The sequence below is a fragment of the Actinia tenebrosa genome, unplaced genomic scaffold, assembly GCF_029948245.1.
Source record: "Actinia tenebrosa isolate PJP-AT-01 unplaced genomic scaffold, QUT_ActTen_1.0 PGA_scaffold4__44_contigs__length_22323623, whole genome shotgun sequence".
Classification (NCBI taxonomy): Eukaryota; Metazoa; Cnidaria; class Anthozoa; order Actiniaria; family Actiniidae; genus Actinia; species Actinia tenebrosa.
In genome coordinates, this window is record NW_028292581.1 from 20,282,954 (window position 1) to 20,409,635 (window position 126,682).

Consider the following 126,682-nt stretch of genomic DNA (forward strand, 5'->3'; position numbering starts at 1 on the left):
GCTGAACCGTCGTATGGCAGCGCGAGGCATTTACGGCTACGCCGGAGATTTCGACCCCGACACCGCTATCCGGAGATTTACAGACTAATCAGGAAGCTCGGCCGAAGCCTAAGGGAGAGGTTAGTCGGCCTCTAGACCGTAAATGATTAACCCCTTGCTATGACCAGCATACTCAAATTTCTGATTGTGACTCTGATGGCTTTGGACGCATGCTCATTCTTTTCCATGTGGGATGCGTTTGGTAAAACTAAACGGAACGTGCATCATATATAGTAATTCGATCCTTTGACTTTTTCATATGCATATATTCACTCAGAAACTATTTATTTACACTGTAAAATAAATGAATATTCTAGAAAAATTGTGTAGAAATGTTATTTAAATTGTCTTCGTGATGGGCGTAACACCAATGGGGATGCATTGGTTGCACATGAACATGAAGTTCTCTTCAAGAATTCCAATTGGAAGTATCTTAAAATTGCCACTTTTGGAATCTCGTTTAAGGTGGCTTCATAATGTTTTGACGCAACAACAAACAGTAGGAAAGAACATTCTATGCAGCTAATACAGAATAACACGCTGAGACCAGATAAGCCAACTATATTTAAGCCCGTGAGCTTAGGATTAATTTTTGTGGCTACTGAGTGCTAATGGAAGCCACTATGTCATCATGTTTTATAGGAATAGGTTTAGCTTTTTTAATTAATTATTTTCTTGGTTCTGTAAATCCTTGAAATGCGATACAAATCCTGTTATACCATCTCTCAAGACTGCGGTATGTTAGTTCATACATAGTTCATTTCCATTCCGCGGGGTATGTACCCAGCCTGCAATTGACAAAACCCCTGGCTACAGCCCTGAATAGGCCTTTTTCAATAGATTGACACGTGATTGTTACTGGATGGCAAAAAAAATTGGACTTCCTTTATTTAAAGATTTTTTGCTGGATTACTAATTTCGTATCAAAAATTTAAAAAATACTTTTTTCCCCTTATGAGATACTTTCGATTTCAAGATACAAAGCAATTTAAAGCTTGTTTGCCATCCAGCCTTCCCAAAGGGACCTCGAGCTGAATTGATTCGTCAGTAAAGTCATATATCAGCACGTGACTGTTTGTTGCAAAAGGCCTATCTGAATTGATCTCTTTTAAAGTTCATGGAAACATGATCTTAGGATTTTTATTTTTTTGATTTATAAAACTAGGACCATACTTCCAGACATCGAGTGCTGAACCGTCGTATGGCAGCGCGAAGCATTTACGGCTACGCCGGAGATTTCGACCCCGACACCGCTATCCGGAGATTTACAGACTGATCAGGAAGCTCGGTCGAAGCCTAAGGGAGAGGTTAGTCGGACCCTAGACCGTAGATGATTAACCCCTTGCTATGACCAGCATACTTAAAAGTTTGATTGTGACGCTGATGGCTTTGAACACACACTCATTCCTTTCCATGTGGGATGCGTTTAATAAAACTTAATAAATTTCATCTATTTCAATTAAACAGTCATGACGAAGGACTAGCGTCCGAAGCGTCAGTAAGTTTTTTTAATGTTTTCCCCTTGTTAAACCCTTAACCAATTGAAATGAAATGCTGCTTATCCTGAAGCTCGTTTACTGGGCAAAAGAAGAAATAGACAGTACCACTGCTTTGGACTGAGATGGCTATGGGCAACCACCCATAGCCGGTTTTTAATTTTCTATAAATCATAATTATATATTTTGATTAACAAATGTTTGCTTTAAACTTGCCCCAGCAAAGATGAGGGCCACAAAATGCATCATACGACCAAGGGAGGAGAAGGGGAGGTGGCGGGCCAAAAAAGATGTTTCAAAGCTGAGTTAGATGGCAGAAAGACCACGCTATCATGCCTCGTTGCCTTATAAACCCACCAGAGTGTAGTCATTGCAATTCCCTGAAGTACCTCTCCTCAATTGCCCGTATGATGACGTAATAGTTATACTAAGTGTAACATAACAGAAATTAACCAAATATATACACCAGGAGAAAACATAAAAATCCTATTTGCCAGCAAATATTTTATATCTTTTCACGGTGTATAATTTACCCTTTTATCATTACTGTTTCATTAGAAACACCGACGCAGCTCACACTAGTTTTTAGCTAGTAATATCTTCTTATTTCAATTAAAGTCCATCTGCTATGGAAACATGATTTTAGGATTTTTACTTTTTGATTCATTAAACTAGGACCATACTTCCAGACATCGAATGCTGAACCGTCGTATGGCAGCGCGAAGCATTTACGGCTACGCCAGAGATTTCGACCCCGACACCGCTATCCGGAGATTTACAGACTGATCAGGAAGCTCGGCCGAAGCCTAAGGGAGAGGTTAGTCGGCCCCTAGACCGTAGATGATTAACCCCTTGCTATGACCAGCATACTCAAATTTCTGATTGTGACGCTGATGGCTTTGAACGCACACTCCTTCCTTTCCATGTGGGATGCGTTTGGTAAAACTAAACGGAACGTGCATCATATATAGTAATTCGATCCTTTGACTTTTTCATATGCATATATTCACTCAGAAACTATTTATTTACACTGTAAGATAAATGAATATTCTAAAAAAAAATTGTGTAGAAGTGTTATTTTAAATTGTCTTCGTGATGGGCGTAACACCAATGGGGATGCATTGGTTACACATGAACATGAAGTTCTCTTCAAGAATTCCTATTGGAAGTATCTTAAAATTGCCACTTTTGGAATCTCGTTTAAGGTGGCTTCATAATGTTTTGACGCAATAGCAAACAGTAGGAAAGAACATTCTATGCAGCTAATACAGACTAACACGCTGAGACCCGATAAGCCGCCAACTATATTTAAGCTCGTGAGCTTAGGATTATAATTTTTGTGGCTAGTGTGTGATAATGGAAGCCACTATGTCATCATGTTTTAGGAATAGATTTAGCTTTTCTTATTAATTAATTATTTTTTGGTTCCGCAAATCCTTGAAATGCTATACAGACGCCTGGCTACAGCCCTGATTTTAGGATTTTTGTTTTTTTGATTTGTAAAACTAGGACCATACTTCCAGACATCGAGTGCTGAACCGTCGTATGGCAGCGCGAAGCATTTACGGCTATGCCGGAGATTTCGACCCCGACACCGCTATCCGGAGATTTACAGACTGATCAGGAAGCTCGGCCGAAGCCTAAGGGAGAGGTTAGTCGGCCTCTAGACCGTAAATGATTAACCCCTTGCTATGACCAGCATACTCAAAATTCTGATTGTGACTCTGATGGCTTTGAACGCATGCTCATTCCTTTCCATGTGGAATGCGTTTGGTAAAACTAAACGGAACGTGCATCATATATAGTAATTCGATCCTTTGACTTTTTCATATGTATATATTCACTCAGAAACTATTTATTTACACTGTAATATAAATGAATATTCTAGAAAAAATTGTGTAGAAATATTATTTAAATTGTCTTCGTGATGGGCGTAACACCAATGTGGATGCATTGGTTACACATGAACTTGAAGTTCTCTTCAAGAATTCCTATTGGAAGTATCTTAAAATTGCCACTTTTGGAATCTCGTTTAAGGTGGCTTCATAGTGTTTTGACGCAATAGCAAACAGTAGGAAAGAACATTCTATGCAGCTAATACAGACTAACACGCTGAGACCAGATAAGCCAACTATATTTAAGCTCGTGAGCTTAGGATTAATTTTTGTGGCTACTGAGTGCTAATGGAAGCCACTATGTCATCATGTTTTTAGGAATAGGTTTAGCTTTTTTTATTAAGAGAGAATTCTTCTCGTATTCAAGCAGTGAGCGCCAAAAACTATTTTCTTGAAGAAAGGCTGTTGTACAAGGACTAAAATCTTGTTATTCAGAAAGTTTAACTTGATTGGAAGTGGAGATGACCGATGAAAGTGGAATCAAAGTGTTAACCCAAAGCAAAAATTTGAATCGAAAATGAGGTTTAGGCCTTCATTTGCTTATGTCCCGTATATTTTCTATAAAAAAGCCTGACAAAGCAACATTCTAACACAAATGCAACAAAACATCTTTGTACAATAGTGAAAATTTTCTCATAGAGTGTAAACAATATAACCGTGAAACTTTAGTAATACTAAATAGCACAATTTCTTGCAAATTCCATTGTTTTCTATTGTTTTGCAATGTTTTGTACTATTTACTAATTAGTGTTTCACACGGATTAATTGTTTGCACTCTAGCACATCAGTTTATAAGTGTTTAAAAAAGGTTTTGAGTGTTAACCAAAATCGAAAATTGGGATCAAAACTCTTCCGAAAGTCTAGTTTTTAGCGCTTTTTGCCATTTTTGCTTATTATTGAAAAAACATTTCCTCTTTTTGTGTATCATCGTCAGAATGAGTTTGTCGATAAACACAAAGTATCGCTTTTGCTTTATTATGATATGGATATGGATATGGAGTTATTTCGGGCTGCCGGAAGTGATTTTCACTTTTTCGAACTAGAGAAAAATTAACTTGAAGCAGTAAACGACTAAATGTGTTTAAAAAATATCAAAGTAAATAAAGACAAAAAAGAAAAATAAACAAATACAAAAAAATATGTGACAAGATCATTTAGGAAGCTCAACTCAAACTCAACTCAACCGCTAACTCAGTGATTATCCTATCTCGGAATTGAAGAAGACTACTGTAGTTTTACTGTAAGATATAAGAGAAAAGCTATTACACGAAAATATAAAGTAATTCCATATATTTCAAAGACATAGCAGTTCATAAGAATCCGGGTAGATTTCCCTGACACTCGGTGTGTATGTTGGTAATATAATTTCTAATTTGAATAGAGCGATAGCTTTGCAGCTTTTGATTGGATTAGATCCAAAACTATGACAGCTAATTGGCAGGGCCGAAACAAAAAGAAAAGTGCTTACGAAGTGTAAATCGGGGGAATCCCCTAAACTGTTTGCTATGCATTGAGATATTGCATTGAAGATGGTTAGCCACAGGCATTGAAATAATAATGAAAACACCTGAAAACTGGCGTTTGTGAGTTTTATAAATTATAAATTCATAGGTAAAAGTAGTTGATTTAAAAACATCGCGATTTTGCTCAAAATACTAATTAAATAAGATGCCTGTTGGGCAGTTCGGTAGCTACTGGTGATTTGACCTTTAAGCCATCTAACGCAATAGACCTTCGATTATTTCAAATTCAAGGAAGTTTGTCTACTTCCTGTCATTTCCAGGTGTAATTCTGTTTGTGTCTCGACCAAGACCCAGCGAATTGAACTAAATAAAAACAGGTAATGATGGAGTTAGTCAACGATATCTACAGGAGCGCTAAAGACGGTTTTTCGTCGAATTTAAAGAGCCTTTTGAGCAGTTTCGAGTCGAAAGCCAAAGAACGAAGCAAACTAATTGAGCATAAAACGAAAGATGGTGACCAGATAACCACTCCACTGATTATAGCTTCTCGTAATGGCCACATCGAATGTGTAGAGATTCTTCTGTCTTACGACGCTGATATAGAAGCCAGAGGGACAGTTAAATTTGATGATCAGATTATTGAAGAGTCATCAGCTTTGTGGGCGGCGGCATCGAAAGGAGAGATGGATATTGTCAAGCTGTTGATTAAAAAAGGTGCTAATGTGAACGCTAGAACGAAGACAAACTCGACACCTTTGAGAGCTACAGCCTATGATGGGAGACTAGATATAGTAAGTTACCTTGTTGAACATGGAGCTGATGTTAATGCAAAGAATGATTTTGAAAGCACTTCTTTGATGGTTGCATGTTATAATGGCCATAGGAGTGTTGTCAACTATCTGATTGACAAAGGTGCTAAGATTGATGTACAAGACAAGGAAGGGAAAACTGCTCTTCACGATGGTGCTGAGCGAGGACACTTAGATATCGTCAAAGATCTTATTGCCAAAGGAGCTTCACAACTTCCCAATAACCTGGGTTTGACACCTTTACTTTCAGCGAGCAATAACTGCAAGATTGAAATGGTTGAATACTTTATTGCCAGACCAGACTGTAGTAAGTTGGATGAAATACACAGCCTTGAATTGTTAGGAGCAACGATTGCTAACGAACAAAATGCTTATGATATCGATAAAGCCTATGAATTCATGATGCGAGGAATGAAAAAGCGCTATGAGGGAGATAAATGTGTGATAAAGAAAGCTATACTCCCTCCTGTACAAGCTTATCAAAACAGGGTGGAGTGTCAAACTGAAGACGAGCTGAAGGGCATTGAGAAAGACCCCCATGCCATCCACATGGAGGGATTAGTGGTAAGAGAAAGAGTTCTTGGGCCCAAGAACACTGAGCTACACTTCCCTATTCGCTACCGAGGGGCTGTTTTTGCCGACTCGTTAAATTTTAATGTCTGTATAGCACTCTGGAAGCATGCAATGGACATTGGCCAACAGAATGATCTGGCAGTTGTATGTGACCTGAAATTATTTGTAGAGGTTTTTTGTCACATGATTCAGTGTAAAGTGTTTCCAAGCTTTGCTGATGTTTATGACATCCTTGAGCATGCAGTTATAGAGTATGAAAAAGTAAACCAAAAGATTCAGAAAGCTACAGAAAATAAATCCATTGAATCACTAATAGATGATTTGGAAAGTGTTATTCACAGATCACTTTATCTTCTCACGATATTTGGGCACCTTAATCTCACAGAATCTGCTGAGAAATTGCTACAGCAACTGTTGTACAAGTATCTCTGTGTGAACCCCAGAACAAAGCAAGGCAAGACACTTGTTCACTTGGCCGTATCGGATGCAACACCTACTGATGGCAAGTACATAAAAAATGTCTGCGCCTATCCGTGTCATAAGACAACCAAGCTCCTACTTCAAACGGGTGCTCAAGTCGACACTGTTGACAATAAAGACAATACTCCTCTACATACTGTTGTAATGACAAAACCAAAACAGGAGCAACAAGAAACAGTTGAAAAGATCATTTCTGCCTTATACAATTCCGGTGTTCATGAGGATTTGACCAACGCTGCTGGTAAAACTGCCCTCGAAGTTTCAGCTACTAAAGAACTGAAACAGCTCTTGCTTCTCAAGAGGAGGATTGTATTAAAGTGCTTAGCGGCTCGTGCAATCAAGCATTATCAACTTCGATTTACTGGATTGGTTCCTAAATCAATGGAAATGTTTATCACTGTTCACTGATGACACTGTGATGTTGTCTAGTCAAGTGCAGGGTTGATGTCATCAGGAAAAAAGATGACTAAAAAACAATACTCCAACGTTGTTGCAGCAACAGCAAAATTGAAAGCACTCAGGTTAGCGGTAGGTGATGAAAGTAGGAAAATAGGAAATACTTTTAAAAAATTTGTAGAAAAAAAAATCATATTCTGCTATTACATGTATCTCATATATACACCTTTTGCTGTTCATTAACAAAAAATGTACATTCATTTGTGCCAATAGTTGTATCAATAACGTGTAACGTACTTTCATCAACACCACAAGTAACATCATTAGCGCGGATCAACTTTCAATAACGATATTTGACTATTCTCACTGAATAAATTATCACCAAGCAGTATAAATTAAGTCAACACACATGACTTATTGCATAACGTCGTTTGGACCTTCGAGGTACGAATTTTTCTCGCTGTCCCCACCACCGCCACCAGCCATAAGCCAACATTCTAGTGCTCTATGCATGCTGATGAAACACAGACGGGACTTGAGGCGCTTATGCTGACGGCTAGTATATTGTGGGAAAAGTTTAGGTTTGTTGTATTCTATTTGTTTCGTTTTGCCGGTGCAAAGAAAATTTCAAAGATATAATTTGTACTGAGAGTTCACGTGGCGCAAGGAGCGGCAGCAGGAGATGGGGTTCGAAACTCTGAACAGCAAGCGCCGGGAGCAGTAGTTCCACCGGTTGGCGAGCAGCAGGTAATTTTGCTGCAGTTCTTTTATCTGGGAGAGTTTGTTATTCCCTTCGTGTTGGCGCTATTTTTTGCCTGCCAGTTTATCTGGACCTCGTGGTTTTGTTAATGCATGCTACTACTATTTTATACGTTATTACATGGTATTTTTGGGCGCAGTTATAGTTTTACTCAAGTAGTTTACCCTTCAGATTTGCATTTATTTCTACCCTCGTCACACTTGGTTGGTTTGGTTCTTTGTTCACGGCTTGTTCTTTAGCGCCCTTGGTTTCATCGGTTTTAGCCTTTTATGTAGGTTACACTTTTTTGCCCTGGGGAGTCTTTTGGTGTACGGATCTGCTTCAGCGTTTTTATTTCACGCGGTCCTAGTGCTTTTGTGTGATATTTATCTTCGTAGTTTGTGCAGTTTCTTGGGGCTATTATTCCGGTTACTTATTTCTTAAAGTAAGTTTTATATCGGCCTAAAGAACAGCGAATATGCCGCGTAATTAATTTGAGTTAGTTTGGCCTGGAGAGCCAATATTAGTAGGGCTAGCGGCCTGGAGAGCCACGAGTTTGTCGCGTAATAATTTGAGTTAGATTGGCCTGGAGAGCCAATACGATTAGAGCTAACGGCCTGGAGAGCCACGAGTTTGTCGCGTAATAATTTGAGTTAGATTGGCCTGGAGAGCCAATACGAGTAGGGCTAGCGGCCTGGAGAGCCACGAGTTTGTCGCGTAATAATTTGAGTTATCTATATTGGCCTGGAGAGCCAATGTGAGTAGAGCTAACGGCCTGGAGAGCCGCGAGTATGTCGCGTAATATTTTGAGTTAGATTGGCCTGGAGAACCAATGCTGCCTGGAGAGCCGTGAGCAGGGTGTTTTGTATCAAATACTTGTGTTGTACTGTAGTATACGTACGTTAAAGGGCTCGGAGAGCCACGGGAGCGTAACCCCCTTTTCGGCACGCGTGGTAAGGAAGCCATGGTTGTACAATGCGTTTTTTAGAATTAGGCCGGAAGCTGGTCTCGTAGTTTAAGAGTACTGACTTAATCCCTCTCTGCGTATTCTTACAGCCTGCAGAAGGTTAAGGCTCTGGAAAGAGAAAAAGTCGTTGAGTCCTGCGAGAACGCCTCGGTCGCACTAAGGAGACACCTTAATAGGCCGGCGTCGCTGTTTGACCGTTACGAAGCTGTTGAGCTGTTGGAAACCTGGTTTCCTGGTTCCCTGAAACCCTGAAATTTCTTTCTCCCCTTTCTCGCTGTTCATCATCTGGGATTATCTTGTCGCGTCCTCCGTTGGCCCTGGGGGGGCCTTCTCAGTGCTCTAATTCCGGACCTAGTTCAGAGCCTGGGGCCAACAGAGGGTCGGGTTTGCGGGGTTACCTAGTCGCGCTCACCCTTGTTTGGTTTTGGTTGCGTTCTAGGTAAATGGTTCCCTATTTGCTTCGAGACTTCCCGTTGCTCAAAAGCTAATCCCCGAAGGGGCGATCCCCTTGAGGTGCATTACCGAGGAAACCCCACCCTTTGTTGGTCCAGGGCGGAGGCATTGGCAGACGTCCCGGTCTCTCACCCTGATAATTTACTGAGTGCTGTATAAACTTGTTTCTTGGTATTTTGTTTTGTTTCGGTCCTGATTTTTACTGCTTTGGACTTCGTTGGGCTTTGTTCCTATGGTCACACGTCCCAGCGCCTATTTCACACCGATTATACAGGATATTTGAGTAGTGGATAGTGGAATTATTAGCCGGCTTTATGCTTTAAGTTTTGAGTATTGGATGTGGGTTTTTGGGTTTGGATGTGGTTTTTGAGTTTTGGATGTGGGTTTTGAGTATTGGATGTGGGTTTTTGAGTATTGGGTATATGGGGTTGAGCATAGTAAGATTAAAGGTTGATATATTACTACTGGATTAGTTATTATGCACTACTACGACTGGAGTTTGGCTATATACCATCTCGTTGTATTGTCGGGGACAAGGAGCGGATCTCGCCCCATAACTTAATCATACTGCGACGTGATAATGGCTTCAGTGAGGATATATTACTATTCTCACTGAATAAATTATCACCAAGCAGTATAAATTAAGTCAACACACATGACTCATTGCATAACGTCGTTTGACCCTTCGAAGTACGAATTTTTCCCCACCCACCCACCCCTAAGCCTGGTGGCGATGGTGTTCTCGTTTTCCCTATTTCTCGCTGTTTGCCTCATCATCGTCGCGGATCTCGCCCCATAACTTAATCATACTGCGACGTGATAATGGCTTCAGTGAGGATATATTACTATGCGTGTACATTCATAGGCATCAATGGACAATCAATAGCGCGTTTGTACATTCATATGCGCGGAATGTATTTTCTTGTGCGCGAAATTCAACTTCAATAAGCAGCAGTAAGGCGGACTCGCGAAGCGCCGGCATTGCGATCGGAATTTCACGGGTTTTTCCCGTGTTTGGGACCCCCTTGCGCGATCCGTCGGCAGCCGCGCGATAAGTCCTTACTGCTGCTGTGTTGGGAATCGCAAACGGAGGTTAAGATATTCCTTACATATAGATGGACACCATCACGAGCATTCGTAACAAAACTGTGCGCCGACTGCGAACTCAGGTGTTGGATCGCCTGGATGCGGACTTTGCCTTCACAACATTTATGGAGGGAGATACAGACGAGACGATGACAGAAGAAAGGGCTGAAAGAATAATTAACTCAATACCCGAAGGTAACTACCGGTTGGAGCTAACGTTCATAAAGTATTTAGACGGCGAGTGGATAATAGAAAAGGGGCGCAATCCTATCAGGGCGTCTGGTAAGAAGGACCTGTTTGTCTTAAACGAAAACACACGCCCGGGAGCATTGGTAGGAATAGACATGCTGTTCTACGAGGTTGCTTACCCGGTTACCGTAGTCATTTACGGTGCGTACGAGATAAAGACGCCAGACGTTAAGAAGTTGAAACCGATGCGACATCCCGGTAACTGCGTAGGGAAGCTAGTTAGAGAGTTCTTTGAAGACTCCTCTCGGGGCGGTAAACTGACTTTAAAGAGAAGAGAAGCCATCAGGAAATGGGAAAAAGATACTAATAGGACCAGAGCAACCATAAACAACATCAAGAAGTTAGAAACTGCTTTAGAAAGGCGCATACACGTGAAAGATATCACCGACGGCTTCATTTACTCTGGAACGCACAAGATGGGGGCCGGGGTGAGCCTATCGTAATTTACCAGCATAACGCACATGCGTGGAGGGAGTTAAGGTTCCCAAAGAAGAAGGAGACGCGCGTTTACAAGCAGTCACCGCTTGCAGAACTTATGCACGAGAATTCCATTTGGTTAATGGACGCGGAGGGAAGTCAATTTATGACCCAAGATGGTACTTTGTATCGTCCTGAAGTGGAACAACAGCGCATTCGAAGCGCCTGCGAGACTTTAGGAGAAGACTTCTCTGACGATGTCCTTAGTAGTCGCAGTTTGGACTTCTTAGCCGCAAAGAAAAGAAACGGGTGGAAATCCACACCGGAGGAGTTCAAAGATATAGCTAAAGCTTGTGTAGAACACGGCCACGGTGGTCTGTGGAACATGGAGTACGATGAAGACGAATACGTGTCGCTGGGTATGAAACATTGTTACCCCGCAAGCTTCAAAGGCCTAGGAGATTGTAAGGAATATTACGACCGTTACGGACATCCAGACTCCCAATTCTTTAGGGTGTCACTACCAGGTTATTACGACGCCCCAGCAACGGGGTTTGTACGGTTAACCAGCTGGAAATTTACGAAAGACTTACATCCAATAATCTATGCGTGGTACGGAAAGCACCTGCAGGAGAAAGAATGGATACCGGTGCCCCTATTGAAGTTCTTTGAAGAGCGTAAACTTTTAAAATACACAGCGCATGAAGCCATACTTTGTCACAGCGCCTTTACACAATGGCTCCCAGAGCACAACCCCACAGCGCGTGTGGTCATAGGCAAATTCACGCAGGGCGCAAAAGAAGGAGAAAAACATATGCAGCGTCGCCTAATAACGGACGAAGGTGAGTTAAGTTTCCTCATCAAGCGTGCACATGATGAAGGAACAATGGTATCCGTGGAAAAGTGGGACTACCTTGTTAACGATCAGCTGCACAAATGGAATGCGCTGTGTTATTACCAAGACCATCGACCGCAGTATTATCATCTGCGTGCCAGCATGCTTGCATATGCGCACATTAACCTTCTCGCAATGCTCTTGCGGTTTGACAAAGAAGACATCCCGCGCGTAGCTACGGATTCCTTGTACGTGAAACCGCACGTGATGAAGGAATTCTACACCGACGACCAACTCGCAGAAAGTGGTCAATGGCGTGTCAAAGACGAAGAAATAAAAGCTTGGAGAGAACGCGTAGAATATCACGGCGAGCACACCCGGGGCACCGTAACGCCGACGGAAGAGCCATTACCGTCGGTTGCGGACCCAATCTCTTACCAACGCTTCTCTTACCTTTACGGTACGGGAGGCAGCGGTAAGACGACGCGCGTACTGCAGTTGTTCCCAAAAGTAAAGGTGCTAACGCCAACGCACCGTTTGGAAAGGGAACTCTGCGGTATGGGTTACGACGCGCAAACTTACCACAGCTTCTTTCGCTGGAATGGCCAAAAGTGGGTGCCGGAAGCCATCCATGACATACCTCCGGTGATACTTTGGGATGAGATTTGCACCGTACCTTTGGAAATCCTGCAGGAGTTCGTAGACTTCCTCCGCGGAAAGTGCCAAGTTGTATTTGCCGGAGATCCATGTCAACCACCTCCTATAGCCGGAGAAATGCCCCACGAATGGCTAAAAGAAATGGTAGACTATCATGAAGAAATTAACACCGACTACCGCAGCAAGGATCAAATAAGAAACCTGAAAGCGGAATTAAGGGGCCTTAGCGACGCCGAACAATCTAAGGTGTTACGTAAGAGAGTACGAGCAAAGTCTTACGAAGACTTCCTGTACTCATGGCATCCAAAAGATTTGGTGCTGAGCAGCAAACGCGCAGCACAGTCGCACATACAAAAAGATCTACTGAGAATACACCAGGAGCGGTTTCCTAGTCATTTGGTGCCTGTTTGTTATAAGCCGCGTGACACCCGCATGCAAAAAAGAGATGTCTTAGTACCAGGCACGAATGTTCAACTGCAGAACGCAGTTACCCACGATAAAGCGTGGGTGCCCATGGAAAAGGTGGAAAAAATAACCAGCCACCCGGATTGGAGGCTTGGTTATTGCATGACAGTCCACAGCGCGCAAGGGCTTACCATAAAAGAAACCTTATGGATCATAGACCAGCGGCTGTGTTGGAGCAACCTTATCTACACCGCCGTAAGCCGCGTGGAGTATGCCAAACAGTTGAAGAGAAGCTGGGGGCCGCAACTGCGTTACGACCGCACCCCAGAAGACATAGCCAAAGAGAACATTGCTAAGAAACTCCTTCGCTACAAGCGCCACGACGAAGAAAAAAATATGACGTTCGACCTATGCGTGGACGACGTCTATAAGAAAGGGGCAAGGTGTGCCAAGTGTAACATACCTCTACTATGGAGGTTTGACCCGAATGACGATCAACAGTTCTCCGTGGATCGCATAAATAATAAACGCGGGCATTGCAGAGGCAATGTAAGGTTGACATGCCTAGAGTGTAATCGGGCGCGTGGAGCAGCACTACTCTGAGCCTTTGGGGACTATGAGCAGCTCTTCCTTGACGAATCCACGACTTGGGCCATCTAGGTAATACAACACGGGTTGCCCTTCCTTGGTGACGGACTTCGAAATCTCATACGTTTTCAGGGACCAGTTAGGATCCGTGGCTCTCTTACTGCCACCTTCGAGTTCCCCCGGCTGATAGAGGTATCTGACCACTATGTCGCGGGGTAGCTTTTTTTCCTTCAGTCCGACCGCCCTTGAACTTCTGACGTAGGACTTGTGTTCCACGTGTTTCTTTTTTATGGCATCCTTGGGTTTCATTCCCGTAGCCCTGGCCGCCTTGTTGTTCAAAGCCGCGACGACCTGGGGGAGCCGCTGTGTCCATTCCCTGTTGCGTTTGGAGGATCTTCCAGCTCTTTCCAATACTGGTACCCAAAGAGACGCTCGGCCAGGGTCTTATTGAATCTTTCGACGATGCTCTGACCCCTGTGGTACTCTGCTTCGGCTCTCCTAATTTTAGTGTCGTGGTCTTTCAAGGTCTTGGGTCTTCAGTAAAGCCTTCTTTGAGCACTTTCTTGCCTACCCAACCAATACCCGCAACGATGGAAGTAATGATAGCTGCTTCTTCAACAGTTTTCAACAACGCGGTCGACATTATATTACAAAGCGAGAAGGGTATTATTCCATCGCGGGTATTTTGCTTCTCTTAGGGGGCTCCTGCACGGGTGCGTGATATGTTGGCGGTACATGCACGGGTTCTACTTTTGGCTTCGTAGCCCGCCATTGTAAGTAGAGGCTGCCTGCTGCTATAGCAACTCCCAACGCGCCAATGACGTACCCAGGATTAATAAAGGATTCCTCTTCCTCCACCTTTTCTTCTTTTTTGGCTTTGTTCTTCCTGTTCATCTCCGCGAGCTTCTTTCCCGCGGCAACTCTGCCTGGAGATTTAGCCTTGGTAATCTTGGTATCTTCAACGGGAGCCTTTTCTGGTTGTTCTTCGGTGCCACTCATCTTATATTAAGGGACTTGAAGGACTTGACAAGTAACTTGATGACGACTTAATAATGACTTGGCAATGACTTAACGGCGACTTGACTAAGTACTTGACAACGACTTGACAACGACTTGACAACGACTTGACTAAGTACTTGACAACGACTTGACTAAGTACTTGAGGCGACTTGACTAAGTACTTGAGGCGACTTGACTAAGTACTTGAGGACGACTTAACTAAGTACTTGAGGCGACTTGACCAGGTACCTCAGTAAGTGCTGCCTGGAAGACCTTTTCGACTTCTCTGTCCTTCTTGAAGTCCTTCCAAGACACCAGTACCTCCTTCAAGTCGACGTGCTGAGCTACGTGCAAAGCCGCAGAGGCGACTGCCATTAACTTACCACACTTCAAAGACAACCAGCCGCAGGTTATCTTAAGTTCTTGGGCGACGACATAGTCCTCGCTTATGTCCTTCCGCAGTTGCTCCACGTCGTCTATGGGCAGCGCAAGTCCAAGCAATTTAGTCGCAAGTCGGATAGCGGAGTCTGCTACGGCGTCCGTGGTCTTACTTGCAAGGGCAGCCTCGTATCTCTTATGGAACTTCTTAACTTCCTCTTCCGACAGCTTATTAACCTGCTCATGGGTAAGTTCCTTGCCTATCATTTCTTTTCACTTCCCAGATGACACAAGGATGTTGAGTTGTTCCTTGAGGTTACTTTCATCTAACTGTGTGGGGACTTCATCTAAGAGCTGCTCAATCTCCATATATGTTAATGGAATACGGAAACCTCAAAGAGAAGATCATTTTGGAATGTTGGTGCGTTTTTAAATGCCGCATGTATTCGTGTAACTGTTCCTTGCTTATCTCACCGCCGTAGTCGCTTAAGATGGTTTCCAGATCAGACTTACTGGGCGTGTAGAAGACGACAAGAGATCCTATGTTTTCCCTAAAAGGCTTAGAGACGCTGGTAAGCTGCTGCGAGAGCAACCAAACGCTGATATTGTCATGTCTACCGCTGAAGGCGAGCTTAACGAGCTCGGAGGTGCGTCTTTTTACGTCGTCCCCGCAGGCGATGTCATCCAGTATGAGGAGTGTCTGTGTATCTTTAGGGAATTGTTTGTGCCAAAACTTAAGATGGCTGGATAACTCATTAGGATCTAAGATATCTACGAAGAAGTCGTCATCTTTCACTCCTATGCCTTCCCAGGTGCGGTTATTCACGTATGTGGGGCATAATAGCACGATATAGTCGAAACGGTATCTAAAGGATCCTAATAGCTGCTCCACGACGAATTGGGTCTTTCCGCAGCCGGTGGGTCCTACTATCAGAGCGTTACAAGGCATGTGATCTGGGTTCATTTATTTTAGAAAATCACAGGGATTTTCACTAGATATATAGATGGAGCCAGTGGAAGCAGTAAGAAGGATTGCCGCCGACGCAAAGGATAAAAAAGACACCATAGAAATGCAAAGGGAGGAGATAGACCGGTTAAAAGAGCGCGTGCAGGAATTGTATGACGAAATGTGCGGTCTGAAGCGCGCGGAAAGGTTTGGTGCGCTGGTGACGATGGCGGGCTGGGCTAAGGAGTCCGTTAAGGACTTCATGCGATATCCCCTGTAGAATGTTGACGTTTAGGTTAAATCTTTGTTAAGTCGCCCATAAGCTATTCCAAAAAATGCCTCAGAATGTTGACAATAAGGTTAAATCTTTGTTAAGTATACCTGGAAACTATTTAAAAAGTGTCTTAGAATGTTGACGTTTAGGTTAAATCTTTGTTAAGTATATATGGAAACTATTTAAAAAGTGTCTTAGAATGTTGACAATAAGGTTAAATCTTTGTTAAAGGATGTTAAATGGAGGCTAAGATACAGTTAAGTATATATGGACTGTTTGATGTGTAAGAAGGTGTTCAGCACCAAACAAAGACTGCAATACCATGTTCGGCATGGAGTTTGCAGCAAAGAAGCCAATTAGTAAGGTTTGTAAGGATTGCGGTAAGGAATTCAGCACCGTTCAAAAGATGCAACAACATCAGGATAAACGCATTTGTGGGCTTTGTAAGGACTGTAATAAGGAATTCCACAACCCCTTTGAAATGCAGCAGCATCTGAAAAGGGGCGTCTGTAATCGAACCAGACAGTGTAGTTTCTGTAATAAGATACTTAGTAGTCGTCAACGTTTACAGACGCACCGGAGAACGCATGAAGTGAATTATAGGTTTCTCTCCCGCGCTTACGACTTGGAAGGCGTGGATTGCTACCAATGTGCGGATTTGATGTGTCGCTGCCCGCATAAAGAGGATTACTTAAGGAATCGCATAGATTACCATAAGAAGATAGTCCGTACTTTCCCCTCTTTTGAACGCGCCGAAGGCGTTCCGTGGACTAAAAGGGAGTGTTGGAGGCAGGAGTGCGATCGTTGTGGTTGTGTTAGAGAAGAGGAACATATCTTCAACTGTCTTAACAAAGATTTAACCTAAACGTCAACATTCTAAGACACTTTTGAAATAGTTTCCTTAACAAAGATTTAACCTAAACGTCAACATTCTGAGACACTCTTTGGAATAGTTTCCGGGGTGTCTTAACAAAGATTTAACCTAAACGTCAACATTCTAAGACACTTTTGAAATAGTTTCCTTAACAAAGATTTAACCTAAACGTCAACATTCTGAGACACTCTTTGGAATAGTTTCCGGGGTGTCTTAACAAAGATTTAACCTAAACGTCAACATTCTGAGACACTCTTTGAAATATATGATACGCAATAGCATTTCTTGGGGCCTTTAATAGTAAAGCAGGGTTTGTGCAAAGAGTCTCAAATCCCATTCTTATTTTTCTTGTTGTTTGTTAAGTATCATCAACATTTAACAAAACAACAATAAAAATAAGGACCCCTTTTAAAAGGCCTTGCAGTATATGCTAGCCTACGCAGCCGCCTTCTTAGGAGGATTCCTAATCGCCCTTTCAATATATGGACTGTATTACGTGCGAACCCCCTGCAGATTGCATCGTTACGACGACCCTCATTGTCGACGAACCCCACTTAAACGACGCTTTAAATGCGCCTAACTACATAGAGGCGAAGGAAGGACGCACTTTGCGACGTCAAACGCCCAGCGACCATCCTTCTTCCCATACGACCTCAGATGCGTAAACTCCTGCCCCTCTATCACGTATCGGACGCGATCCGGCGCCCACAGGCTGTACGTAACACCCTCATGCGCCAACAACAACCGTAGCCTGTCAATATCTTCAAAGGCTACATAATTTTTTATTTCGTAGGTAACACCCTCCTTTAAGTCTCTCCAGTGTATCTGCCTTACAGCCTCAAACTCCATATATTCTATGAAATATCTTTAAGTGCGTCTTTAAAGTGTCCGCGTTCTTAAAGCGCTTACAGCACCACCTACATGGTAGACGCATTCCTCGTGCATACTCCGTGATGGCTCTGCAGATGTCGTCGTAGTCGTTACTGATCATTACTTTATACCCATTTTCTTCATAGCTTCGCAGCAGGCGACGTTGGTCCTCAGATAATACCCCATTGCCTTTTGGGGTCTTTAGCTCTACGCAGAAACCACGGTAATGTGTGTGTGCATTAAAGATAAGAAGGTCGGGTTGACCGCGTTGATATCCTTTCTGCCAGCACTTTATACGTTTGCCGTCCGAATCCTGCAGTTCACCTAGACCAGGGGCTATGAGCATTTTGGGGTAAAACCTGCGGATGTAGTCCACTACCTTTTTATGCAGGTCAAACTCATTTTCTATTTTGAATACCAACTTGTTTGGACCGTCAAAGCGCCTTTCATATTTACCTGTTTTCCTTAGCGCGGGTAGGACTTCCTCAAAGACCCAATCACGAAACTCTACTGCCTTTGGTAGCTTAGAACTAAATATCAGTTCGTACAACCCGGGTTCGGATATAAACACGGAATTTGGCATTGCGTTAGCAGGGGCGCCCTGTTTTAGGGCCCCCTTTAGCTCATCCAACCTTTTCTGGTACTTTTCGGAAACGTGCTCCCTGATTGCATTTCTTGGTTTCTCATATCCCAACGCAGCTGCCACTTCCTTTGCTTTGAAGTACAAAGTTTCGCCTTGCACTATGCATTGCAGTTTGGTTTCGTTGTTTTCGAATACGCGAAGCATTGTATATATAGCATATTTTTTATGGCCATCAATAGGCAACACTCTTTAGCTGATTCATTTCCACGCTCAGTTGCGCGTCAGACACGACGAAGACGTAGCAGTTTATTTTGTCAGCATCCTGCGCATCGGTGTTCTTGGTGCGCTTGATCTCCAATGTTATGCCATCCTGCGTATTTACTAAACGTAAACCCTGACCATGTAGGTCTTCGTCGTTAATGGTGCGCATGTCAATCCACAGCGCGTACTTATCCTTAAAGAATTCCTCGGGGCTAATTTGATCGCCAAACTTACGCTTTGCCTCCCTGTAGACGTCTTCAGGTTTTATTCCCTGGGAGTAAACCTTGTTTGGAACGCCGTTGATATTCACGCCGACGTTAGTAATGTTGGGGTTGTGGAACGCTTCGGAGTCGCGCTTGCCGGCCTCATAGGGTTTGGCAAACACCAGCATTAACCCCATGAGACTTCTTCGGGGGAGGTTAATGCTTTGGTTGATAACCTCGTCCGTCTTATCCAAGAAGCTAAACGTCTTATACATCACTACGTGGTCGTAAAGGAATGCCTTTCCGGAGCTGTATTCCATGCCAGCGCTACGGGCCAGCTCTTCGCTGTACACGGTCTCATACTGCAGCTCTAAGTTAGTGATAGAGTATGGAGTTGTCGTGGTAAGTGCAGTGGTCAGCCCACCAATGATGTTATTAGCATCTGCTAAAGTTACTTCAAACTGTAACTCGGATAACTGTCTTGGGTAATACACACCGTGATTCGTAATCACTTCAAAGTCCAGTGGTATGACATACTTACTACCATAGCCTGTCTTTATTCGCTTTGCGTCTGCCACTGCGGTTTCTCCGCTGCCGTCAGTAGGTTGCGTTTTCGTAGGTGTGCGGACCTTACGTAGAATGACACTACCAATTCCTTGTTCTATCCTTTGCGCGCGGTCAAAGGCTGTTAGCCACAGATCCTTATACGTGGTGTACAGATCGTACCTATTCAAATCTAATAGCGATTCCCCGGCGAACTTTATTCTCATCTTAGAAACAATGTTGCGACCCACGTTGTTAACGATAATCCTTTCATCCGCAGTGCTGGGCTGCACCGCTAAGTCGAACCTTAAAGCCAAGGTGCCGGGTACTAAGACTAGGTTATCCGTTAGACGGGGCACGCCTACGTACAAGGTTTCTCCTGGATTTGCGCTAGAAGGTGTGAATGTAACCCGGTGAAAGGTGCGTTCTGCTTTCAGCCCGCCAACCTGCTTAGGTAATACGTTGGGATTTAACTTTGAGCTTATCATATATAATGGAAGTAGAAGGAACGGATTTTGACCCCCTTACCGAAGAAGGCCAAGTTGATATTAACGACGAAGAATACGAGTCTTTGCTTCCTGATGACAATGTAGACTCCCGAGGTCTCTTCGATAAGCAAAGACGCAAATATGGCGGCAGGGCCCGCGATGCTATGCGTTCTTTGAGAGATAAATTTAGGTCTAAGAACCCCCACACACCCATTCCAGAGTACTTACAAATGGAAACCCTTGGCGTGCGGTCGGACTTAACAGCGGACCTCATCAAGGACCTAAGAGAGCGATACCCAAACATAAACCTGGCTCCTTTGGACTTCCAAATAGGAGACAAAGGGCAGGCTCAAGTTAGAGAATCGGGTAGGGAAAAATGGCACAACCTGTATCAAAGGAAGAATTCTAACCTGCTTAACAACCAGCTTCCAAAAGGAGTCACAAATGCGCTTGGAACGCCCAACTTGACGATTGCTAAGCACTTTGACACAAAAGGAAACAGAAGCTGCTCAAAGGGCCTTCCGTAGAGGTATTTTGAACCCTGCCACTAAAGATGCTCTCAGATCCGCAATTAAAATGCAAGAGGAGCACCGGGTAAGACTTGAACAATTAGAGACCGTCGAAGAGGAAAAAAGCAAACAACTTGAAGAACTTCCAAAAGATAGCGACGCGACTGGAGGCTTAATGAGATACTTAGAGAAAATAAGGGCTGAAAGGGAAGCACTTAAGAATGAAATACAGGAAAATAATATAACCATCGATGACCTTACGCGACAACTTGATATGCTAACCAAAGATGAGGGTGGCATCACTAAGCTCCTTGATGATTTTAAGGAGGATAACATAGCATTACAAAGTAGAATAGAAGAATTGGAAGACGAATTCATTAAACAAAATAGACTAACCACTGAGAGTCATGCAGCCGAAATTGCAGACTTCGAAGCTAGACTAACTAAGCTGTTTGAAGAAAAAAGCGGTGTAATAAATGAGCTACAAACTGCGGTAAGCGAAGCGGCGGGGAAAGACGTAGAACTACAGCGCTTAGGAAAAGAATTAATGGAGTCTGTTGACAGAGAAAGGCAAGTAATGCTGGACAAGGCAGTGGCGGAGGAACAAATACGGCAACTTCAACAGGCCGTCGAAGACTTGGAGTACGAAATAGATCGACAGCGAGCAATAATCGAAGATCAAACTCGCCCTGAAGAAGAAAGGGAGGCAGCCCAAAAGGAAATAGAGGCTCTTCAGGAAAAACTGGTGGAATTACAGACGCAAATAGAAGGTAAGGAAAAGGAGCTGGGGCTTACCACCAAGGAAAAGATAAAAAGAGCCCTTTTGAAGTATGGTATTCCGCTGGCGTTTGCGGTCGCTATTTCAAGCGTAGTAGGGGTAATCTTGTCCACACTTAAGGCTACAGGCGCGGGCGTAAAGAAATTAGGCAATGGACTAACGGACTTGGGAAAAAAGATGGCAGCCGGTCTTCCTGGGCTGCTGGGTTCGGTTGTTTCCTTGGCACTTAGGACCGGCGGAGAACTGTTAAAGTTCGTGGGGAATAACGTCTGGATATTAGTCGTAGCTATTGGGGTGGTCCTCCTGAAGAAGATGAAGGGTTGATCTTATCCTTGTGTATTACTGGTGGCTTATCGTCGTCGGGTGTCCGAGGCGTCCTCGACTGGGGATAAGTAAAGATAGTATTAGCACCGCCTTGATAATGCGGAACTAGCGGTATGGTGGTCATAGTGCTAATGGGCTTATGATTCCAGATACTGTTGGGCTTGTTAGCTTCGCCGACATGATTTATACTTACATTACCATCGTGGGGGAGAATTTGCAGCTTGACATATTGGCAATTGACTATCATATGAAAAGTAACCGGTGATAAGTCTTCTCCGCTCGTTGCAGGGGGCTCCGACGAGAAATGAGCTGGACTCCTATTATTATTTTTTGTCCTGTAAGGCAGCAATGGGTGGTTATTCTCGTCGACGAACCTAAACGCCACGTTTGCACCCGCCTCCGTGTTAACTGCTAATAGTACATATTATTAATCCTAAACCCCCAACTTCAACCCACATTCCGATATCGAGCCACTCGTTCCCTTCTTTATACTCCTTTTCATCTAAAAAGCAAGTATGATGTGTTTCTTTTAAGTGTGGATTCATATATTACAGGGAACATAGCTTACTTCTAGAGACTAAACACTGTGAGGGTGCTAATGGTAGCGTGATTGTAATCATTATCCCTTTGGTTCTCTATGCTATTTACGCAAACGCTTCCGGTGTCGTCTTCTCTTATCTGCAGCTTTACCTTCCCATGACAATCGGCGACCATGTGGAAAGTCCAAACGGAATGATTTTCATCGCTGTTGGGGTTGGGCTCTACGGAGAAATGTACAGGCTCCCTGTTGTTTGTCTTATTTCTCATAGGCTGCAGTATGCCATTCTCATCCAGGAACCTAAAACCGACGTTGGCGTGACTACTCGCGCCAATGCAAATACTGCATAAAATTAACTTCTTTCCCGAGTAGTTCAAATCCACGGACATGCCCGTGACATCAACCCAAGAGCTCTGGGTGTATTTTTTCTCGCCTTTGTAAGTCGTATGAACGCAATCTACTCCAGCTACGTAGGGGTTGTTCATCGCCATATATAATAGCTCAAACCAATACTTGCAACTGCTACGCCGGCTTTTAATAAGTTATGGTCATATTCCTCTTCGACCGCGGGCGTTGGCTTAGGCTTCTTTGATGGTTTCTTAACTACCGGCGGCTTTATTTCATGTGACTTCTTTGGCTTCTCTACGAAGTGAGGAATGCCCTTGGTAGTATCAAAGTTCACGTCATTCACCCCAAACTTCATGTTTACGCTGGCTGTTTTAAGCTTGTTGTTATACCCCACAACAGCATCGGTGTTAATGACTAAGTTACTGGGCATTAACCAACAATCAGGTGCCACGGCGTAATCTAACCGAGCCCTAGAGTTTTCCACCGCAAGTTGATATCTCGGTACCGACTTAGACATGTCGTTTTCTATTATCGCAGACTCTAACTTGGCTAGGAATTCCTGTTGCGTTTCCTGTGAAACACCTTTGGGTCCAACAATGGGGCTGTGGGTAGATACCTGCGCCCCTAAAATACTGTAAACAAATGCCTCTATGCTACGGTTTAAGCGACCCTGGCCAGCTTTTGTTAATCCTTTACCTTTCATCAACACGAACGGATCCCAAGTGCTAGGAAAGATCATTTGAATTCTAGTAATTAACGTGTTATTACCCTTATCACCACCCATGTCATCAAACTCTAACTCATTACTTGGGTATGCTTGGTGCTCCATGTCTGCCGGCCGCTCGCCGGTGGCCGACCAAACATAAACAATGCCCAGCCCATGCGTCTTTCCCTCCCGATAACGAAAGTCTCTTCGCTGTAGTTTGAACTCATTCATTAACCTTTCCAGAGCAGCGGAGTCGTAGTGGTTATCCATTGGATTAAATGCCTTATCCCCAGGCAGGGGCACGTTAAGCTCATGCAACAACCTCCTTACCGTAAAGGCAACATGAAACCGCATAATCGGAATATGAAACATATCCGCGGCAACACCACAACCTTTAGTGGCGGCCCAAACTGCGAAGTTTAACTGCTGTGGCCAATACCGCATGTTTGGCCCTGCTAACCATTCCCTGGCCTCTTTACCCGACGTATGCTTCAACATCGTCTCTTTAAAGATATTTCTTAGTACTACGTCAAATGATTACTTACCCACTGAAATCTTCAGGTGCGTTACCAGCTTATCAAAGTCATTTACACCACCTTCAGCGTCGTAAAATGGATAATCTTCCGTAGTTAGCAATAAATTCCTTGGAAAATTAGCTGGAGCTTCCTTATGCACCGGCGTAGGCTTGGGTACCGGCTTTGGCTTTAAGTCCTCATTGCTGTACATTCGGGAACCTTGGTAATAAATACCATCAGGTCTTCTCTCAAACTTACTAGAGTCTGCATGTGGGAACATCTTCCTAAATGCTCTCCAGTTGGCGTAGTTACGTTTGTCACCATGGGGCCACTCCTCAATATCATTCCCAAAAGCGTCGTACATTAGTATATATAATGGATGTTATACCATCAGCACCTCCACTTTATCCTGATTTACCTAGGGATGGACCTAACGAATTAAACGCCGAGAACTTCCGCTTGAATAAAGCAAATTTAATACTGGCTTACTTAGAGGGGCAAACAAAACACTATGAGGAGGTCAGGAAAAATTATGCTAGGGCCCGAAGCATACTACATAAAATCGCAATAACTTCCGGCTCCATGTCCGTGGCGTTAACAGGCACTGGCGTTGCTACCTCACTCACCGGACCTGGAATAGTCGTTGGCGTTCCTTTGGCCAGCGTTGGAGCCATCTGCGGCATTGTTTCCGCTGTTACGACAGGCATTATGAAGCAATTGTCCGGTAAGATATCCAAGCACGACACTCACATAGCCCTAGCAAGAGCAAAGGCTAACACCATCGCCGACTTGGTGTCTCAGGCTCTGCGAGACCGCAAAATCAACGACGTGGAGTTTTCTTTGATCCTCGCGGAGGAAAAGAAATACGCGGAGTTAAAGTCGGGTAATAAAAAAACCATCGTAAAAGATCTTTCCGAGGAATCTCGCAAAAAGATCTACCAGGAGGCAAAAGAAGAGCTACAAAGAAAGCTCGCTCAGTAAACATCTGCTTTGAAAAGAGCGTAGGGGGATTTCGGCTGCACATTTCATCTTCTCGGAATCCATTCTAACAGCGGGTGGTTGGGGTCGATTTCGTGAAATATTTTGTAGATTACGTCAGGGTAATAAGGAATATCCTTATCCAGCCGACAAAACATCCACTCGGCTTTTGTAATATCAGAAACCTCGGGAATAGACTTACCGGTAATTTCAGACAAAAGATAGGGAATAGCTTTGTAATATTTCCTTAGCTTTAATTTTTTCAATGTCTTCCGTAGACTTTGCGGGGTTGGCTCTTCTAAGTGATCTATGATTTTCTGCCTTACTTCATCGTCTAAATATGCCGGTCGATAACCTTGGATATGACTCATCCAGTCTCGGAAGTATTTTATTCTTTTGTATGGGGTCTTCGTACGACCTCCATTGGCGTAATATTGCTCTTTGGTAGCATTTGGTACGGCATTACGAATATTCTTACCACACTCGTAACACTGTGCTGACGTGTCGTCTTCTATTTGCATTTTTTTACCACAACACCAGAAACCCCGAGGCTTGGGTATGTTAACTTTGAATCTTAGGCAAATCACACAGAAATCATTGGTGAACTTTTTACATTCATGCATCGTATATCCGACAAATATCTTAACCTCCGTTTACGATTCCCAAATACAGCAGCAGTAAGGACTTGTCGCGCTGCCGACAGATCGCGCAAGGGGTCTCCAAACACGGGAAAAACCCGTGAAATTCCGATCGCAATGCCGGCGCTTCGCGAGTCCGCCTTACTGCTGCTCAATAACACCAAACGACAGACAATTGCATTTATGGACAATCATTTACCCAAAAGTGAAAATTCATTAGTACTATTAGCATAATCATTGACAATCTATAACGCGCTTGGACAATCATGAGGGTCAACGTTATATTCTATAGCATGGTTCGACAAACATTTGCATGATTCGAATGAACAAGCCTCCATAATAGCGGCTGCGTAGGAGAATAGCAATTAGCTCACTTAAAGCAGCAATTAAAGCGTTGCGTGACGACACTGAAAACGGCTGTGTGGGAGACTACTGGCTTTTGATTGGATTAGATCCAAAACTATGACAGCTAATTGGCAGGGCCGAAACAAAAAGAAAAGCGCTTACGAAGCGTAAATCGGGGGAATCCCCTAAACTGTTTCCCATGCATTGAGACATTACATTGAAGATGGTTAGCCAAAGGCATTGAAATAATAATGAAAACACCTGAATACTGGTGTTTGTGAGTTTTTTTCTTTGCCAGCTAAATTATAAATTCATAGGTAAAAGTAGTTGATTTAAAAACATCGCGATTTCGTTCAAAATATTAATTGAATAAATTGCCTGTTGGGCAGTTCGGTAGCTACTAGTGATTTGACCTTTAAGCCATCAAACGCAATAGACCTTCGATTATTTTCAAATTCAAGGAAGTTTGTCTACTTCCTGTTGTCCAGGTGTCATTCTGTTTGTGTCTCGACCAAGACCCAGCGAATTGAACTAAATAAAAACAGCTAATGATGGAGTTAGTCAACGATATCTACAGGAGCGCTAAAGACGGTTCTTCGTCGAATTTAAAGAGCCTTTTGAGCAGTTTCAAGTCGAAAGCCAAAGAACGAAGCAAACTAATCGAGCACAAAACGAAAGATGGTGACCAGATAACCACTCCACTGATTATAGCTTCTCGTAATGGCCACATCGAATGTGTAGAGATTCTTCTGTCTTACGACGCTGATATAGAAGCCAGAGGGACAGTTAAATTTGATGATGAGAGTTCTGATTATGAAGAGGTATCAGCTTTGTGGGCGGCGGCAGCTAAAGGAGCGATGGATATTGTGAAACTTTTGATCAAAAAAGGTGCTAATGTGAACGCTAGAACGAAGACAAACTCGACACCTTTGAGAGCTACAGCCTATGATGGGAGACTAGATATAGTAAGTTACCTTGTTGAACATGGAGCTGATGTTAATGCAAAGAATGATTTTGAAAGCACTTCTTTGATGCTTGCATGTTATAATGGCCATAGGAGTGTTGTCAACTATCTGATTGACAAAGGTGCGAAGATTGATGCACAGGACAAGGAAGGGAAAACTGCTCTTTACATAGCTGCTAAGCAAGGACACTTAGATATCGTCAAAGATCTTATTGTCAAAGGAGCTTCACAACTTCCCAATAACCTGGGTTTGACACCTTTACTTTCAGCGAGCAATAACTGCAAGATTGAAATGGTTGAATACTTTATTGCCAGACCAGACTGTAGTAAGTTGGATGAAATACACAGCCTTGAATTGTTAGGAGCAACGATTGCTAACGAACGAAATGCTTATGATATCGATAAAGCCTATGAATTCATGATGCGAGGAATGAAAAAGCGCTATGAGGGAGATAAATGTGTGATAAAGAAAGCTATACTCCCTCCTATACAAGCTTATCAAAACAGGGTGGAGTGTCAAACTGAAGACGAGCTGAATGGCATTCAGAATGACCCCCATGCCATCCACATGGAGGGATTATTGGTAAGAGAAAGAGTTCTTGGACCCAAGAACACTGAGCTACGCTTCCCTATTCGCTACCGAGGGGCTGTTTATGCCGACTCGGTGAATTTTAAGCTCTGTATAGCACTCTGGAAGCATGCAATGGACATTGGCCAACAGAATGATCTGGCAGTTGTATATGAACTGGAATTATTTGCAGGTATTTTTTGTCAAATGATTCAGCTTAAAGTGTTTCCAAGCTTTGCTGATGTTTATGACATCCTTGAGCATGCAGTTATAGAGTATGAAAAAGTAAACCAAAAGATTCAGAAAGCTGCAGAAAATAAATCCATTGAATCACTAATAGATGATTTGGAAAGTGTTATACACAGATCACTTTATCTTCTCACGATATTTGGGCACCTTAATCTCACAGAATCTGCTGAGAAATTGCTACAGCAACTGTTGTACAAGTATCTCTGTATGAACCCCAGAACAAGGCAAGGCAAGACACTTGTTCACTTGGCCGTATCGTATGCAACACCTACTGATGACAAGTACACGTACATGAAAAATGTCCTTGCCTATCCTTGTTATAAGACAACCAAGCTCCTACTTCAAACAGGTGCTCAAGTCGCCACTGTTGACAATAAAGGCAATACTCCTCTACATACTGTTGTAATGACAAAACCAAAACACAAGCAACAAGAAACAGTTGAAAAGATCATTTCTGCCTTATACAATTCCGGTGTTCATGAGGATTTGACCAACGCTGCTGGTAAAACTGCCCTCGAAGTTTCAGCTACTAAAGAACTGAAACAGCTCTTGCTTCTCAAGAGGAGGATTGTATTAAAGTGCTTAGCGGCTCGTGCAATCAAGCATTATCAACTTCGATTTACTGGATTGGTTCCTAAATCATTGGAAATGTTTATCACTGCTCACTGATGACACTGTGATGTTGTCTAGTCAAGTGCAGGGTTGATGTCATCAGGAAAAAAGATGACTAAAAAACAATACTCCAACGTGGTTGCAGCAACAGCAAAATTGAAAGCACTCAGGTTAGCGGTAGGTGATGAAAGTAGGAAAGTAGGAAATACTTTTTAAAAATTTCATATTCTGCTATTACATGTATCTCATATATACACCTTTTGCTGTTCATTAACAGAAAATGTACATTCATTTGTGCCAATAGTTGTATCAATAACGTGTAATGTACTTTCATCAACACCACAAGTAACATCATTAGCGCGGATCAACTTTCAATAACGACAATTGAATATGCGTGTATATTCAGGCATCAAAGGACAATCAATAGCGCGTTCGTATATTCATATGCGCAGAATGTATTTTCTTGTTCGCGAAATTCAACTTCAATAACACCAAATGACAGACAATTGCATTTATGAACAATCATTTACCCAAAAGTGAAAATTCATTAGTGCTATTAGCATAATCATTGACAATCTATAACGCGCTTGGACAATCATGAGGGTCAACGTTATATTCTATAGCGTGGTTCGACAAACATTTGCATGATTCGAATAAACAATAAGAGAAATAAAACAATCATTATCGTTTTGTTTTTTTTATCATTGTAATACATATAAAAAACTCAGGAAACTGCCTTCATAATAGCGGCTGCGTAGGAGAATAGCAATTACTAATAGCTCACTTAAAGCAGCAATTAAAGCCGACATCAGCCGTCCAGAGATCCAACCACATACGAACTATTGGGCTGAGGCAAAACGACAAGGGATTGCTCTAGGTCTCTACAGAAAGCAGTTGCTAATGACAGGGTTCCAATAAAATGCGGCAACCATCACTATCGCTAAATGTGATCAGTGATTCAGATATATGCAAACGTATTTGCCACGATGTATAAATGGCGAAGAAATTGAAGGCTAAAATAGTTTTTTTTTAAATCGCTAATGATTGTTTTATTTCTCTTATTGTTCATTCGAATCATGCAAATGTTTGTCGAACCATGCTATAGAATATAACGTCGACCCTCATGATTGTCCAAGCGCGTTATAGATTGTCAATGATTATGCTAATAGCACTAATGAATTTTCACTTTTGGGTAAATGATTGTCCATAAATGCAATTGTTTGTCATTTGGTGTCAGTTGAAGTTGAATTTCGCGCACAAGAAAATACATTCCGCGCATATGAATGTACAAACGCGCTATTGATTGTCCATTGATGCCTATGAATGTACACGCATATTCAATTGTCGTTATTGAAAGTTGATCCGCGCTAATAATGTTACTTGTGCTGTTGATGAAAGTACATTACACGTTATTGATACAACTATTGGCACAAATGAATGTACATTTTCTGTTAATGAACAGCAAAAGGTGTAATTTAAAAGTATAGCCCTAAGTTGTCTGTTACTTTGCATTTTTTTAATCTATCGATCCTTGTGTTCCCTTGTATGTCAACATTGAGACACTCTTTCTTAGATTTCCGAAGCAAAAAATAGCTGAAAAGTTTACGTACCAAAAAATTCAGCGGAATTTGCTATCAATTTATGATTTTAAAGCATCAGCTTTGTGGTCTGTTTGCATTTTGATCATTGTATTCTTGGGCTGCCTGTGTAAACATTGAGACATTTTCGGCTAGTCCAACCAAAATCATCATGATAATAGCCAATGTGCATGAGCAAGAATTTCTAGCACAAAGCATGGTGGGAAACCAAGGCCTTATGCTCTTTCTGCTCCTCTAAGCATTCATCTGACAGTTTTTCCTACAACATTTTCTATGGAAATATAAGCATTTCAGCAAACAACAATATCTGAGTAATTTTTTTCTGATAGTTCCTTTGATTTTCCTGTTCCATTTTTGAAGGACTCGGTTTCCCAGAGTGCTTTGCAAGCTTGATGCACATTGCCTATTGAAACATCATCATTCAATAAATGCATGCAAATAGGTCTAGTGTTTGGGTTGGTCTTGTGTTTTAGTTGCATTGTGACTTTTTATTATCACGGATTTATTCATTATCATAGCTGTTATAACCTATGACACACACCTGCAATGTTAGTACTGTGGGTGTATCAGTATTATTGATTTATTTGACTCTATTAAATAATAGCCATTCAAAGGTTGAGGGTCGAGTTTGCATTGCAGTGCATCCTGGAACTGTTTTAGGGGACATTTTCAAGATGGCATGCAGCATGTCTATTCCTTAAAAATGTTCATAACGCACTGCAATGCCTTGACTCAATAGTCCCCTTCACAGTTCCCTGCATCATCTTGTAGCCATGCCTTTGCATTGAAGCGAGACATACAGTGAGCTTGCAATGATAGAGACCTTTTTTGACACCTTGGACAATTATTCACTTGTTTCTGTCAATTGCAAGCTCACCATAAGTATGTCTCGCCTCAATGCAAAGCTATGGCTACCTTTGAAAATGGTGCAGGAAACTGTGAAGGGGATTTTTTTCCTCCGCTCAAAAAATTGAAATTACTGCAGATTTCTATATTCTGCGAACTCAGACATTCTAACCGCTGGCTGTCAATCAAAACTAATTAGTTGGTGCCTTTTATGTTTTTGATTGATGGCAATGAAAAACCCATTTCACGACATTAGCTATTGGAAAGTCTGAGTTTGTAGAATATGGAAATCTGCAGGAAATTTCTGGGCTTATTATTTCATGAGCTATTATTAAGGATTTAGTTTAAGACCTTTTGCCAATTAAACATAGTACAGGAATAAATTCAGCTTGTAGTATAGAGGTTTCTCACACAACCATGTTTGAGGGCAAAACCATAGATATTTTCTCCTTTGGGAAATAAATTCTGTAGTTATGCAAAACTATTGCATTGTTCCTGCCCTCAAACATGGCTGTTGTGAAAAACCTCTATTGGGTATTTGATATCTGAGAATATTAGTATATTTACTTTGCTATTCATGCGATTACTATAATTGGTTATATTTGTTTTGGTTTTTCCTTTTTGTTTTGATATTATATTTTGATAGTATATAATAATAGCTGTTTACATATATTCTTATCTTTTTATATATATTTTTACATTGTAGCATATTGATATATTGATATTTTATAGTATTAATTGATAGGAGGGCTACGAGTTTATTAGTACCTTTGTACTATTTAGTATTACTCTCAATAAATAAAGGATTTATTATTATTATTATTATTATTATTATTATTATAATAAAATAACTTCTGATTTATAGAGGCTTTGCACCATCTCAAGGGTGTTAAGGCTTGGCAATTTAGAGGAAACTGGCAAAACACATAAAATTTGATATCTTAGATGTGTTTGATCATGGATCTACGAGATTTGGCTTAGAGGTTATGACTGGGTTCCTTAACATTTTAAGCATGTTGTTGATGACATCAGTTGATCTCGTGACTTTTAATGTAGAAAAACACAACTTTCAAAATGGGCCAAGTTTATCAATCTTGGTTTCAAACTTTTTTCATCATTCAAATTGTTAAGCCCAAGGCTGACGTCTTAAAACAGTCCGGAATGGACGCCCCAAAATTGCATGACACGAAGTTCAATTACCACTTAATTATATCCATTTTGAAATCACCTACTATGATACTCGCAATAAGTTACCAATTTCAGCCATCTTTTTTAAAAATGTTGTCAAAAAACTGTCTTTCACCTTGAGAATACAGTTAAATTTATTTCTGGTACCCTGTCCCACCCAAACCCCAATTCCCTCCCTCTACAATCGAGATTTCTCTATGCTAGTGGCATCTTTTATACTACAATGGTTAACGTGACAGCAAAATGTCTTGAATAATAAAACTTGATTTACCTTCATCAGAGGTGACGGATTTCTTCCTGATAACTCCTGGTCTTGATGAGTTTGCAGTACTTCTGTCTGGTTTCTTGGCGTTTGTTTCCTCAGCTCGTTTCCCAGGCAGCTGACTCGAGCCTGCTGAAGGAGCTCCTGCCAAACCATTGGCTGTCTTGCGGGATACCTAATCATTTATCATAATGCACTTAGTCTAGTCAATACACCTCTTTAGCCCTCGTAATGTTTTCCCGTTTCAGATTCACTTGAGAATAAGATTCTTTGTTTGGGTTGTATCCATATTCATCTGTCCTTTCATGCGCAACCGTTAAAAAAAGAAATAATACTCTAGGGAATGACACGTGGTTTGTAATGGGAAAACCGGATTACGCCCAAACCATGCAAAGAGGACTACAAAAAGGAACATCTACCCCCTAAACCTCGGGAATAGGGCGGGAATATGACATTTACGTAGTTTTTAACTCCTGCCTTCCCTGAAAGGACAGATTTGCTGTTAAAATTGTTGAAGAAAGCTTTCTAGTACGCGTTGAATTACCCGTATCCCTGTGCAGGGCTGTTAAGGCGCGCTAAATCCTCGGTTTTGCCGTTTAACTCCCGGGGGTCGGGCCTTTCAATTAACTAAGAAACTAAGAAATCATGTCAACTTCAGTAGAAATATATATAGTACGTCACACAGTAAGGGAAGATCAAAGAGTCAAGTCTTTTCTGACCTGAAGCTTCATGGAAGTGTTAGAAGAAGCTTTCTTATCCTTAGACAAGTGGCCTTGGCTAGTAGAGGCTTTCTTCAAGGCCACTGCTGCTAGCTTGTTTCCACCTTTCGCCCGAAGCGTTCTCTTTGTCAGTTCAATTTTGGCAGTAGCAAAGGCATGTTCAGCACGCCTTGGCTTTGAATCGGTCTTCAATGGCATTAGTTTCTTAGCAGTTTTTCCTGTCCTACTTGCTGTGGGCGGGGTGCTCTTCTTCGTGCTCATGACAGCAGGACTTGCTGCTGACTTTGCCACAGTACTCAAAGACAAAGACCGATTCATCTTCGCTTTTGTAATGTCCGTTGTTTTAGCTTTAGCAACGGTCCCAACCGAATTCGATTTTCCCAAAGCTGATGTATCATGGCTCTTTTTCTTATTCAGAGGTGGTTGAGCTTTGGCAGCGACGGTCCCAACTGACCGCGATTGCCTAGCTTTTTCACTTGAGCGCTCAGTTTTCTTGGGTGTTGGTTTTATTCTGATATTGTTTGAGGACCCTGAAGCCTTTTGAGTTCGGGAAGCCTATACATCAAACATTTATATTCCATCGAAAGAATGTATAATCATAATTCACGTTACATTGATTCATATTACGCTGACGAAGAAATAGAAAGCGTGCGCGCTATGCGCCGTGCTTCGAAAGGCCGGTTTGCACGGCGCGATTTTTTCAATTGCCCTGCGCAAAATGCTCATGACACGAATTGCTTTGTGTAAATTGACTATTGTAGGGTTGGTTTACACGACGCAATTCGTATTAGATACAAATGACGCAACTCAAAGGCGCGCGTATGTGCTGTATATTCTCTGAATCCATTTCCGCTGAAGACAGAGCCAAAGGCCTCAAAGAGATCGACCTATAACAGGAAAGCCTTCCCGTTGAACGTGCGTTGGGAGTACGATGGAGCGTTGAGAACGATGTATTTCAGTTTAATATAGACATTCCAAGTAAACCCTTTAACAGACGTGGGATCCTCTCAACGGTCAGTTCTATATATGATCCACTGGGGTTCATAGCACCTGTTATTCTCACTGGAAAACAAATTCTACAAGAACTTACGAGAGACAACGTCGACTGGGATGAACCTGTTCCTGAGTCCCTCAAAACACGATGGGAAAGATGGATTAGCACTCTTCCATTCTTAGAGAATCTTCACATCGATAGATGTTACAAGCCTCAAGACTTTGGCGAGCCTAGTACAGTTGAGTTACATCATTTTTCTGATGCTAGCAGTCAAGGCTATGGTCAATGCTCGTACTTAAGACTGATCAATGAACGTCATGAAGTACACTGCTCATTTGTTTTGGGTAAGGCACGCGTGCTTCCATTAAAGCCTACTACTATTCCTCGCCTGGAACTTACAGCAGCATTGTTATCAGTCAAGATCAGTTCTACACTGAAAGACGAACTTGAATTCACACACATGCAGGAAACTTTCTGGACAGACAGTCAAGTAGCCTTGGGTTAAATAAACAACGAAGCACGAAGATTTCATGTGTTTGTAGCCAATCGCGTGCAACAGATTCGAAACCAATCAAGTCCTAATCAGTGGAAATTCGTGAAGTCATCAGATAATCCGGCCGATGTTGCATCTCGTGGAGTAAACGCTAATGATCTTAACTCCAGCTCATGGCTTTAGGGACCAAATTTCTTCTGGTATCAAGAGTTTCAAATGCAAGATGAAAATAAAAGCATATATCCTCTCCATCTAGAAGATCCAGAAGTAAAAAAAGCTCAAGTACTTATGTCAGTTAATCAGAAAGATGTTAGAATGGCAACAATACTTCAACGTTTGGAATATTTTTCAAGCTGGTATCGTGCCAAGAAAGCCATAGCGTTATGCATCAAGTTGAAAAGAAAGCTACAGAACCGTTCTTTCAAGTCTTCCTTGCCGTTACCTCTAACAGTCAAAGAAGCGGAAGAGATGATTCTAAAGACGGTCCAAGAAGACGCGTTTCCTAAGGAAAAGGAAATCCTCAGACTCCGTAATACAAGCGAAGATAATTCATCCTCTACTACAAAACTACAGAATCGTTTTGTTGCCAGAAGAAGCTCCTTGTATCGCCTAGACCCATTTATTGATGAACAAGGAATCCTCAGAGTAGGGGACGCATCAGATGTTCAGACTTGTCATTCAACGTAAAGCATATCCAGTTTTTGTGCCGAGAAAGGGACATATCACAGAACTATTGGTCAAGTTTTACCATGAAAGAATCAAACATCAGGGTCGTGGAATGACTCTTAATGAATTGCGTGCTAATGGCTATTGGATTATTGGAGGAAGTTCTGCCGTCGGAAGATACATCGTCAACTGTGTTTCTTGTAGAAGACTTCAAGGTAAAACTGAAAAACAGAAGATGGGAAACTTACCAAATGACAGAGTTCAAGCTGCTCCCCTCTTTACCTTTTGTGCAGTTGACTACTTCGGTCCCTGGTATATCAAAGAAGAGCGCAAGGAGATAAAGCGATATGATGTCCTTTTTACCTGTATGTCCTGCCGCGCAATTCATCTTGAAACCGCCAATTCATTGGACACGTCATCATTTATCAACGCTCTACGACGATTTATTAGCAGAAGAGGCCCAATTCGTCAGCTAAGATCCCCGGGGGGGGGGGGGGGGGGTACTACCACCCCAACTTGGGTAGGGGTGTGCCGCCAGGACCCTAAAAACCCTGACCCTATCCCAGACCTAAAATTTTGATTTTACATACCCTACCCCAGACTAAAACTAAGAATCGTACACCCTATCCCAGACTAAAAGACGGAAAATACGGTTTTACAATCGATTGCAATCAATATTTACTTACGTTTTTATTGTTTTTGTGCCGGCAGAAAGCGTAGCCTATTTGCCAGACAAAAATGACCAAATCGTTAACCCTATCCCAGACTAAAATGATACCCTATCCCAGACAAAATGTCAAAAAATGATACCCTACCCCAGACCCAAAAGCCGAAAAACCATACCCTATAGGGCGGCACATACCCGTATAGCAAATATAGGGGAGTACCCTCCCCGGGCTAAGATCCGACAGAGGTTCCAATTTTGTTGGTGCTAAGAAAGAGCTTCAACAAGCAGTAGAAGGTTTAGACGACAACAAAATCCACGAGTTTCTACTAGAAAGGAATTGTGATTGGTTCAAGTTTGAAATGAATGTGCCATCATCGAGTCATATGGGAGGTTTGCTGGGAAAGACAGATAAGGACAGTCCGCTCTGTGTTATCCGCCTTATTAGAAGAACATGGGAGGCAATTGGATGATGAAACGCGACGCTAAGAACTTTAATGTGTGAGACAGAATCTGTGGTAAATAGCCGACCTCTGACAGTGGATAATTCATGCTCAGCAACATCACCTGAACCACTTACTCCTAACCATTTACTAACTAGCAAGACTCAAGTTGTTCTTCCTCCCCCCAGTGAGTTTCAACGAGCTGATCTCTATTCCAGACGAAGATGGCGCCGGGTACAGTATTTGATAAATGAATTTTGGTAAAGATGGAAAAGGGAATTTGTTCTTTCTTTACAGCAACGACAGAAATGGATTCGACCACGTCGCAATTTGCAAATTAACGATATTGTCCTGATTAAGAATGAAGATGTATCCAGAAATCAATGGCCAGTTGCAAAAGTCGAGGACTGTGTGCTAGACAAAGATGGTCACGTTCGAAAGGTCAAATTACTTGTTGGAGATGCTACTTTGGACAAAAAGGGTAGAAGAATCAAGATTCCCCCAGTGTTGGAAAGACCTATCCACAAAGTTGTTTTGCTCGTGCCTCAAGAACTTTTTTCTCAAGAATAACTATTGTTTGTTTCTCATTGATAACGTTTTGTGTGAACCTTTTAAGTTCAAGATTTAAGGTGTCTCAAGATTTACATGGTCTCAGAGAAATCATGGAGAGCCATATATGGTAAAAGGATTCACAAGTCTTTTTAAGATTGAAATGAACTGAAGATGTTGTATTATGGAAAGCCACCAATGAACAAATGAGCTCATGTGAACATTGAACAGCGTAATTAATGGACGATATTACTTAATAAATTTAAAGGTAATTATTATTATTATTATTAGTTAATAGGTAAATTTCTATATCTGAAATTTAGGAGAGCCATGTAAGCGCAACCGAAGTATTTTATTTTATGATTTCCGCTCCGTCTATTTTATTGTTCAGCGCACGTATTTTTTTGTTATCATTGGCTTTGTTCGTTTCATTTTTTCCTTTGTTTAGTTTTTCCCGGGCTCATGTTTTTTGTACTTATGAAAATTTTTCTCTGGTTATAAGTTAACTTTCCATTGCGAAGAAACTATTGCGAAGTAACTATTGCGAAGTAACGATTGCGAAGAAACAGTTGCAAGTTAGTATTGCGTTGGATTTTGCGATAAGCTGTATTATTTCTTAACTCTCTTAGAGCCGGGACAGTTGTTTCATGTTTAGGTTAATCAACTTAATCAGTATGGAAACGTCTCCGAGTTTGCTCTAAGCTGAAGTTACAATATGGTACCTTTATCTCCTACCATAAAATTAATTGTTATATACCAACCGTTAAAGTCCATTTTTCTCGTACTCTGATTGGGCGAGAGGGCATCACATGAACGTGAAAAAGTTTCGACGTTTACCCGGCAACGGCTCTCAGTATGACGTTGTTACACTCTTACTTATCACAGCAGAGCCATGCAGGCGTCAATCCAGGTGAAAGCCAAAAGTTAAATCGGAGTATGCTAGTAAATTACGACTCGAAATAAAATAAAAATATCAAAAAAGTCAACAGCAGTTAGCGTGAAAATACACGTTTATTGATTGCTTTTGATAAGCGACTAATTACTCTAATCCTGAATATGGAAACAAAAAAGAATAACTTGATTAAACAAAGCAAGGTCTTCATTCTTTCTTTGCTTCTGTTTTAGGAATAACCACAACTGGACAGTGTGCATGATGGATGACGTAATCACTGACACTCCCTAAAATGGTGCGCCTGATTAGACCCATTCCTCGACTGCCAATCACCACCAAGGTAGCTTCCTCAATCTTGGCTTCCTCGCACACTTTAGCACCTACTGAGGTAGAAACACCAACGATCTTCACTTTGGCATCCAACTGAAACAAAGATTTGTTTATGGGAATATTAGTACGAGAAACAAAAATCGTTGTCCCCACCAATACACGCTAAAATACACGTTACAAATCAGAGAGAGCAAGCTGTACCTTCACTTATTCATATAAATAGACTGCTCTCACAGTCCCCATGATCTTCTACAGACAGTAACACGAGATGTATTGCCATTACCTAATTCTTGTCAATTTTTCCTTCAGCTCCTCATCCCTTTTCTCGTCCTCCTCATCAAATTTCTGATTTTAAGTTAACAGCAATGTGCACAAAATTGGTGACCCCCTCAAAACTTCCAGAAATTTTCCCTCCCCTGGACCATTTGCACCAGCCCTCCCTCCAACCCCATTTGCACCAGCCCTCCCTCCCCCAGGCCATTTGCACCAGCCCTCCCTCCCCCAGGCCATTTGCACCAGCCCTCCCTCCCCAGGCCATTTGCACCAGCCCTCCCTCCCCCAGGCCATTTGCACCAGCCCTCCCTCCCCCAGGCCATTTGCACCAGCCCTGCCTCCCCTCTAATAAATGAAAGGTCCTTTTGGCCTCAAATGTCACTGCATTACTTATCTCACTGAATAATAACTAACCTTATAATCTTTGCACTTCTGTGCATACTTTTTCTTCAATTCCTCAACCTTTTGTTCATGTTTCTCCACTTCATGTTTCCATTCTTCAGTTGCAAGGGCATCTGAGATACAGAGATTTAATAACTTTACAATGATTTTTAATTTTATTATTATTATCATTATTATTTTATTATTTTATTTAAAAAAATCTGTGGCTTGATCCACAGAAATGAATATCAATTTAAATCTGATATCACAACTTTATAATTATGTGAAAGCAAAAAGAATCAAACTTGTCTTTGTCAGCATCTGAAGAATTAGAATATTACTCTATTCAAGATACTTCTTAGACCCTTTTAGCACAGGAATTTACCCAGTAGAGGCTTTGCACCATCACTTGATGGTTGAGCCATGACAGAAGGCACAACTACAATAGTTTTGTTCTACGGGGAAACTGAATTCTTTGTCATGTAAATCAGATTAAATCAGATTCACTTGTTCCTGCCTCCTGTCAGGCTGTTATCACATGATGGCCTTTATTAAGATCACATATCATTCCCTAGAGTATCATGCCGTTGTTTAACAGTTTCACAAGAAAACACACTTGAATACAACTTAAACAAAGAATCTTATAGTCGTTTGCAACTAAGCGTGAACACCAGACACTAAAACATGTTCTAACTGGCGGCCGAGACGTTGAAGTTTAGCCAACTGAAACGTGTATGTTTCATAATGATTCGTTGGACGGTTGGGTGTGCAAATTCCTTCAGGTACTTCAATCTTGAAAGAATCAAAATCGTTTTTCTCTCCACTACTTCATGCTTTTGTTTGAAGTAAAGCTTTTTTTCCCGAAAATGTGAAGGAGATCAGGATCTGGCGCCAGTTAGAACATGTTTTAGTGTCTGGTGTTCACGTTTAGTTGCAAACGACTGTATTTTCAAGACAATGACGTGGTCTGAAATGAAAAAACATTTACTGCTCCCAAGTTAAAACTGGGCTATTACAGTGCGACTACTCCAACCAAAGCCACCTCGACGAATTTTCCACAAATTATCCAATAGTGTTTGAGTATTTAGACAATAGATTAGCGGCAAATTTTGAATTTAAATATTCTTCCGTTGTTCCGGTTGGTAAAACTAAATGATGAACAAGAGCTTGTAATATATTTTCTTCGCAAATTAGTGATTTGTGTCACCAAACATATAGAAAAATAGTAATGTACGACTTCAAATACGACAGGAAAGCAAATTAGAGACCGTATAAAACACAGTCTTTATAATTACAGCTTGTTTCTTCCAGACAAAGATATTTTATCAGGCTGACACTGTTAGATCTTATCACTATGTTGCTATGCGACAGCACGTTTATATTCGACAACAAAGGTGCCGACAGTCTTCTAAGCCGTGTAAACCCATTGATATTTGTCCAATTTGTAGCAATTCTATTGTTCAGATTCCTACTTTTGATTGGCTAATTTGTGGAAAATTTGTCGAGGTCGCTTTGGTTGGAGTAGTCACACTGTAATAACAATTGAGTAAACTGATTTTGGTTGTTTGTCAATGTTTATTTTTTTATTTTTAAGTCTTTAGACAAGTAAAAAAAATAAAAAATAAAAACAAGTAAAAATGCACAGCCATATTCCTGTCTGGTGAATGTACAATTACTTACGAGGTAATGCTGGTGGGTGGAGCTCAGCAACATGAAGTACGACTACATGATCACCTTCATGGTAAACATTATCCATGAACCCTGAAAAAACAACAATATCACTGGAGATTATTAATGCATACAAAGATATATATTTGTATCTGTTAAAAAGGGAAAAAATTGAATTTCAACAGTTATTTTGTAAAACTATATATATACAAGGACATTAATTTACTAGAATTTTTCAAAACACTCTTGATAAGTCCAGATTGAGGGATCAAGACAAATTTCATTTTCCATTCATTCTAAGAAAATACATGAAGATTTTTTTCCTGAACTTTGAAATGTCATGTTGACTGATTGAATTTTGTTACAATACATTTATTAGAGCTTATGATTACGCTTTTCAGTCATAACAGCATCCATGCAATTTTCTTTCACCATCAAATTCTATTTTTGATTTCAGAAACCTTCACATTCTATTGAACCTGAAACAATCTCTAGGAATATCAAAGTCAGGGCATTGCACAAAGCTACATAGATTAAATCCTGAAGCAACCTCTGGGCTGATCTAATTCAGGGAATGGCTAACTCAGAGATCCATCCCTGAAACAACCGTTTGGGCTGATCTAAGTCAGGACATGACTAACTCACAGATGGAACCCTGGAAACAACCTCTGGGCTGATCTAAGTCAGGGCATGGCTAACTCGCAGATCCAACCCTGAAACAGCCGTTTTGCATGACTAACTCACAGATGTCCCCGAAACAACCTCTGGGCTGATTTGAGTCACTGCATTGGCTAACTCACTGATAAAACCCTGAAACAACCTCTGGGCTGATCAAAGTCATGTCACACCTAACTCACATGAGAAATCAGAGGTTATTCAGGAAATCATGCCAAATTCCTTGTACCCTGTGGGACACTGAGTAATATCAAATACCTCAGTTTATTTCCCAGACCCCTGGAGCTTATATTATTACCATATACCACTACAACGGAATAAATTATGACCAAATATATAGGCTAAGGCACATCATTTATAATATATTACACTTCAGCTTTGGAAAAACTACAATAATATAATGAAGTTTCAATAATTTGAAGCTGGAATTGAAAATTCCAGTAGTAAATATAAAATAGGAATGCAGAGCGTCCCTAACTTAAACAAGAATAAGTTATTCACTGAGGTGTGAAATACGTTATTAGATATCAAACATATACAAGTTTGATATACTATAAATGTAGTAGAGTGCAAACAATATAACCGTGAAACTTTAGTAATACTAAATAGCACAATTTCATGGAAATTTCATTGTTTTCTACTGTTTAAATGAGCACTATTTTGTATTATTTAGTAATTAGTGTTTCACGGATTAATTGTTTGCGCTCTACTAAAAATATCAAAATGATAAAACAGCTCTAATATAATTCCTAAAGCAGAAATATATAAATAATAAAGAAAACTAGAATTGAGGGTTAAAGCATTTTTAGATCTGTAGCCGTAAGATTTCAATTTGCTCGAATGCAGGGACTTTTATAATCCTTATATAAATAAGAAGTTTGGAACTAAATCACGCAATACTAGTAATAGTTTCTTATAAACCTAACGATCTAACAATAATGGAAGGTTATAAAGTTGGTCGTTATGCGACCTGTTGACAAGAGCATCGGGCAGTACCAGAATTGAATATTGATGAAGCACAGCACGTTGAGAAAGCTGACTCTAAAGGACCATGCAACGTGGTAAAAGCACGAGTTGAAAATGAACAATCGAGAGAATAATATCAATAAATAAATATAAAAAATATTAATGCATAAACAAATTGATGTGATTGTTTTACACTGTGTACGATACTGTAGGACTTCTATATTCTCTAAGAATATCTCGATCGAAGCAAAAGGAAGTACAATTTTGTACACCTTTTTCAATAGCTTAGGATCTGTCTAGGCGTGAAAAATCACACGCTTTGAAAAATTGTTTTGATATTCCGTTCCACCTTCGATTCCAAATTCCACGAATTTTTAGCTTAGTTATTTTTCAAAAACTACACAAAATTAAAAGTAATGTCTTTGATTCTTTATTTCCCTAAATTGAAGTAGTGGACGGTTTAGGGAATGAGAAGTGTTCAAAATCGGCTCTTTACGGCGCTTTCCTCACCTTGTAGACGCATAAACGAAACTTCAACAAACGACACCCTCATATAAAATAAGATAAGTAATATTTACTTACAAGTGAATCCTTCCTCGGCATGGTGACTAGGATCAACTGGAATTAGAACATTTCTCTTGACTTTTTTAGCTTCTCCTTCAGCCATTTTGAAATGCTTGTTTGAGATGCGATCTTTCAGTTGTTAACCCTTGAAAGCGAATGCACGACTGATTTACATAAATGATAGACAACTCAGTCAACCAACACGTGGCCGCTCGATCGAACACAGAGTTCTACAGCTTTTGGTCAGCGCGCTGACGCTAGCAAGAATTTTGCGTTCCTTTTTGTGTCTGGAGATTAAGAGAGGCGCTGAAGGACTCTGTGGTGACTCTGTATACGAGATTGGTATCTTTGGGTGGAATATGACGACAGTCAGTCAGCAACTAGGCGCTCATTTTGAAGACTGCCATTACGTGGAATTTGGCACGTTCTTACAGAAAAACAAACACGCGCGTTCAAGACGGACAGACAACTTTTTGACTGCCATATGAAATTTGGCACGTTCTTACAGACAGACAACAAACGTTTTTGAGGGCTTTAACGAGCGCACATAGGAAGACGGACAAGACAACGTATTGACTGTCATGTGGCATAAGGCACGTTCTTACAGACAGACAAACAACTTTTTGAGGGCCGTAAGACACGCTTCAACGGAACGACAGACAACGTTTTTGACGGCCATGCTGCAAGCGAACAAAGAGCTCCAAATTTAACAAATATCATAATTCTCTACAACATTAGCAATTGTGTATGTTTCACAACTAGCAGTAATTATGCTATATAAGAAATATTTTCAAGGGAATGTCATGTGATATGAAATGGGCAATCTGCATAGATCAAAATGAAATATGTCCACTTAAACAGTACTACAGTATTTAATAAATTATTCGCCAAAGGCGAAGTGAATATCGGGGATTCTCTCTCAAAAAAAAAAAAAAAAAAAAAAAAAAAAAAAAAAAAAAAAAAAAAAAAAAAGAGAGAGAGAGAGAAAGAAGAAGATAAAAGACTTTTTATTCCCGGTAACAGCAACAAAGCGGCTGGCCGCGATAGTGAGTTTCTCGACCAATCAGCGCGCGACTCCACCCACTCTTTTCCTCATTCTCGGAATGCATGGCTCATATGTAGACCTTATTTCAGCTTATATTAACTAGGAAAACTGAAGTACTAGGATGCATTTGGTTATAGCTTGAGTACAAACAATACCATATAAGGTATGATATAAAATGTTTGTATCCAAGCTAGATCACAAAGCACAATGTTCGCTATCTCACAAAAACTTATAAAAAAATCATGGATTAAAACTCTATAAAAAATGGATTTATTCAAAACAATCTTTTACAAATAAATCTTGATATGGTTTAATTTCACGCGATGAATACAATATTAATGTCTATAATAAATAATTAAGCTTTATTCTACATTAAAATTAAATACTAATAAGAATTTAGCGCGGCTCATAACAAAATTGATGGTTCCCAGCAAAAAATTATATTTTAAACCGAGCCTCTAAAAATGATTGCGATTATTATGAATATTAGCGTCTTTACCAAAAGATAAAACTCTTTCCTCAGACATTTTCTTTCATCTTTGAGCATACTTCGAAATTATACATTAAAAATAAACAAACATTCTGTTATATCAAAAAACATTTTTTCCTCTTTCATGAGTAGAAAATAATTATAAAATTTATGAAAATACTAATGCTAAAAAATAACAAAATGAATGAGGAGAGCCGAAAGAGAGTAAGAACTCAGAAACAATCTGAGTTGTAGTTAGGATTTGTTTTGAGCGTCCGACTAGATAACTGAAAGTCGTGTGTTCAAATCTCATCTGGAGCTCTGATTTTTCTATGAGTTCTTTCTCGGTTTCACCTCTCGTCATCCCTACTTCATTATCATACGTATGTCTTATATTCGTTGTTAAAAAAATAAAACTAAAACTAAAATAAAGAATGGAAAAATAATATAGTTATGAGTTCTTTCTCTCTTTCACCTCTCGTCATTCATACTTCATTATCATATGTATGTCTTATATTCGTTGTTAAAAAATAAAAAAATAAAAAAATAATGATTAAAGAATGGAAAAATAATATAGTTCGATGTTGTTTTATAACAAGAAGGGCTAGATAGTATCTCTGGCAAGTGAAGGGATAAATGTTGTTTGTAGTTCCACTCCAAACTGTTCTTCCCAAGGTTCTCTGATAGCTTTGACAATGGATGACAATGAGTCACTGGTTTCTGTTTTGATCAATACATAACTGTCTGCACACTCTAGTGGACCATCCTATCATTAAAAGAACACATCGCACTTTAATCAGGGTTCGTGCTGAGGTAACCACTTAAATTTCTAAAATTCAAGGACTATTCAAGGAGTATACAAGGACCCAAAAATGAAATTTCAAGGAGTATGTTCAGCTAAATATGCCAAGGTTTTACACAGTGGTTGCATATGGCCGACTTTCAGATTCTCCAGTCTTTTCTGACTAGATCTATTTCAGAAGCATGCAAGTAATGATCAAAGCAAAAATTCAGGAGTTTTCAAGGAGGTTCACTAAAATCATAAAATTCAAGAGCTTTTCAAGTGCCCTTGAAAATGAATTAAATTCAAGGAGTTTTCAAGGAGATTAAGGAGTAGCTCGAACCCTGTTTAATGATAATTTTTGAATTGAATATAGAGTTTCGAGCGCTGTGATTGGAAGAGGGACCCGTGACTATGAGATGATATTCACCAAAAATCACCAAAGCGGAAATAATAATATATTTTTTAATCCTGATTTTTTTCTTTTCTTTGATATATAAGTCTAAAATTATACTTAACCAATAGTCACTCCCCTTCACAGTTTCCTGCGCCATCTTGAAAAGCAGCCGTGCCTTTGCATCGAAGCAAGACGAACGGTGAGCTTGCAATGATAGAGACAATGTGAAGTTGTTCAAGGAGTTAAAAAAGGTGGCGCAGGAACTGCTAAAGGGACTATTATTATAGTCCTATTGAACGAATGCTTATCGCTGAAGGCGAATTTTGAAATAAAAGATCTCAGAAATCAAGATCTTCTTTTCTGATTTTTACCTCTTCTGAGATCACTATGGCATTATGGCAAGGACTGTCTGAGAAGAATTCCTAGAATTTGAACATATTAATCCAGTTAATAAAATTAATAATCGATCCCACGAGATCAAAAAGGATACTGAAGAAATAGAAAACGCGCGCGCGTGTTGTGTGCTGTTATAAAGCACGCGGGGGTTGGCAGAACGCGAGAGAAGTGTTAGGAGAAGCACGATGCGTAGCGGAGTGCTTCTGGACACTTCTCGAATGTTCTGCCAATCCCCAAGTGCTTTATGACTGCACACAGCACAGCAAGCAAGTTTTTTATTTCTTTTATAAAATGACGCAAGGGAAAGTGCGCGCGCGTGCAATGTGCTCTCATAAAGCACGCGCTCCAAACCAATCAGAACGCGACATTCATAAACATATTTTATAAACATCAATAACCAATGAGGTGCACCAAAATTTGAAAAAAAAACTTTAAATTGCACATGAAAAGGCACATGAATATAGATACAACTCAAACAAAGAATCATATTCTCATCAGTGTTTCTCTCACTTACCAAACTTGCGACATCCGTCATCTTGTATTTTGCTATACAATGAAACTGTGGTCCAGATACCGTAGGCGCTGTTTCAAGGTACCTGGGGAAGGGCCACTGAGGGTTTTGCTCAGCTAACGCGATATGGGTCCGGGTCACAATGATAGTTACTGGTTTCAAGTCTCCAACTTAAAAATATAAAGCATTAAAACACGTGATTATGATGGTCTAATAAGCCTCAAGCGAGATGAAATTTTAACACCGTCTCTAGACCAAAATCCTTTTCACATTAATAATAATAATAATAATAATAATAATAAAACTTTATTTAAAGAGGGGACACACAACAGTTACAATAAAACAGCATCGTACTGAAAACCCAGTGGCCCCAGTGGCCCATTGCTTTTGTTCTTTAATTAAGACTATTGTTCCTGTATTCTCTAAGGAATCAAAAGTTTTAATATGAAAGAATTTTAAAAACTATTATGGTATAGAGTCGGGGGTAAAACGTCATCTCGCTTCAGGCTTATAGGCCAGTTTCGAGTTCCAAATTACCACTGTTTTCCTTGATTACAGACTCATTTACACAAATACCAACAGTAAAGTAAAGAATGCAAAACTTCAACAATGCAAACACTTTGAAATTCCACGAACATTCACTGGAACACATGAATATTCTAGTGCACAAATATAGGATATCCCTGAGAAACAGAGAAATCGACACTGGAGTATTGTAAAACACGAAAAAGTCAGAGAAAAGCAAATAAACAAATTCATAAACATGACTCCTGACGGCAATGTCAAGATATGATTGCCTTATTTCTGGGTTCTCAAGTTTCCTTCCTTCATAAAAACAAACGTGAGAATTGTCAGGTTTTCCCTGGTATCGTAGATATGAGTGAGATGTTACGAACGAGCCACTAGAGACCTCTTTACCTTGGACGTAATGTTTTAATTCGTGTCATTTCCTATCCTAGAGTATCATTTTTTTAACGGCTTGGAAATAACAAGACACATGATTATGGATTCAACTGAAACAAATAATGTTATTCTCAAGAGAATTACATGTGGATTGGAATCGTTTTGTTTAGTCCTCCAAATTGAGCAGCTTTGACTTCACACGCAAGGGGTCTTCGGGAGTGACACCTGATTCAAACCCAATCCCAATCCCAATATTCTTTAGACACAGGAACCCCATATACAGATAAGGACAGTAACTCACGTGGTTTGTTAATGTCTTGTATCTTGTAGCCCATTATGAATGCTGACAGATGTGTATCAATATCACTCGCAGTCATCTCGATATTTCTTGGACTGCCATCCTCTCCTGTTGAAGCACTCCTCTATAAGAGATTAAAAATCATTAGGACAAGTCGGGAGCTTATTTATATCTGAGCTTATTTATATATCTTATTCATATCTTATTTATATGTGAGCTGAGTTGATTGGTTTTCTGACTCCGAGGGCTTTTCTGGCTCTCCGGTTTTTTTCTAATTCAAAATGGTCAGAGCCGTGCTCCGGGGTCATACATGCGCTGTATAGCGGCTGCCAGAGGCGCCTTCACAAGCGTTCAGTTCAACCCTTTTGAGCTGCACCACTGCTTTACTTGCGGTGGTGATGCAGTGTGTTAATCGATCTGCGATTTCATATTTTAGATCTCCGATCGACGTTTTTCTTAAATATGAATATATCTCAAGGGATTTTGAGACATGTGGTTGCGCTCCAAGAATCCTATACAGGAGAAAAACAGGCAACAGGCAAGATGTACTCACCTCTGCCTTGCTGTCGTTCGCAGTGAACCTGTAGAACTGTTCCTTGTCTTCGAATCTATTTTCTTTGGACACGTGTTCAATCACACCGCCTTCGACAAGATCCTGCGCCAACTCTACACCCTAGGAAAGAAGGATGTTATTAAAATTACAGATGCACAAGACTCGGTCGTTCTGTAAACTTATTGCACTTAGACATACACGATTCAAGGCTTGTTGTGCCTATAAGGAAACGTTCATAATTCTAACCTTAGCGAATAGACCTATCCCGAATTCGCTTGACTGATCACGAAACAATGGTTTCAAGTCGAGGTTGAACTTGATGAATAAAAGAATCAAGTTCAATCTCGACTTCAAACCATCGTTCCGTGGTCAGTCATGCGAATTCGGGATAGGTCTATTGGAGAGTTCCACAAACGTAACGGTTTCCAGTTTCCAGTACAGTTTTAACCAACCTTTTTGACAATCCCATATTCCCATGATAATATTTCACTTGCATAGAGGGATGATATGACGTACCTCTTGTCTGGTTGTGACTTCTCCGTATCGAATCAGCCAGTCGATAAATTCCTTCCCCACAAAACAGGCGGGGTAACTTCGTAGAAGACTCTGGTAAAAATACACAACAACCACGATTATCATTGACAACACCAGTAAATAATGTTATGATAACATTATCACCAACACAACCTCCTAGTATTATACCATCTAAGGATTGCCATGATAATCATATAAAGAACAAACCTTTCTATCTTTGATCAAAGGTGGTTCTGTAAAATGATTCAACTGCTCAAGAAACCGTTCACCCTATCAGAAAGGAAATCTATCAGTGATTCAGTAATAATTGATATATGTGTTTAGTTGGATATTGAATTGATTAGTTTGTTGGTTGTGATTTGATTATGTGTGGGTTGGTGTGTAGCTGGTCGTGGTGTTGTGACGTATGAATATTTTTGCACGGGCTTCATGTGGAAGTGCTAATTCGGAGGGTCAGGGGGAGTCGTATATAGCAGTAAAGAGAGTCAGGGGTTTACTGTAACTAGAGGAGAGTGAGACTGTCCTAGAATCCCCTCGGGACAGCCAAAAATGTGTAAATTTATTTTTTGAGTTTGTTAGAAGTTAAATGACATTTTGATGACTATAAATTTTTGATCTACAGCGAATCGCGTATTCGTGTGAACGTATGTTCGTGTAAACGTGCAAACTGATTACAAAGGATATATGTAATTGATCGACGAACAACGTTGAATAAAACCTGTGAAAATACACGCATCTCAACTTTCGACCTACTCCCGAGGCAGCGCCGTTTAAAACGCCTACACGTGGATTGATCGGTGGTTTGGTTAGTTGGTCGAGGAGGAGTAGGTTTTTTTTGTGAGTTGGTGATGGGTTGATGTGTTGGTTGTCTAATAGGCAAGTTTCGAATTCCAAATTACCGCTGTGTTCCTTGATTACAGACTCATTTGCACAGGGTTAGCCTCGTATCAGAGTTTAAATATTCACAAACATCAACAGAAAAGTAAAGAACGCACAACTTTAACAATACAAACATTTTGAAACTCGACGGACCTTGACTGGAACACGTGAATATTCTGCACAAACTCAAGGCTAACCCTGAGTAAATGAGTCTGTGATCAAGAAACACAGCGGTAATTTGGAATTCGAAACGTGTCTATTGAGTAGTTGGTTGTTAGTGGGTTAACTGTGAAGTTGGTGGGCGTTTTGACGGTTCGTTGGTTGGTTATTTAGCTAGGTATGTTGATGGGTTTTGTGGGCTGGTCAGTTAGAGCCTTCTGACTGTGATCTATCTTTTACAGCACGCTCTTCAACAAATCCAAGCTATTATGTGATTATATTTACCACAGCACAGAGGTTCTTCTCTTGTATACCAAGCACCTGTGACCTGAAGATAAATGTATAGATTCAGTTTGACGCTGAAATGAGCTGGCTAACCTGCGGCAAATTCTCGCAAAACATCACGAATTTCGCCCGTTTCATCAATAATTTTTGTTGCTGCAAGGATTACAAAAAGTAATGAGAGCGGATAGCTTTTTTGCGCTCTAAGTTTCGCACTTTAAGCCTAGTTAAGCCTCCCGCACGTTCAGTCAATGAGTCTGTATTCAATATTAGAAAGAGTACGTTTATTTGCCAACTCGAAAAAGACCCGACTACTTTACCTGATATGAGCAAGAGTCTGTGGGTTGGACCTTGTTGTCTTGAGGGGCTCCAGTTCCTGACTACCCCTGTGTAAATTGGCTGATTCTAGAAAATATAAGGTTGGATACAGCAGAGTAACGGTTTAGCATAGACTAGTAGAGTCCTAGAGTCCTCTGATACCATGAGGGCGAGAAGACTATAATTATTTTAGTCAAATCAAACAAGTCGGTCAAATATATAGATGCAAACAAGTTTTGAGGTAAAAGTTGTACTGACTGATAAAAAGCTCAAGTCCATCAGTAGTTATCAAGTGGCCGAAGCAGTCAAATATATCTACACAGAATCCTTGTTGGACTCACCTTTGCAACTTCTCAAGTGACAAACTTCATTTAAATAGGTTTATATATTCAAATAACATATTGTAACATACAAATACAAAAAGCTATTTTTTCTGATTTTTTCTCTCGTTAGCTTTGCATTCAACATCCTTTCTGTGAAAATGGTGAGACATACTTATGAGAAGGTGAAGAAAAGCTTCACATCGATTCTTGTCCCTGACGTTGAACGTGTAGCAAGCTGGCGATTCTCCGTTAAATTCCAATCGAAAAGTCTAGAAATGACAAGGGAAAAAACCCGATTATTGTACAGAACGACACAAAGACAGACTTAGACTTAGAGACAAACCGACCGACCACCCGACCGCCGACCGACCGACGGACGGACGGACGGACGGACGGACAGGCAGAGAAATTTATGGATTATTAACGCGGGTTGCATATCTCTTACAATTTTGTGGGATGGGGGTAGGGGAGAGTAATAACGCCATTTAACAATGTTAATTGCTTACTATCAATCACGTGACTTTTTGGAGTATAAAATAAATAAAAATAAATAAATAAAACATTTAATATTTAGGTTATGGGTGTGGTGTGTTGTTGATGGGAGTGAACCCCTTGGTAGTGTTACATATGGAAAGCACCGCCTTACCTGACATCCAAAACTAAAATCAACGTACTGTAAATGATCAAGCGAGTGAGATGAAATCAGAGACAAACATTCATCAGCGCTCAACCTGTAGAGAACCAATCCACATCATACTCAATTCTTGATAAATTCCATAATAACGCGACTCTGAATAGACCTCCGCTTAACTAGGGCGTAAATTTTTTCCTATTTCAGAGTACGTGTTATTCTATTGAGAGTAAAATTCTTCGTTTGAGCGGTATCCATATTCATGTGTCTTCTCGTGCGCAACAGTTAAACAAAGAAATGATACTCTAGGGAATGAGAAGTAGTCTGAAATAGGAAAAGTACGCCCAAGGGAAAGAGATCTATCAAAGTACGGGGTTCACAACTTCATTTCCCTGTCAAATTTTTGGCAAAATCACGGTCTCAGGAATGAAGTTTGTAAAAAAAAAAAACTGCATTTCTTTTATTCTTTTGTCATGTTTGGGGGCGATCAAGCCATCGACAGAAAAATAGCTTAACAGTCTGATCTTGTGGTTTGGATCACTTTTTAATCTCTCCTGTTTGGAGATTTTCCAGTGATAGACTATCAGCCTTTCAAAACCACTTTTGTTCCAGTAAAAAGTAATCCCATTTCCATTTTGATGACTTCCTATTCCCAGTACTTCAAATCCCATTCCCCAGTTCTCATTTCCTATTTTATCTCTTCAAGTGTGGGAATAAAAATAGGTATATAATACAGACTAACCCAGCTGTCTCGACCAGTTTACAGATGTATACAGCCATGTTAGATATCACTAGTACTGCGCATGTCTCTTCTGTGTCCCCGTAAACCACGACAGGCGCCTGGAAATAATGATGACAGATGTGAAACACGATGACTTAAGCATACCTAACCATTTCCTAACAAGGTAATGACCACAATTCGTCAGACCACTTATCGACCACCTGTCATTCACTCTCCGACCACTAGTTATCTGTGCACCGACCATTACCTCACCACCTGTTTTCCACTCCCCAACCATTTATCGACCACCTGTCATCTACTCTTTGACCACTAGTTATCTGTGCACCGACCATTACCTCACCACCTGTTTTCCACTCCCCAACCATTTATCGATCACCTGTCATCTACTCTTTGACCACTAGTTATCTGTGCACCGACCATTACCTCACCACCTGTTTTCCACTCCCCAACCATTTATCGACCACCTGTCATCTACTCTTTGACCACTAGTTATCTGTGCACCGACCATTACCTCACCACCTGTTTTCCACTCCCCAACCATTTATCGACCACCTGTCATCTACTCTTTGACCACTAGTTATCTGTGCACCGACCATTACCTCACCACCTGTTTTCCACTCCCCAACCATTTATCGACCGCCTGACATCTACTCTCCGACCACTAGTTATCTGTGCACTGACCATTACCTCACCATCAACAGACCACTTATCGACCACCTGTCATTCACTCTCCGACCACTAGTTATCTGTGCACCGACCATTACCTCACCACCTGTTTTCCACTCCCCAACCATTTATCGACCACCTGTCATCTACTCTTTGACCACTAGTTATCTGTGCACCGACCATTACCTCACCACCAGTTTTCCACTCCTCAACCATTTATCGACCGCCTGACATCTACTCTCCGACCACTAGTTATCTGTGCACCGACAATTATCCACTCATCAACTATTAACTAACCACATAATATCTGCACAGCAATCATAACCCAACCATTTGTCATCCACTCATCGACCATATCAATATATAAAAGCTATTCTAGGCCAATAACAATGCAGCAAAATAGAGTAGATGCATTCTTGTACGTTTGGGTGGGTGACCACTAAACTTACTTTGATAAGACAAGACAAAACCTCGCCCGCTCCTCCAGTAAACAAGGACACTTCAAAATACAGCTTCAAACGGTGATCACATTCCTTGAATTCATCTGGGGGAATCTCATAACACAGAGATGACGAAATACTAGGAGTAGGTCCGCCATTGTTCAAACTACTACCCAACAGCGGCCCAGACATCTTGTTACTTAACTTTGAAAAGAGATTCACAAACACATTGGGCTGTGCTGGAGGTGAACTTTGAGGTATTTTTGGTTGACTGGGAGTCGTAGGTTTTGTTTCAGGCGTTATCTCTTGGCGTGGAAGAGATGAGTCAGTCTCGAGTGTTGAGGGTTTACTAGAAGACGTTTTTAACGAGATAGGACTATCTATTACACGCCTTTGTAAAGCACTTTTAGTACCACTAGTATCCATAGATTTGGACATAAAATATTTCGATTCTGAGTCTTTGAGTGAGTTACTTAAAGCACTGGTTCTTGTAGGTGAAGCACTTTTCCCAAGGTAATCATTCTTTTTCTCATAAACCACATATCCTACCGTCTTGTTTATAGTATAGGAATTTCTATTTTCTTTTTTCTTAGGAAAGTCTGTTCCATTTAGCTCAGTATTGAAATCTTTCTTTTCCAAAGATAAATCTTTAACTTTAGCACTGTCATTTATTTTATATCCTTTTGTGTTGTTTATGGCGTAAACTTTTGTGTCTGTCGATTCCTTTGCACTTTTAAGTAGATCTTGTTTTTCATTAATATCGTTATCTTTGCTGTACGTGTAGCTATCAGGTTGTGGAAATACTGTGGGGCTATCCTCCTTCTGAGGAATCAGTTCAGGCATCTTTTGCGCCTCATTCAACCTGAAAATGAACAGAATTCTATAATTAAGATAAGGATAAAATTTACGCCTCCGACTGGTGGAAAAATTGCAGCAGGATTTTCCATATTGCTTACTATCAATCACGTGACTTTTTGGAGTTGACTGGGGGGCAAACAAGAAGTTGACTGGGGGGCAACTAGCGGATGCTAAGTCAAAATATATCAAAATAAGTCCTCAAACTATTGTATTTGACTATTTTCACGCCATCAAACCAGAAAACAAGAGATCAAAACAACCTCCAGGATTCTACAAGCCATCAAAAAAAAGCTATTACCGGAAGTGACGTCTATTGATAGCAAACTATTGCTGGGTTTCATTTAACGCCACCCGGTTAGCTCAGTTGGTAAGAGTGTACGGTCTGTTGTGCGGGAGGTCGTTGTTCAAGCCTCGGCCGGACCAACACTCAGGGTCTTAAAATAACTGAGGAGAAGGTGCTGCCTTTGTAATTACATCTGCAAATCGTTAGGCCTTCACGTGGCTCGGATGATTACGTTAATGGCGGTCCCGTCCCTAATTAACTAGAGACGTTAACAGAGGACCACAAGTTTATCAGTTGAATTACTGTCAAGTGTTATCCTCTATAAACAAAGTTAATTATTATTATTATTATTATTTCCTGTCTCGTGTGGAATGTTCATCAGCTGAATCACAAGTTTTCAATAGAATTCTTTCTGGTTGACAGCACCATTTGAAGCAGATAATCTGAAGATTTAAGATTTTTATCAGCTTGCCGAAACCCAGCAATTCCTGTAGTGATCATAGTCGGGTAACACAGATATTTTGCACTTGTCATTAAATCTTAAAAAAACATCGTGAAAAGAGAGATATACAACGGCCTGTCGAATACTGTGGTAGTAGTGAAGCAGAAGAAAGCATGGATAGTGTGTGCTAGCTAAATATATTTTTCAAGTTTCATAGTCTTTTTTTTTTTTTTTTTTTTTTTCGTGAAATAAAGATTCAAAGGCCTATCACTAGTTATAGCCGAAACGTAATGTGTTTACCAAATCTACGCGTTTTATCAATAATCTTACATTCAATATCATGTCTGAACGAGAAAGCCTCAAAGATACTAAAGATTTCAATAAAGTAAATAAATAAAATTGTACGCACAACACAACAATGGCTTTATTTACCAAGTGTTTCCAGTTGTCACATCAGTTCTTCTGTCCATGGGAAGTTTCTCCTCGTGGTTGTCAATCATTGGATCACGTGATTTCTCAACAGGATTAACCTCAATGATTTGTATGCTTCCACAATCAGGGCATATGTGTTGGTCACGTGGTTTAGAAGTTTGCTCGGTGAAGTAAGCCGAGCACTTCAGGCACTGGAAAAGTTAAAATCGTCAGAAACCTAAATTTATAATAATTGTAAAATGGCAACACTGCATTGTCGAGGTATGGAATCGACAATAGCTGCTCAACCAATCAGCGCGTGAGATTAGTACACATCCAAAAAATGCTTGGACAAGGCATGGTAAAGATCACAGCAGGTTGTCTTTGCGGTGCGGTTTTCTCAGTAGAAAACTCAGGCACAAACGCGGTCATTTCACGGCAAGGCATACGCAAGACCAACCACACTGTACGAGTATTTACCGGCTCTCCATCCAATTAAATGCCCGAAACACAACACGAACAAGGCGTGGACACGGTCACGCCAATGTCACTGAACTGCCAGACATTGCGCGAGGAAAAAAACGCAATTCAAAATTCTAGAAACCTTCAAGGTTGCTGCACGTTTACGGCACCGACTTTTTTTTTACAGTCATATGAAAACTGCTCTAATATTTACATACAGGTCAGTCTTTTTAAAACACCTACCTGCAAATGCTCAGATATGACGACGTTTTTAGCCTCTTCATTAGACATGATCATAGGAAACAGAAGTTCTATCAATTGCTAGAGGAAAGTGAAAAAGAAACATTAGAAAACTAAAAGAATTTGGTCTTATGCAGGTAGACCATGATGTTTCGCTTTTATTTATTTAATTTTTTTTAAAGAGATCGGATTGCAATTGACCTCATTAGGCTTTGCAAAAGAGCTAAAACTGGAAAACCTGGAGTCAAACCCTCGAATCGAGGGAGTAAACCTAACAAACTCTACTAACACGAGATGCTGGGTGCAGTAATCGAGCCCAAGACCCAAGAGGTGAGAGAAGAGGAAACCGTCACACCCTAAACCCCCCCCCCCCCTCCCCTCATTTCAAAAAACCTTGTCGGTTGCAAATGTGAAATTTGAAATCCGAGACCGAGTAGCATGCTGCAAAACGTAATATATTCACAGCCGAACAACGTAGTTTCCTTTTAGATTGGAATATGAAGCATAATCTTTGAGATGTGAATGTGGTTTTTCGCATTTTTGCCAGAAAACCTTAAATAACAAAAATCATGATCTGATCGCCCAATTCAGATCTCGGACAGACAATGTTTTTTGAACTTAGGTGTAAATTAAAAAGCTTCTAATGAGTTTCGTTTGCTTCAAATATCAACTGGTTGTAGCATGTATACCTCAGCACTCCCCCTGTCCTCCATGATGTAGTAACGTTCTTTACGTTTTCTGCTCAGATAGTCAAACTTCAAGTGCACAACTATTTCCCCGTCTCCTGATTTCTCTAGATTAGCAGCAACGAGACTGCCTATCTCTAACTTGCACGTAACCTACGAAAAAAATATATGAGGGAATGAAAGAGGTCGAATCAACAATAATTCTGAAATAAAAAATGACGAGAAAATGTAGTTATGGATTTCGAGAGGGTGAAACGTGACAATTTCCCACTTTGGAAAGATAAACTTGTGGCCCTCTATGTTTAACGTCTCTAAGTAAGACGAGACCGCCTTTTTACGTAATCATACGAGCCACGGCGAAGGTCTAACCTGAGCAAGGGCAGCACCTTCTACTCTAAACAGATGTTTGTGAGTCCGGCCGCGGAGGCTTAAATCCATGACCTCTCGCACAACAGACCGGTGCCCAAACACTTAAACCAACTGGAAGGAGGTAAGGCCTTGTAGTGTTGGATATATTGTGTAAGCCTGATTTTTCGCTGTCATAGTATTACTTCCACTCTGGCAAACCGGCTTTGGAAACTCAAAACCACCACTCTAACAGTAATTATCGTCTCAGAATCACTGGTCACTCGACCAATCACAGCGCGAGAAACTCTATATTCAAGTGTAAAATTATACTAAACAGGACACTAGAGAAAAACGTTTGCGCATGCGTACATTTCGGCACGTTTTCTAATAATTTTGAAGAGTTTGAGTGAGAAAATAAATGTTTGTTTTCTCCAAGTATACAAAAATGTTCAAGAGTACATTTTTGTCAGACCAAGATACTGTATTAACAAACACAATATGAAAGAATTAGCCTTAAGTTTCAAGCATGGACACTAAGTTTTGGCATTTTGTGAAGTCCAATTCATCAGGCATGTTTGAAAGTCAAATTTACTTATGTTTTGACTAATTTGCATACGGATTCTGAGCATGCGCAGACGATTTTCCCTCGTGTCACTAAACAGAGGGTATTACACGGTGGCACAAAGATATGGGGTTTATCTTCGAGTAGTGAAAATATTTTCAACACGAGAAGGTAGACTTCATATCTAAAAACCCACGTATAATTTTAATTTTATTTTTTTGACACATTCACAAACAAGAACATGTTAAAGCTGTATTTAAGTGAGCGGGAAAACATTGGAAAAGACGTCATCGATATCTTTTGTGTGTGGATTTGAAAACTGTCACTGAGGTCCCGGATGTAATTCATATGTAAAGTACGAGTGGCGTATTGCCCAGTAAAACACTAATGTCTATATAGTAAAATATGATAATGCACTGTTGGAGCCATCTTACCTTTCCATCAAAATAGCCTCTTTCTCGAATAAAGTGTTCAGTAATGGTAACGAGCAAGTCTCGATCATCTTCATCTTCTTGCTCCTCGTTCGGTAAGTGAAGCGCCTTTAGCGTCACTAGAAATGGCTGATTAATACCTAGACATAATAGAAAATGTTACCCGTAGATTACTGAGAGGATTGGTGAGTACACACAAAAATCCGTGAAAATATATGCATGCAATACATATGGAGCGAAGGGTAGAGTAGCGCTCAGAAGGGCACTCGTCCCCAGCGTCGCGGGTCCGAATCCTGGACTCAGAAGTCACATCGAAGTCCCCTAGTTTGGTTAGCCTAGAGGCTGTTCCAAATCAAGGCAACGTCAAAGTCTTAAGGTTTTTATTTGCAAAGCAATACACAGGAAGACTTGCTCGCTCGTCGGTTTATGATACTTCACAACTCTTGATTAAAAAACTCAACGCACGCCCTTTTCATATTAATATATGTATATACAAACCATCATCTGACTGATAGCTTTCATTAGAGCTGCTCTTCTGACTTGAAGATAAGTTCATCACTAGAGCCACTGGTTCTTGCGACATCACGTAAGGAGAAATGTTCGAAACATCATTTTTGTTATCTATATCCATATCTAAAAATATACAATTAAGGTGTGCCTTTTTAATAGACCGTTTTCTTAAGGTTGCGTGCGCAACTAATCTTGACGGGCCACAAAAATGAAAAACGCAAATTCAGCAAAATTGAGAAAAATCGAGGCGGTTCATTGCAGGCCCTACCTTTCCTCTCTTCCTCTCCCTCAGTCCCCCTCCCCTCCCCTTTGGGCCTCTACGCAGGCTATCCCTCTCCTATTCCTTCTACATTTTTTCTTTTTTTTTTTCCCCCGTCTACCTCTTGTTGAATGGGATAACAATAACCCCTTCTATAATCAAGGAATATAAAACTGCTGCTTTTGTCTCTGTACTGTGATATAAACATTGGGAAGCATGGGTGGCGTAGCGGTGAGAGCGCTTGCCCCTCATCATTGTTTGTTGGTTGTCTCCTGCGCTTCGAGGGTTTTCCAGGTGCTCCGGTTTTCCTCCCTCCGCAAAAAAATCAATTTCTAAACTCCTATTGGAATTTCAGTGGAAGAATGTTGATGAATCCTTTCTTTTTAATGTTTTATTAAAACAAGATGGGCCGTGTACAACAAGAGAGAAGCAAGCTTAGGAACATGAGGCAAAGCCGAGAGCATTTCTCTTACTTTTCGAGTACTCTACAGCTACAGCTGCTTATATCACAGTAAAGAGACATCAGCAGCCGTTTATTTTGCTTTTATAAAATATTGTTGAACGATTTTCTGCGAGCGTGTCTGTCCCCAAATATAAACCCGCTAGCCAGCCCTATCAGCGCGCCCGATATATCTCAAATATCTTAAAAAATGTATATACAAACCTTTATCTGACTGATAGCTTTCATTGGAGCTGCTCTTCCGACTTGAAGGTAAGTTCATCTCAGTCACGTGTTCTTGCGACACCAGGTAAGGAGAAGTGTTCGAAATATCACTTTCGTTATCGATGTCTATATCTACAAATATACAACAAAAGCTCTAAGGTGTTTTTTTTTTAAATAAATAAAATGAAGATATTGTTTATAAATCTTTTTATCTAATCATTTTATTCCTTCCTATCTTTCCTCTACTTTTCCATTCCTTCATCCATTTTTGCTTTTCTTCTTCTTTTTTTTTCTTTTTCTTTTTTGCTTCTGGCCTATGAGTCAATAGCCCATTCGGGCTTGAGGACTAATTGCTAAGAAGTTATTACCTTGATAGGATGACGTTTTACTTGCTGATGATCTGTTCTCGCCATGTAGCACGGTATTTACTGCAGGCAACCAGTCTATATAACATTATGGGTGTTATACAAAACAACTGTACATCAGAAAACACAGTTAATCATATAAGACAATAACACATTTGTTAACTTGTTATTGAAAACTTCTTTTTTCTTCCTTTCTTTCTTTCCTTTCTTTCTTTCCTTTCTTTCCACCCGACCACCCACCCACCCATTCATCCATCCGACTGCCACCCACTCAGCCATCCACCTGACCACCACCCTCCCATTTATCCACCTGGCCACTACCCATCCATCCACCCAACCTTCTACCCATCCACCCAACCTTCTACCCATCCACCCAACCTTCCACCCATCCCTCCACCTGACCAACCAACCACCATCCATCTACCAGACCACCACTCATCCATTTATCCACCCAACCATCCATCCACCTGACCACCCACCCATCCACCTGGCCATCATGCACCCACCCACTCTCCATTCCATCCATCCATCCACCCAACCACCCATCCATCCACCCAACCAACCACACATCCACCCATCCGACTACCACCTACCCACCCATCTATCCACCCATCCATCCATCCAACCAACCAAACATCCATCCATCTATATGACCACCGGAAAACCCATCGTTCCTTTACTTTCCTTCATTCACAAGCAAGATAAGCACAACTTTAACTCACGTGCTCCGCCTAGATCTCTTGCTTTCTTCAGCCTCTCGATGTCTTGTGAGTGTTCAAGTGATCGCTCAACTGGGGCTGAAGCAAAATAATGAGTCAGGAATAAGAATAACGATGGTTATAACCCAACAAGGACTCTAAAAGATCTTACAAGATGTTGAAGAGCTCGCGGATTCGCCCTCATCTACATCCTTATTAATGGAAATCTGTCTTGCTTTAAGCTTACGAACTTTCTTTTTCTACAAAACAACAAAAACACAACAGTTGAAATATAAAGTCCACAGAATCGTACATTTCTCACTCATATGATAACCATTCGTAAGGAAAGCCATTTTAATGTCAGACTATGGAAAGTAAAGCACTGTGTATGTTTCCCACTCTAAGGAAAACCTTTCTATAAACTCAATTCAAGTGAAACTTAAAACTTTAAGTGACAATAATGAAAAACATCCACTATATTTCTTAGCTAAAGTTTAATTTCTTACCCTCTTCTCAGCCGGTGCCACAACTAAAGGTTGGTCTACATAACCCTGTGGGGATTCTGGGCGAGGAACAGATTCACTGTCTGCTGCAGTTCTCAGGTTTCTCGGTGATAACACAGATGGTTGACTCGGTAAATATGACAGTAAAGATGCAGGTTGAACACTGCAACCTACAAACTAATAAAACAGAATCCAATACAACGCATTTATTATTCATTTAGTATTATTTCTTTGGATCAATGTCAATGTTAACTTTATTTAGGCAGGGTGGCCCATTCAGCAACTAGGTTGGTATCCATAGGTGTCCTGCAAGTGTCGTTAAAACGCACACGAACCATTTGACAATACCTTAAGTACTGATTCTACATGAAGTAAATAGCTGAATTCAAAAGGTAAAATATTTCTTGATTTGAGTGATGCGTCTTTAAGTTATGAAGGTTTATATTATATTTTTTTGACATCAAGTAAGATATTTGAGCCAGTATTTGTCGTAACTCTTAATACTAAATGCTGGCCGTTATGAGAAAACAAATTTTAAACTACTTTTAGGTAAGAAATATTTTACCATAATTCAATGTACTTCGTGTAGAATCAGTACCGAAAGTATTGTCGAAGGGTTCATGTACGCTGTAACTCTTCGGAAGGTAATTATAAGATGTTTAAGTGATAACATAGTATGTAAACAAGGATATGCCAGGGCAAGTAGCGTAGCGATAGCCCAATAATTTGAGGGGGAGAGGTACATGTAACTGTAACTAGCAATTTTTATAAACATGTCAAGCAGTGCAAAAAATAAATTCCATTTCACACTATGAGTCATTATTCTCAGAATAATAGTTTTTGTTTGAGTTCTATCCATATTCATGTGTCTTCTCATGAACAACTGTTAAACAAAGACATGATACTCTAGGGAATGTAATAATAATAGTCACTTAGTCATATCACAGTTATATAACCATGGCATAGTATATAAACCGGTGTGGTAATTATAGTATATCTCATATCTTATAATAATCAGACAACACTTACTGATTTTTCCAGAGGAGAGAGTTTCTGATTGTCTAAATACATCTGAAATATAAAAACGATGAGTTCAGAAGAAATTGGGCACTAATCAGCAACAACATGAGTAGAAACGAGGTTCAGGGACAACAAAATAATAATTGCCTCATTACATGGGAAAACATTTTCGCGAGCCAACAAATCAAAGTGTCACAAAAATATAATAAAACAAAAATTTTCGTTCTTAGCATCTACGTTGTATGCAAGTTGTATGTATACTTTGTTGTATACCACGTGTCACTCTCTTGAGAATAATATTCTTTGTTTCACTTGTAGTTGTATCCACAGTTATGTGTCTTCTCATGTGCAATCGTTAAACAAATAACATGTGGTCTGAAACTACTGTACACCCTTGAGCTAAAAATGTTCAATCCTAATGCTTAGTCAACCAGCATGTGACCCCCCTCCTGTCCTCCCCTCTCCCATTGTGTGGTACTTACATCCCCCTGGTGAGGAACTGGTGACAGACATGACACTGCTTGTACTCTATAGTCATCATAAAAACACAGGGGGTTACCAGACAGATGTAACTGAAAAAAAGAGGAAAAAGAACAACTGAATGGGGTAAACTCATTACAGAATTATGGGGAGGGCCAAGGGAAACTAAACTAAAGGGTACATAGCAAACTAGTCAGGTTGTTAAAAGTATTTGGGATGGAGGGGGGGGGGGAGGGGGGTCCCAGCTCTTTGCCTTACTACAGCCCTAGTAGAGTTATGAAGATCCATTCAAGGCTTAGGGAAAACCAAAAAATGAAAAAGCAATGAGTATGTTTTTTTGAGTTGCACCAGTATTGCTCATATACTGTGTATTAAGTCTTTGAGGGAGTTCGGCTGTCAGCTTAGTAAGTTACTAGTAAATATCATATCCATGGCCCTTAACTGAAATACATTGTACATACATGCTTCTTGATTATGCCAACTATTGCACAGTCTTTTTCTAAATTTATAGATTTACATAATTTCTTGCATTGCGTTTATTTACTAATAGCTAGATTACTTACTGCTGATAGATTGTGTAAATGTGCTAAAGGGAATAGTTCTTGGAAGGAAGCAATGCAGTTATTGGACACATCCAAAGTCTCGAGCAAACCAAAGTGCTGGATTCCTGTGTTATGAATCATCGAAGTAAAGCATGTTAATGACACCTTTGTATTTATTGGCTGGTTAAAAAAAAAGAAAGAAAGAAAATCTTGAAGAATCCACTACGACAACAGAGATCTAATTATAAATTTGTTTTCCATGATGAATAGGCCATTTGTTTTAACTCCAGAAACCAGAAATCAAGCCGAGCGTTCATTCCTTGGAAACGACATTTAAATATTGGGGTTCATTTTAACACAACTACTGGCTTTGATGGTGTAGGGACCAAAACCTGATAGTTCAAATGGCTCATTAATTTGGAATGCTTCCAAAAGTTGGTTCTGTTTTCAAAAGCTGGGGAGGGGGGGGGAGGTTCAATGGATGCCCATGCCCCCCCTGAAAATGTGAACTACAAAATTTACACTGATTTTTGTTTTGTAACCCTAACCAAAAAAAATTTCATGTAGATTAGCGCCTGTACACAGGCGATAAATCTATGACATTGTTCGCACAATAATAAAATTAACTAAATGAAGACTGAGAATTTAACTAAACCATTACCTCTCAAGTCTTGTATGTTATTATTTCGTAGAATCAATATTTTCAGTTGAAATCTTGTAATGCTGACAGCAGGAAGAGAGGGAACTTTGTTTAGTTGATTGTAACCAAGGTTAAGATACTGAAGACCAGTGAGAAACTGGAAAACACAGCATATTTATAACTTGTAACTATTATCAAATAGAGGTACTAAATAATTATGTATGTATGTATGTATGTATGTATGTATGTATGCATGTATGCATGTATGTAAGTGTGTAAGTGCATATGTATGTAAGTGTGCATGTATGTGTGTGTATGTATGTGTGTGTGTGTGTGTGTGTGTGTGTGTGTGTGTGTATGTATGCATGTATGCATATATGTATGTATGTATGCATATATGTATGTATGTATATATGTAAGTGTGTAAGTGCGTATGTATGTAAGTGTGTATGTATGTGTATGTGTGTGTGTGTGTGTGTGTGTGTGTGTGTGTGTGTGTATAAATCAGAATAGAGTAATATAAAATGAAACATGTTGAACAAAAGCATTAACGGAATATTCAAAACATTTATTAGAAGGGAAAATAGCTTAGCATTTTTTATTGGTGGGTGCATGTGTGATGAAGTGGTTTACTGCTAACCTCTCCCAAAGAAGTCAGGGTCCACAACCTGGCTAAGATTGGGTCATATATGAGTTGCGTTTGTTTGAGGTTTTGCTTGTTCTCTCCCTTGCCACAAGGGTTTTTTCTGTGTTCCTCATTTAGGGTGCAAGAGCTTGTTTAACCTCTTAGGTTTTTCTCTGGCACCCTTCACAAAACATGTAAATAATCCATGTCCCCTATTGTCCATTCTTGAGGCACCTGAGTGGCATGGGTACCGGCAGTACTGAGTGATTGAAGATTAGAAGATGGAACTCTCTTCTACTGTATATATTGTACTATTATGTGGGATAATATGTGAGATATTTGAGGTAAACTTGATAAGTTTTTAAGCTTCCTTGCTTTCATTTTCTCAAGAGACATTCAAAATGAATTAGTTAAATAGAGTGATGGTTATATACCTGCCAACAATCCTCTTCCTCGGGGGATGCAATATTATTATGGCTCAAATTCAACACCTCAATAGCTGGTAGAACTTTCTGATAACAAAAAATAATCAGAACACAAATAAATACAATTTTTTTACAAGGAAACCTATGAGACAGATAGCCTAAGGCCATTGTTTTAGGAATAATTATTTTGGTAAAGAATTCTCACAGAAAATAAAATAAAACACAAAAGAACACCAAAAATTATTAAAATAAATAAATAAATAAATAAACGAACCAAAACAAAACTAAAATGAACTACTACATCAAAATATAAATTAATGGAAAGTTAGTTAGAAAAACGTTACACGAGGTACCGAGTAAAGACTGGTTCGATGATTATTTTTGGCGCTAATTTTTCTTATGCTAAGCTAAAACACTAAAATAATAACATGCTAAACTAGAATATAATAAGACAAACTACATAAAAATATACAACAATATATATTTTTTAATTGCTTGGAAAAGCCCCAAATCCGCGTTTACACGAGGTAACCGAGTAAAGACTTGGTCGAGGATCATTTTGGCGCGAATTTTGCGCAAGCGCGTGATACTTTTGGCGGGAAGCAATTTGAAGGGAGCCGTTAGCTGCCGTTGAAGAAGACAAGACGAAGAGAATATTGGCTTAAAAAAAACTCAAAATGTCCTCACTAAATGAGGTTAGAGACATGCTGCTTATAAGCCACAGTCTCAATATTATAACAGACGAAGAACTTCTTTTGTTAATGCTGGAAAATTCTGGGAAAAGATCGAGAAAATCAAGTTTTCCTTACGACGACTACGAGCCGTTCAGCCTTGACGACATGGACGAAGACGAGTGCAAGTCTGACTTTCGTTTTGAAAAAGACCATATTCCTTGGCTTGCAGAATTGCTTGAACTGCCTGAAAAACTTAGTTTCTCAGGGAGTATAAAGGTAGAAAATGTCGAAGGGTTGTGTTTGGTGCTAAAACAGATGACTAATCCGTGCCAAAAAAACGACTTGATTCAATGCTTCGGAAGACCAATAACTGAACTACGAATGATTACAAACAAGGTTATCGATTATTTATACAGGGCTCATAAACACAGAATTACTAAATGGAACGAAGAAATTCTTAGTTCAGACTATCTACAACAATATTCTGCAGCTATTTCTTCAAAAGGAGGAGTTCTCGAGAACTGTTTTGGATTCGTTGACTGTCCGGTACGACAAAACAACCGCAAAATATTCAATGAAGAAAAACCTGTTTACTCACTCAAATACCAGAATGTAGTACTCCCGAATGGAATGATAGCCCACACGTATGGACCAATAGGTATTCATTTTATTTATTCATTTTTAGTGTAAAAAAAATAGATTTAAAAAATACTACATATTGTTTGCAGTATTTATCGTTTGGGTTACCTGTGGAATTTTTCTGAACCACAGGAAACCCAGAAGATAAACAACAACTTTACGGTTAGCACTCGTTTCCTTGGATCAAAAGGACCTTAGAGTGTCAAACAACAAAATGTATATATTGTGTTACTGCCTCGTTCTATCCAAAAGGTCATTTTGACTCTAGAATTTCAAGTACTGTGATGGATTAGAATATTTCATACAATATAAATCTGCACTAGCAATCACAAGTACTGTGTAAAATAAAAAGATTCCTGGCTAGCAGGAGCTAGGGTTTCCCTGGCATTTGTCTAGCATGCAAAGAAAGATTGACAGGGCTCTGGAGTTAAGAGTGACAAAGTGTCTAAAAACAGTATTGCTTGGTATCAATCAGCTGAATGAATCTCATTACCAGCCTTCAATACTCCTATTTACAGTTCCTTTCAGTGATCGCAAATAATAGTTCTAAGTTGAGGCTGGAGTTACTGCACATGATAAACTTTAGTTTTGCTATGAACAGCAACTCCAACCTCGGCTTGGAACTATTATTCTTGGTCACTGAACGGAACTGTAAAATGGAGTATTGCCCCCATGTACCAATGTATATACATGTATGTAGATATTTAGAGTAAACTTTGCCATTCAGCTGATAAAGATTCCACTTGAGAATTTACATATATTGATAGTGACCTATTGATATTTTCAGATGGAAAAAGACATGACTCCACATTACTGGGAGATTCTAATCTTCTTCCTGACTTGGAGCAATTTGCATCCACTCCAAATGGTCATACAATGTGCATATATGGTAATCCTTCGTATCCAATCAGAATTCACCTGAAGGCACCTTACAAGCAGTGCAAGGACTCAGAACTTACACCAGAGAAGGAGGCTTACAACAAATCAATGAGTGAAGTAAAATCACCTACAGAGTGGCTTTTTCCTGATGTGTTCAACTCATTTAAGTTCTTAGACTATCAGAACAATCACAAGATTAGTTTGGATTATGTGTCCAAAATGCATGTTGTATGTTGTTTAGTGCAAAATGCCCTGACATGTTTCTATGGAAATGAAACAGCAAAGTTTTTCAACCTGGAACCACCTGCAATTGAGGATTACTTTTCCTAAAGTAATTCTTATTCTGACTTGATTAGCTGGATTTGTTAAAGTTTTGAAACAATATATAAAACATTTAAATAATATAATATATGTATACAAATCATCTACAACTTGCAAATGTGCCAATTTATGTATAGGCAATCACATTTGTTGAAGTGACATATTTTGATGTGGAGTTGTTAAAGTTTAATTTGAATCATTATTTTGCAGTGTAATTCAAATAATTCAAATGTAAGTATTTATTAAGGAATTCATAAATCCAGTTCATCCATGGTAACTGCAATCATTGAATGAGTTCAAAAGAAGCAAGGCTCATATTATTGGATAGATTAAAAGATAAAGTTCTGAATTATTTATTAAATATAAAATATAATTAATATATTTTGGTATTCATGATAATATATGTATGTAGAATATGCAGTTCAGTTTAAAAGCATTAATCATACAGTGTAGATCATGACTAGTTTAACTTCTCAATTTGTGAAAGAATCCAATGATATGTGCATTATATTAAATTGAATAAATACATTAATTTACTGTAAGATAAAGCCAAAAAAACGATGAAGGTTGTGTACTCTAGCATGCTTCTCTGTATGATGCGCCCCTGCTGCATCTCAGAGATTTATAAGTATTGATCCAAGCTAACCATATTGGTTATCCATTCGGCAATGATCGACTACTTTTCGCAACAACAAAATTTGTTGCACCAACTTGCAATGCAGTTATGTTGCATGACAAGTTGCTCAATTTATTACCCTCCCTATACAGTCATGAAGTGCAGCTGGTGTAGCAGTGAAAGCACTCGCCTTCCACCAAGGAGACCCAGCATTTGATTTCTGGGCATTGTTGTATGAACGGTGGATAGTGCTATATCTGATGGATAAATCCTCGTCCAGTGGATAAGACAAGTCAATATTGTTGAACGAGTTTGCGCAAGGGTTTATCTGTCCTCTGATATAAACACGGTAGCCAGCCAATCAGCATGCAAGTTATATCTAAAATATTTTATATAAAAAAGGGCACATAAAACAAGGGGTATATTTACCACAGAGTCATCAAGGTGATCAATGCTATTATAGCTTAGGTTCACTTCTCGTAGGTGTTGCCATGCCACATTTGTGCTTGATAGGTCTCCACCACAGCATATAAATATTTCCTAAAGTTTAAAAACAATGATGTAAACAATCAGGATGTTGAGAAAACATAACAGTTCATCATAGGAAATCATGACATGAGGTGAAGTAGCTGGCTGTGATCCAACACAAGAAACAGAAGATATTTCATAGATAAAAAGCCGGTGTTTAGTTCAAAGCAATCCCAGAAGCTCCGGTGGCTGCTGGCTCATTCTGAAAGCCCTGAAGTAGTTTACAGCTTCTCAAGTGGAAAAAGCAATTATTTGAGGATTTTAGATACTTTTGTCTACAATAGTATCTTGACCAATCAGAGCGCACATGATAACTCTGTTACTTTATAAAAAGATTTGCATTTTCATCTTTTATGTCAAAGTCTCAACACACAAATAACCAAACACAGCATTACATCAAATTACACATTCCTCTAACTCCAACGAAAATCTGAAACATCAGTAAGATTTTTCAATTTTTCACGGTGCAAAATTTACCCTTTTATCATTACTTGTACATCATCAGGGACTGGACAACAAGCTCAGAAAACACTTACATTTAGTGCAAATGCCGAACGCATGCATGTTAGCCCTTTCAATTGCTTCCTAAGACTTTGAAGACCAAGGATGTAGCCAAGTGGAACCTTCTTGACCTTAGAAAACGAAATGAATAATTATACCAGAATGATCGATGGATGGAAAGATAATAAAATTAAATAACTAGTTACTAGTTGGATTGCGGGTGTGTCAAAGCAATTATTACCTCAAGGTATTGTACGTTCTTGAAATGGGAAATGCTTAGCAAGGTATCAAATCTGGCAGAAGGTCCTGGAATAAGCTGTAGGATGAAAAACAAAGGGAATAAGGAAGAAGAAATACTGTAAGATGATGCAAAATATAATAATAGGGAATGCAAGATATATTCAATATATCAAGGAAAATATATAGGGGTATAAGCACCTATGGTGGAATCTGGGGCTCCACAATTATTAATGGTTGTTATAGCTGTACCAATTACTATTAATTTGATACAATTGACACTACTTACTTTAAGAGATAAAGCCTTTTTTGTAAGATCATGTAAATAAGCAACACATGGGGAACTGCTCTTGCTGTAGCAAAGTCCAGCTTCAGTTTGCCCATTATTACCTGAAACAGTAAGTCGCATATAAGAGTATAGGTCAAACAACTTTATATGAGCCGTACGTCTATACACATTGAAAACAATATATAATAATTAGGTAATTTTATTTTGTCATTAGGCGTGGCTCATGTAAAGTTCAATGTTTAAACTTCATAATTAATAACCCCACTATAAGGGCAAGAAAATATATCTATTATATTTTTTTGTTGAATTATTAATAACATTATCCATCATAACCAACAGCCCTCACTATAGACCCCATGCAGGACATCAGAATGCAGCTCATTTTGGAGGGCAAAACAGGATTCCAATTACTTTCTCAGGAGATTGAAATTCTTAATATTTTGTCCTCCAAATTGAGCTCCTTTGACATCACATCAAGGGGGGATCCAACCAAAATTTTAGGGGGGAAGGCTATTTGAGTTTCTCCCATCAACACAACGGAAAACAATATAAAAAAGCATCGTTTTTTTCTGCTGAAGAGGGGGCTTCAGCCTCCCTTTGCCCCACCCCCCCTGGATCTGCCCTTGCACATGCAAGGATTCCATAGGCAGTACAAGTCATAATGTGAGAGGTTGAATGATTGAAGGTTAATACACATTTCATGTACATGTAGGTTCCAATGTACCCTACTTTCTGTTTAGTCATACCCCAAAACACAAGTAGAAGGATCTCCAAGAATTACATGTAAAATGTAAAATTCAATACTTCTTTCTACTGGATGAAATCTCCCATTTAAGGTCCCTTGGGCTTTATCGTATTGCTTTAAATTAATATAAATGAAAGAAACCAAATGAAATACTATTATGTGTTAGTAAAAATACACAGGTAATATTATAGAAAATCTCGCGCACTGATTGGTCAAGAAACTCACACTATCACACGATAATCACCTCCAGCGATATTCCTAAATGGCGGCCAGCCACTTTGTTGCTGTTACCGGGAAAAAAATGTCTTTTATCTTCTTTTTTTCTATCTTTTGAAAGAATCACCTGTGTATTTATACTAAAACAATTATTTGCCTCAGCCTCAGTGAATAGCGGAGAATATTTACCTCCCTGATATTCACTTCACCTTCGGCGAATTTGTTAAATACTAGCTGACAGCTTATATTAAACCATTATCACATATACTCAATTAAAGAATCGTTGTCGGGTTCAGAAACATAGAACATAGAAGCTGAGACCGAAATAGCACATGGGAAGTATAATTAGATGCATGCTGTGACCGGCAAACTGTGGAATCATCCACTGTTTTTAATACGCGTTAGGCATTTTAAACTGACTGCATGGATGGTGCACATGAATAAATTATAATATAATTATATCATTTTTCATGTGCCATTTCGGTCTCAGCTTTTATGTTCTATGTTTCTGAACCCAAAAACGATTCTTCAGTTGAGTGTATACATCAAATATATAACCAACACAGCTACTATAGCCCAAGACATTTAGGTTTTTGGCTTTTGTCCATCAAAAAAGTCTAACTAAATAAAACAATGTAAATTTGAATCATGAATTAACCCAGATTATCAAGTTATAGTTAATTGTCTTGGTCATTTAATCATGGAAATAAGAATATAATCTTACCAGAATGCAACTGCTCAAAACATCTGTTCAAGTACACAACAGAAGTAGTTGTCAAACATAGTTTGCTCTCCCCTCTTAAGATTGTATCTTCTATAGAAGAAACAATATAAAACTTGTCAAACACTTAATTAGTTAATGATTTTACTGGAGTTAAACAATAAGCTTAAGTAAGCTTATAAGTATATATATTTAAGTAGAGAGAATAAGAGAAAAATATCAAATGCCCTTGGCATATTTAAGGTTTAATATATCATGTGACGTTAATATCTGAAGTAGGCTGAAATGTGATCTCTTGGAGGAAAACAATTGTGAAAGTGAAAACACTAAATTAATAAAAATTCACAATCCGTACTTTTTAAAGCACATTATATTCGATTAAATAGCTTAATAATGTGGGCCGTTAAATAAACTTCAAACACGTTGAAAAGTAGGACGTGATCAAAACATCGCATGTGTTTCAGTCGTGTTAACTTGTTGTTTTTGAAGCAATTGTCTTATCATTTCTTACCATGTTTTCTCAGGATGGTAGACAACTTCCTTAAGAGTTCATCACCGCTACTTTCTTGCATGTTCGAGGATCATAACATTGATTTCATATCGTTTTTCAGTCAGATCACGATCTTATTTTGGATAAAGTGTGTTCGATTATAAACTGTTTGAGAACGAGGCCGGTCAATACTGTGAATCCGCTGACTGTTAACCGCGGGCTCAGCAGTGATTAAAAACATTATAAGCCTTGCTGAGGAATAGCGTAGAGTAACAAAGATGTCAAAGGCTTTAAAAAAGATCGTGGATGAAACCAGAGAGCATGGATACACTGAATTGGACCTTTGTGATAAAGGGATATCACGTCTTGAAGATATTCCAAATCTAGGTAATTTTAGGCAAGAGAATTGGGATTTTCTTTGATCTATCTAAACAAGATCACCGGATACTCTTTTTCTGGTTCTGAATGATTGAAATGTAATGTTTTACGATTTTCTCTTTATTTAGGTACTCTAAGGAACCTAACTAGACTTACTTTGAGTCACAATAAAATAACAAGTAAGTAGTATGGTTTTAGTATCTATATTTTGCTCGTTTTTGAACCACTTTGACTATACGTGTTGTGCATTCCAATGCTGGGAGGGATTTTCTGTTCATCATTGAATCAATCTGTACAGGATACGAGCGCATTCTTTGCTGTTTACTTGTTTGTCATCGGCTGGAACGGTAAAAGCGAACTATTTATTGAATTTAAATGAATTTTCAGAGGTGATCAATACTTTAAAAACGACATTTGACAAGAAATAGTGTTATTTGTTTTGTGATAGACTCATATTTGATATGAGTCCAGGGGAGGGGGTATAGGGAAGAGGTCAAAGAAAAGGTCGGTAAATTACGTATTTTTAACCATCAAAGTAATGCAACAATAAGGTGCACAACAAGGCACATGATCGATAAACTCAAATTCTAAACTTTAGTTTCATGACAAATATTAAAAAAGTTCAGCAAAAAAGAAAGTTGATTAAAATAACCCACCACAGGTATCCCATGAAAACGAATACCAGGCCTGGCCTGGGGCAGGTCTGTTGTCCTGTTTATTTATTTAACTTTAAACTTGTATTCATTTGTTTTACAGCTCTTCCGTCTTCCATAGTTGAGTTACAAAATTTAGAAAACTTGAACATGTTTAATAACCATATTGAAGTAAGTAAAAACTACAAAAATCTTTTTTTTTTATTGTTGAACCCTGAATCAACCTCTTGGTTAATCAAATTCAGATCATGGCTAACTTACGACATAGTTAATATTAACTATGCTTACAAATCAAATTAGAAATATATAGCTTGTTAGATATTTTGGGGAGAGAGAGAAAACTGATGAACCTGAAAAAGCCCTTGATTTATGGGAGAGACCTTAAAAAAGCTGTTTACATATATATAATGCAGAGTCCAAGAATCAAAACCAGGGCTGTCAACTCTCCCGGAAAAACCGGGAGTCTCCAGGTTTTTGACCGTATCTCCCGGTCTCCAGATTAGAGTCTCAAATCTCCCAGATAATCGCCGAAGCTGACTATTTCTTGTGAGACTCGACTTTCTACTATGCTTACCTTGATTCCCTCAAAGAAAAGAAAATACAATTTGCCAAGATGAGTAAAACTAAACCTAGCCCTTTTGAATTGTAGTAGAATAAAAGTTACTGATATAAACTTTTGATATTTTCATTTCTAGGACCTTCCCATTTCCCTGGGATCTTTACCCAAACTTAGACATCTGAATTTAGCGTGAGTATTCATCATAATCATCATCATCATTATAGTCATTGTCATCATTGTGATCACCATCATTACACTGTATGGTCATCATGATCATGATCATCATTATATACTCATCATCACCATTATTCTGATCATCACATCATCATTATGCTCATCATCACCATCGTTCTGATCATCATCATCATTATAGTCCTCATCATCATTGTGATCATCATTGTCACTATCAACTGTTATTGTTAGTTATTGATAGTGACTAGCAAATACTGTTTTAATTGGGACTGTGTGGGTGTGTCAAATAATAATAATAGTTTATAATATAATAATATGCAGCCCGAAAAGTCCTCCACTGCAATGTAAAGCGTATTGAGACAATTTGATAATGTGCTGTATTAGAACTCCATTATTATTATTTATGATATAATATATACACTTGACGATATTATAAAAAAACACATTACCACTTTTTCATTGTGTACATGTTAATGACAGAGTATTTTGGCATAGGCTGTTGTATGACGTAAGCTGTCCACACCAGGGTTGTGATGGTGTTAAATTAACTCGATTTATTGTGTGTTTTTCTTATGTTGCTAGTGTTAATCGGCTGAGTACATTACCTAAAGGCCTGGGAACAGCTTCAGGGTTGGAAATTCTTGACGTTACTTACAACAATCTAAATGAACAATCACTCCCTGGAAACTTCTTTATCATGAGTATGTACAATCTTGTAATAATTTTTGAACAAATAAACCTAATCAATTTATTCTATATTAGATCATGTCATTCCCTTGAGTATTATTTCTTTGTTTGCTGGTATTGCTTGAGAAAATACAATAGTGTGGATAAAACTGAAATAAAGAAATAGCTACAGCTGTAACCCTCAAGGGAATTTGGTAGGTACAGGTGTACAGGGTCTGAAATAGAAAAACATTTTGCTCAAATGTGAAGGTTAGGGTTAATCTTAAGAATCTGGCTGGCCCTCTCATAGCTTTACTTCCTGGAAGTAGAAATCCTGTGCATAATTTCATAAGGATGTCAATATGCTTGCTTCTAAGGATCTGTGGATAGTGAGTGTTAAATGAATGAAGGGGTTCTAGGATTTTATTTAAATATTTTATTTGTTGTGCATGATTTCAGGCCAGTTGAGGGCTCTTTACTTTGGAGATAATGATTTTGAGAGAATACCACCTGAAATAAATCAGTTGAAAAACCTTCAAGTGGTAAGTGTAGTTTTAATAGAATGAAAAAATATTATTCATCATGGAAATTGTGATATTTAACAATTATTTGCCAAAGGCGAAGTAAATATCGGGGAATAATAACTCCCGATATTATTCCCGATATTCACTGAGCCTGAGGTGAATAATTGTTTTAGTATAAATACGCAGGTGATTCTTTCAAAATAAAGAAAAAAAGAGGATAAAAGACACATTTTTTCCCAGTAACAGCAACAAAGCAGCTGGTCGCCATTTTGGATTATCGCTGGAGGTGATTATCGTGTAATAATCTGAGTTTCTCAACCAATCAGCGTGCGAGATTTTCGATAATCACCTGTGTATTTATACTAAAATGAAGTATTCATTTGTAGAAGGACTGCAACATTTGGATTGCAAACTGCTACAGTAGTCTTCATCAGGCAATGGTGTAGACTGGATGGTGTGTCTGTTATATAGCATCAATCACGATGCAGATGTTTGACAAGTGCTATATAACAGATATAATTAAATGAACTGACATTTCAGATTAAACCTTTTTAAAGAAAAGCTTATGTCAATAACACATTTATATTATTTTGTAAAAAGTAAAAATATTTTGAAAGTAATGTTTTAAAGCTGACATGTCTTATCATTGAACAGTTGGTTTTGCGCGACAATGATCTTACCGAGCTACCTCCTGAACTGGGAGAATTGAAAAAGCTGAGAGAACTGCATATACAGAACAACAGGTTGATGGTACTACCCCCAGAACTAGGTGAGCAAAGAAAGTTAGAATAAATAACTATGAACTAATAACTAAAAAATGGTTTGAATTGAAGACTGAACTTATTTCTTTTATTCATCAAGTCCTACCTCAACTTGAAACCATTGTTTCATGATCAGTCAAGCAAATTCAGGGAAGGTCTGTTGCACTTTTGCTATGGCTGTTTGAGGAATTTTTTGCTTCCAAATGTGCATCCATTCACTGCTTAAATTTGGTGTAGGGCCATTCGTTAATTTTGAGTTTTATCGATAAAAATAAAGTGCATGAAACTGCACAATAAAATGCATGCAAACTGATCAAATCCTGCTATTGTGTTGTAGGAGCATTGAATCTTGGCAGTCCCAGACATGTGTTCAAGGTTGAAGGCAACCCTTGGTTACAGCAGATTGAAGATCAAGTGATCTTGGGTGTTTCTCACGTCATGGATTACATAAGAACAAGTGGCTATAAAACGTAAGTAAACTCAAATACATGTATTTGTAAGATGACAGGCCAAATATATTTTTAGCTTGGTCATACCTCATTTGTAGTTCAACCTTGCTGGTCAAATAGAGACCTTAAGCTGCAGGACGGCAACGACGACGACGGCAACCATACAATAGCACTAATTGCGCTATGCAATAGATACTCGTTGGCATGTACGAAATACTGTGCATCATTACCGCCTAATGCTGAAAGTAAGACGTAAAATGTCCTATTTTTACGTACTAAAGAGAACGGCTACGCCAAAAGCTTATCTTTGCTGATTTTCGTTATAAGTAAAGCTCTCCCAAAAGACGTCATATCACTCTAAAACGGGGATGCTAATTGAGTAAAATACTAGGTAAACACGAAATAATAATACAATAGAAGGTTGAAGCGCCTCAATTTCGCCGACGTTGTCGCCCACGTTGCCGTCCTGCAGCTTAATGTCCCTATTTGACCAGCAAGGCAAAGATTTGAGCAGAAAAGTTCCAATTCTGGCCCAACATTGTTCAATGATAGGCAGTTTTTTTAGCTCTGAGACTGAGCCATCTTTTTACTAGTAAGAGTTATTCTGATTAATATAGAATCTTGAATGCTTCTTTGATCCAGGCTTTATGAAAACCACAAGAAATCTCCTCCTCCTCCACCACCAAAAAAGGAAAAAGAGAAAAACTTGAAGAAAAGCAGAAAGAAGAACTAAAAACACTGCTTGGAAGTGTTGAATTAACTCTTCTGTCACGAATCAAAATTCATATATTTTTATAAAAATTATCAGAATTGTATTATCTTTACAGCCATTATTATAATTATGTGACCAACTCAGCCCTAGAGGACAGGGTTTTTTGGCTTCCATCATTCAAAATAATCACCAACTCAAACCGTTGTAAATTTGATTGCCAAAAGCCAAAAACCCAGACGTCTCAAATTAGAGGTAGTTGTAGTTGTCTTGGTTGGGTAATTAAGAAGATGGTCGTAAGGGATGAAATTATGGAGTTCTTGTGCAATATGTTATCGGATTTGTAATATAGAAATGCATTAAATTTATAATGTGTAAACTAGTGGTAAAACTATTTTCTGCTGTATGACAAATAGAAAATAAAAAACATTTAGACATGATTTGAACATTATATTATTTTCTTCTTTCTTTCTTCTCTGACAAAGACCTAATTCATGGTTTCATTTCCCCGTAGTTACCGTTGCTATGTACTACATACTGTACAAAGCTTCACAAATTAGGATGGAATAAAAAGTTTGAACACTGAAAATGGATTATAAATTGTTTGAATTGTTTACTGTTTTATGGAAATAAAAGAAAATAGCATTGTAATCCTTGTATGTCCTTCAGATGTCTACTTAGATAAAACAGATACTGTATACTTGTTTGTGGGATTCAAGGAGAGATTCTAATTCCACTGAGAAAACTGCTGCAATGCTGACTTGTTCACTATTGTCTCAGTTGGAACCATGAATTGTAAAAGTCAGAAAATTACAGTGAGCTTTCTACTGTTTCAGACCCTCAAAAATATAGCATTGAGGTCAAATACCGAGTGATCAAAATGAATCTTATTTCCAATCGATTGGTTTAAGGGATGATTTTAATACTGTATTTTGTATTTTTTTTAAAGTGACAAACAACTTGAAGTGTTCAAGGTTCGAGTGCCCTGACTAATTTTTTGTTGTCTGTTGTTGGGTATCATCACAAAGATAAGCAGTTCTTGCTGAATGAAGTGGAGTTGTGTAGTGACTTAAGAATGGGTTACGGTGGGAAACTTCAAAATGAGTGTCTCATTAATGCTTTAAAAATAGAATTCTTTAATCCTTCGCAGCATTGGTAAAAAGATAACTATGAATACTAGATAAATCTGAGAATATTCATTAATTATCTGATCAAAGATTAAAAGATAAAAGATTAAAATGCTTGTTATATATGAAACACAGCTAATACAAATGTTATAAACATAAAGTGAAGCACGACTTTTTTATAGATATTTAAACAGTTTTCTTTTTAACTTACTCCTTTGATGTTTAAAATGTGTTATAAATATAGAATTAACACCAGCTTTTCAAAACTTGAAGATATTTTTGGCTATATGATACCTTGTCACATGTATGTTTTCATCTCAGTAGGTACTTGATCAAGTCTTGGAGAATCTGGTAGTATTGGGCTTGGCATGTTTTTATCACTGAGATGATCATCATCATTGTCAATAACAATCTTATCACTGACCACTTCCAGGTCCATGTCCAGATCAATCCCTTCTCCTTTTACTGCCATGTCTTCATCAGTGATGACAGGAAAGTTAGTTGCTAAGTAATGCAGAAGGCAGGCAAGGATTGAGCCCAGTATTGGACCCACCCAGTAGACCTTTACAAAATGTACATACATTTTAGTCGTTGTATAATGTACAGTATAATTTAGAGAGGGAGTCTAACCTGGGTGAGACCGAGATAATGCCCTTCCCCCTCCCCCATGAAATTTTGAAATTGTGGAGAATGTTCTAATCGTATGTCAAGTCATTATGCACTTTATAACAGAAAATACTTTTTGGCCTTCTCAGTCTATCTGGTTCATCAGGTCATAATGAAAATAGATACAAAGGTGACGGGAGACTGTGGCCACTATTTTATCATTTTGTATGATAAGAGGACAGTGATTAAATACCAAGCAAACTTACCCAGTGTAACTCCCAGACACCTGATATTACAGCTGGTCCCAATGATCTTGCAGGGTTCATCCCACAGCCAGTTATATGGAACTGTTGAAATGAAAAAGAAAAGCCGAATTACACTTCCTGCAAAAGGATACAGGACGTTAAATCTCAGGCTTTGAGGAATAGACCTTGCCGGGTTTTTTTTCCAACTTTTGATATGAATAAGTTAGCAAAAATCGATCACCACCATTGGACAGAAGCACCTCAAAATTAGCACATTTGCCAAGTTAGAGGGTCATAGGTTGGAAATGGCAACGATCTAGCTCCATAAAATTGCAAAATTTTACAGGCGTTGTTCGTATGGTGGGGACAAGTTCGAGACCCAACCACCGTACAAACGTTTGTAAAATTTCGTGACTTTGTGTGGTTATCTTTACCTGTCTCCAATATACTAGTCACTCTCAATCTTGGGAAATTTACTAATTTTGGGGTGCTTTTTTTTAACTGGTTATATTTTTTCCAAAATAATTTTGAGTCCTAGTTTACCCCTGACGAAAATACGTACCGAAGCAAGATGGCATCCGACATACACCAAGCCAGACCACAAGGCTGTCTCGCTATCAGACATCTTTCTGCTACCATCAGCACAAAGCAAAACCGTGATAACAAGTAGAAAGGTCATGATTAGTTCTACACACACTCCAGTGTACAGTGGAACATGGACGCCAAGTCTTGTAGCACCAAGATCGCTTTTCTGGATGTTGTCAGGAGAGAGTAGGTATAGAAGGCCTGAACCAAGAATACCTGTAGGATTACATAAGCTTATTTAAAACAAATTTGAAAATACCCAAAAAGGTCATGAAAGTCAAAAATACTTTAAGCTTAATTGAAGTCAGCACTCATAATATTTTACTTGAAATGTTTGTTTGTGACTTAATAATTAAAAACATTTTACAAACTTTTCGAACCGTACGTGAACACGGATCTTCTTCAGATCGAAACGTTTGTAAAACTGCTTTAAAATTTTTGAGTCACAGACAAACATTTCAAGTTCTTACTGTCATGTAAGTCGTGCAGTTGTTTTGAAGAGTAAAAGTTTGCCTCTCTATCGGAACTGGAAGTTATTTAGGAAAAAGTTTGTTTTTACCTCCAACAAACTGTACAGCAATACAACATAAGCCAAATAAGGGAGATATCCTCCTCCTTATCATCCTTGCTATTGTTACAGCAGTATTGAAGTAACCACAGCTCCAAGAAGCGGTAAGATTCAACAGCACAGCGAAGCTGAGACCAAATGCAAACCCAATACTTTCTTTAGAAGGAGGGGTTTCTGTATCAAAACGCAATGTAGAAGCCGTCCCACAGAACACGAAGAGCATTGTGCCTAGAAATTCCGATATACAACAGTTCTGTATGGTTCTAAAACTTTCCATCTTTAATTTGAATGAAAAATTTCGTCAAGTTAAAAAAAAATGGCTGACGTACTTTGCTCGGCACCTTGCAAGCAGGTCACGTGATGCAAAGAAACTACGTCACACCATCGATGATGTCACATCACATGTCAAGTCAGAGGAGCTGAGGGCGTCAGAGGGGCTTTAATTTAAATTTTCCCCGCCGTTTTATGCCTTTTAACAATATTACAATAAAGTTAGCACTAATTTTATAGTTCATTCAGTACTTTATTAGTATATTTTGAAACTTTCCATCTTTAATTTGAATGAAAAATTTCGTCAAGTTAAAAAAAAATGGCTGACGTACTTTGCTCGGCACCTTGCAAGCAGGTCACGTGGTGCAAAGAAACTACGTCACACCATCGATGATGTCACATCACATGTCAAGTCAGAGGATTAAATTTTCCCCGCCGTTTTATGCCTTTTAACAATATTACAATAAAGTTAGCACTAATTTTATAGTTCATTCAGTACTTTATTAGTATATTTTGCAAATAATACCGCTGTATTCCTTCACTACCGATTAATTTATACAGGATTCGCCTCGTTTCAGAATGAAGAAACTGTTTCCTTATAAACGAGGCTTAACATCTAAAAGTACAAGCGTACAAGTGCTCGATGAATGCATAAGACTCGTACACGGAGCTCTAACTTGACTCGAGCTCATGATCAGCATGTACATATTTGCCTAAACCCTTATAGACTATTAAGCCTGACCTGTTTTAACTAGCCATAATAACAATAATTAATAATAATAATAATAATAACAATAACAGTAATAATAATATTCTTATACGGTAAGCGCATTCCAAAAAGATCTCAATGCGCTTTACAATATAAAACCTTATATAAAGAATATTATGAAATAATTGGCAATTACTCGCCGAAGGCGAAGTGAATATCGGGGAATATTTATCAAGACGCGAGTCTTCGAGCGGCGAGGTAAATATTCACTGAGCCTGAAGCGAATAATTGTTTTAGCACATACCAACTTGTGTACAGAGTAACTTATTTTTATATATGAATAATTCAATAAAAAAAACAGAATCTTTTTGTTTGCGTGCCAATTCACGCAAAACGTTTAGCTTTCACTTTTTCAATTTCCTCATCGGAAATTGTAGCAAAACGATTACCGGCAGATGCCATTTTGTTGCCGACTCAATATTCCGAGATTCAGCAAAAACAAAACAAAAAAGAGAGAGAGAGAGAGAACAGACGCAACTCCAATTGTTTTCGCATGTTCTCATTATGAAAATTGTGACTTGCATCATTCGTGAGAACCAGGCCTTAAGCTTCCCTTCCCATTAGAATAAAAGGATGAAAGACGGGGTGAACCAAGATGGCGGTCATGACGTCACTTGCACCCCCATATTTCTTATCGGCCCTGTTGTTCAGGGCTAGCCAATGATGCATTGATGAACCCAACAGAACAGCCATGTGTCCAGTGCAGACAACGTATCGTATAGAACAAGTGCAAAGTCTTTCTTTCTTTCTTTCTTTCTTTCTTTCTTTCTTTCTTTCTTTCTTTCTTTCTTTCTTTCTTTCTTTCTTTCTTTCTTTACTGACTTGAAAACACTGAAACCAAGGCTTACACCACCCCTCCCCCATAAGGGGTTGCTACTGAATGATCCCCTCTTTGATCCCCTCTGCAAATATTAAGCTGATCCGCATTAAGTTACTTAAAAACCATGTGATACACCTCCTCCGTCTCCCCGAATCATCCGACCCCTCCCAGGCCATAATTAATTATTGGTTCATTATACATGCTAACTAGGCACTTGTGATCTCGCTGTATGCCAAAAAATTTGATGTCCTCCCTTGTTAAACCTCTTGCGTATGGTGTCCCTTAGGGATCAGTTCTTGGTCCGCTGCTCTTCACCCTCTACATATATCGCGCCTCTGGAAAATGTGTTATTATTGCTCATATGGCGTGAATACCATGTTCTATGCCGATAATGATTCAAAACTGTATTTAGCCTTTGAACTTTCTTGCAATAATGACGTTATAGCCCAAATGAGACTTTTGATTAGAGACACAACGATCTGGTCTATACTTGGATATTTGGTTTTTCATTGCATTTCGATTTGTCGTATTATATTTTTTATTTATTGTTATGTATTTCTATTTTTCTTCTTACTATTGTAAAGCGCAGAGAGATCTTCACATATCTGTGCTTTAGGAAAAAAATATATATCTAAATATTATTATTATTATTATTATTATTATTATCATTATTATTATTATTATGCTGATAGTAAGAAGAAAAAATATAAAAAACTTATTAGTGATTTAAATGGCGATTATAGCCATGTAAAGTTAATCTTTCAATTATTTTACCTCGGAGTATTTTCTGATGATTGTGCAACATTTATTAAAATGTTAGAAAATGTAGGTTTAGACAAAAACCAACGTAAATATGTAATAAGGAAAATTATGAACATTGCTATTCGAACAAGCTATTATATATTTTGCTGTAGAAACAAAAGCTGGGATAACCCTGACTTGATGAAGTTTTAACTTTGGCGTTACAACTAAATGTGAAAAAAAAAGGATGAATAATGTTTTTAGTATCTTTCATGTACTTAAATGTTAAAGATTCAAGTAGCTAATCGTAAATTGCCTATGTATAGCGAAATTTACGATGGAATTTGGAAAACATAATAAAGTTTACATTATTATTATTATTATTATTATTATTATTATTATTATCATAATATTATTATTATAATATTATTATTATTATTATTATTATTATATTATTATTTTTTTATTTATTTATTTATTTTTATTTTTATTATTATACGAAAAGTGCGCTCTATTTGGTGACACCAATTTTTTCACAGTCATACGAAAACTGCTTTTTAATTAACCCTACGCGCGACGACTATATCGGAGTCTTGCATTTATGAAATTCATTTCCAAACATTCCCTACAATATGGGTTTTGATGTAGACTCGACACTCTTATACCCTGCCGGTGAAGCCATCGGGCGATACTATAAAACTCTCTTAGTCGTTGAGAGCTTTTGAAAACCACGTGAAATTCGATGTTTATCTGACGTACGTAACGACGTAGAGTTCCATCCTCCAACATCTGTCGTAGACACTTCCATTCGTCCCCCTCGATATCCATCTTGACGATATCGATAAAACGCTGTAAAAGTAGATACATACATCAATATCATACACTACTGATAACGTAATACCATGCATCGGATATCTGTTTGTTATTAGTAATTCAATAATGTGGTTGGGTGGTTGGGTGGTTGGGTGGTTGGGTGGTTGGGTGGTTGGGTGGTTGGGTGGTTGGGTGGTTGGGTGGTTGGGTGGTTGGGTGGTTGGGTGGTTGGGTGGTTGGGTGGTTGGGTGGTTGGGTGGTTGGGTGGTTGGACGTAGGTTAATGTTTAGTTTAGCCTCGTATGTAAAACCTACCTTTTCATGTAATGATAAAAAGGTAAATTATACACCGTGAAAAGATGAAAAAACTTACTGACGTTTCGGACGCTAGTCCTTCGTCGGAGTAAAAGAGAAAGAAGTGGTAGAAAGGAGTGTATATATGATAGAATAAGACAAAAGAAACCAATGAGAGCAAGGTAGGCAAGGAAACAAAAACAAACAATCAAAAGACAAAAGAAAAGGTTAGTTGAAAATAAAGCGTTCATTAATCCCGTTGGGACTAAGAGTGCCCAATAGGTGAATAAGCCGCATTTCTTTGGTCTTGCGACAATCATTGTTGCCGTTAAGCAAAGAAAGACCGAAAACAATGAAGTCAGAAAGAGAATGGTTAGCTAGATTAAAATGGCGGGAAACTGGTTTGGTGGGATCGTTATTGCGAATATCATAAAGATGATTGCAAATGCGATCACCAAGACGGCGGCCAGTCTCGCCCACATACAAAAGATTACAGCGGGTACATTTAATACAATATACAACATTAGAAGTGGTACAAACAAAATGGTCAGTGATTTTAACAGTTGATTTAGGACCGACAACAGAAGTGTGAGAGACTATGTGAGGACAAGTATAACAACGTTTACGAGAACAGCGAAAAGTACCAGGTTCTTTGTTAGAGGGAAGAACTCCCTTGACCAAGAAAGAACGGAGATTACGATCACGTTTATAGGAAAAGAGAGGGCGGTTGTTGAAAATAGCAGAAGTGCGAGTATCAGAGTCAAGCAGAGAAAAGTTGCGGTTAACAATGGGTTTAATGAAAATGTTAATAGGATGATACGTAAGAGTGAAAGGAATGCGGTCATTAGAGGGACGAGTGTGAGGAGTGAGAGCGGTGGTACGATCAATAGTAGAAACTTTACGAATGGCGCGATCAATAACATGAGCAGGATAATTACGCTTAAGGAAGAAGGAACGCATCTCAGAACATTTAACAGAAAAATCAAGATCATCACTACACAAACGACGAAGACGAAGAAATTGCGAGAACGGAATAGCGTTAAGAGTGTGCTTAGGATGAGAAGACGAGTAGAGTAAATAAGAATGAGAGTCAGTAGGTACCTTTTCATGACCGAGTTCATTGATGACAGAAGCTAATGTTCTTGTTTTCCACTGGGATTTTGGCAATTTCTTACTGATATTCCCACTTCCTTCTTGATCAAAGTCAGACAAACCGATACTAAAGAATTCTACTCCACTTGGACGTTTGTGATTCTGTTGACCAATGGTAGGATCGAACGAAAACACGTGACACCCATGACTTGCCATGCCGTCATCAAAAGAAAAATCTCGACCAATCCTTAAAAATAACACGGCGGTATTGGGAATATTAATGAAGTTTTGAATTATTCTAAACACTACACAGACTTTAATGTTTTGATCACCGTACCACGCAAAAATAGCGGTTCGATCAGACCGGCAAAATCCGCGAACACCTTGCTTGTATCTGACCTCTCGCAACCAGTGAGAATCAGGATATATATTGGAGGCCATGCTCGTCTATGCTGGCTGGCTTTAAGCATAAACAATTGCAATTGGTGCTGAAAGATTATGCACGGCCGTTGTTTGTTGCTGATGCGCCGCCTCTTATTGCTCTGATCATAATTGCCAGAGTTGTCTACACAGCTTCAAGGGTTTTTCTCTGGGTTCTCTGGTTTTTATCCCTCCTCAATTTAAATCAAATTCGATCTAATGAAAGCCATAGGTTTGTTAGCCACTGGCTAGGGACTACTTCGACGATACGGTGGCATTGTGGATTGCAAGGCATTATGGGGGCGTCCAAGGGGCAAATAAAGCTTTGTTGCAGTAATGACGGCGATTGATATTAACAGTTCCCCACAAGAGAATACAACAAAAGATGTATTAAGACGGCACATCCATCACCTTTACTCATAAAAGAAAGACAAACACACGAAACTCTATATATTTTCTGTCATCTTTGTTGTTTTTTTTGCCTCCTGGCAAGATGGCCGCGTATCGTCGAAGTAGTCCATTCCGTGCTACCCTCGTAGAACAAGGACGACTTTAAAAGAAAAAAACAACAACTTCAAACTCACCCAAAGGAATACACAATGCACGAACCCGGTGTTAATCCAACATTTGCGTCAAAGCATACATCCCATGCACCATCAGCTCCAAAAGGACGAGGGGCAAGCCATGTCTCTGATTGTTCACCACCTATTCTCCTGATATCTTCACAGACCGCTTCTTGTGTTGCTAGAAAACGCCTGAATCTGGCCATTTCATATTGTATCGTTCCGATGTCCGCGGGGTTTTCTTCAATGTATTCGTAGATGTTAATTGACTTCGTTGTTGGGATTTGATAACTACTGGTTTTCAAAGTCTCGTTCACATGACGTTTATCTATATCTGAAACATTTAGAATCACGTTTTAAATGTGTTCATAGGCTTCGGATTTTGCCTCGAGTCCATTTAATTGATGGTTTTGACAGCCGCCATGTTGAATGAATTACCAAATATTTGTTGTTAATAATAATAATAATAATAATAATAATGATAATGATAATCATGATGATGATGATGATAATAACCTTAATTTATGTGTCATAAGTATCTATAGCTTACTTTAAAGTAGGTTAATTGGGGACACCTATCTAAAGTTAAACAAATATATATAATATAAAAAAATACAATATATCATATACGGTGCGGTTTTCACGCAGAACTCCGAACCGCCAGCCTCAAAAGAGAGGAGTCTTCTGTTATATCATCCAACATGGCCGCCGTGTCTTTTGTTATTTCTTTCTCCTGGGAACGATTGAAAACCAGCAAAAGAAGGCGTCCGCTAAAGAGGTTCGTTATATAATAGATATGGGAGGACATTTCAGATTTAATGAAGGGTGTTCGTTTATTAAGCTACCAGACATAGTCCTGAAGAGATGTCCTGCAGATATTTGGAACAATGATGTCTTCCGGAAAAAAAGCAGGGCAAAGATCCGAGATTCGCATGACATGCACAAATGGTTCACTGTGAGGCTTCGTTCATAATCCTCGGTAATTCGTGAGAGGAGAATATAGCAAATTTAATTTAGAACGTAAAATTGTACTGAAACCTTTGTGCGTAAGAAGCAAAGCATATCTTGGAAATTGGGCAATTAGAAAAAAAAAAGTTTTTCTGTTTGATACATACCTTTCTTGACGGTTCTTTTGATTTTATGATTGAAGTTCGAAACAATCTGTAGCTGAACTAAAATTCTTTGCTGAGAAAACAAAAACATTTCAATTGACTTAAATAGATGATATTACATGGGCGCGCGGAGATACAAAATCTATCTTCGAGTGTTGAAAAGATATCTCATGAGTGAGCGTAGCGAACGAGTGAGAGATTTTCAACACGAGAAGATAAATTTCGTATCTCCAGGCGCCCATGTAATATTCTGTTTATTATATAATTATCCATAAAATCAACTTAATAAGCTTTTTATTATTATAACTAACTTACTAATAGCTTAAATACCAAGGTAACGATATTTTCACATGTGAAAATAACATGTTATTTTCACATGTGAAAATATCAGTTTTTCGAAAAGGAGAAATATAGGTATTTTATGGATGATTATATGATAATACTACATATCAAAATTAAATTTTATAATATAGCAACCTAGTTGAAAAACGCCCGCTAATGCTGCAATTTTTTAAGGATCGTAAACATAAAATAATCAACAGGTTAGAGAGCCCGAAAAACAGGAGAGAAGCAACACACAAATCTACTCACATACGACAGCGAGCCTAGCGGGACTTGAACCCGGGTCGCATTGGTGAGAGACGAACGCTCTCGCCGCTACGCCACCCCATGCTTTTCGTAAACACCTTTAATTTCTACAGCTACCTGGAACGTAGCCTCATCCCCACGCTACTTACTCATGATCATTGCCCCGAATCCAAGATGGCATACAGTCAATTCAAATAATGTTGTCGTCGTCAACCAACTCAAGCCTACGCGACTGGACCGAGAGAAACTCTGGGTAGCAATCATTGAAGCCGAGTTGACTACATAATTTTATCTGACTAGTTATGCTTGGTTTACAGCACGAACCTTCGTAGGCGAGCGGGAAGTGTTGAAGGAGACGTTTTTTTTAATACCTTCAAATTTTCGGAATTGTGAACTGAATCATAACTACTTTGTTTTTCTTTCCCTAACCCCAAGACATGCATTTGATGGATTGTTTCTCGCCATTATTATCTTATTACTAGCGGGAACAATTAATTCAGAATATTTAACCGCTTCAGTGATTTTTACCCACATTTCGGTCCAGTCGCGTAGGCTTGACAAGGTCGACGACAACGTTTTTTGAATTGACTGTACGCTTCAGAGCTACACACGTAGCCGGGCAAAACGCTCGGAGTTATCTTCTAAAATAGACCAATTACATTTATTTCTTTACAAAACGGTTTTTGCTTTGTTTTGTTTCGTTTGTTTGATGTTTTTTTTGTTTTTTTTTTTGTTTGTTTTTTGTTTTTTGTTTTTGTTTTTGTTTTTGCTTTTGTTTGTTTGTTTGTTTTTGTTTTTTTGTTTTTTGTTTTTTTTTGTCGTTTTTCATTGTTTCTATTAACCCCCTCACATCTTGTACTATTGATCGATTATCGATTTACTAGTACTTCCACAGACCGGGCACCGAAATGGGGGATTTGGCCGGTTCACTCATCCGAGAAGCACATGTTACGTCATTTCGAACAGCGAGAAGAGTAGCCCGGGGACGAAGTTAGGTGCCCTTGGAACCCTTCTATATTTCTTATTCCTTACCACTGATTGATATAGAAATATTGCAGTGAATGTCATTAGCAGAATAAACACAGTCCATCGAAGGTTAATCTTCATGATTATTGCAATGTAGAGGTTTTTGAGTTACCTATAAACGAAGCAAAAAACATAATTCGTTGTGTGGATCATCAGAGAAAGTTGCTGCCATAAAAACTGTAAATAGACCCCTTGCACAAATAGACCCCGTTTCTGAAAATGTTACCAAAAGCTTAAAGTTCTTACAATGTGATTTTGTGACGTCATCACTTCGGTGCTCTATTCAATCTCCATGGTTTAATAGCGCTCGTAAAAAAAAAAAACATTCTCTCGATATGAACTAATTGTTAATAATATCAAAATGTAAAAATTTGATACGTACTTATGGGGCGCATTGGCATATACTGAACAAGCTAGCTCATAATGGCCAACTTGACTGATAAGACTTATCACCTATTGACTAGTGAATTTGACGTCTAATTTACACACGTTTTCTTTAAAATGCGACTCACTCGTTGATTTTGTCAGACAAAAAGCTTGGTTCTAGTTGCCTGTCAATCACACACCCCAACAAGATTCGATATCGTCTGAAATCCTCTACCCGATCGCGATATCGTCATGCAACCATATGAAATGAAATGACGGCAGCAGCGCCAGAAGACATTACTTCCAATGTGATATTATCGTTGAATCAAGATTGGCTAAGCGGAAAAAGTAAATTCCTAAGTGTGATATCTTATTAAAGAGTAATACGAGTAAAAATTTTAAAACTAAACATAGCTTAAACTAAAGTTAATATATGAATTTATTATATGACCGTGAATCTTAAAGCCTGGACACTAGCAAATCGAGCAATCTGATTGGATAAATCGCATTGCGGACTGGTCTAGATTCTCCGGTATTAACCGGTCCGATCGCATATTAATCTTACGGCGAAAACATTTTGTCCTTTTCAATGAAAAGTGGTCATATAATAAAACTCTTATCAACCGAGCTTGGTCGGTCTGTACGGGATAATCTTGACCTCGGTCTGTACATTCCGACCTCGGTTAATAAGATCTATATATTGTAAATGTATAGAAAAGGCTACGAGGAGTACTTCTGTCATAAGATTCAAAAGAATAGTGCTAAAATAACTAAACAAAGGGGTAAAACGTGTGTAGGGCGTACTAAAGTTAATATATGAATATATTATTAATGTATAGAATTTCTGCTTATTGGGTCTCACTATAACTTGCGTACTATCACTGCTCAGCCTAATGTAGAGATCGGTCAAGATTCCATAAAACAAGTTACCCAAAGTAAGGTTCTTGGTTTGGAGATTGACCAGTTTTTGTCTTGGGATGGGCATGTTGATAGCATAGCTAAAAAAGTTACGTCGGGTATAGGAGCCATTAGAAAAATAAGAGACTTCGTGGACAGGAAAACTCTGATTGGCATACATAATACTATAGTACAGCCGCACTTTAACTACTGTAGTGAGGTATGGGACACCCCTTGGTGAAGGTCATGCTAAACAGATTCAGAAATTACAAAACAGATCTGCAAGAGTAATTTCTTATATGAGTAATGAAACTCCCCACCAGGAAGCTTTGGAAGCTCTGGGCTGGCAACCTCTCAAAAACCAAAGAGAGAAAACAAAGGCCAAGCACATGTACAAAATACTTAACGGAATGGCCCCTAACTGTCTTGTAAATCTTTTTACAAAAAAAACAAAGCGTTACAAATTACGACTTAAGGGGCTCTAGTACCTCATTGCAGTTACCTCTCCCTAAAACAGAGTTTGGTAAAAGCTAGAAGTTTTCCTTATGGGGAAAAAGTCTGGAACTCCATACCAGAAAATTTAAGAAATTGCAAATCACTGGCCAAATTCAAATCTGAAATTGCCACTTCACACTCTATCTATCTCTTAGTATCTATAAATTATTACTTAATCTACTATGTATTATTGTAGCTTTATTAACAGTTATATTTATTTTATTTTTATTTCTATTTTATTATTATTATTGATTAGAATATAAAATAGCATTAGCTTTTCATTGTAATATTTATCCACACGCCCCTTGTGGAAATCAGCTTTAATTGACGTGGCAAGCGTGTTTAAATAAAGTTTTACCTACCTTACCTACCTACCTACCTGCTACGAGGAATATTACAAATTTCAAATATATAAAAATTTCATCTTAGTTTTGCCAGATGTTTTCATTCTTTATTTATCTCTATACTTCTTTCTATATTTCTTTTTTCAGATGTTTGTTTGGTATTTGGGTTTCATTCTTTTGCTACAATAATATTTACAATCTTTACGATTTCAGCTTTCTAAAAGCGGTGTTTGACTTTCTCTTTTTGATTTTATGGTTCGTCGGCTACGCATTTAGCTAGTATCCAATTGCCTTCCAATCTATCCTCCGTTAAGAATAAAACTCATATTCATAACTCGTTTTTTTTTTCCCAAAAGCAACAAATTCGAAATATATTCACTATATATATATATATATATAATTTCATAATAACTCGTACCTTGAAGATATCCAGCTCTTATTTACTTTCCGTTACGACTTCTTACCATAACGGCTTCCACTTTTCATCCTAGCTGCTGTAATGTTAGTCTTTGCTCGCCACTGTTTTGATAATTCCTTTTCTTTTCGATTACGCGTTTATATAAATAATATGGCTGTTTATAAAATACAGTACTACTAAATGCAATTTTGTTTATTGTGGCTCTGAATTAAACTTTGACTGACGTACGTTTGGTAAACCTTGGATCACAGGTTGAAATAAAAGAAAAGAAGAGACAACCTGCTTGTCGATCTATGGTACCCGCATGCATTAGGATTCTTTCTTTTAAGGAAAAAACTGGTTTTCCAAAATTTACCAAAAAGTTGAATTTATTTATTTATTATTATTATTATTATTATTATTATTATTATTATTATTAGATTTTTGTGTTTACTGCATATTAATAAGCAGTAGACACTATGCCATCGAGTATATATCGGGATATACTTCATGTCCTATTCAACCAAGGGAGCACGGCAGAATATTGTTTTTTGACGATATGATAGAGGAATTTTAAATGATTTAACGTCCGCCATCTTGTTGCTTTTTTTTCCGCCATTTTGCTTTTTGCTTTGTCTTTCCGCTGATCGTTTATTACGTAGGCGCAGGCGAGCCCCGAGGGACGAGTTGATGAATTTACGAGCGAGCCCCGAAGGGGCGAGAAGTGGCGGAGAGTGCAACCGTTGGAGGTGTGCCGCCTCTAAACCAATGAAAAAGAAGAATTGGACGGTATTTACGAAGAAAATTCCGGATGTGACGCAGGCTACCCTTGCAGGTATTGATATTGTTAAGGAATGTACCGCTATTCGAAACTATTTTAACTTAAGCTTAAAGTCCGTTTTTAAACTTCATACCTGCTTGAATGAAAATTCACCTGATATTTAAAGTTGTAGTAAAGTAAAAGCAAAGGATGCTGAAGCTTACCAGAAATCCTTCATGGAATATGCTCTCAACAGTCACGACATTGTCAGGTATCCCGGGTCAGGTACAAACAGAAATCTTTCTTGAATTCTGTAGATACGAAATAATTTTTAGTATATAAACATTATTCGGTCAAAAGAACACATCCTAATTTTATCGACCGTTAACTTATTAACATTCAAACTGAATAATTTTAAATACTTACACTTTGTTATGGTAATTAAGACCAGCCGAATGAGTATCCTTTGTTCGAGCTTGTTGAATATTCATGTTCGGTGATTTTCAAGTTTGTCGGTCATTCTAGCTACGCCATTCCTCAAAGTTCCTAACAACGGTGCTGTTCCTAGCAATTTACTACGAGCTTCTTGCGATCCGTATTCCAACGGTTGCACTCCCCGCCACGTCTCGCCCCTTAGGGGCTCGCTCGTAACTTCATCTGCTCGCCTGCGTAATAAACAGTCAGCGGACAGACAAAGCAAAAAGAAAAATGGCGGGGGAAAAAAAGATGGCGGACGTTTACTCAAAATTCCTCCATAATATCGTCAAAATACAACATTTTGCCGTGCTCCCTTGATTTAACTAGCGAAAAATATAGTTAAAATGACATACGACATAACTGACATAAAGTTCATCCCGGTGTAAGGGTTGTAAAACTTCGGATTACTCTCGGATATCACGTGCACAGCTATCGGCGCATGGCGAGGAGAGCCGATGTTATCCGAAGTCCCGCGTACTGGCTAGTGAACTTGGCTGCTCTGTTTGCGACTGCTTACGACTTTTTATCGACTGGGAAACGTTTGATCAACGTTTCAAACATGATTTGGTAGGATTCAGTGATTTCTACAAGGTAATCGCAGCCATTTTTGTAGTGAATTTAATGTTTTTTTTAAACAAGGTAGGCACACGGGTTCCATCGAATATGTTAAGTGTTGTTTAATTAAAGTGCTTTCAGGAATTTGCAATACCTAGAAAGAATTTATCGCAAGACACGACTACTAAATTGGCGTGTTTGTACCATACACCCTGCAACCTGACCAAGAAACCTGACCAAGAATACAATACATCCTACAACACAAAGAAACCTGACCAAGAATACAATACATCCTGCAACACCAAGAAACCTGACCAAGAATACGATACATCCTGCAACACCAAGAAACCTGACCAAGAATACGATACATCCTGCAACACCAAGAAACTTGACCAAGAATATGATACATCCTGCAACACAAAGAAAACTGACCAAGAATTTGATTCTTTAATAAATTATATCCTATGATACACAAACTTCATTTTGCATAAAAACTCTGTGCTATCTTGTAAATTTTTTCTACAAATGTATACATCGGTAAAATATCTATTTCCCACGTGCAAAAATATTTTTTTCTTTCCATTTTTCTTTCCATTTTACTTGGCTCTCAAATTCCAATATTCGTCAGAATCTGTGCTCATAGTCTCAGGCATTTTCAATAGAGTGATAATCTTGTCTTCATCTCTGCGTTGCCAAAGCATTTCACCTTCAAAATCCACTAACTCTTGTTTCCTTGCACGCATCAACATTCCAACAAGCTTGTTAGAAATAGTCGTATAACGGTCAAATAGTTTTCCAAAGGTTATAATCACAGTCCCATTAGGTTGTTCTTTCCCAAGCTGTTTGATTATCTTGCAGAGATCAAATACTTCTTTACTTATGTGCAACCCTGCATATTTGCCTCTGGCTTCAGTGCGAGATCCAGCCTCTGGGCGGCCATATTCCTTGCCGTGCTTTGGAGGGTGAGACGCCATTGCTTAGTGCTCTAGTCGTGTAAAAAATATTTTGTTATATAATGAATATGAATGAATTGATAATATTAAGGGTAGAGGGGAAAGAGTCCGGCCTAGACCAACACTCAGGGTCTTAATATAACTGAGAGGCTGCCTTTGAAATAACAACTACAAATGCTTAGAGCTCCACGTGGCTCGGATGACCACATACAATGGTGGTCCCGTCTCTCCACCAGTCGTTTCTGCGGACTGCAGAGTTAACAAAGAAACTGAAACTGAAACCTTTGTGCGTGACAAGTGAAATATATCTCGGAAGTGGGTAATTGTATGGCAGAATTTCATTTCATTTCTGAACCAAAATATCAGCCCAAACTTCAAATGTTGCGACAGTTCGTTCAGTTCCAAGCTACAAATGTACAGCTACAAATGTACCGAGGCCGGAACATGTAGTATGAGTATCTGTGATAACTGGTTGACAACTAATAGAAGTCAAGTTTGAATTTAAAATGACACTACGAAAATACGAATAATGAAATATGATTTAATGAAAAAACGTACTGACGCTTCGGACGCAAGTCCTTCGTCGGGGTAAAAGAGAAAGAGGTGGTGGAAAGGAGTGTTCTCATTGGTTTCTTTTGTCTTGTTCTCAGTATATAAACAATCCTTTCTGCCACCTCTTTCTCTTTTACTCCGACGAAGGACTAGCGTCCAAAACGTCAGTAAGTTTATTCATCTTATCACGCTGTAAAATTTACCCTTTTATCATTACTTTTTCATTAGAAACACCGACACAGCTCACACTAGTTTTCAGCTAGTTATCTCTTCTTATGATTTAATGAGATTATTTTGTGGCGTGATTCTTCGGCGAGGGTTCGAAGATGACTGTGAATATATATGAATATATAAGAGATGAGGCGGTAGCCGTGTGGGATGGGCTCGGAAATCATATAAGAACATGCGTAGTAGGTAAATTACGAGCCTTGTATGAAACGACAGCTGTCCTCGGTTTCTAGTTGAACTGGCTCATTTTTACGCGACTTGAAGTTGTAAAAGGCCCATTGGCTCTCTTCTTCAGTCGTATCATACAATAATGTGCCTCAAAATGATGTACCTTCTTCAAGAACAGAGCGCGGCTACTATCTGTTTAATTTGTATTCACGTTGACTAGCATTTTTTGCAAGTCTTTTTTTTGCAAAGTAAGTAGAGATTAAACATTTTCTTTATCTCATTTATACAAATTACAGAATGTATACCTAGCCCTCTGGCTTTGGTCCTTTGTATGCATCATCACCACCATCACCATCATTTTCATCAGTCATCGCCATCATCATCAGTCACCACTATCTCCATCACCCTAACCATCATTTTCATCACCACCATCATCATCAGTCACCACCATCACTATCAGTTAGCACCATCATCATCAGTCACTACCATCACCACCACCATCACCATTACCATCACCATCACCACCACCATCATCATCAGTCACCACCATCACCACCACCATCACCATCACCATCACCATCACCATCATCATCAGTCACCACCATCCCCATCACCATCACCATCACCATTAAGATCACCATCACCACCACCACCACCACCACCACCATCACCATCACCATCATTGAGGGCCACAAGTTTATTAGTGTAGTACACTATTTAGTGCCACCCTCATTAAATAAAGTTGCTATTATTATTATTATTATTATTATTATTATTATCACCATCACCACCACCATCACCATCACCATCAGTCACCACCATCACCATCACCATCACCATCAGTCATCACCATCACCATCATCGTCATTGTCACCATTGTCATGTCATCACCATCATCATTACCACCATCACTTAGCTGTACCTAAATGTAATTCAAAGCACAAAAAACTTATAGCAGGCTGTCCTCGTATCTTGTGAATGAAATTAAATAAATTCAAGTTGTATAAAATGAATGAGAAAGAGAATAAAAAACAAGGTATTTTATAACTGGGCTGTCACTGGTAAGCCAGTAACAATATATTTGTGGCTGAAAAAATATATTCCTCATAAAATAATCAAATTGAATTTTTATTTCATTTATGTGGAAATAAGTAAAGTTTCAGAAAAAAATAAGTGACTTTCAAAGTCATAAAGTTCAGCTTTATTTTGTAGGTGGATTTACAAAATGGAAATATAAGGGAATTACACTTTGGTGAATGAAGGGCTGGGTTGTTTTATTGAATGTTCAACAGCTTTTTATTTCCCCATTTTATCTTTTTTTAAATTATTTTAATTTTTAACTAAAATGTTTAGTTGGACATCTAGAGCATCTCTCAATTAGAGTTGTAATGTGTAGGTCCAGAAATTATCCAAGGAATTTGGAATTTCCGAGGGATTGGGGGGAGGGGAGGGTCAAAGAAAGAACAAAATAATAGAGTTTGTATGGAAGAAAATTGGAATTTCTTGGGATGTCGGGAAGGGTATGGATAATTTCTGAATTTCTAGAACTACACAATTTGATACTGGAGCACTTGTATAAGAAAATATGAAAAATATTTTTTATAATTTCTACATGAATGTTGCGATCAGTCCCCCGTGTAAATTATTCACAGTTGAATGAAGGTGTATTGATAGTTGTAGAGTGCAGGTGGTTCCCTGTACCCTAGCAGTAATTAAATCAAATATAGTTCAAAATGGCAGAAAAGAAAGTTACCATATTTGAATAAGTATATTTTGCAAAGCCAGATGTTTGGATTTAATTCAATGCTAATGTCAGCTATAAGTATGAGCAAAGTAGTCTATTTTTAAATGATAGACTGACTGACTAACTGACTGACTGACCAACTGACTGACCAACTGACTGACCGACTGACTGACTGACTGACTGACTGACTGACTGACTGACTGACTGACTGACTGACTGACTGACTGACTGAAGGATGGCTTGCTGATAGTGTAACTGACAAGCTGACCAATTTATCTTTTGAGTGCTAGCCATCATGTGGATAAAACATTTTGGATTGTGTTCTAGTCCACAAAAAGTATGAACATTGTTCTTGAATTTCGAGTTTTAAACAAATTATTTACTTGGTTTGTTTAGTTAGCTCCCTAAACACAAGCAAAACATTATTTCTCTAACTTGATTGAACTCTTTTTTACTGCTGTTTAGAAAAGTAACTAAGAAATTGATCTGAATTTTCTTTCTAAATTCAGTGAATTTGTATGGGAATCTTTTGCTGACCATACCACAATCCAACATGTTTTGGTCCTAGACTCAAAAGGTGAATTACAGCCATTCTCAATCACACGCACTGCTCTAGAGATTGTTTCTGTCGCCATGAAGAAGCTTTTGGTGGACGTCAATCAAGGCGTTTCCATGACATTCTATAGGCACGTGTCCTTATAGCTTTGTGTTTTCTGACAATGTTATGGAAACACCTTGTGATTGACGTCCACCAAAACCATTTTCGTTGCAACAGAAAAAATTGCTAGAGGGCGTGTGTGATTGAGAATGGCTGTAAACCACTGATGAATTAATCTGACTGATTTGTCTTTCCAATGAAATTCAATCATTGTTGTGCATAAACATCGCTGGTTTTCAATCATTCCAAACAGAATGACATAACAAAAGCTATGGCAGCCATATTGGATGATATGACAAAATAGTTTAATGACTAATCTTTAGTTAGATTTATCAAACAAGGCGCTTGTGAAAACCATCAATATACACGTAGAAGCCAAGGTGACTGATATACAATCTGAACCAGGGACAAGACAATCAAGGACGTTTTTATCTCATATAAATATAGCTTAAAATCTTACATGATTAAGTCTTTTCTTGCTATCTTTCGATTTTCTAACAAGTTAAAGCTAAATCATAATAAGAATATTTATGTTTGAATACCTTAAAGACTTGTAATAGCCCTTGATCTGTGCGGTTACAAGAACATTTGCGTTCTGATGGAAGAAGGTTGATCACCATCAGGCGGCCATTTTTGTTGTGATGGTCAGCGGTCAGCTTATGGGTAACAGAAATATACTGGTTACGGAAGGGGAGGGGAGGGTGGCGGGTGTGTGTGGGCCTTTTTTTGCAATGATGCGCGCTTTGCAGGCTACTTTTAACTCGATTAGAGTGCCTGACATATGTCCTTAAAAGAAAGGTGTATAAATTAGTGCAAAGTTTTTTAGGTCTACGGTCTACTGAGGTCTACTGAACTTCCTGATTCGTGCAAATTTGTACAATTTCTTACAAAGTCTTTTAGGGTCGTTGTCAAGTTGTATGTACTCTACCAAAGAAATATATTTGCGGTTTTAGTAAAAGCTAACTAAAAGTCTAGGTCTTCATACAATAACATCTCTTAACAACACAAATTTAAGCTCATTTTTTAATCATACTTGCTCGAACAGCTTAATAAACCTTTGAATATTGTCTAAATATATTTCATTCAATAATTAAATAAATTATCTGTAGAAAGATATAAAATTATTAAAGGAAAGTCTTCTTTGTTTTGCCGATGGGACCCGATGGGCGATAGAAGGCGAACAAAGCTGCATTTTTCGTGAACGAAAAGCATAGGATAATTGGTTAAAAACAACCGAATTGTTTAAAAGATTTACAAAGCTAAATATAAAGGACGAATATTTGTTGTCGTAATATTGCTCTCCGTGTTATATTTCCTCCAGCATTAAAATAGATTAAGCTTATCTTTAGAATATAAAACGTTTTGAGAGAAAGACTTTAATCTGTCGATTCGTCGAGAAAAATGCTTGTCAAAAAAAAATATATATATATATATATATATACGATTGTTTTCTAAAAAACAAACACCTGAATTCTTGAAGAACGCTTCTTGATCCATCTTTGACTACATGAAAGTTTTTCTTTTAATTGTTTTTGGTTTATAACTTGTCCTAAAGCGATTTTTTCTGTGCATTTGAGATCCGCATTTGTGAGTAGTTTTGCTCGGCTTTGAAATCAAGCGGGATTCCTGTGTCGTGTACACGGACGTACGTGTGTATGTACGGACGGACGGACGGACGGAGGTGACGTCAGCCAAGCCATGAAGAATCAACTCGATGGTTTACCTTTTTTTTTTTTAAGTATGTTGCTCCGCTCGCGCGGGCTAAAAAAAGGTGTTTTGCTAAAAAATAAAATATATGATGAAATGCGTAATTGGCTTTTCTGTTCAGGTTGATTTTGAAAAATTCAGTGTGCTACTGTAGTCTTTTGTTTTTCAATTGTAGTAGGTACCACAGCGAAAATAGGATGATTGATGTCAATAAACTTCTCAAAAAATTAATTTCATTTTGATTTTCCATTTCAGAGACAAAAAGCTAAATGTCATGGGAATTATTTTTTAATTAATGCTGGAATAAGATAAGAGCTCACTTCATCCATCAATTTCTATGAAATAATCCCAAAGAATAGACCTATTTAGCTTCGTTGTTTGTTGTGCACATTTCAGACCATGTGATGCCACTCTCGGGAGTTGATTCTTTCATGTGAAAATATTTTAACATGTTCGTCATAAAAGAACAATTCTTGAGGGAATGCCATGTGATCGAAAATGGACAATTTGCATACGAAGGTAAATGGGTTTATTGAAAATACATTGATTTGTTCAATTGTGAATAAATGAAGGCAGGCAGGCAGGCAGGCAGGCAGGCAGGAATGAGTGAGTGAGGGAGTGAGTGAGTGAGTGAATGAATCAATTAATCAATGAATGAATGAGTCAATCAATGAATGGATGGATGAATGAATGAATGAATGAATGAATGAATGAGTGACTGACTGACTGACTGACTGACTGACTGACTGACTGACTGACTGACTGACTGAATGAATGAATGAATGAAGGAAGGAAGGAAGGAATGAGTGAGTGAGTGAGTGAGTCAATGAAGGAATGAATGAATGAATGGATGGATGAATGAATGGATGGATGAATGAATGAATGAATGAATGAATGAATGAATGAATGAATGAATGAATGAGTGAGTGAGTGACTGACTGACTGACTGACTGAATGAATGAATGAATGAATGAATGAGTGACTGACTGACTGAATGAATGAATGAATGAATGAATGAACGAACGAACGAACGAACGAACGAACGAACGAACGAATGAATGAATGAATGAATGAATGAATGAATGAATGAATGAACATAGTATCATGAGCTAAAGGCATTGCAGGTTGCTGAGATGAAGTGTGTTGTACACAACAAGTGGATCTTAGCAACAGCTTTTGGATGAGGTAGACTGGGGAGACACATCATATTTGGCACAACATTCAAGATGCATGCTCATATACTCTTGAAAAATATGCCTTGGAGTTGTGAGAAAATTTGCCGGAAGGGTGTTATGCTATGCAAAGGCATTGCCAAATGCTGCAATCTGTTATGAAAAGTAGAACTGACTAATACTTCACGTAATGCTATGCACAGCAAAAATGAAATTGTGAGAAAATCCCTGTTACACTTTGCAAACGTACTTTCCAGCAACTTGTCTCGCAATAGCATCAAAAGATGGCATAACACATAACGTATCATAACATATATATCAAGAAGCTAACTTTTATTGATACAAGCAAAAAAAGAAAAGGCCGTCCAATAAAAACATTAATAAGAACAATCTACCAAAGATTTCAAGAATATCAACCATCACAGATTTTGAAAGAATGTTTTAGACACAACCACAATAGCTTGGCTTCAAAGTAGTTCAACTTACTCGAGTAGAGTGAGAGCTGAATGTTTCTCTAGGAGCATCGCGCGGTAGCGTTGTTGTGTGTTCCGTGTGTTCCGCTAGGATTCTGAAAGGGGTACCCTGTTTATGACAAAAAAAAATCAAATTTGACCCTGACTAACACATGGCTGATGATTACATCGAACGAATCCAAAAACGTAACCTTTCGATTATCTGTGGTCCTGATCTATCTTACAGTGAAATACTAACTGCTTCGTGCTTATCGACCCTGGCCACCCTTCGACAGGCCGTATTAGTGTGAGAAACTATTCACGAACATTACTCAAGATCCTAGCCACAAACTGCATTGTCTGCTCCCTGAATTCAACGTAAACTATAGATATTCATTAAGGAAAAAACGCCTCTTCATAGAACGTCGCTATGTTATAGGTTTCCCATGCATCGCGCTTGGTAATTGCATGAAAATTTTTTTCCTATATTTGAAAAATAAAACGAGTAAAAAGGTCCAGCAATTAGTTGTTTGTGAAATTTGTATCAATTAATTATTATTTTCTTAAAAATCAAACCAGTCTCAGTTAAAGTGGCACGATGCTGGAGGCGATGCATTTGACCTCTTGGCCACTGCTTTTTATGAGCTCAGTGACTGATAATTTGTTGTGAAGGAAATAAACCTGTTTACAGCTTTACCGGCATCCTTGATCTCTTGTCTTGATCTACATGTACATTAGCAAATTCACTGAGTTTGTCATTCGCAATATTAGAGTTTTAGATATTATGACTGTCTATTGGACCGTTGCTCAAGTACTTGTTGCCTTAGTTACTGATCGAAAAAGACAAAACTTGGGACTAAAAAAACTCTCACGAAAGGGGGTTTGCAATCTAAATGGGAATTGAAACTGATTAATTTATATCAACCCACCACCATCCCCCCCACCCAACACACACCGGCGCATATATTTGCACTACTGAGAATCCCGTTTGTGCATCGCGATTCTTAGCAACCTAGAGAGGTTAAATGATCACGAACAACCTTGTTCAAGTCATTGAAAGGGGAACAACTATAGACATTCTTGCTACAAAAAGCGGGAAATTATTTGTTTGCAAAAAATTTATCTAATGATCGGGGATAGAGATCATAGCCTGCTCGTTCAAAGCCTGTTAGCCCCAATCAATTTTCCTAGTAAGTTGGCGATTGCAAATTGCCGTAAATTATTAGGATAGATATGGTCATCTAAAATGAGGGCGCGTCGAATAAACTGATACTGTATGATAATTTTCTATTTAGAATTTTTGCACACATTTCAAATTTTAGACTGAATACAACCCTATGTTGCTCATAAAACCGATCAGTATTTGATCCGGCCATCGACATAACTCCAAACACAGTTTAAACAGTCACAGGCCGTTAGCCCAAATTAGATCCTTTATTTCACCAACGCATGAACAATTTTGATCGTAATCAAAATTTAACACACTAATAGCCCGTTAATTATTTAAAAATACTAACTTTAAATTAACCAATTAGACAGACGAAAATGGTTCTACAACTTTTAGCTTTAATTTAGATTTTGTTTTCGGGCAAACCGACAACCTTGTTTATAGCCTTGCTTGTTAGTGATGTCCAAGCTTTGATGGTGCAGCCTCACAGTATCTAGCCACTGCTGATTCATACTGTTCATAAAACTTGCCTGGTTCTGCCTTTAGTATCTCAATGCGATGGTCTCCAAAATGAAATTCTGGCATTTTAACTGCATTGGCTGGCTTTCTGGACCTAAAGACATTGTACAATTGAAAGATGAGTCTAGACACTTTAAATAGAAATAAATGTTTGCAAACAACAAATAAAAATCTGTAAAAAAAAGAAGAAAAAAAAAAAAAAAAAAAAAAAAAAAAAACGCTCACGAAAACCGCACTTAGATATATCCATTTTAAGTGATGGCACTAATTGCGCGGGCTGATAGTCAAAAGTCATCTCTATAAACGTGATGATATAGTTGATATTCAGACAAGCAATCTCATCTTATATAGTCTCTTATGTGTCAGTAAATCTAAACTTTTTCAGTTGATATTTTACCAAATTAACAACATGCCCTACCTGTAGGTAGTTCGCAGATGGCTCGTCAAATGGTTACCATCAGTGCATTTCAGGGCCATCAAAGACTGCCCACAAAGGACACCGTCACGTGGATAAAGCATCTCTACGCATGGTTCCCATCCTGCTGTTTTCCTCTGCATCACGGGACCATTGGCAGGGAAGTTGGCACCGATGACATTAACCTTGAAAATAAAGTTATTTCCCTGCAAGCTTAAATTAAAGAGAAAAAAAAGAAATTTATTCAGCTTTTCTATAGTTTAATTGAGGGGCTACTTGTGTTGAGCAAGTAATTATCCAAAGGGAACTCATTGCTATATCACACTGTAAATATAGTTCATTACCAAATCGTAAAAAGAGCACGCCCTCTACTATACCTTGTGTCCTGGTGAATGGTAAGATAGCCTCCATCCTCGAAGATTTGGGTTCTTTCCCAAGTGAAGCCTTCAGGAAAAGACTCCTTGAAGTAATCTGAAATCCCTGAGACATGCTTGATGAAGGTTTTACTTCCATACATGCAACAAGGTGCCAAAATATCGTACGCAAATGGTAAGGGACCTCCTTCAGTGATTCTTATCTTTTCCACCTGGGTACCTCTAAATATGAAAATCAATAAAAACCCATGAATTTGGTTAATGGCTTTTATCTGTACCCTACATTTCGAACTCACTTGAAGTTAGAATACATTTTAGAACTAAGAAGAGACTGCTGTCATGTTAAAGGCGTGTTCCGGCAACATACATCCAGACGGAATTGACCAAACATATTTAGTACTCGTTTTTATGGTGGTGTCGGGATGGGCTTCAACAGTTAACTGACAATTGGTCTAGCAATTAGTAGTTGATTTACAATCTGGTATCCACTAACCACACCCTTTTGGCATCTTTAACTTCGTCAGATATAACGACAAACAGAAGACGCAACATTTGTTCATACGACTTTCTTCAAATAGATCATCAAAAACGATAAACAAGAATTGAACCTACGCAGAGCCCGCAATTTGTAGTTTAAAAAATGAAACAATTGCGGACGTACTCAAATGGCTTGCCTTCTCCTTCTCCTACACACTTGAAATGGTGACCATTTACCGTCCCTTCCATGGTCATCTTGATGCACATATCCTTCTTAACCAATGAAGCCTGATCGAGAATATTAACGCGGTTGAGTATTAACATATATATGTATTATCACTGCACCAATTTGTAAGCATAGAAGAAAAGTAAGAAACAACATACCATTGTGAGCAAGTATCTTGAGCTGATTTTGTCTTGTAAATGTTGACTGTTCTTCCTGCAGGAACCTGGTCAAAGTGGTAAAGAAAAAGGCGTTCTTCTTTATTTACAGGGACATATTACGTAATGAAGCAGTGACAAAATGGTCGGCACATCAACATCCATCACAATTGCAATATGTATGAACATTGCGTCCACCTGCCGCTTCTTTGTCTTTGTTGGCGGTGGGCGGGTACAGTCATTTGATTTTCAGATAGCCTGATGAATTGATAACCTTGTTTTTTAGTAATGTTCAAGCTTCGGTGGAGCACCTCACAGGAAGCCTAAGCTTTTCACACTTACTTAGTTCGAAACAAAAACGTCTTGTCCCTGACCTCAAGGGAAAAGCTAATAAACAAATAAAAATAACAAATAACAAATGATTAGTGCGAAGTACGAATGAACAAAATACAAGATATGAAGTGCATACCAATGCATGAATTTTGAGTTAGGTTTGGTTCTATAAATCTGAACTTTGGTCATGGGAAAGAGCTGAAGTGCATTTTGCACTTAATTACTTACAAGTAACACCTTACCACATCCAGATAAATTTGCATTACAAGTTCACACAGCTGGTTGGTAAGTGGGTCGGCACAGAATATGCCATCGGTTATTTGTACGGTGACTTTCTGTGAGGACACACTGATCCAAATGTTACGATTCTCAATGCTCTACTATGACAAACGAAGGTCTGTTTTACAAATTTTAGAACACTATTAAATGATGAAATGATGGAACAACCATGTCAAGTGTGTGGTAGAAGCAAAATTTCATTGATAACGCTTCAGAAAATAAATTAATTTGGTAGCTAATTGAAAGACAGAAACCACAGCCCCCTTTCTGGGTGAAGGTCTTTATGCACTTGATTACCCTCCTCTGTGCATAAGTGACCGGTTTGTCAGCGCATCATATAAAAATGGGAAACATTACAATAATCGCACTGTAAACCTGTAACTATGTATTTACAAGTGAGAATGATTAATTGTGATACTGAGTATTAAGGAACATGTTGTTTTGCATATATATAATTTTGTGCGTTTGAAGTGACACGCCATGATATAACATGTTTGTCCATGCAGTACCTTGCAAGTAAAATTTTATTGATTTTTTTAATCCATGCTTTTTTTTTTTTTTTTTTTTTACTTGTTTTCACGTTTCTCAACTCACGGTTCCATTTCATCCCTATCTTTTAAACGGCTTTTTCTTTTGCGCATCAAAAGGCACCACATGTTAAACCAGTACGACCTTTCACATATCTAGAATGCCGCCAAAAAAACTCAATGAGTTGACCTGTCGTTGCTATTTTGCTAGATGTCTTTGAAGTTTTGTAATTAAAAAAAAAAAAGTCTAGCACGTGAATGATATACAGACCAAGATGCATAATGGCCGCCACACTGCCTAAATAAAGTTGGCATTACATTACTAGTTTTCCTTACTTCACCCTAGTCTCCCTCGCATCCCTTTTTAGTGTCGGTCGTCACGCAACAACGCTCCCGACGACCGACACTAAAATCGGATGCGAGGAAGATTAACTTCACTCCCACAGTTGACCGTTTCATTTATGTCCTGGACTATTACTTATTAGCAAACTTCAAAGAAATGTAGCTAATAGAAACGATGGTTCAATTGAGTTTGTGGCGTTATAGTAATTATAATAATAAGATAATAATAAGAGACGTGTTCTACAGTTGACTGGTTCAATTTTGGAACGTGACGTGGTGTTAAAAAGCAAACCGGTTGGCTCAACGGGAACCGGTTCCAAAGTGTTTTGAACTTTTCCATTTTTTTTGCCATACTAACACGCCAATGGATGAACTGCCATTCGTTGTTGATTAGTTTTTTAAACACTAGCAAACTTCAGCGAAAATTCTATTTTTTTGGTTTGAAAACCTAGGAGAGGGACTTTGAAAGCTACTTCAATAAATAGGCAATACGCAAGTATGGTTCTCCTTTACTTTAATGAACACGCAAAATATCTGTGTTTACAATATGTACATTATGAAGGCATGGATAAGGATAAACAAAATGAAGGGTTTTTCAGTGATCGCTTGCTTGATCGGTTATTACAAAACAGTATGAGAAGAGCCTGAGGCGAATAATTGTTTTAGCATGTACCAACTTGTGTACAGAGTAACTTATTTTTATATACAATAATTCAAGAAAAATAAACAAACATAACCTTTTTGTTTAATTGTTGTTAAGCTAGACTCCCGCAGAGACGGGTAAATAACAGGAATTACAATCTCTGCGGCTTTGTGAGATTACGCTTATTTCTGGCGTTTCCCTTTAAAAAAATCCGACGTTACATATGTATAGTATGCATAGTAAATTCCACTTTTGGAGTACCCTGGGTTCCAGAGGTTCTATTCGCTTTTCCCGGAACATTGAACGAGCGAGCGCCGTCAACACAGTAAATGCCGGAGCGAGAATGCAATAACCTCTGGGCCCTAGGGTACTTTTGGAGTGATTATAGTCTTAGACATAACAAAAAACCCGCAGACCCCCGGCCAACACAGGCTAAGAAAATTGATTCTTGGTGACAACAAGCGATAAACATGGAAGATCAACAAGAATACAAAAATATTATGAAATATCCTTAAGTACAATCTATACTGGCTCCTCCTTCAGCCTTTCAAGGAAGATGAAAGCCTCCGTCGGATTCTCGCTTAACAATGTTCGCACGTAGTTAACCCGAGTCATACAGTCTCAGGTTAGCATTGCTCATGCCCAAGCGCAAGTTTTCTAGACTTCGCTGGAGCGTCATCTGCTCGCTGAGACCGCAGTTAACCCGAGTCATACATTCTCAGGTTAGCATTGCCCATGTCCAAGCGCAAGTTTTCTAGACTTCGCTGGAGCGTCATCTGCTCGCTGAGACCGAGTAATCGCTCCTCGGAGCATCTAATTTGTTATGATCATATGAAACGTTGGATTTATTTTAGGGAAAAGCCAGAAATAAGCGTAATTTGACAACAGTCTAGTTGACTTGATGTCCATTTGACTCTGTTGTTCATCTGGCGTGCTTCACTATTCGTTACTGATTCTGTAGCTCCATTTCACAATTAGCTATTCCATTTGATACTAAGATACATTTCTACGAATGGTTCACTGTATTTTGTTGATCGTGCGGAACAGATAGCTATGCTATATTATTAAAAGAAAGGCCGCTTTATTACAGTGAACCCCGAATGAACCGTTTGAACAACCGAATGAACAACTTTTAACATTGTTAGCTAAGGCCCCGTCCACACTATGCCGGATAAATTTGAATCCGCAACTTTCACTCCGAAACCGAAAAAAAAGTTTTCCGTCCACACATGAAAAGGGATAAAATGTTTCGCGTCCACACTAGTCCGATCAGAGGCGGCAAAAACGCTTCATTGCACATCTGAGCATGCGCATCAAAGCTGAAATTGAGCCCGCAGTGAATTTTTAGCTATTCCGCCATGTTCCCATGACAATCATGACGTCATCGTATTCGAAAAATTTCGGATACGAAGTGTTATCCGTCCACACTAATACGGCTAGCCGGCGTTTTCAAATTGTTCCTCTAGAGACCGTATTCGAAAATTTTCGTTTTCGGTGAAGAATTGTTTCGGATTCGCTCGGACTAGTGTGGACGGGAGGCCTAACCCAATAAATATAAATTCGGATTCAAATTTATTCGGCATAGTGTGGACGGGGCCTAAGTAATTTGACTACAAGCTAAACCATTTAACATTGTTAGCTAAACCGTTTACTTTTGATGTATTTTTGGCGGTAACGGCGGTCTATACTAATCAGAAGTTAAGACAGAACAATTACAGTCATTACCACCGGATGTCGAGACCGACGCTATGACCACTCGACCTTGCAAACACGCCATGTCATTCTATGCAGCACCAAGTTACATTTGTTAATTTTTTATCCCTGCTATTTTCTTTCATGTCTTTCCACATGTTTCTCAGCTCGGGGTCACATTTCGTCCCTTTCTTTTTACGACTTTTTCTATCGCACATCAAAAAGCACTGAATGCTGGAATCAGTACGACCGTTGTCATATGTAGAATGTCCGACGGCATCAGATACGCCAGTCATCCAATTATGAGACGTGATCTAGCGTTAACCAAAACTGATCACAAAGTAGCTAGGTCTCTTGGATATTTCAGCTTTGTGTCTGACATTGTGTCTGACTAATTGTGTTCTGGTTGAGTAATAGTGACTATTAGTCATTTAAATAGATACTATTAGTTAGTATTTAGTTTTATTTTCATCTCACGGCTCTATCAATGTAAAATATACCATTTACATTAATACTGATCATAGCCTTTTTGCGATGATTTAGCGATTATTTATGATTTACATAGCGTCCTTTCTATGTGGATATAATCAAAGGCGCTTTACATTGAGTTGTGAATGACAGATTGCTCTTTATGCAATTTACAAGCATGAGAGATGGTTGCTATGAAGTGTAGGCACTGAGGGTGGTCACTGCCAGGGTTTCTTTACGTCCTCAGTGGTTCTTTAACAGTCCCTCCGATATTGGTCAGAATGATGAAGTTTGGAGAGACGGGACCGCCATTTAAAGTGGCCATCCGAGCCACTTGAAAGTCTAACCATTTGCGGATGTAATTACAAAGGCAGCACTTTCTCCTCAGTTATTTTAAGACCCTGAGTGTTGGTCCGGGCGGGACTCGAACCACGACACCCCGCGACGAAAGTCCGATGCTCAACCAACTGAGCCAACCGTTTTTTTAACACCACGTCACGTTCCAAAATTGAACCAGTCAACTGTAGAACACGTCTCTTATTATTATCTTATTATTATAATTGCTATAACGCCACAAACTCAATTGAACCATCGTTTCTATTAGCTACATTTCTTTGAAGTTTGCTAATAAGTAATAGTCCAGGACATAAATGAAACGGTCAACTGTGGGGGTGAAGTTAATTTCCCTCGCATCCGATTTTAGTGTCGGTCGTCGGGAGCGTTGTTGCGTGTCACGACCGACACTAAAAAGGGATGCGAGGGAGACTAGGGTGAAGTAAGGAAAACTAGTAATGTAATGCCAACGTTATTTAGGCAGTGTGGCGGCCATTATGCATCTTGGTCTGTATATCATTCACGTGCTAGACTTTTTTTTTTATTACCAAACTTCAAAGAAATCTAGCAAAACAGCAATGACAGGTCAACTCATTGAGTTTTTTTGGCGGCATTCTAGATATGTGAAAGGTCGTACTGGTTTAACATGTGGTGCCTTTTGATGCGCAAAAGAAAAAGCCGTTTAAAAGATAGGGATGAAATAGAACCGTGAGTTGAGAAACGTGAAAACAAGTAAAAAGAAAATAGCATGGATTAAAAAAATCTATAAAATTTTACTTGCAATGGTACTGCATGGACAAACATGTTATATCATGGCGTGTCACTTCAAACGCACAAAATTATATATATGCAAAACAACATGTTCCTTAATACTCAGTATCACAATTAATCATTCTCACTTGTAAATACATAGTTAAATGTTTACAGTGCGATTATTGCAACGTTTCTAATTTTTATACGAAGCGCTGACAAACCGGTCACTTATGCACAGAGGAGGGTAATCAAGTGCATAAAGACCTTCACCCAGAAAGGGGGCTGTGGTTTCTGTCTTTCAATTAGCTACCAAATTAATTTATTTTCTGAAGCGTTATCAATGAAATTTTGCTTCTACCACACACTTGACATGGTTGTTCCATTATTTCATCATTTAATAGTGTTCTAAAATTGTAAAACAGACCTCGTTTGTCATAGTAGAGCATTGAGAATCGTAACATTTGGATCAGTGTATCCTCACAGAAAGTCACCGTACAAATAACCGATGGCATATTCTGTGCCGACCCACTTACCAACCAGCTGTGTGAACTTGTAATGCAAATTTATCTGGATGTGTTACTTGTAAGTAATTAAGTGCAAAATGCACTTCAGCTCTTTCCCATGACCAAAGTTCAGATTTATAGAACCAAACCTAACTCAAAATTCATCCTTACATTGGTATGCACTTTAATTTCATATCTACGTACTTTGTTCATTCGTACTTCGCACTAATCATTTGTTATTTGTTATTTTTATTTATTTATTAGCTTTTCCCATGAGGGCAGGGACAAGACGTTTTTGTTTCGAACTAAGTAAGTGTGAAATGCCTAGGCTTCCTGTGATGTACTCCACCGAAGCTTGAACATTACTAAAAAGCAAGGTTATCAATTCATCAGGCTATCTGAAAATCAAATGACTAAAACTGTGCCCGCCCACTTGCCAGCAAAGACAAAGAAGCGGCAGGTGGACGCAATGTTCATAAAAATTGCAATTGTGATGGATGTTGATGTGCCGACCATTTTGTCACTGCCTTATTACGTAATGTGTCCCTATAAATAAAGAAGAGCGCTTTCTCTTTACCACTTTGACCAGGCTCCTGCAGGAAGAACAGTCAACATTTACAAGACAAAATCTGCTCAAGATACTTGCTCACAATGGTATGTTGTTTCTTACTTTTCTTCTATGCTTATAATAATGGTAGAGTGATAATACATATATATATATATGTTACTAATATACTCAACCGCGTTGATATTCTCGATCAGGCTTCATTGGTTAAGAAGGATATGTGCATCAAGATGACCATGGAAGGAACGGTAAATGGTCACCATTTCAAGTGTGTAGGAGAAGGAGAAGGCAAGCCATTTGAGTAAGTCCGCAATGGTTTCATTTTTTAAGCTACAAATTGCGGGCTCTGGGTATGTTCAATTCTTGTTTATCGTTTTTGATGATCTATTTGAAGAACGTCGTATAAACAAACGTTGCGTCTTCTGTTTGTCGTTATATCTGACGAAGTTAAAGATGCCAAAAGGGTGTGGTTAGTGGATACCAGATTGTAAATCAACTACTAATTGTTAGACCAATTGTCAGTTAACTGTTGAAGCCCATCCCGACACCATCATGAAAACGAGTACTAAATATGTTTGGTCAATTCCGTCTGGATGTATGTTGCCGGAAAACGCCTTTAACATGACAGCAGTCTCTTGTTAGTTCTAAAATGTATTCTAACCTCAAGTGAGTTCGAAATGTAGGGTACAGATAAAAGTCATTAACCAAATTCATGGGTTTTTATTGATTTTCATATTTAGAGGTACCCAGGTGGAAAAGATAAGAATCACTGAAGGAGGTCCCTTACCATTTGCGTACGATATTTTGGCACCTTGTTGCATGTATGGAAGTAAAACCTTCATCAAGCATGTCTCAGGGATTCCAGATTACTTCAAGGAGTCTTTTCCTGAAGGCTTCACTTGGGAAAGAACCCAAATCTTCGAGGATGGAGGCTATCTTACCATTCACCAGGACACAAGGTAGAGTAGAAGGCGTGCTCTTTTTACGATTTTGATAATGATCAATATTTACAGTGTGATATAGCAATGAGTTCCCTTTCGATTATTACTTGCTCAACACAATTAGCCCCTCAATTAAACTATAGAAAAGCTGAATAGATTTCTTTTTTTCTCTTTAATTTAAGCTTGCAGGGAAATAACTTTATTTTCAAGGTTAACGTCATCGGTGCCAACTTCCCTGCCAATGGTCCCGTGATGCAGAGGAAAACAGCCGGATGGGAACCATGCGTAGAGATGCTTTATCCACGTGACGGTGTCCTGTGTGGACAGTCCTTGATGGCCCTGAAATGCACTGATGGAAACCATTTGACGAGCCATCTGCGAACTACTTACAGGTAGGGCATGTTTTTTGGTAAAATACCAAACGAAAAGGTTTAGATTTACTTACACATATGACACTACATAAGATTGCTTGTCTGAATATCAACATATTCATGCAAAGTTTATAGAGATGACTTTTGACTATCAGCCCGCGCAATTAGTACCATCACTTAAAATGCACATATCTTTTTTTGCAGATTTTTATTTGTTGTTTGCAAACATTTATTTCTATTTAAAGTGTCTAGACTCATCTTTCAATTGTATAATGTCTTTAGGTCCAGAAAGCCAGCCAATGCAGTTAAAATGCCAGAATTTCATTTTGGAGACCATCGCATTGAGATACTAAAGGCAGAACCAGGCAAGTTTTATGAACAGTACGAATCAGCAGTGGCTAGATACTGTGAGGCTGCACCATCAAAGCTTGGACATCACTAACAAGCAAGGCTATAAACAAGGCTATCGGTTTGCCCGAAAACAAATTCTAAATTGAAGCTAAAAGTTGTAACCATTTTCGTCTGTCTAATTGGTTAATTTAAGCTAGTATTTTTGAATAATTAACGGGCTATAAGTGTGTTTAATTTTGATTACGATCGAAATTGTTCATGCGTTGGTGAAATAAAGGATCTAATTTGGGCTAACAGCCTGTGACTGTTTAAACTGTGTATGTCGATGTATGAGTTATGTCGATGGCCGGATCAAATACTGATCGGTTTTGTGAGCAACATAGGGTTGTATTCAGTCTAGAATTTGAAATGTGTGCAAACATTCTAAATAGAAATTTGTGCCAAAACGGCAATGACATGGCATCATTTCAGAAAAAAACATGAGCCGTTGAAAAAAGTTGAATGAAGAAAAAAAAAGGATTTATAAAAAATCATACAGTATCAGTTTATTCGATGCGCCCTCATTTTAGATATCTATCCTATAAACGTACGGCAATTTGCAATCGCCAACTTACTAGGAAAATTGATTGGGGCTAACAGGCTTTGAGCAAGCAGCCTCTGATCTCTATCCCCGATCATTAGATAAATTTTGCAAACAAATAATTTCCCGTCTCACAGCTTTTTGTAGCAAGAATGTCTATAGTTGTTCCCCTTTCAACGACTTGAGCAAGGTTGTTCGTGATCAATTAACCTGTCTAGGTTGATAAGAATCGCGATTAACAAACTGGATTCTCAGTAGTGCAAATATATGCGCGGGTGTGTGTTGGGTGGGGGGGATGGTGGGTTGATATAAATTAATCAGTTTCAATTCCCATTTAGATTGCAGACACTCTTTCGTGAGAGCTTTTTTAGTCCCAAGTTTTGTCTTTTTCGATCAGTAACCAAGGCAAAAAGTACTTGAGCAACGGTCCGATAGACAGTCATAATATCTAAAACTCTAATATTGCGAATGACAAACTCAGTGAATTTGCTAATGTACATGTAGATCAAGACAAGAGATCAAGGATGCCGGTAAAGCTGTAAACAGGCTTATTTCCTTCAAAACAAATTAGTCACTGAGCTCATAAAAAGCAGTGGCCAAGAGGTCAAATGCATCGCCTCCAGCATCGTGCCACTTTGACTGAGACTGGTTTGATTTTTGAGAAAATAATAATAAATTGATACAGATTTCACAAACCATTTAACATTGTTAACTAAACCGTTTTGACTACAAGCTAGACCATTTAACATTGTAAACTAAACCGTTTGACTACAAGCTAGACCATTTAACATTGTAAACTAAACCGTTTGACTACAAGCTAGACCATTTCACATTGTTAACTAAACCGTTTGACTACAAGCTAGACCATTTAACATTGTTAGCTAAACCGTTTGACTACAAGCTAGACCATTTTACATTGTTAGCTAAACCGTTTGACTACAAGCTAGACCATTTCACATTGTTAACTAAACCGTTTGACTACAAGCTAGACCATTTAAAGTTGCACATGAACCCTTCGGCAATACTTTCAGTACTGATTCTGCATAAAGTAAATAGTTGATTGGTAAAATATTTCTTGATTTGAGTGATGCGTCTTTAAGTTATGAAGGTTTATACTTCCAATATGTTAATGATGATGACGTCAGGTAAGGTATTTGAGTGTTTTTGTTGTAACTATTAATACTAAATGCTGGCCATTTTGAAAATAAAAATTGTAAATAGCTTTCATGTAAACCATGAGTAAAATAATGATGCTTTTTAAATACTGTTTCTATGAACCAGTTCGATTTTGTATATTTGATTAAGCCTTAATAGACGTCACACTCATTAGCATATTGGAAGTATAAACCTTCATAACTTAGAAACGCATCACTCAAATCAAGAAATATTTTACCATTCAACTATTTACTTCGTGTAGAATCAGTACTGAAAGTATTGTCGAAGGGTTCATGTGCACTTTAAGCATTGTTAGCTAAACCGTTTTGACTACACGCTAGACCATTTAACATTGTTAACTAAACCATTTAATTTTGATGTATTTTTGGTGGTAACGTCAGCCAATAGATTTCGGCAAAAACACCGCTATCCCGGGAGGAATTACAAACTGATCAGGAAGCTCGACCGAATCCTCAGGTAGAGGCTAGTCGGCCCCTAGACCAGTAGATTATTAACACCTAACTATATGACCATTAGACACTGATCATGATGTAACTGACACAGATACCGGCTCACTCTTTTTCGTGTGGGAGTCGTTTTCAAACCTATTTGATCACTTCATATTCTATTTCAGCTATCCTGCGTGTCCTACAATTTAAGTGCTTTTAAACGGGAAAAATAAAGAATGAAAGAAAAGCAAAAAAAGAAGGATCTCAATTCTACAACATTTTTGACGTCATCAAGAAATATCTTAAAGCTTGGCTCGAGCAACCGTACATGCAACTGCCTGAGCTCGAGATATACTTGGTCAAGTTGCTCGCCTGGTAATGGCTTGGCTCTCAGCCAATAGTGAAATGGGAACTTTTAAACTGATCTGGCTCGCGGTGACTTTGTCTCTCCTGTCAAAGTGTCTTTAAGAGCCGTTGTCTGTAAATACCGAGAATCGCCGGACAGTCGCGAATTTCTACTTATAGAATTTCTACTTACAGTATTTCACTAATAAAACCCCTTAGTTAAACTATTTTACAAAATAATTCATCTAATTATCTGGCTCGCAGTGACTTTGTCTGCACTGTCAAAGCATCCTGATAAAAATTAATTAGATTTGCGCGTAAAATGCATGCGTCACGGGCAAAGTAGGTTTGAGAAAACCTCCCACACGTAAAAGAGCGATTATGGGAGATTACCCATCACCCACAAAGCCGTCATTTCAGGTCTGCTGGTCACAGCAAGGGGTTAATCATCTATGGTCTAGGGGCCGACTAACCTCTCCCTTAGGCTTCGGACCGAGCTTCCTGATCAGTCTGTAAATCCTCCCGGGATAGCGGTGTTGGGGTCGAAATCTCCAGCGTAGCCGTAAGTCCATACGACGGTTCAGCACTCGATGTCTGGAAGTATGGTCCTGGTCATAATCAATCTATCAAACTAAAAAACAAATTTATCGAGTCGTTTTTGAGATGAAAATTTGGAAATGAGTAGCATAAACAGGGGGGAGATCGAGGGCGTTGAAACGGGCACACATCTACTGGCCGATCTATGATGCGGAGAGTAGGACTGGACACTACTCTGACTGTAAACAATGGCGGACCGTTTGTAGAGGAAGTTCAAGAAGATCTTTTAAAGGTAAATTTACGCTTGTTTATCTTTGTTTTTAGTTAATAAAACAATTTTATTGGCGTTAGAGAATACCTAAAACATGTTAAGAGTTTTCATTACGAAGAATTCGCTAGTTTTTGTACTCAAAGAACTATTTTAATAAGCGACTGGTGTTTACGCTAGATTTTATATAAGCGAAATGCGAGCGTAGGGCATTTTTGGCTATATTACAATGTTTTCTAAAACCAAGTTTAAATTTTTTTGAAATGTTTATATAGTGTTCTACTTATGTGGAAAAAAAATCAGACTGAGCAAATTTGAGCAAGATTGGTTTTTTGACATCTCAAATGTAGACTAGCGAAGCGCTAGGGAATTTATAGTATGTACACCTTCTAATGATGTAGAAAAGATCCAAATTGACCTGAAATCGACATACAATTTGTGTCTTTCATACTTTCCCGCCATAATTACAGTGAGTTTGAGTCTTAAGTTTGAGTTTGTAACGGTAAAAGTTTCAAGATGAGTTTCAAAGAAGAATCAAATAAGAGACCCCTCTCGACTTCTACAAAACCAACTTCGCTAGTCTACATTTGAGATGTCAAAAAAAAAAAACAATCTTGCTCAAATTTGATAACTAAAAACAAGGATAAACAAGCGTAAATTTATCTTTAAAAGATCTTCTTGTCAGCTGAACTTCCTCCACAAACGGTCCGCCATTGTTGACAGGCAGAGTAGTGCCCAGTCCTACTCTCCGCATCACAGATCGGCCAATAGATGTGTGCCCGTTTCAACGCCCTCCCTCCTCCCGCCCTGGTGTAAACTACAAAACTGTTGCATTTTCACGATCACTAACTTAATATTTATGGAAATTTTGCGACATTTGGTGAAACTTTCACTCACACGCATTACCACTACATTCAATACTCACATGTTGATTTTTACGGAGAAAGGAAAAAATTGGAGAAACCGCGGGAGAAAGACAAAAATATTCTCATGGCAAGGGAGAAATTTTTACGGCGGGAGGAAACAACACATATCAAACAAACTCAATTCACATGTTGCGTCTCAACCTCACCCGCTAGCCATCAGTAGCTTTTATCATGATCATCTATTGATGGGTTGCAAGCATTCCCAAGAGAGTCAAAAGACAAAAACATGGCGGCCATTGTGGTGCCGTTAACAATGGATGCTAATGAGAAATCTTTTGTTAAATGGCACCAACATGGCCGCGATGACGTAACGTGCATAACACTTAGAAAAATCAAATTCTAGCGTTTGCTATGTAGCGTTTGCTTTTGGTGTCTAGCTCTCCAGAGAATCACCTACCTTAAGATGAAATTACTGTTGTACATATAAAACTAAACTGATGATAAGTAATAAGACGGGTGTACCACCATTATTAGCTTTCATCACACACATTATCAAGCAATCTCATATTAATTAAATCCCACTACGCTCAACTAATAAAAGGTTCAAGTTATCAACCAGAAGTCTAAGAATGTAGTTATCGTGGGTCAGAGTTAAAACTCATAATTTGCTCTAATCGAAACTAAATTCATTTATTATATGTATGCACACTGCGTGTTTTCCATCAATAAAGTGGGTCCGCCAGATAACATTCAATATTTCCTAATAAAATATATTAATGTTTGTCCTTTCTACACTGGCTAGCCACCTTCCTGACCTTTTTTCACTCAGAACATATCTTGCTTTACAACTCTCTTGCTGTCGTTATTGGTGACGGGTCCGATAGAGAGACCAGTTGCAAAAAATGTGTTTCACAAGGGTAGCTCTTAGAAGCCTGTGGCTAACGTACTTGTGGCCCACGTTCATTGATCCAATTGGAATTTAGGAGTTGATTTTAACGTAAGATAAATCGTAATTTTGCAGACCAGTTATTTGACTACTCTATCATAGTAACCATTGTATCATTTTCGTATATTATCATTATAGATATTCATAAAATATTAGAGATAAGACGCGCGTGCTGATTGGCTGGCTACCCTGTTTTTTTATCCGGCAGGCACGTTCCATGGCTCAAAATTAAAAAATAATCTATAAAAGCTAGCAAAGCAATATGAAACGGCTGCTTATATCTCTGCATTGTGATTTAAACATGCTGGAAGCTGTAGAACACTCAAAAAAGCAAGAGAAGAACCCGGCTACGCTTCGTGACTGTCGCTTTGTGTTGTTTCTAAAGCTGCTTCTTTCGTGCTCTACAGCTTCGAGTAGCGTGTTTAAGTCACAGTCACAGATCACAGACATGCGCGCGCCTTTTTAGATTCCTTGAATATATTTTGGTACCACGCGTACTGGTCCTTTCAGGTTGGGGGTTGGGCGAAGGGCTGATAACCCGCTCCCATAACAAAAAGGTTTATTACAGAAACCAGAAGCAGAGAAAATCCAAGAGCTCTGCAAAGGCCCAATGTCCCATTTAGGCGCGAGGAAGATAGGATACAGGCACCACGCAGTAACCACGTGTACCAATTCGTGGTGGTCCAGAACAGTGCAAGTTATCATTTAGTACCGTACTCACCTTACGAGATTATATCGCTAAGGTGGATATGCAGTTTGCAGTCTCGCCTTGATATTTAATTAATTATTAAGCACAACATGTTGATAACTGTTATCAGTTATAGAAGTTGATTTCAGCTCGAGATAAAAATACCATCTAAAGGGAATGAATACATGTCTTATTTTATCTCCCAGCGTTGCTAATGCGCCATCCCTCACCGTTATGGTCACTGATGAGTGACCATCACCAAATCAATACTCTCAGACAAAATCGGTCTCGGACCGCCCTTAGGTTTTTATAATAACTTACAAATTTCGCGCGCGCTGATTGGTTATTTTTTATCATCAATAAGAGGAAACAGATAAAGCTGACATCAACGAGCGCGAGGTCTTTTTCACCCAGAGTTGAAAAGAGAGTGCACTACCGCAACGACATTCTTGATGCTTTGATACAAATGTCTTTTAATATCCCTAGGCCTTATTTGATATTAATAGACCATAACTCTAATGACGTTTCATACCTAAACTACCATAATCCTTTTCAAAATCTCTTTTTATATTCAAATGTTAAAACTCCAGTGAGAATACCAAGAAAATAGTGAACATTAACATAAAAAGAAAAAGCTACCGAAAGGAATTCTTGAAGTGCGGAGGTATAACGCCTCATGCTAGAGAGTTAAACAAGAACAATCATACCTTCTTATCGAACTCAAAAGGCCTATCCCAGTCAGATGTGTGATTATACATACTCCAGTAGGTGACAGGATTGTCTCACTGATTACTAATCAAGCAAGGAAACCGTTTTAAAAATGTTTGTCCCATCAAACTAGAGTCTGTCTGTTTAGTTTATCAGTTATTAACGTGATTCTCGATCTGATACGTCGCTGTTCAATAAAAAAACCCGGACAATTCTGTTTTATACCAGAGCGTTACCGACACTGTTATCAAGGAAAGAAGCTTTTGTTAGTCAATAATATTAGGGCGCAGTGCAAAAATATGCAGTCAAACTCGTGCAACTCATATAACATTGTTGGCGCTGTGATAAACCAGTATAACGGGTGCAAGGGTGGATGCAGGGGGTGGGGGGTGGGGATTGGTAGACTAGTCATCCCCTTTAATTAGTTGAAAAATGATAAACCCTAAAAAGGACGCTATGTGACGCTTTTCACTGGGTACGCGTTAACAGCAGCTCATGTACCTGGAAATCGTTTTGCATGGATCCGCCATTGGGTAGTTTTGCTAGTACTTCACGTGTAATTTCTTACAAGGATAAACTCTATTATACTCTGCCAAAAAGAAATTGTTATTGCGCGGCAAAAGGTAGTACAAACTACCTTCGTTCTGCAGCTTATAGTGCAACAGTTTTGCCTTTTTTCTTGATCCTGTTTTTCTTCTTCTCAGCTCCCTCTCTCTGCCCTGTGAAAACACAGTCCCTGCCAGATTTGTACGTATTGTACAGGTGGAGAACATGAGGCTTCTTGAGCAAATTGTTCACAAAGTGTTCTTTTTTCCGCATTACATTTTCTATGTGCGAAAATAATGAGGGAAGGAATGAAAACGTTTCTCCAAGTAAATTAATAAATCTTGATCTCTGCAGTTTTGCAAGAAGTAACGCCCACGGATGAAGTACTCTTTCTTTATTTACAGCGTTTTTCTTAGTACTAACTTTGGTTATAAAAAAACATATAAAAATATATTACAAGTTGTATTTTCCTCACTGATTGACGAGTGAATAGACCATCAGCCAGGGTATCTTGTACCTAAAAGACGTGGCTCTATATATTATCTTGTATAAATGTCGTCATATTGTTATTTTTATGGTACTAAATAAAACAGTGTCATTGTCATTGAGATTACTCCAGTTTCGAGTTTTTAGTTCAAGGTTAGCCTCGTTTTTCTTCTTCTTCTTCTCTCTATTTTTTTGTTTGTTTTTGTTTTCAGAATATTCACATGTTCTATTCAAAGTCCATGGATTTCCAAACTGTCTGTATTGTTGAAGTTGTGCATTCTTTACTTTACCGTTGGTATTTGTAAATATTTAGACACTTATACGAGGCTAACCCTGAGGTATAAGAATCTGTAATCAAGGAACACAGCGGTAATTTGAAACTGGAAAATGGTCTATTGCTTTATGTATATTCTCATTTCTGCACTGCACAATCCTTCGACCAATAGAACAGCTTTTAAGAGTGGGAAACGAAATGGTATACTGACTTACAACACGTACACAGGTACGCCGGACATACCGTAACATTGAAATGGCTTCTCATTGTCTTTCCAGTACTTCGTCCAATCACAACGCGTAGTTATGGCTACAAGCAACCGTACGACTACAAATTTGCAATATCGTTTCCCACTCATACGTAAACCGTCCTAATATGAGACCATCCACATTTTGTCATGCACTCAAAAACATATTGCAACTAGAAGACTTCACAAATTATATAAAAGAAATTTCCTTTCCAATGGATTATCTTGAGAAAGACATATCTTATCGATCAAATAGCAGGGGATTTCCGTGAGATTTGGTTTAAATCGACACCGAGGTTTTTGACGGCCATGTTGGATTGCTTAACTATTCCTGTCATCTAGTATGGCTTGCTGTGACGTAGTTAAACAATAATATTGAATACATAATATATACTACAAGATTAACAGTATATTAACGGTTTTTATCTATATAGGTTTAGCTATCAATATTTCTCAGTTTTATCACAGGAACTGTGCTCCATGAATCAGTCTGTCGTAGCGAAGTCAGTTTCTTATCGACGAATAGAATTCCATCGAAGAAGGAGTTAAAATAAATCCAGCATTTATTTTGAGTCCCAAGTTGGCAGTAAATCTTGGAGTATACATGCCAAGAATAGATGCCGCAGTTTTCAAAACAAGCCGGCGCGAATGCACTGAACTTAGTGTAGGCAGGATTGAGTCGTGCAAGCGGCACTACTGCAGTAAAGAGAGCAAATAAAGTTTCTGTTTGGCAGAGTTAGTCAAAATTTAGAACTTAGAACATTTTGCAACGGTAGTTTGGAAGAAATAAATTCATTTATAAATATCAATCTGTAATACTTATTTTTGTATCGAACTATGCTTTTTTAACTTCGTCTTTCTTTTCTTGAATTTCCTCACCGTCTTCGTTTTCTTCTTCATTATCATCTTCTTTCCGTTCAAGATCCTTCATATCCTGACGCCATTTTGTTCGTCTATTTTGGAACCACACCTTCACTTGTGTTTCCGACAGCCCTAACATGGCTGCCAGCTGATATCTGTCGTGTTTTGTGATGTATTTTTGGACCTGGAATCGCTTTTCAAGGCCTCGTCGTTGGAGCTGTGTGAAGACAGGGCGGGACCATGGTCGCCTTCTTTGTGGTTTGCAATCATTGTCGGACAAAGCATGAAATTGGTCGTTCCTTTGATGTGGGACGTTATCATCATCTGCGTCATAAAAAGAGGAAAAAATTGGTTTGACACATTTGTAGGGATTACTCAAAGTAGTTATTTGATAGATATGGATTCTCAACAGCAATATGCCTGTTCAGTTAAGCGAGAGTGTTAATTTTTGAGGGGAAAAAACTAAGTGTTTTATCTGACAACACAGCTGATCAGTAAACCTTTCTAGTTTCTAGCCAGTATCAGGGCATTTTCCCGTGGTTAACTAGAGTAGGATGAGCACGCTCAGTCATAGCGTGGCCTAATGAACAGGAATTCCGTTATCGCATGAACGTTTACTATTAAAATTCTAAAGCTCTTGAAAAGATACTTCTACTGTCTAATACACAGCGTTAATGCCACAACTAAGCTGTTATATTAAACCATTACTTGGTTTTCTAGATAAGATAGGGATGTTTAAATCCTTCGGACTAGTCAATTGGGATCATTGAGTCCAGTCTGAAGACCAAGACTATAAACAGCAATGGATTCAAGATGATCGATGTTAGGCCGAAAGAGGAGTTAATGATCTTAAACATATACAAAGGTCTTTTCAATTCATTGTTAATGAATGGGAGTATTGCTAATATTGCTGTTCCAGCTTGGAACCCATTCTATGCGGAATTTTATATAGAGTCAAGCAATACATAGTTAATAATAACACTCTCGCTTATTTGAGAACCGTCTTCTCACTAATATAGGGGAGGTCAGGATTGAGAATAAGTTAAGATCAGTTTATATTGGAATAAAAGCCTCATGGTTTTTCAAAAAAAAAAAAAAGAAAAAGATTTTCCAACAAACCCAACCAAAGCTAAAAACGACACGAAAATGAGAATGCCACTATAAATAGGCAAAGTCCTTTGAAAGGGCAAATTTAATCCAACTTAACCAGGTTTTTATTTAACGACTAAGACGATTTTGGGTCTTAACTTGGCTATCTAATCTATCTTACTTGATGTATAATACATTTTACTATCTCTTTATTAGAAAAAGGTTGACATTCTAGTCGAACTTGGGATTTCTGTCATTGCGCAAGGCGTCCGTGTGTCTAGAATTCAGCAAATAAGATACAATAATGATTCCATAGCTGATATTATATGCGGTACTTTGCCAATTATTTCGAAGTATCCTCGTAAAATATCCTTTATAAGCCGTTATATTTTGAACAACGGAACAGTTAAGTTTGCACTTGTATGTAAAAACAAATAGATTTTACAGATACGAAGGGCAGAGGTGAGAATACCGTTCAGTACGTCTCAAGAACATCTTTCCTGCAAGGACATGTTTTTAAAACCTGTCATTTATAAATCTAACGCTTCCTCTTCAAACTAACAACTCTGACCTTAGTTAAACATCCGCGAGAGCATTAAGAAACTAAGTTTCTTTCTTAGGATGAAGAATAAGCTGAAAAGACTGTGAAACATTTCTATATCCTCATGATTCCAGATCAACAGCTTAACACTCCCTAATCACCCTTAGCAAATGCGAATATTTTCCAGTCTTTGAAAATAAGAATCTTAGGATTTCTTACAGGATGAGAAGATGGTTTGAACTTATAGGCTCGAGCCGGATGTCCTGCGCATGCAACAAGTATCGCCCAGAGTTTTGAGTCATCAACGCTAGCGTCTGTCAGTCTTGTGGCGCCGGTACTGCAACAAATTCTGTCTTTATCGAGGTCTCGTATTTTTATGATCATTATGAAGTGGCGATTCAAGAGATTTTATTAAAACAGTTTACATTAACAAAGACAATTAATGAACTTGTTCCTGGTTTGAAGTGGGTCCGTCAATCTTGTATCAAAACACACATTATTCTGCTCCAATTCTTCAATATACTGCCTACCCTTACTACAAGAAATGTTTGAGGATTTTTGGTCAGTTTTCAAGGAGGCGCGCTTTGCTTAAAATCACTGAGAGTTTGGAGCTCTGCTCAAGATTTCCGGAAACAGTAAACAAGTTGAAGTTTGATTGGATCCCATAATCCACTAATCTCTCTTAAGTTTGTTAAGTTTGTTAAAAATATTTTTCAAATCTTTTTGTCTTAAGACTAGCAAAGCAGCTGATCTGGGCTTTAGATGATAGAAGGTTGAAGCTAATATTATATAGGTTAATGAACTCTACCACGTCCAAGAGATAAGGAGTACAAGTGTACTTAACACTATGGACCAACAGCATACCGAGTGACATTTATATAATCATTATCATCATTGTCTGCATTTGGCGAAAATACTACCTTACCAGAGACAGGATTTTTGTATTCCAAATGCTCTGTCTTTAGAACAGCGAATGAAAGAATCCAGGTAAATTTGAGTCATTTAGACATGCGAGGAAGGCATATAGCTGCAATTCACACAACAGATTAAAATAGAATGTAGACCACGGGAGAAGAATTCTTCTTTTTTGAAATTTAAAAAATTACTTTAAGAATGGACAGAATAGTCCAATGAAGTTAAGTAAAATGGAAAAATTGACAGGGATTCGCTAAGTTTGAAGTCTTTTTGATAATCATTTTATATTATCTTAAATAGACTTAGAAATACTTATGACAGTGACAGGATCCTGCTAGCTACTTCAACGCAAGGGCATCATTAGAAAACAAGAATTTCAAACTGCCATTTTTTAAACAAAAAGTATGTGTAAGCATAGCTAGAACCGCTTCGAAAAATAAAGTTTGTTTTAGCATTCTTAGGTCTATATTAATCTTATTATTCTGGTTCAAAGATCTTGTCTCAACCCTAAGCGCTCTCAACATGAAACTTTCTCCATATAAACTCGACGTGTGAACTAGATGAGCACAGATCTTGAAAACGTGTTAATCACTGTTTTGTTTGCTTGTCTACTTAAGATATCTCTTCCCCCAAATGTTTTCTCAGCGTTTAACGGTCATTCACAAGAGACCTTACTAGAGTTCTCTCCTCGCACATGTTTTGATCATTTTCAGCGTTAAGTAAGACAACGGACGTGTTGGATGACAAAGTCAATTCGATTAACAGCAGAGGAAACTTTTAAGTCCGTATTAAGCGAAACCGCTGTCCTTTGATAGCCACACAGTCACTCTATTTTCTTCTGTTTGTCGTTCATTACTATCTGTACTATCAATCACTATTTGCTCCTTAGTTCTCATAAGGGCATGAGACAGATGAGAAGATCGAACCAAGTTTTCAAACAAAACAACCTTCTAATTGTTTATGGATTACCTGAATTGGGACCTCGACTGAGTATGTTTTCAATGCCAAACTTGAGCGTCTTACTAATATTGGGTTTAGGAGGTTCATCACGAGAGCACGTCTGAAGAAAATGAGCTCTTTGACTTGAAGTAGCGATGTGCGTCCAACCTGACTGATATCGTCCGTGTATCGAGCTTGAGCAGTCCCAAACACTCGGGACAGTCGTACATCGAGACAGAGGTTCTTGACCACACTGACAATAAATCAATGGATTCCTAGTATACATATCTTCACTTCCTATATTAAAACCTAGTTCTTGCTTTACCGAGATCTAGAAAGTTGACTGGACTGTGTTACGTTTACAGACCTCCCATATGTGGTGAAGTAACAGCTCTCAAATTGGGTCGATGGCCAATAAATAGCTTTTATCTCTTCCATCTCCGCTTTCAGAGATACGGATATAAGCTCTTATTGTTTTATGAACACATTCCAATAAAACTCTACTTCTCTTTGGTTGGCACTTCAAGAGTTTACTATAAACTGATTCAATAGGCAGATCACTTGAACTGGATGTCATAACTTGATCATCTTCAGAGTAGCTTGCTTCTGTCTTTACATTAAGTTTTGCTCACGACTTTTATCATTTACTCGACGATCGTAAGTTTGTTTTTGTAGCCTAAGAGCAGATGGACAACGTCCGGTGAATTTAATAAAACGTGTGACATTTTGATGGTGCTTGCTATAAAACTTGATGATAGCTATTGGCTAGACCGCGCCTATTTTACTTCTGTGTTTACTCGCATATCGGTTTTATAGCTGATAGGGAGATACATTACCGGCTGATAATCATAATGTTTTATTTGATTGAAAAAAGTCTCGCATTCACGCTGCGTGTTCTCTGCGGCCAAGTTCAAAGAAACATTTCCCGAACGCGCATCACAAACTTTATTAACACTCGTCATAAAAGAAAAGCCATCAAAAGTGCTCACTTTAAGGTGTTTAAAACTGCCTAGTTAAACTCCAGAGCGAACAGGGTTAAGTTTTTCGAACGTGAATATGCGGTTAGTACTAATATCTATTTTATTCGACTGGTGATAACAAGATTGTTAAGAGGCGCCACGCGGGCATGAAGTGTCAAGATCGTCTCGCTTAGCTGGATATTACTGTACAGAGCTGTGGATGCTGACCACGAGATTCTCTGATATCTAGTTTATTCAGCATCTCAATCAATTCTCTGCTCACTTCCCTTCGTTTTTTCCTGCGTGTGTGTGTGTGTGTGTGGGCAACTCAGTGATTGATTAATACTGTCTGTACTTTGGCACTCAATCTCAACTTTAAGTTTTATCGCGAGTTCAATACAGATATTGAGAAAAAGGGCGCAAAACTGAACAATTAATTCCTTTGGATTAAACAAAAAGGTTTGTTCAAGAAACTTTGCAAAACTAAATATGGAATCTCGCTGGAAAGGATTGGAGAAAATATCGAGCTGCATCATGACAAAAAAAAAAAAAAAAAAAAAAAAAATTAAAGAGTTTGCCCTCGTTTTATAGATATGGATAATGAAGTAAAGTCAATGATGATGAAGGCTTTGATGAAGCATTGCTTTTATCAATTATGATTCCAAAAACAACATTGCCCGCACGCAATTTCAAGAACAGCAGTTATGGAGACAAAAAAGAAAAAGAAAAAAATAAAAAAAAAAAAAAAAAGAAAGAAAGAAAGAAAAAAGAATGGATATGGAAAGAAAATTAGCCTTAAGGAATGGGAAGATAAATCCCATCTAAAGGAAAGTAGCTGGAGAGAAAACAGAGGCAACATTTGAAAACCAAATGGAGGTCCTGTTTCTGATTTTGGATGTCAAGGGTTAAACATCGGCCGGTTAAGAGATCGGCTCCATAATCGTTCGGTTACCGAGCGCGATGTTCCATGTGTCGGTCAAGTAGACACGTAACATGCAAGTCAAACCTTTTAACCTTTTGACATTATACGATACGTTAAGGGCTGGTAATTGGCTGACGTCAAAGCATGCGTAGTTCTTATCGTGTTTCAACTGTTAAACAAGATAAGGAAATTAATTGCCATTTTTAAGGAGAGAAGGAAGGCTTAAGCTTGGGCGGATGGGGAAGGGTTTAATGTTTTAACAGGGCGTCAATGTGAAAAAATAATAATAGAAGATGAATGCTTATATATTAGAAGATGAGAGAAGAAGAAGTAAAAGATGATGAAGAACGAGGAATTAAAGCAGATGATGACGGTGATGAAGAAACTTTGACAAGATAGGAAGAAGTAAAGAGTAGTAGAAGAAGAACACAACGAGAAAAAGAAGAGAACAGAGAAGAAGAAACAAGAAAAGAAGAAGAAGAAGAAGAAGAAGAAAAGAAGAAGAAAGAAGAAAGAAGAACAAGAAGAACAAGAAGAACAAGAACAGAAGTAAAATAAGAAGAAGAACAAGAACAATAGAAGAACAAGAAGAAAAAGAACAAAATAAGAAGAAATAAGAAGAATAACATAAGAAGAAAACAAGAAAAAACAAAAAACAAGAAGAAGCAAGAAGAAAAAACAAGAACAAAATAAAAAGAAACAAACAGAAGAACAATACAACAGAAACAAAGAAAAAGAAAAAAAAGAAACAAAAAAACAATAAAACAAAAAACAATAAAGAACAAGAAGAAACAAAATAACAATAACAAGAAGAAAAAGAACAAAGAAGAAGCACACAGAAGAAGAAACAAGAGAAGAACAAGAAACTAAGAACAGAACAAGAGAAGGAAGAAGAACAAGAAGAACAAGAACAAGAACAAGAAGAAAAAGAGAAGAAGAAGAAGAAGAAGAAGAAGAAGAACAACAACAACAACAAACGACAACAACAACAACAACAACAACAGCAGCAACAACAAACGACAACAGCTAATAAAAAAAGGTTAAATAATCCATGATTAAAGTATACACCTCTTCCAAAAAACGTCGGACGTAAATCTGAAATATGAGACTGAGTAACTTGCTGCAAAATGTAGTATATTCACAGCCGAACAAAACGTAGAGTTTCTTTAAGATTCGAATATGAAGCATGACCTTTGAGTTCAAAATGTGACTTTGTATTTTAGCCAAAAAAACATAAAACACAAAAAATTTCGTTGAGCCTCAGATATCGCCATTTCAGATCTCAGACCGACGACGCTTTTTTGAAATAAGCACTTCTGAAAGAACGCCAACCAGAACGCACAATGAATATTGCATCATTATCGGCCCCACAACAGTGATTCATCGACAGTTTACCAACGGTCAGTTTTTGCTGTTTGTTTGGCTACCGGTGAAGGATTTAGAGGATTAAACCTGGATTTTCTGTTTTTCCATGGCTGTCATTTTTCCATACATGATATTAGCTTACGGATTTATATATCACTTCCATGGAAAGACATTTATGAACTATGTGCCGATACCCTTAAAGAATTCCTATTTTGGGATTCGTCGTTTATTCATGAAAATTTTTTTTATTAACGGATGTTT

The 126,682-nt window shown here is 38.6% G+C and overlaps 11 protein-coding genes, 1 long non-coding RNA gene and 2 pseudogenes across 15 annotated transcripts; 6 read left to right on the forward strand and 8 right to left on the reverse strand.

Moving 5' to 3' along the window:
- Window positions 1-4,628: 4,628 nt before the first annotated feature.
- On the forward strand, window positions 4,629-8,049 carry LOC116292660 (protein fem-1 homolog B pseudogene; annotated as a pseudogene).
- Window positions 8,050-19,999: 11,950 nt separating this feature from the next.
- On the forward strand, window positions 20,000-25,714 carry LOC148907457 (uncharacterized). The gene has a single exon (XM_089036709.1). The coding sequence runs from the start codon at window positions 20,543-20,545 to the stop codon at window positions 21,575-21,577; it is 1,035 nt and encodes a 344-aa protein (XP_088892835.1). The 5' UTR covers window positions 20,000-20,542; the 3' UTR covers window positions 21,578-25,714.
- An 81-nt stretch (window positions 25,715-25,795) lies between these two features.
- Window positions 25,796-28,414, forward strand: LOC148907458 (protein fem-1 homolog B pseudogene; annotated as a pseudogene).
- A 3,467-nt stretch (window positions 28,415-31,881) lies between these two features.
- LOC148907459 (uncharacterized) lies at window positions 31,882-32,702 on the reverse strand. Its single transcript, XR_016121089.1, has 2 exons — window positions 32,652-32,702; window positions 31,882-32,107 (listed from the first exon to the last, which is right to left on the reverse strand). It is a non-coding gene; the product is annotated as an uncharacterized LOC148907459 (long non-coding RNA).
- A 4,750-nt stretch (window positions 32,703-37,452) lies between these two features.
- On the reverse strand, window positions 37,453-42,501 carry LOC116287466 (uncharacterized). The gene is made up of 4 exons (XM_031694148.2): window positions 42,228-42,501; window positions 40,017-40,097; window positions 38,370-38,470; window positions 37,453-37,775 (listed from the first exon to the last, which is right to left on the reverse strand). The coding sequence occupies exons 1-4, from the start codon at window positions 42,310-42,312 to the stop codon at window positions 37,560-37,562; spliced, it is 483 nt and encodes a 160-aa protein (XP_031550008.1). The 5' UTR covers window positions 42,313-42,501; the 3' UTR covers window positions 37,453-37,559.
- Window positions 42,502-44,171: 1,670 nt separating this feature from the next.
- On the reverse strand, window positions 44,172-71,026 carry LOC116287408 (serine/threonine-protein kinase 11-interacting protein). The gene is made up of 34 exons (XM_031694087.2): window positions 70,868-71,026; window positions 70,360-70,449; window positions 68,675-68,775; window positions 68,390-68,464; window positions 68,184-68,279; window positions 67,549-67,659; window positions 64,000-64,077; window positions 62,962-63,097; window positions 62,322-62,425; window positions 61,761-61,850; window positions 61,288-61,329; window positions 60,262-60,435; window positions 59,928-60,015; window positions 59,780-59,854; window positions 59,061-59,135; window positions 58,693-58,824; window positions 57,758-57,892; window positions 57,263-57,399; window positions 55,922-56,071; window positions 55,236-55,313; window positions 54,552-54,742; window positions 52,546-53,398; window positions 51,431-51,528; window positions 50,704-50,788; window positions 50,230-50,326; window positions 49,737-49,821; window positions 49,420-49,462; window positions 48,304-48,366; window positions 48,079-48,168; window positions 47,563-47,682; window positions 47,013-47,133; window positions 45,812-45,978; window positions 45,273-45,323; window positions 44,172-44,489 (listed from the first exon to the last, which is right to left on the reverse strand). Exons 1-34 carry the CDS (start codon window positions 70,926-70,928, stop codon window positions 44,328-44,330), a joined length of 4,254 nt encoding a protein of 1,417 aa, XP_031549947.1. The 5' UTR covers window positions 70,929-71,026; the 3' UTR covers window positions 44,172-44,327.
- LOC116287416 (uncharacterized) lies at window positions 64,615-66,645 on the forward strand. The gene is made up of 2 exons (XM_031694098.2): window positions 64,615-65,322; window positions 66,091-66,645. The coding sequence occupies exons 1-2, from the start codon at window positions 64,668-64,670 to the stop codon at window positions 66,510-66,512; spliced, it is 1,077 nt and encodes a 358-aa protein (XP_031549958.1). The 5' UTR covers window positions 64,615-64,667; the 3' UTR covers window positions 66,513-66,645.
- Window positions 71,027-71,069: 43 nt separating the features above from the next.
- Window positions 71,070-76,388, forward strand: LOC116287426 (ras suppressor protein 1). Its single transcript, XM_031694109.2, has 9 exons — window positions 71,070-71,233; window positions 71,353-71,403; window positions 71,981-72,048; window positions 72,573-72,625; window positions 73,211-73,329; window positions 73,754-73,836; window positions 74,473-74,587; window positions 74,917-75,049; window positions 75,671-76,388. Exons 1-9 carry the CDS (start codon window positions 71,125-71,127, stop codon window positions 75,759-75,761), a joined length of 822 nt encoding a protein of 273 aa, XP_031549969.1. The 5' UTR covers window positions 71,070-71,124; the 3' UTR covers window positions 75,762-76,388.
- Window positions 76,389-77,162: 774 nt separating this feature from the next.
- LOC116287562 (aquaporin-5-like) lies at window positions 77,163-79,145 on the reverse strand. Its single transcript, XM_031694249.1, has 4 exons — window positions 78,860-79,145; window positions 78,278-78,516; window positions 77,737-77,817; window positions 77,163-77,426 (listed from the first exon to the last, which is right to left on the reverse strand). The coding sequence occupies exons 1-4, from the start codon at window positions 79,143-79,145 to the stop codon at window positions 77,163-77,165; spliced, it is 870 nt and encodes a 289-aa protein (XP_031550109.1).
- Window positions 79,146-81,982: 2,837 nt separating this feature from the next.
- On the reverse strand, window positions 81,983-90,022 carry LOC116287551 (putative methyltransferase-like protein 24). 2 transcript variants are annotated; one of them, XM_089036310.1, is made up of 6 exons: window positions 89,896-90,022; window positions 87,382-87,487; window positions 85,765-85,834; window positions 84,671-84,983; window positions 83,676-83,913; window positions 81,983-82,317 (listed from the first exon to the last, which is right to left on the reverse strand). In XM_089036310.1, the coding sequence occupies exons 2-6, from the start codon at window positions 87,454-87,456 to the stop codon at window positions 82,036-82,038; spliced, it is 978 nt and encodes a 325-aa protein (XP_088892436.1). In that variant the 5' UTR covers window positions 87,457-87,487; window positions 89,896-90,022; the 3' UTR covers window positions 81,983-82,035. The 2 variants fall into 2 exon arrangements, with proteins under 2 accessions (XP_088892436.1, XP_031550099.2); XM_031694239.2 differs by lacking the exon at window positions 81,983-82,317 and having other exon boundaries at window positions 82,634-83,913.
- Window positions 90,023-92,099: 2,077 nt separating this feature from the next.
- Window positions 92,100-96,610, reverse strand: LOC116287478 (actin-binding Rho-activating protein). Of its 3 annotated transcripts, none has more exons than XM_089036988.1 (3): window positions 96,512-96,602; window positions 93,389-93,501; window positions 92,100-92,651 (listed from the first exon to the last, which is right to left on the reverse strand). In XM_089036988.1, the coding sequence occupies exon 3, from the start codon at window positions 92,638-92,640 to the stop codon at window positions 92,263-92,265; it is 378 nt and encodes a 125-aa protein (XP_088893114.1). In that variant the 5' UTR covers window positions 92,641-92,651; window positions 93,389-93,501; window positions 96,512-96,602; the 3' UTR covers window positions 92,100-92,262. The 3 variants fall into 3 exon arrangements, with proteins under 3 accessions (XP_088893114.1, XP_088893113.1, XP_031550019.1); XM_089036987.1 differs by having other exon boundaries at window positions 93,375-93,501; XM_031694159.1 differs by lacking the exon at window positions 93,389-93,501 and having other exon boundaries at window positions 96,512-96,610.
- Window positions 96,611-100,696: 4,086 nt separating this feature from the next.
- Window positions 100,697-102,784, reverse strand: LOC116287635 (GFP-like non-fluorescent chromoprotein FP595). The gene is made up of 5 exons (XM_031694320.2): window positions 102,638-102,784; window positions 102,438-102,541; window positions 101,780-101,998; window positions 101,406-101,615; window positions 100,697-101,081 (listed from the first exon to the last, which is right to left on the reverse strand). The coding sequence occupies exons 1-5, from the start codon at window positions 102,638-102,640 to the stop codon at window positions 100,922-100,924; spliced, it is 696 nt and encodes a 231-aa protein (XP_031550180.2). The 5' UTR covers window positions 102,641-102,784; the 3' UTR covers window positions 100,697-100,921.
- A 6,246-nt stretch (window positions 102,785-109,030) lies between these two features.
- On the forward strand, window positions 109,031-111,048 carry LOC116287602 (GFP-like non-fluorescent chromoprotein FP595). Its single transcript, XM_089036908.1, has 5 exons — window positions 109,031-109,161; window positions 109,270-109,373; window positions 109,813-110,031; window positions 110,196-110,405; window positions 110,667-111,048. Exons 1-5 carry the CDS (start codon window positions 109,159-109,161, stop codon window positions 110,824-110,826), a joined length of 696 nt encoding a protein of 231 aa, XP_088893034.1. The 5' UTR covers window positions 109,031-109,158; the 3' UTR covers window positions 110,827-111,048.
- Window positions 111,049-118,202: 7,154 nt separating this feature from the next.
- On the reverse strand, window positions 118,203-123,904 carry LOC116287644 (homeobox protein DBX1-like). Its single transcript, XM_031694332.2, has 2 exons — window positions 123,206-123,904; window positions 118,203-120,015 (listed from the first exon to the last, which is right to left on the reverse strand). Exons 1-2 carry the CDS (start codon window positions 123,459-123,461, stop codon window positions 119,666-119,668), a joined length of 606 nt encoding a protein of 201 aa, XP_031550192.2. The 5' UTR covers window positions 123,462-123,904; the 3' UTR covers window positions 118,203-119,665.
- Between the last annotated feature and the right edge of the window lie 2,778 nt (window positions 123,905-126,682).

Bases quoted from the DNA above. Each gene is read 5' to 3' on its own strand.
- LOC148907457 (XM_089036709.1), top strand. From the start codon at position 20,543: ATGCAAGAGGAGCACCGGGTAAGACTTGAACAATTAGAGACCGTCGAA.
- LOC116287466 (XM_031694148.2), bottom strand. From the start codon at position 42,312: ATGGCTGAAGGAGAAGCTAAAAAAGTCAAGAGAAATGTTCTAATTCCA. The intron at 38,471-40,016 runs GTAAGTAATTGT...TCTGTATCTCAG, and splicing joins CCACCCACCAGCATTACCTC to ATGCCCTTGCAACTGAAGAA. The intron at 37,776-38,369 runs GTTAGTTATTAT...TCTTTGTTTCAG, and splicing joins AGAAGTGCAAAGATTATAAG to TTGGATGCCAAAGTGAAGAT.
- LOC116287416 (XM_031694098.2), top strand. From the start codon at position 64,668: ATGTCCTCACTAAATGAGGTTAGAGACATGCTGCTTATAAGCCACAGT. The intron at 65,323-66,090 runs GTATTCATTTTA...TGATATTTTCAG, and splicing joins CCACACGTATGGACCAATAG to ATGGAAAAAGACATGACTCC.
- LOC116287408 (XM_031694087.2), bottom strand. From the start codon at position 70,928: ATGCAAGAAAGTAGCGGTGATGAACTCTTAAGGAAGTTGTCTACCATC. The intron at 64,078-67,548 runs GTAAATATACCC...TTTTGTTATCAG, and splicing joins ATCACCTTGATGACTCTGTG to AAAGTTCTACCAGCTATTGA. The intron at 60,016-60,261 runs GTAAGAAATTAA...GTTGTTTTGTAG, and splicing joins TGGCACCGGCTGAGAAGAGG to AAAAAGAAAGTTCGTAAGCT.
- LOC116287426 (XM_031694109.2), top strand. From the start codon at position 71,125: ATGTCAAAGGCTTTAAAAAAGATCGTGGATGAAACCAGAGAGCATGGA. The intron at 71,404-71,980 runs GTAAGTAGTATG...TTTGTTTTACAG, and splicing joins GAGTCACAATAAAATAACAA to CTCTTCCGTCTTCCATAGTT. The intron at 72,049-72,572 runs GTAAGTAAAAAC...TTTCATTTCTAG, and splicing joins TGTTTAATAACCATATTGAA to GACCTTCCCATTTCCCTGGG.
- LOC116287562 (XM_031694249.1), bottom strand. From the start codon at position 79,145: ATGGAAAGTTTTAGAACCATACAGAACTGTTGTATATCGGAATTTCTA. The intron at 78,517-78,859 runs GTAAAAACAAAC...GTAATCCTACAG, and splicing joins TGCTGTACAGTTTGTTGGAG to GTATTCTTGGTTCAGGCCTT. The intron at 77,427-77,736 runs GTAAGTTTGCTT...CATTTTGTAAAG, and splicing joins GTGTCTGGGAGTTACACTGG to GTCTACTGGGTGGGTCCAAT.
- LOC116287551 (XM_031694239.2), bottom strand. From the start codon at position 87,456: ATGAAGATTAACCTTCGATGGACTGTGTTTATTCTGCTAATGACATTC. The intron at 84,984-85,764 runs GTATGTATCAAA...TAAATGTTTCAG, and splicing joins CAAAAGAACCGTCAAGAAAG to ATATAGATAAACGTCATGTG. The intron at 83,914-84,670 runs GTGAGTTTGAAG...GTTATTTTTAAG, and splicing joins TGCATTGTGTATTCCTTTGG to GATTGGTCGAGATTTTTCTT.
- LOC116287478 (XM_031694159.1), bottom strand. From the start codon at position 92,640: ATGGCGTCTCACCCTCCAAAGCACGGCAAGGAATATGGCCGCCCAGAG.
- LOC116287635 (XM_031694320.2), bottom strand. The intron at 101,999-102,437 runs GTACGTCCGCAA...TTTCATATTTAG, and splicing joins GGAGAAGGCAAGCCATTTGA to AGGTACCCAGGTGGAAAAGA. The intron at 101,082-101,405 runs GTAGGGCATGTT...CAATGTCTTTAG, and splicing joins CATCTGCGAACTACCTACAG to GTCCAGAAAGCCAGCCAATG.
- LOC116287602 (XM_089036908.1), top strand. The intron at 110,032-110,195 runs GTAGAGTAGAAG...CTTTAATTTAAG, and splicing joins ACCATTCACCAGGACACAAG to CTTGCAGGGAAATAACTTTA. The intron at 110,406-110,666 runs GTAGGGCATGTT...TAATGTCTTTAG, and splicing joins CATCTGCGAACTACTTACAG to GTCCAGAAAGCCAGCCAATG.
- LOC116287644 (XM_031694332.2), bottom strand. From the start codon at position 123,461: ATGTATACTAGGAATCCATTGATTTATTGTCAGTGTGGTCAAGAACCT. The intron at 120,016-123,205 runs GTAATCCATAAA...TTTATGACGCAG, and splicing joins CAGTCGAGGTCCCAATTCAG to ATGATGATAACGTCCCACAT.